We start from the raw sequence: 101,892 nt of genomic DNA, 5'->3' as shown, positions 1-101,892 counted from the left end.
ATACCATTGACCCTTGGCTTCCAAGAGTAAAAGGGTAATTGGCAGGGTGATTGAGTTATTGAGAAATCGCTTATTTCCTGTGACTGGGGAGCGGGGGGGTGGGGAGGGGGGCTTTTCAAACCGACCTCCTAATCTATCCTAGCTTGGTAGAAGTGACCGCACATGAATTTTACATTTTGTGAAAGTGAACTCCACCCGAATGCTGTGGAAATTACGAATATTCTAGCTACAAATCGTGCCGACGGTCACCACATACTTTATCTGGAGCCGTGTTTTTAAGATTGGTGTATTATTTTTACGGTTGTTTCATTCAATTTCAAGTCGTGCTCATTACTGCTTTGTATTACTTTCATTGAATTTATTAAAATAACCCCCCATGTAACGCTCCCTTATCAGTAAATGACCCTCCAGAACCAATCAAGATTCAATTGAAAGTGACCCTTCAGCAAAATGCCCTCCCCCCTCCCCCAAAGGTAATGAACGACCAGCCTCCAGCGGTAAGCGGCAAAGACACAAAAATTAAAAGAAGGGCTCTTTATAGTCTAAGGTTGAGTCGCACCTTTGCTGGCGTATATAGCTAAGTGGTAGTCTGCGTAATGAACGCTGCTTGCGAACCCATCGCAAAAGCTGTAGCTCGCACAAGTACACGGGAACGAATGCTCCGCAGGCTTCTTTCCATTAGAAACCGTTGTAGCGGGCAGACGCTACGGGTAGACGTAGTTCTTGTGAATTTTGTGAACAAGAAACGAAGGAAACAAAAGCTGTTTACGTATAATATATAAGCATAAGGTTTTACCTGCTTTCGCCACAAGTTTTATAGACATGTAATTCAGAATATCACTGTGATTTCGCGAATGTGTTTGTACAAAACATTCAGCTTCGTATCTTGTATGTACTTGAAGAGGTCAAGAAAATGCATTCATAATTTGCGTCAACCTCTTAGGTTCTACTGCTGTGTTGTCTTGCTACCTAGATCAAATCTGTTTGTTGTAACCTTCAAAATCAGCTAGTACTTTAAAATAGCTATAATTGTTTAGGAAGGCGTGCTTAGAACATATTATTGGTTTTCCCAGAAGTTCCTTCCCAAAATGCAACAGCTGTAATAATATTATACATTATGGTGCAAATATTTTTTCAAGAGAACACCTTTAGCTTACTGCTGTGAGATGATCACTTTAAATTATTTTTTCCTTCCCGATTGTCAAACTAAAAAAAAATGAAAGTGTTTTTGTAATAAACGTAGCGACTTCTGATAATAGTCTCTTCGTTTCAGTTTCTTGCAAAGCGGGTTCGTCCAGAGGGTCCCGGGTATTAGCTCGGGGGTCGTTTCGCATAAGACCCGGAAAATTTTTCAGGCCCGAAGGCAGATGTTAAAATAAAAAGCTGTTGAATTGTAACACAGTTCCTAGCCCACAAACCAGTCCATTTTACTTCGTTAACTGATAGATTCATTGTATTATTTTCAAAATTATCAAAACTTTGATCTTGAATGCAAACGCAACAAACACAATCAGCTTTGCGGACCCGAAAAGTTACCGGAACTTTCGAGAAACAGGCTCCTGGGCAAGAAGGGAAGGGAGACTGCAGTGTCCACTGGGCTTGGACAGTTCTTTTAACTTCCTTAACGCTGTACTGGACTACGTTCTTTAATATCCCTACTCATTTCGTGGACCCTGTCTATGCGGCTTGATCTCTGGTCTCATCATTTTATGGTGAACATCCTTGGACAAAACGTATCTTGTAGTACAGGCAAAATATCGATTGGGGTGGTGTGGTGAGAAGGGGAGAGAAGGTGAGGAGTTCTCCCTCTTCCTCCTTCCCCTCCCTCCCTTTCTTCTCTTTCCTTTTTGTTTCCCTGTCCCTTCTTCTTCTGTTTGCGTTTACTTGTCATCTGTTCACCCTATCTTTTACTAGAAACTCTGATTCTAAAGTGAATACCTTATGAACGTCTTGAGTAAAGCCCAGGTCTGTGAATGTCTCCCTCCCCTCCCCTCCCCTCCCTCCACCAGGTTCTCCTGTCGCTGTTGCTCGAACTGAAAGGAGAAACCTCTGACAAAGAGTACGACTCCACTCTGGCGCGCGCTGACAATTGAATGTATTTCTGGACGTTATTTGCTTTTCTCTTGAACAGCGGTCGGTTAAAAATGGCTGTTACTTCATGTATCCCCTTCGTATTAACAGCATTTTTTAAGATTAAGTAATCTCTACACTGTGGTCACATCGCGTTAGCAACCTTTCCTATTTCCTCCTTAATTAAGTGTCAAGAGACGCGGCTGTGAAAGAGGCGTCTCAATGTTTGCCTCATTTGCCACATGTATTATCTTTCACGCGTTCAAGGCACGAATTGACGAGGAAATTGAAAACTTCGACAATAAAAACAAATTCGATAATCACCTTGTGCTCTCACAATAATTATTCTTTTCTCAGTTTAATCAATCCTATTTATGACTCAAGAAAGTCCGTTTGAAGTTCTCCGATCTGTTAAGCCCAATAAAAGCTGTCTTCACCGAAGACCAACCAAAGCCGCCGACAGTTTATTTATTGTTTAATTAAAACACTTGACTTCAAAAAGGTCTTGTTTTTGTGTGACATTAAAAAGAAAAATCGCGTTTATGAAAACAACCCTCTAATTTATCGCACGGAAAGCTGTTCGTTTCCAAAGGAAAGCGGTCGCGATTATGGTTTGTAGAAGTGGAAATTGCTTCAAGCTAGAAGACACTGCATCTCTCATGAACCAAAGATGGGCGCAACTAGAGACATGCTACACGTTTTGCTGTCCGCGTGGGTGATTTTGTTTTGTAATATATATAAATAACTTAAGGCCAGTTCTCACGATGCACGTTTGCCCACATTCTTTGGATCCAGTTGTTCAAACAAACCTGTGTTTGCGTTGACCTTGTTTGAAGACTTTATTTTTCATCACGTGGACAGAGGAAATTTAGGGTGATATGTAAAGGCTTATTAGCTTCACTTCCTACTTATCTGGATCATAATCAAAACCTCAATAGGATCCCAAACTCATACAAACAGCAATATTCTAATCTTATCTTGCATGGTGCTGTGCGCGCGCGGCCCGGTCGAATATTTTCCTTTCCAAGGCACTCCTGTGGCGCCATACGTACAGCGATGCTATCGACCAGATCAGTAGGTTCAAATTGTTGTAATTTAATTGTCGATTTCATTTCCTGGCTTTTCATCTCTGCTGAGAGAACCCAAAAGCTAAGACGTCCACGGCAGGCCAAGAAAAGACTATGGTCCGTGTCTGCGTTATCGAATTGGCACGAAAATGGCCATACATGAGAAACAGATAGTTGTTATAAGAAGATTCACAATAGTTTACATTTTAAGCGGTGCCAATCTAAATAGAGCAAAATGAAACGAGCCTTAAATGCTTACAAATGACTTAAAACAAACTTCCCGTATAAATATTTATCCATCTGTAGGTGCGAGATAGTGGTGCTATGTACATAAAATGGGCTTTCGAGCAGATGGTCGCTTCAAAAGCTATTGTTAGCTTTCTGCTCAACGTTCTAACTTTATCTTTTAATTCTAATTTGGTTAAGTTAAACGTGTTGGTTAAGAATGTAAATCGCTTCGCTATCGTTAACGCGAATATGGGAAGAAACAATAGCAAACTGCCTAATCCGAGCTCTTTGACTGTCTTCCATACATGAAACAATGGTTTTGCTCACTTGAGCTGTTAGCTGTGTGGTCTTCAAAACACTTAAATGTGTATCGTAAACAAACAGCGAGACAGAGGTCTGATCAGTCTGATCAGATCCTTGCGAGATGGGTGGTCTTTAAAAGGGCGTAACCGAGCCTATATCCGCTAAAAGTTTGCTGAAATACCACTCGGGAAGTTTGTCTTCAGGAGAGAGGTGGTGGGACCGAGCGCAGTTTGTGTACTAAGGAAATCAGTCTTCGAGAGGTCAACATGTATAGTACATACACATCATTAAGGTTCAACCCGTATGCTGCTCTCAGTCTGCCAGCGCAGGGATTTCGACAGCAGGCCGCCGATATGCTTTGTTCGTGTTGTTACTACAATCCTGCCAGCCAAGGATGCTGTTATTCACCGGGTTATGGGTCGGCGTTCGGCGCGGTTTATGGCTACCCAGCCGAGATACTTCCCAAACCGCCTTACTCTTATGTAGCGCTGATCTCTATGGCCATCAAGAATTCACCAGAGAAAAAGGTGACATTGAGCGGAATTTACCAGTTTATAATGACGAACTTTCCGTATTACCAGCAGAGCAGAAGAGGATGGCAAAACAGCATCAGGCATAATTTGTCACTGAACAAGTGCTTTGTAAAGGTTCCGCGCGACAAGTCCGATCCCGGAAAGGGATGTTACTGGACTCTTGATTCGTCTTTCGAAGAAATGTTTGAAGAGGGAAGATTTTGGAGGCGAAAACGAAGGCCTAAGAATTCCCAAGTGAGAAACGAAGACAGCGAGATGACCGAAAGTCCGAGCCGAGACAGCGACGAAGTTAACGCAGAGAAAATCGGACAAAAAGCGTCTCATCACGGAAAGTTGAGTTGCGAGAACGAAAACATGAAACAAGGCACTTCCGCCGACAGTGAGTTCTATGGTCATGTTTCCTCGTATTTGTCAAGCGGAGGTGATGATCAAGGACATTGTTTTCCCACGAAACGCAAAGGCCTTCAGTACCCTGAAGAGCGGAACGCGAGTATCGTTACCAAAAGCAATTCTTCAACTTGTAATTTAACATTTAGCATTGAAAGCCTGCTAAAGCGATGACTGTGGAAAACATTTTTGTACAGCCACCAGTAAACTCTCGTGACATGAACAGTGTGAATGGACCTGTCCGCCAACTGTTTAGCAGTCTGAGTTTGAAGTCAGCCGTTCTCGTTTCACACAGAAACGATTCAGCGGAAAGTTTATTCTCAGCTACCTCTGATCAAAGAAATGGCCTTTTATCCTAAACGCCTTTTAGAAAAATGCACTTACAGCGACAGATTATAGGTCATAAAACTTAGCTCCACAAATTGACTTACATTAAGTCGCGGAGTGGGTATTTTGTTCAAGCCCCCTCATAGTTCTTACTACATGGTTGGGTTATTTCTCTTCGGAGAACATTTTATGAGAACATTTAATATTACTTGTACGTAAATTTCGTAATTACTCAGTATATTTTTAAAGCATTTTTTGTTTAATGCTTTGGTTGTGAACACTACTGGCCGAATAACAAAGGAATTGCGGCCAAAAAAGACGATTTGGGGCTTTTGTTCAGGTAGTTTTGCCTGTCGTCGGTACACGAGTGATTTCGAGTGCTTATATTCAATTTGGATCTTGTTTCCTTTCATCATTTCGACAACCCAATCTTAATTCGAGTTTAACAAAATATTTTACACTCAAATGGTTCTCCATAAGTTATCTATAGCGGTGAAGGAGATTGGAAAGTAAACATAATAATAACAAGCTTCAACTTGAAGACGCAAACGAAACACAATAACAAGATAGCGCGACTAAATAATAGCTGAAATACTCACCGCGATTTTAACAACAGACTTGTGATCTTGTGATTTTCACCTGTGCTGATAAACAATAAAATGTGAAAAACAACTTTTCTTGATAACAGTTTGATGACTTTTGTGTGGTGCGTTACTGCGGCACGTATAAATAGTTTTATCAAGAGAAAGGTATCTAACGCTCTCAGCTAAGTTCGAGCATTTCTTGGAATTTTATTTAGATTAAGGGAGCCTTCAGTATACAAATTTATCAGGCAGTCTATACTTTTCCTAGCACTAGTGAACATTATTTTAGGAAATATCACTGGAACTACAAAAATCTGCAAATACTTAATAATCCTGCTATAAAAACAATTCATCGTAAATCTTAGTAAAATACACGCGATTAGTGTAGTCCGTCTTGAGCGAAGCAAATTCTTAGGGAAATACCTATGTGAAAAAATCGAAACTGTGTAGTTCGCGCCTCAGGTCGTGCTAATTTTGACTTTTCAGTTTGGTTTTTCGTGATTTTCCTCGAGCGTAATAAATAGCTGTACCTTGCCCTGGAGAATTATTTCAATGTAGGAAAGAATAAAATCCTTTAACTATTTCAGTAGTCAGCCGGACTAAAGTTCGGAGAGCTTTTACTTTTTGTTATTTTCTTCACATAAATGTTTTGATTCTTTCAAAGACACGAAACACTTAAAAAAAAGATATAGAAGGAATGTTGCACCAGGCGTTGAAATCATATATTGTTTGACAATGTTGCCAGCTTTTGTTGAAGGCAAGGTTTGAAAGAAACTTCCTCTTTTTAATTGCAGACCAAGAATTGAGAATATAGAGTTCGTTTCTTTTGTAAAAGTGTCAAAAATTTTTAATCAATGGTTTCTTTTTAGTCCATTTCCCTTTATGACCGTAAAACCGAAAACAAATTGACCCCTGAAAATCCGTCGACCAGCTGACGAGGTATGACTGTTTATTTCTGTGGGCGACTGAATGCTGAAGTTTTACCATTTAGGTACGAAGGAGTGTTTTTGAATTTGGATTTGATTTCACCCATCTGTGAATCCGTTTTCGACAATTTTTCCGCAAAATGTGTACTTTGCACTCTTGAAAGACTCACAATTCAGTAGATACAATCCTTGTTATCTTGTTTAGACTTCAATTTCCATTAGCGTAAGGAAGCCCGCGACAAATTAAATATCGGTAACCACGATTTGTCAAACCTGTTTACTAATAATTTTATAATTTTCCCGATGACTTTTCATACAACGTTTGAGTTCTAGATGGGGATAATTTACTTTTTAAGGAAAGGTTCCTTCCCAAGTTAACAGTCGTTCTACTTTTAAATCTATCTTTAGGAGCATAGTCGTCTAGAGTTACAGAAAAAACAGTGGTGTCTACACTGAGTTATTTTGGAACATGAAATTGGCTGTTTATGTAGTAAGACGATCACGAAGTTTCGGAAGACTGTAAAAACACTTATCTCTCAGAGATGTGTCACAAAAATTGGGCAATTTCCTTGATTGAACAAGTTATCTCGTCAGATCTGATATCTGAAGCGATTTGGGCCGAAATCAAAACACTAGCTAGCTCTCCCTGCTATCAGCTGGCGAAATAATATGTGTGTTAAATTCCTACCGCTTCTGAGACTTCTTGTCGACAGATTATTGCTGTTTTCGCTCATTATCGGTGAAGTGAATTTTACAACAAATCGATCTTGTTCATGCATTTATTTGTGTTTTCCGCAAGTCAGTCAGAACTATATCGCTGACAATTCGGCATCCAGTGAGGTTCTTATGAACACAGTCCCAATCGAGTTTTGGTAACTCACAGACTACGGTGAAAACTGTTTTTGCAAGTGTTCCATGTCAGAAATTTTTAATTCGTTTTCTTGCTATCAGTAGTTCTCTTTAAGGATGCCGACGTTTCGAGCGGAAAGATCCATAACACTTGTATTTTGAGAGGCTTGTGTCTTCGTTTTGGCTACTTTAGAGATATGAAAGAAGTTTTCGGCCGTGAATGAACTTTAAATAAATATACAGGAACTGAGGAGTTTTTGTTTTGATGGTAGGTTATCAAGAAGGCATCTTGGCTCAACTATTTTTATTTTAGACTGGAAAACAATGTTTCACTGAGGTGATGCGACATTTTGAATATGTTGCAAGTGTTTGAAAAAAAAAATGAGAGTTGAAATATCTCTCATTGACTTTAATTCTTGGTCTCTCTTCTCGGACTCCGGAATTTTTGTATTTCTTAGTTTCTATTTGGTAATTTAATTGCCGATTTAATTTACTTACTCGAGAGGATATATATGTGATGTGTTTATTTTAGGTTATGGTTTTAACCATACAATTGAAAACTGTTTATAAGGGAGTAATTTTCGCGTGCCTTGACGTTATCTCGAGAATCTAAGCTATGTCGCAAAAGCTAATCAGCGATTTGTTATTTAATTTCTTCTTTATAGAGGAATTTTCCTATTCTTTCGTCAACCTTTAGTGAGGCGATCAATTTCGTTTTGCAAAATGCCAAAAAGTCACACAGTACAACCGGAGGAAAGTGCTCGTGGTTCCCCGAGGGATTTCGAGTACATCAGGGCCGTTCGATCCCGTAATCTCTACCGATTTTCCGAGAAATCCCGGTATCTCGATGATAGGCCGTCCGATCCCGTATATTTTGGTCGTATATTTTGCCGTCCGATCCCGTGGTCTCTACCCGAGCAATCCCGCTATCTGGATGATTCATAGACCGTTCGATCCCGTAATCTCTACGTATTTTCCGAGCAATCCCGCTATCTCGATGATTCATACCCGACAAATTCCGGTCTTGAATGTTTTCACTTCCGCATCTCGCTTTCAATATTTGGGGCCCATATACTATTCATTGGGGAGGGACATGTTTTCTCACAATTTTTTTTGGCTTGTGGCTCTTAAGAAGGGGAATATATCTATAGGAGTTATTGACCAAGTGTGAGATCAAGATGAAGACGAATCTTAATGAAAATTTTAATTCTTCAAAAAAGAGCCCTTCGTATGATATATTTTGCTGATAGACGCAATTCCTTTTTTTGTCGATGCGAATATTCTGCCTCTGTCGTTTCTAAATTATGAGTATGTTTCCAACCAAGAGAGGTGTTCCAACCATGTTCCAACTTAATGCATGAACTGATTAATAATAATAACGCTCCTTTAAATCAGGCTTGAAATTATTAAAACCTCCAGCATACAGACATACAACAAGCGATCATACATCTCCGGAAATTTTTACTTACAAAGCACTAGGTTAGAGATACATAAGCGTTCTTTTTCCCGATTTGGCGTAAAACTGTGGAATGAGATACCGTGTAGCTCGCGAAATCTACCCAAGAAGGAATTTAAAAGAGAAATTCGCCGAATTCTCTTAGATATTTTAGGAAAAGAACATGACCATATAGAAACACCCGTCAGCATACAAATAGTTTGACTGGCTAAATAATTAATTAGGTCTTTAAAGTTTCAACTAATTTTTCTTTCAAACTTCTAACGTTATCGTTTCCTTAATTCTATCTTTATGTAATGGTATTTATTTAAAACAGTTAACCCTCGGTTGTTCGTCTGCCTCGCCTAGATTAGCTTTTGCTACCTGTTGGTCAGTGTAATTACTTAAGTTAAATTCTTATGATAAAGTTTTGTTTTTGTTGTTGTTGTTAGATGGTTGGATAATGACCTCTAATATATGGACCGAGACGAAATCGAGAAGAAACGAGGCCAATATCCAGCTCTCTTGACCGAAGAATTTAAAATGACATTAAATGACTATTTCACCACCAACACTGGCAATAAAGATTTTCAAAGAATAGAATAAGTGGCAAAGGGACCTCAAGAAACCTTATAGCGTATCACAAAAAGGCCCGAATGGCCAAGATATAACTTTTCTGTTGCGGGTCCAAAGCGCGGGAAATCCCGATCGGGCAAGATAGGCCTATTTTTGTCCGGGCAGCTGATCGTAACACAGTTTTTGCTTTATATGACCCGCTTGCGGAACAAGCCATGAAATAGATTATTATTCATCCAAAACATTTCGTTGTTTCTTATTGGCTCAAATCCCCCCGGCTAAACCTTCATTACCAGCTAGCGTTGACCAAATTTGGAAGACGATTGCGACATCCAGTAAAATGACGTCAGTAGTACAGGCCATTACCAGAAAAAAGGGACGGCAATGGCGGAGAAGCCCTGGGGACGAGGTTGCTTTAGCTCAGTTGTTTTGGTATCGCCGCATTGTTATCCACCTCGGCCTTCACCCTCGTTGGATAACTTCTTCCTCTATTTGATAATTCTTCACATCTCAGTGGACGATCCAGACCTTCAGATCGGGGGGGGGGGGGGGGGGGGGGGGCTCCAAAAAAATTTCTTTTCGGCCCTTTCATTTGGTCCAAAAGTAAACCCGGGCCCCTCCCCTGGATCCGCCGCTGCATCCTACTTAGCCTCCTTCAATAATTGTTCAATGGTAACCTCTCTTTATATAATAATAAGAAGAGCGCGATAGGTAGCAGCCGCTCAGAGCAGTGCTCGTCATTTCTACGCGACCATCACCATATTTTGTTTTTACCTCATAGTACAGTTTAAGGTTTTTATCTTAAGAGAAAGTTTTACAAACGTCATTTAAGGTAAGTTAAAAAAGGTTTTACAGTCCAGATTGGAATGGAAGACACTTTCCAGCGAAAAGATTAATTTGAACGAAGACTTTGTATAAAGAATGATTTACACACGCCATAGCGCGCGCTGATGACAACTCTCACGTCTTCCTCCTACTATCTGTTATCAAATTCAAAAGACTTTCATGATTATGTTATAAAAAAATGGTAAACGGTTCAGCGTGTAGTATTGAGTTATGGTTGCACTTGGGAGGATTGCTAAGGACTCAAAAATCTAGAGTGGCACGAGGCGATGTGCAACCATAACCCAGTAGAGAACGAGATTTGACTTAAGGCTTTTTTTCGTATTCTCAAAAAATAGACATCGCGGTAGGCTTCATTGTACTTTTTTTTCACCATTCTAAAGTTAGCACTGTTATCATTATTAAAGGAGGTTAAGCCCTCTCCCGAGCGCAAAATGATAAAACCTCTAACATTTAATAACTTGTTCCCGCCGCTACGGCACTCTCGCTAAAACCCGTAGTATAATGGCGACGGCATCACGTTTTCCCGCCAAAATGACGCTGGTTCACGCGTGTGCGCATTACTTAGAACTGAGAAAATCTCGTCCTCGAAGTCGTCCTTGTTTTTGACTGAGTGAGGAGTGTCAACCGGAGGTGAACTTTTTGCGTTCCGTGGCGTACTGTTTTGCCCAACTTTTCGGGCAAATGGTCTCGATAAGAATAAAGACATTCAAAAAAACCAAATATACCCATACGTCAAGATATCTTACGTCAAGATAGATACCCATACGTCAAGATATCGGACACTGAGGGGGCCAGAGATTTGTCCATATTAACAGGGTGTCCGTATTAACCGTGTTGAGTGAGATAAAATCTAAGGACTTTCTTTCCCCAGGGACAAAGCAAACTGTCCGTAATAATGAGGTGTCCGTATTAAGCGGGGTTTGACTGTACTTCCGTTCCCTAGGTTTTAGCGAGGTTCGTTTGTAAGCGGTGCCCTCAGTGGTCACCTTTTCTAGTACCCAAGGTGTCCGCTGACACAAGGTTAAACTGTACACTGACACTGTTATGTTAAAGCTCCAATTATTCACAAGTTTTTGTTGAGTCAAGATGTATTCTTTCTCTTGGCTTAAAACCTCAAAAAGCTTTATCACTCACTTTTCTTTCTTTTTTTTCTTTTTATCAGAGTACGATTAATGTGCACTGTAGTAAAAAATTAAAGATATGAGGACTTGGGGCTCCTTGGTCAGCGAAATCCCGGACCATATATATCATTTCCGAGGGACATCCAAGTGAGAGAAAACCCCATGAATTGTCGTCAACTTTCTGTCTCACAGTCTTGATTTCTGGTTTCAGCCGCTTTAGCAAAACCCAAGAAGTTAAGGGTGATGAAGTGGCGAGAACACTCGCCTTCCACCAGTGCATGTGGCCAGGGTTCAGGTCCCGGAGTGGACGCCTTATGTAGGTTGAGTTTGTTGTTTTCGGGTTCTCTCCCTTGCCCCACTGAGGATTTACTCCGGGCACTCCGGTCTTCCCATAGCTCCCCTTAAAAACAAACATTTCGTAATTCCAATTCGATCTGATACGGGTTTCACTTGTGTTTTGAAGCTACCAGAGGCAGACACAGCGAATGGAAAAATTCTTTCTTTGTTTGCTATATGCCTAGTATAAAGTACCGTGTTTTTTGTGATGATGGGTATTGCATAGCCTGACGCAAAGACAGACGATTTTTTCGCAGGATGGTATTTTTTCTTCCGCGTCAACAGTGTTAGTGTGAACGGTCAAAGTTGTCAGTTGCGCATGCGTCTACCCTATCCGTTATTATAGCGCGAGCAGCGCGAGCAGTGTTCGCTTCGGAAGACAGCATTCAGCTCCAGTAAGCTTTGGATGGTATTTATGTTATTTTTAGCGCCTGCAATACAGAAAAGCAGTAGCTTGGGGCGATTTTTTAATTTTTAATGATTTATCAATTTCCATTACTCCATTTTGTGGAGTTGTTTTCCGATTGTTTTGATTCTAACAGTTCAAGAGCACACTGAAATTTACAATTCTTTTTAGCCGTAGGAATTTAAAATCTTCCGAGAACTACAGTCAGGGTATCAAAGCTCAGCTAAGAAGAAGATTAAAAAGTATTACGTTTGCTGAGGTCTTGTCCAGCTAGACAAGCGATATACAGGCGTAAAAGTGATAAACATCCTTCGGTGATTCAGAGCTTTAGCGGTGTTTGACCATAGAGACTTTTATACTGCCCTGAAAATCTTTAGAATGGAAAGATAAAGTTCAGAGAAAATAGAATTTCTACCCTATTACTCTAACGCAACGATTCTACCTACGCTAACTAGACGTTTAAGAGCCTCGTATTAGACAGTATTACTGGAGCTAAGTTGGGAGCGCACTGGCTTTCTCAGCATAAGCCGCGGAAAGCGGGTAAGCGAGAAACCTGAAATCGCTCAGTTTTATAAACAAGAAAATTAATAACTGACTGTGCTTTTAGTCGATGAAGGCGCTTAAATATTCTGTAGCAAGAAAAAACAGAGATTGATCTGTAACAGGTGGAACTTTGTCATTCCTTCAGTCGAAATCGTGATCGCGTGATAAAAAACAATAATCCTAGACTGTCCTAGAATGTTTAGGTCTGGAACGCCAGTCACCGCGAATTAAAAGAAAGAAAACAAAGTAGGTTTTGACTTTTTACTTGGTGTTATTTATACGGATGATGAGAATTGAAGTTAATCTATATACCAAGTACTATCGTAATTAGTTAAATCAGTTGGGGATTTCCGAGTAGCCAAGGAGAGGGGGCCAAAATTTTGAAGATGTAAAAGTGGACGTTTCAGTTAAGCCCCGTGTTTTCTTTATTTTCTTTGTCAAGTAGATCGAAGTATAACATGTATACCTTGAACCCATTGAAAAATCAGACTATGGGCATTACACCAAGCACTAAAGTGAGTAAAAAGGATGATTACACCCAGATACAAGCTTATTTGGGCATCATAGAGTAAAACAGAGGTTAATATTTTTTTAATATTTCTTCTATCGGTTGTCAACCTGTTGCGGCAGCAAGCTGTACTGCAGAACAGTGCCTTTCTTGGTGCCATGGTTTTCCAATTGTATCCAGAAAAATAAAGTCAATGATTGCGGTCGAAATTTTACATTAAGTAATTTTTTGTCTTAGTGCGTGAAGGCTTGAATGCCGGGTTGTTTTTTGCTTTATTGACAAGCCACTACCTAGCGGATCGTCTGAGAAGGGTTTCCGATCAGACAAGCTCACATTTACGCAACGGATGCGGATGAAGTTTGATGTTTTGCGCGTGTGCCAATTTGTTTAGAAAACTACTTCATTCATGTAGTCCTATTGTCGCATCCCTAAAACGCTTATTTCCGCAATGGTATCGGTAACAAAGACCTCTCAAAAATTCGGAGTTTAGGCTAGCTTTCTAAACATTCACGTTTCTTAACGGAAGACAATTTAATACTGTTATTATTCTCCGTCACATTATTATCACCGGCAATAATATCCGCCCAAGATTACAAAACCTTGTAAGTATAAGTTTTGCGACAGAATGATATAGATAGTCTACATTTTTTGTCACGTTCCATGTAGAATGAAATTTTTGCGAAAATAATTTAGGGGCCCGATGGACAATTCTTTCAGTGCTGCAGAATGATTGCAACTTGTCGTTTTATGTTGTATTTGTTCATACTTTTAGTAATGCTAGTTCGTGCAAGCTAAATAGTGTAGTTATCAAGAATAACTGAGCCATTTTAAGTGGTTAAAAATCAATGTTGCTAGCTTTCGATCGAGTTGGAAGAAAGACTTATGCTTTTGTAATCGTTTCCTAGTGGTAGGGGAGGATGTATTAACAAACTTTAAATGAATTGCACAGAATTGTTTTTCTCCTTATTCAAAGTGTGTACACATTGCTTGCCTATCTGACTGGCTTGTCATACTCAACCAAAATACTGTACGACCTTATAATATAATGAGGCAACTTTGTTGGTCTCGGAGTGCACCGCCTGAGATTGTCGACAAAAAATAGTTTTAACGTTAAACAAATCAGGTTTGAGAAGAATATTTTAAAAAGGCTCTTAAACTTTTAATCAGAGTGGTCGAGCGAAGGCTGGGTCATCACCTTGCATCTTGGGAGAAACCTTCATGTTGGAAAAATGCTTTCAGTTGTCGCACTTTCATGGTATTTTTTCGATCCAAAAAGGTTTTAAAATTCATTTTTGCAACAAATAAAGAAAAAGCACTGCTTCAATGATTCGAAAACATCAAAGATTTTTCTCGTACTGTAGTTAGACGAAAAATAGTTTGAAAGTATGAGGACAGTTCTTTTGAAATGAAAGTAAGTAGATTTGTGATTTGGTTGAATTAATCCAATTAACACTAATTGACTGAATTCATATGTTTGCGTTGAAATTGTTTCTATTCATTTCGTTAACTACCAAATTAAAACAAGTCCAATTTTCATTATCTAGGATACTGAAGACATTTTTAACATACTGAAAAAGGAATACTGTAAATAGTATTAATTAAGTTGCTTTTTTTAATGGTTATCCCTTTGGAAGTCAGTTGTACACTTAAAATTAAAAGGAGTTCCCCTCCCAGTTTAGTTTACGCCTGATAAGACTCTAATGTTTTATTATTAGCTCAAGGAGAGAAGTGTTTATTTTAAAAGCACAAGACGAGCAAAAATATTAAATCCAAAATAGTGTTCATGCGTGCAATCACTAGATGAAAATAGTTTCACAATCAACAGAAAGAACTCTGAGTATCCACAGTCGTTGTCAGGATTAGTTGTCTTCTTTTGTTATAATACGGCGTCCCTCAATTTATATCTTCCATAATGACTAAATGGCTAGTCGCGACTTGTGCTCGTCTAATCCGGCTGCCCTTACGTTTCTGTATTTGTTCAAGGATTTTCGATTCCACGATCACAAACCGTTGCCAACAATAGATTCTCGGGAAAACACTGTTATCATTTCCAGTGGAAAGGTAGTTTCTCTCGTCTTAATTAATTATGACTGTTGTCGTGGATTACGCGCAGACAGGTAGACGCGATAAATGTTTCTTGCTTGAGAGCAAACATTCGTGATAATAGACGAATGCTGGACTGCCTTACTAGCGAGGGGTTAAAGTTTTAACTTGATTTGAAACCATTGTGAGTGAATGGTAAAATAAATTTTCTCCAAGTACGTCGGGTTTTGTCCCCTAACTAAGCAAAATTAATTCGTTTTACTCTGATAAATCAAGTTTTTGTCTTGTTTTCGCCTTAAAACGCCAAGTAAGTGTTTTTCGTTAGTTTTGAGAAACTGAGAGCGGAGGAAACACATTTTTATTGGTCATTTTGGTTACCTCACAAAATATACAAGACGGAATTGCAATGCGTGGTGTATTTGAGTGTTACCACAAATAGATTTCATAGAATTTTAGATGGCCTTTTCCGTGATTTTCATTGTCGACTTTGCAATCACATTAATTGAAATTAATTGCAAGAATAACAGATTAAATACTAAAAATGTGTGTCATTTTACCTATTCTTGACCTTTCTACAGAAAAAAAAATAAGTGACAAATTTTCACCACAGTAAAACTGAAAGTTGTTTCGTTAGTTTAGGCAAAAACGTAGACAGCCGGAGCCCCGGAACCAACCAGAAGGGGTCAGGGAGAGGGAAGCATGAACATGCGACTGGAAAAAGATGACAAAAATAGTTCATTGGCTGTTACGTGTTTAAGTACTCCAGTTAACCCTTTAACTCCATGATTGGTGATTGACAAGTAACTTATCCTAGACTGCGAGCAGTCTCTTTTTTCCTTCAGTGCACGCGCGCGCGTGCGAGCGTCGAACGGCAAAGCGTGGTCATTTGATTGTGTCTTGTAAATTTCGCTCGACGAACTAAGAAAAAAGGGATCAGTATACGTTTCTGGGGAACTGCCCACCTACCCCTCCCCTAAGCCAACACCAACACTTACTTTTCGCTCTTGCTTTTCACTAAGGGCAAAATGCTGATTTAGGGGAGGGGTAGGTGAGTAGTTTACCAGAAATGTGAGAGACTGCTCGTAGTCTAAACTTCTCCCTATACTATCCAATACATAGTCTAACAGAGAGATGATGAGAATAAGCAAATTTATCAGCCAGATGATGCCACATTGATATAACCCTTTTATGACTTCAAGAAAGGAGAATTGCGCATAACCTCATCAGATCTTGGAAGTGGAGGTGCTAAGTTAGAGAGACACAATAAAAGTAATCAGAGCATGTCCGCACGTTATTAGGTCAACTGAAAAAGGATTTCAAGGGATATAAGGGTAACATTTTTGCGGGATGGTATATATCCTGTTTAGTTTATGGTGTAAAATTAAACAAGTTGTAGCAGGAAACGTAGGTTTTCGGTGTAAACACTCAACACGTGCCAGTGAAAAAGAAAGATCCGGATTAATTCTTGCTGTGTTTAAGGAATCAGGAAGCGCGGTTGGAACTGAATGGTTTTGAAATATTGAAAAAGACGTTCATAAGCTTCAGAGCCCGTTGTCGAGCTATTCTAGTCAATAAACTTTGCAGGATACGCAGCAAGTGTTGATTATACAAGTGTCGGGATTAGCCTGCCACGCCTAACAGTGTCCAGAAAGATAGATGACTTCGTCTTCTCACTAATTCTCGATTCTAAGACCTAATGAACAAGGAAAGATTCTTAATCTTTCAATAAGAGATAGTCTTGCACTTTTAATCCTATCATATTCCATGAAGGGTGAATTAAGGGGATTTAGATGTAGTTGCGTTTGTTTAGGTTGCGGTTTCAATCTACGTTGATAGCCATTTAAGACGAATTTATTTTTACACATGAATATGCATTTTTGCGAATCATATTTTTTCTTGGCTTAAATTCAAAACTTTGTTATCTTAATTTTCTATCACATTTTAGTGACTCGCGAATTTCTTTTTATTTTGCTGTTATGTTTTTGTTGTTCTTTATCAGACTTTAATAACCACATCACCCGAGAATCTTGGCAACAAATGCTAACTATTTTTGTTGGCTAGAAATACCATACATGACATTGTCAAACGAGAACGAAATGATAAATTTCTAGGTTTCATTTAGCAACAACTTGGGTTAATAACATCTACGTAATATTCAAAAGGATGTGATCAAAAGGTAAATGTTACAGATTGAACTGGAACGAAATAAGATGAGATTATTGACGTATTTTGTGAGATATCGCGAACATCTATAAGGAAAGGACTTCTGACTTTATAAACATGATTTCTGAAACCTAGTGATCGATAATCAAATGCCAGAAAAGTATAGTTATGTAATATGTTTGTCAGATTGTGAGCTAAACATCCTTCCTCTTAACTTAATCCATTGTGGTTAAATGACAAAAAAAAAAACGTTTAGAAGCATTATTAATTTTACATAGACCCGTTTCACTATGTCGATTTTGCTACCTGCAGCGTGAATACAAAGAATTACCTATATTAAAGTATCGAGCTTTTAGCAAAGAATCGAGCCGAAACGGTGTTATAAAAAACACGCTGTGCTTGACAAAGAAAACGAGGGCCAATAAACAACTGGATTTGTACAAAAGGAGAGAAAGGCATGCGCCATTTTGAGGAAGCCCTGAATGGGAAGCTATTGTTTTCTAAGATCAAAACATTCGCTTTTTTAATTTCTCCAATTTTCTTCGTAACAGTAACCCAGACTGGCAATCGTCCATAATTTTATTACTGAATAGATGTTTCACGCAATGCAAGAATGTCAGGAAGACAAAAGTGGGATAAAACAATTAGTTAAGGGATCGTGTCAAGATCGGGGAAGCATCTCCGCTGCGTGTCCATTTCAAGGTTCGCGACAGAATGGAGCCAAGCAGGAAAGGGTCATTGTAATTTGTAAAAGCTTGGCTGCCTTTGTTTTTGTGATGGCGCAGAAATCGTCGAAAGATATCCCGGCGAATCTATTCCTCTTATTCCAGGAGGAAAATATCGCTTGAGCTGTGCCGTCTTTCCCATAACTGCAGGGCATTAGCTGTTCGTGCCAAAAGGTGCTAATTGTTTCAATTTACTTGTCAGCTTTTAGAACTAAAACTTTTTCTTTTCTTGAAAGAAAGTTTTGATTCACCTCCAGTTTACAGATTCTCTCACGTTCGTCACCTGGCCCGGTGTTACTGTTGGAATACCCACATATTTTTATATTTCTTTTTTATCTAGGGCCTCTAAGGATATCAGTTTTTGTAACTGTAGGAGTTACCCTAGCTAAGTAAAAATATCTTCTTCTTCTTCTTCTTCTTCCTCTTCTTCTTGCAGTGGGAACTCTTACAGATTGTTTCTAGAAAGTAAACGGTTCGATATTTGAAATTTCAAATCGTAAAGGGTTAATTCCTCCTTATAAAGCTTTTGAGAGGTGGCAAAACTGTTCTTAGGTTGTGTTAGCGGGATTTCGTACTAGGGGTCGAGATTCTCCTCAAATCGCAAGATTCCCGATAGCACGCTCGGGCCCAAGAGTAGACAGCTTTAAGACAGCCAAGGTCTTGGGCGTTATTCCTGCAATTTTGAGAAGCGCTAGAAGGCGTGGGTCTTTTAATTTCTCAAGAAAATAATAATTGCGAGACCCAAAAGGTATTCGAAGCTCATGGCTGAAACAGGCGGGTTCGTGATCAGGAGCCCATGCTCCTGGGGCCGACCTAATCCTTGTTGACTGGCTTTTGAAAATGAACTTGTAGTCTTGAGGCATTCGTTTACTGCACTCAATCTCAGCTTCTGATCCAAAATGTCAAATGCTGTCTGATTTTATCTTTCATCTTTAGGGTTTCTTTTACTCTTATATGCAATAAATGACAGGCTCTTACTAAGATGCAGATAATAATCCGACATATTGCGAATTTTTACAACAACTTTGTCTTTCGGTGTTTTATGGAAACTGAGTTGTATGACTGACTGTAAGTGTTGGCCCATCTTGGACCGTCACTGCAAGATCACTCTAGCATAGCTCAACCTGTTGTCTTAGTCTCTGAGCTGTAAACAAATGAAACAAACGTCAATTTGGATGATAATAAAATATTTATGGCAGAATTATTTTTTCAGGTTAGGAAAAACTGAGGACAAAGCCCAGTATTTTTACAACAGTTCTCCCCATCTTCCGTCTTTAAAAGGAAGATGAGGGCAATCAATTCTAATCAGCAAAATCATCGCAAAATTCATGCACTCTCCAGGTTAGAAAAACATGTCACGGAACAAATAATTTACCTTCGTGAATCAGTTGCTAATGTTGTTTTTTTCCTGCGAAGCAATTACCTCAAGGAAAGTGAATAGAAAGAACTGCCTCGCCCTGTTTTGAAAACTATTACGAGAATCGAGTATCGCATCACTAATGTAGGAATGTCACGTCCACCCTTCAGATCCAACTTGGTTCAATCAGTTTTGACAGCGGAAAGTTTACTACTGTGTCAAAAACAGCCTTTTTTATCTGGGGGAACGTCCCGGCTTGCTTCCTGATACACCCAGATGGTTCGGGGTGGCCTAAAAACCTCAAAAACATGAACGAAAACCAAACAGGAAAATGGGTTATCACTGAAGGAACAAGCTGAAAAACATGAAACGCCACCCTGAACGTTCACTAAGGAACGCACAGACTGCCAAAAAATATGAAAGGCCATAGTTAAAAAAAGCTTTAAAAACAGCTCGTATGACATTTTAACTGAATGTTTACAGAAATAACAGTGCTGTATAACCATGATAAAATCACTCATTTATTGAACAAACTTATCGAGTTGCTTTTTGTTTCAACAACCATGGTTTCACTCGAGCCAGTGGTTCAGTATTTGCTACAACACTTCGTAGGTGAGATGAAGTTCCCAAAATATCTTCCTGTGTCAGTATAAATATTCTTAAAGTCTGTACATAGTACATATCTAAAGCTTTTTCTACCTCATCCTTGAACTATGATCAAACCTGAAGATTTTGACGATTTAAGAATATTCATGTCACATCGTCAAGAATTCCGCGAAACACCGATTTAAAATACGTATGGATGGTTTAATTTCATGGCTCAAAAAATATTCATTTTCTTTACTACCTTACTTTTGCTGCGAGACCATTATTTAATTTGTGGCAAGAGGCAGTAAAGCCGTTTTGTAAAGTAAACAACAAAGACCAGGGTTTAATCAAACCCAAGGGTTCGAATGCTTGTGAATATTTTTATTACAGCTTTTCTGCAAAGGCTTGTTAGATAATGTAATTGGTAACGCGTTTTGAAAGGAAGAGTTAGAAAATCTAATCCTTTAATCTTGTTTTTAATTTGTCTGGTTTTTCAGTCATTTACGAAGACATTTTTTAGTTGTAATATTTCGCGTCGATGAGCTTAAAAATTTTATTTAACCACGTTACTATGTGAGCAACATACCCCTATGGACGAGGAATCCAACGTCGAACTCAATCTTCAGTTGTGTTCTGTAGCCGTAACTTGTTTGTTGCTGGTAGTAACTGAACCTCGGTAGAAAGGCATGCAATTTGGAAGTATAAACTGAACAAACTAGGCGTCTATTGATAATACATGTAGTAGCTAATAGAGCAGCGTGCTCAAGTAAGTAGCTGTACTTTGAATCGAATAAAAGATATCAAATAAAATAAATTCCCATTTCCTTGTTTTATCTGATTTCAAGTCTTCTTCATTTAGATTCCGTCACAATTACTGATACGTTAAATTTATCATTCGTGACAATTTTCTCCATATTCAGTCACATAATCTCACTAAACCATTGTGTTTAAACGCCATCTCAGTGAATAATTGTCTTATATCGTTAAGAAGACTGGTACTAAAGGTTTGGTAACTATGCCTGTAACCGTTAGTTCCTTTCCATCAAATATGATAGGGTTTAACCGACATCATAAAAGGAAAGTCGTACAAAATTTCTTTCACTTTGCTTTTGTTTTTCCAACCCCTTTTAAAACTATACTATAAAGCTGTTTGAAATTTTTACCTCACGAGCTCTTTCAGACGAAAAACCATGGAAAATAATTTGTCAAAATAAAATGTGAAAAATGGCGTGGTCTCAAATCACGAGACGACATCTTGCAAGGCTCTAAGCAGCTTACATTGAACAATATACTATGTAAAGAAATAGGAATATATCTGATCTTCAGGTCATGGCGCAGTGAATAAATCACATTTCCATGTTAATCATAACGACAGGAATTACATGGAGAAAAATGGCAGTGAAATAATTTGGCTTTCTAGGAAATTCTCGCTGATTAATTCCTGATTCAAACTGACCCAGTGGCCATGTTTTTACAAACCCCCAGATCATGTCCAACGAGTTTCTTGTTTTCACAGGGACTTTGCTCTAGTAAGCGGATTTCAGTTGGAAATTTAGTTTTTTTCTTCCATTAGCTGTTTAATTGTTTGAGAGAATTATCGAAGTCAAAATGAAATTTTGAGATCTTTAAACGATTTCTGTTGTCTGAAACCAATTCTTGCTCTTGGTTTACACTTGAGCCGCATTCCTCGAAAACAGGTGTCGCTTGTTTGACAAAGGCTCGAAAGTATAAACCGACAATCTAATTTAAACCTTTTCATTCAGGGTTTTAATCCCGCAGAGGCTCTTTTATTAAAACCTCCGCGGCTGGCTATAGACCCAACTGATTTGACAGTGAGCATTTCGAAGGCAGAAAAAGCGCGCGCCCAACAGCTAAAATAATAACATCTAAGCAGTTTAAAAGTGCTAAACCTCTTTGCTAAATGCTGAGTTTTTCGGTCAGGCAATTGTTGAAATAAAATGTTTACGAAACAGTTTGATAGTAGGACACATGGAGAGCAAACGCAGGTTCGAATTTATCAAAGCCGAGAAAAGCTTTTAGTAAAATTACAAGAAATGTGTCCGCACTAGAAAAAAAGCCAGAGAATAACAGTAAAAATTCAATTTTGCTTGTTAATTTAGTTCCTGAAATAACAATTTTGCACCCCGGAAATGGCCAAGGAAATCGCAAGCCACAATTGTATCCAACGGTGATTACATTTCTTTCCATGGGTTTGTCCGTTATTTTTGTAAACCAAACATTTGTTTAATTCATTTTTCTACACTTTTTTGCTTCCTTAAAATAAGATCCCGCGTCACCTCCTTACTTTCCTTCAAAAAAGCAGAGATATTTGTTTATTCGTCTCTCTTATCAATATTTACAGCCCACGCGAAACGGTCACAAATAGCAAAGAAAATGTTTATTTTGTAGCTCTAAATCGCCCTATACAGACATGCACAGCTGATGCGATTGGGGGATATTATCGTGCGAGTAAACCAACAGAGTGACTGACGGCACCCAAGAGGTCAGAAGACCTAGGAGACACACCTCACATACCTTTCAACAAAATAAAAGAAACTTTTCTCCCTGATTTTTTCAATTTTGTGAGCTATAATTTAGTCTATTTTCAAGCTATTTTCCATTTCTTTGAAGAAACGGTTCAGAATTTCTTAGCCAGAACTATACTTTTGTCAGCAGTGAATGAAATAAGTTTCCTCTTGTGCATTTTTGTAAACCAAATTCACTTTCAAGTACTTTTCAAGACCAATTAGTACGAAAGAAAGAAACAGTCAAATCCTTCATTTTTTTAGATCTTATCACTTTATTCTTCTGCTTATAACACTTTGAAGTTATGAGTATTTTATATAATTGATCTTAAATACATGCCAACTCAAGCTCTCGACCTTTCAAGGCTTTTGGAATATTTCCCAATAAACCCAAACTTTCTCCAGCACGATACGCCTAATCTACTCTTTACAAACACATATCGATATCTTTCGTATTTTAAACAGCGGACTTTGCCAATTAGAAATAAAATAACATAATTGTAACAGTTCGTTTAGATGACATTAAAACATTCACCTGGTCTGTAACTAAAGATCTATGATCTAGTTATGTGGTTTTGTTCAGTGGTGAACAACGTACGTAATCTCATTCACTAATTATAAGCTTGCCATGTCCGTTTTGTTTCAAATTTTATGGTTGAAAGCGGGCTGGCAGCTAAAACAGTTACATTGTGAATATAGTCCTCCGTGGTTAGAAGCTGTCCAATACGAACCATAGGTCGTTAGAGCAGAATTAGAACAGTTTTTTCCTGAACAATCTCGGCTGAAAGCCGAACAAGCGTTGCAAAATGCCTGCTTTGGAATGCTAAAAGATTCACTGGACTGAACGCTCAATCTTGTGACAGGACATTGCATTTCGCAAAGACCCGTCATTTTTCCAGCATCTGGCCTCATCTGTGTACTGCCTGCGCTTGCAGTCTGAACTTTTACTAAAGCTCCTTTCTGAACTTTTAAAGATGGCTCATCGATTTGTATCGACAGTCCTTTTCTCCTCTTCTTGTAGCCTAAGATGTTGTCGATACTAAAAGGATGCGACACTGTATCCCAGTTTGCCTCGTGATGCGAGTCACTGTCCATCTCTGCCTTTGTGGTCTTATCTGTCAGTGAATCAAGCTTCTGATTTTTAGTTTCGTTTGCTTCTTTGGCAGGAAAGCCTCCAGTACTGTTTAAATCAGGGGCTTTGTGTTCATCTCCCAGAACAAGTGCTCTTTTAATGTCAGGTTCTTGCGCTTGCTCGCTTAGTATCTTCGACTCTGCACTCATTTCTGTGGTGCCTATAGCGTCGAGTTCATCTTCGTCGTCTTCGTCATCACCCTTTCCACGATTATTTCTTTGTCGTCTTCGCCGTCTTCGAAAGTTCCCTTCCTCGAACATTTCCTCGTAAGATGGGTCAAGACTCCAATAACATCCTTTCCCTGGATCGGAGCGTTCACGAGGTATCTTCACGAAGCACTTATTTAACGACAAGTTATGGCGAATACTGTTTTGCCAGCCGCGTTTGTTCAGGCGGTAGTACGGGAAATTTTCTGTGATAAACTGATAAATCCCGCTCAAGGTAATTTTCCCATTTGGGGCCTGTTTAATGGCCATGGAGATAAGCGCAACGTACGAGTACGGTGGCTTGGGGAGTGGCTCCTGATCGCGGAAGAAGATTCCTGCGCCATGGTAATTTAAAGGGAAGCCATTTCTTCCCCACTGTGGGTAGAATCCTGAAGGGTAACTTGGAAGAGCGGCGTGAAAAGCTGGTTGGCAAAGGTAGGGCGACACGTAGCAGCTACGATGTGGTGGGAACATCTTCCTTTGTGACCGGGACTTGTCCGTGTTTCTGGAGTGACAACAAGTATCTTGCGTGGGAGAAGCAACGTTACCGTGGAACGACTGATCGCACACTGGAAGATAACTCTACGAAGCTTGGGTTTTTATTTATGGACCACCGGCATTGTTTGTTTATAAGCTAAGTACAGCTTTCGTGTCAAGTTATTTATTTACAAACAAACTATAAACCGCGATCAGGCCACACGTATGTGATCACAGCGGAAATGGATTGGCAGAAAGCGAAATCTTTTTTCATACTACCACTATTCACAAACTCACGAGACGAATGTATCGCTTTTATAAATATTTACATAGAAAACAGAGACCAAAGCTTTGATAACACCAGAGATGATTACTTATTTGTTTACTCGACCAGATCTTGTAGACTGAAAAAAATTAAACGCATACGTCTTGAGAGATTGCTTGAGGGGTATTTTATAGTTCACTTCCTTGAAAATTAACCCCAAGCTCAGACTATTTGTATAACCGCAGTTTAGAGAAGCCCATTGGCTTTGTTTTCACTTGGGTATTAAAAAGGAAAATAGTTGACAGCGGATCAGGGAACTGAGTGAAATGCAAACCGTATTGTTATTTCTGCCAGTTTACGAGACATAGAGACGCCAACGTTTTTTTTTTCGTTTATTTTTAATAGCCGTAGAATAAAGTGACATGAAAATACTTTTCGTATTCAACTATGTAGTCTCAAAACAACCTTCCGTTGAAATGTTCAACAGCTCTAAACAAAAGACATTTGCTCGGCTGCAAAATCATGTTGAATATTTCAGAAATTCTAAAAAAAAAATGGGCGCATTTACAAAAATTTCTCGCAACCATCGGCTCAGTAAGAAGATGTTCATTGTGCAGATTCTTTCAATTTTGGAAAGTCTCGTTTGCTCAGGCTTCCTCGTTGCTGGGCAAAAAATATCTTTTAATCGGGGCGATTGTTAATGCACTTCAGTTTTCCATAATGGAACGCATAATTTACATTAAAAGGAGTAAAGAACTTTAAAAAAGTTGCCGTAGGGAATTTCATAACTTGTTGACATGGTATGACTTCCACAAGAGAGATAAGTAATAGATAGGCGATAAGGAAGGACAGAGCTGAGAAGGACCTTGAGATGTTAGACAAACAAATTAACATTCCGCGACGATGTAAAACCCAAAATTCCCCCTAAAGGGTATGCAATGACATCTCCGAAGCCATTTTTCTGGTAAAAATTTTATTTAGTTTGAGCTTGGTTGAAGCAAAAATAAAATCACCGCTTAGTGACAGGGAAAAGTGACCGTCTTAACTATAAGTATAAGGCTGCGACAAATGCCTCTTGACTTTCTCCTCTTTCCGAAAACAAAGAAGTGAACTTGTCCTCTAATGTCATTGTTGAGGTGGCGTACAAATTATCGCTGTCAGACGATGTTTCTTTGTATTTTTGCTCAATTTGGGGCCAGCCAGACAAAGAAATTTTTTACTTGAATACAAGGCTCATCAATATCAGCTGTTTGTTGCAGACGATGAGAGTCTTGAAGAATCAACGAAAACAAATCTATCACGCTCCACGGGTAGTATAGTTCCATTAGGGTAGATTTCGTTGTTCTCAGCCACCCAACTTCGCGTTGAGACATGCTGTGTGAGTTTGCCACTGAAGGTGAAAACACTCACCACTTGAAGAAGAAGAAGAACAAGAATTCAGTCTTTAAAATAAAGCAAGGTAAATCTCAGAATTCTTGCGATAAAAACAGTTTTCAATTAGGAACGTGAACTACCCGCAGATAAAACAGAAATTTGGGGAAGATCCACAACCCTCTCAAAACTTATTGTTTTTAAGCGTATGCGTAGCATTGCTAAAGAGGTCTAAAGAGACATTATCTTGCTAAAAAGGCGGCAAGCATTTTAAAAGGGATGGATGCTATTGGCATCAAAGTTTTCTACCGAAGACTGATTTTTCAACGAAACATTGAGACTATAATTATATGCATTTTGCAAAAAAGAGGACTTTACCAGCATAAAATTCTCGGTTGTTTAGTCATCGGCTTCTTCAGTTTCAACACCGACGAACAAGTACTGGATCATTACCCCCCCTCAGTGAAGCCAAGAATCAAAGTGAATTCCCAATTATCGATCTGTTCCAAATTCCGGTTCTGTTCCGCATTCTAACTCATTGTAAAATGACCTGAGAACCGATTTTGAACAATTGCACCAGGTAAATTCCCCATAGTTTTGACCTGCCTTTTACCAAAGTCGGTGAACTTTTTTTCGAGAAAATATTTTAATCTTGCCTAGAACAAGAGGCTGTGTATTCAAGTTACATAAGTTAACTGACATTTGCCACGAGTAACTTAACGTTTTTTTTAATAACAGTTAAATCCGAATATCTCAGGAGATTAAGTAAAACACATATTCCACTAAATGAAAAGGTAAGCTTGCTATCCACAGCTAAAAACGGAATGTCGGAGACGGGATGTCTAGCCGACAGTTTATGATCGTTAATATTCGAGATTTGACTTGACGTTTTCAAATAGTTTGAATTATAATCATAACTTAAAACGTAAAATATCGCCAAAAATGTGTATAGGACTAAATCCCCCCATTCGGATGTGGTGACATTGAAATGGGCGGCCCTTTAATTCAGCTTAAGAGGAGGGAATGTGGAGAGAAATGCTAGAAAGTGTATGAAGAACTATAAGACTGGTCACTGAAATTTATGTATAATATCATAACTGATTACAACCGCATGATATCATTGATCGAAAACTTGCGCAAAATACAGCAATTTTTTAAAAGTTGTCGATGATTTTACCATAACTTTACTACCAAATCAAATCAGTACTGCTTGCATGGTTTTCAAATTGTCTAATATTTGAATTGGAATGGAAAATAATATTGTAAAGCTTTTATGTTAAGAAGCCAGTTTTACCTAGAAGTAGTATACGACGATTCAAGGATAGTAGAACATAATAATGGCATAATTTATAAAGGTTCTATCTAACCATTCCAACCTGTGACCGGCCTCGAGTTCGAGGTGGAATCACAAGGCATCAACTGTCCGAACTATTTTTCTCGTTAGTGAGCACGCGTATCGACTGTGCACGAGGTAGCGAGATGGGGGACGACTGGGCGAAAAAAAACAACAAACTTTAAAGTTTTTGTCATGGAGTTTTTAGCCTGTAAGCTCCAATGGTACCATGTCGAACCACGATTAAACCGTTCTCTCAGCGCTGCTATTGCAACTGAGTTGTCTTGTATACCGCATATGAGATAGTTAGGGACCTTAAGATCCGAGGATGGCGACGGCAGTGAAAACATCGCTTAAAAAATGAATTCGCGTTCATCCAGTCTTCATCGCGACAGTTCCAATTCAATTACTTTATGAAATGTAGGCGAACTCTCCTGGAGTTGAATTCCTAAAAAACATATCCAAGTTCAGAATGAGAAAGAAAACTTCATAGTAGCTTGTTTACGTCCTCCATAAAACGTGAAATAAGGCATTTTCGCGTCGTAGTCGTGCAGTGACGGCAAAGAAATGTACAAACATGCGTGATGTGCGTGCAAAGTTGTTGTTTTACTAATCTTAAGCTTTTTTGACGTTCCTGTTGCCTTCGCAGTCGTCGGATCTTAAGGTCCCTGGTACCTGGGGGCCGGGGAATTTATTTACTTCAGGGTTCCAAGAGGGGGCATTTAATGAATAAGAGGCGTTCTTTCTCATAACTGCAACAAGCTCAACAAAACTAACGTGCTTTGGGCGAAAATATGTAGAGAGTTAATACAAGCTGAATATGCAGCCATCAATTGATGCGTGGAGGCCAAGATCCACAGTGTCACGGCTCCTTCCAGTCTCCGCCGCCCTGTTAGCTCAGTTGGAAGAGCGCCGGTCTGCTGAGTGGGAGGTCGTGAGTTTAAACCCCGGCCGGACCATCAACCAAGTTCCTTAAAATACTGGTGAGATCATGCTAGCTGTGAAACCCCTTTCTCAGTTCAGATGATCGCGTCATTGGGCGGTGACGTTAAGCCGTTGGCCTTGTCTCCTTCATCCTTGTACTCAGTTGGAAGGAGACGTAAAAGAAACCGTGACATTGTTCGAAAAGAGTATGGGGTAGGCCCCGATGTCATGGTCTATCTGACTTGTGCCGTCATTGGTCTGGTGTGATCAAAACGTGGACTGACTGTCAGCTGCAAAAGTGCGCCTTTACATGCTGACGTCTGATCTCACTTCTCTGGTTTCTCCGCAATTCAGCCATTCAGGGGCTGCAAGTGAGGAAAGTTGGCACCGCATATCTATTCTTCTATCTATTTTTCCTCTTCGATGACAAAATCCACGATCTCTTTCAGGGTCACACTGTGTTGTCATCGTTCGTTTATCATTACTTTGAACTTGACATTGAACAAGATGCAAAGCGCAAACCATTGGTAGTCAAGGAAGAAACTGAATAAATTTAATGGTTTTGCTCCTTTTTTGCTATTTACTAGTATTTTGGAGTAATTTCTTTGTGGGGCGTCTACACAGTTAGACATGGTCGTTTATTAGAGAGAGGCGTCCAACGCAAACTAATGAGATCTTAGAGGGGGCGTTTATCAGACAAGAGGCATTTATTTAAGGGGGGCGTCAATTAGATCATTTACGGTACAGCGATAATTTCATGACTTCGATCTTGATTTAAGATTACAAGTCAAGTTCTAGTTAAGCTACTGATTTTTCTTTTTAGTTTTCTAGGTATCTTTTCATTTTATTCATTATTTCTCTATTGACTTAGGCCAATGGTTAACGGCGTCAGATTGTCAGCCTCTTTAGCGTAAGATTATCATGTTGGGAGTGTTGCCAAAGCTGCTTCGCCGTTATACTGATTTTAAACCCCTCCAACTCAGGATCTACAGTGGTAGCGCACAAAAGTGTTAAAACGAATTCCTGAAAATTTTCCAAACTTGATTTTCCACGGAAGCACGGAAATAGTTCCAAATAGTAGAAAAGAAAGATTTTTTTCGATAAAACAGAGTATTAACTCATTTTGAATCATATGGAAAAGGAACAGACTGCTAAATTTCTTACTGTAACTTTTGCACTGTCATATTTAATCGTAATTGCGTGCAAACAAATTAGGACTTACAGGAAATTTTATAGTTTGATGAATGATGTGGAAAGAGGTTCGAGGCCATGCTTGGTCATGCTCTGATGTCATCTTGACTGTGGCCAACGCAAAAATGCGAAAACAAAGAGATGAATTGAAAGATTGATACTCTGACAGTATCCTGTTGATTAAATGCTTTTTATTAAATAAAGGTAAAAAATGACAATATTACTTAATACTTATTGACTACGACGCAAATTGTGGATGTAGGTGACGTAAACACTGTTGACTTGAAAGTTCTTAGTGTTTGAAAACTAGTAAATGCGGAGACTGGACTTGTCGGCGCCATTTCCGAGTATAAGTAACCTTTTCCGCTGAGTGTAGCGCATTTTTACATGATAAGGGGACGAGTTAACTTGATATAAAAACGGAAGACATTTGGACACTCGCCAACTGTTTAACCTACACTGTTTCAGACATACAGTAATTACTTTAACTTTTGTATTATCCCCAGGAAATGAACTCTGTCCTCTGACCGAATAATGGCTGAAGCCCTTGAGGTACAACTGGGACCGGGAATAACCAAGGGAAATTTAGAGTTAAGATAAACAAACGTTTGACGTTTCTTCTTAAATGTCACTCGAAACTACACACTCCCATAACATGTCTTAAACATTATTTGTGCCCGATATCTCAGTTGAATTATGATCAGGAGCTTTCACTTAGCAGTGTAAAACTCGCCTCATTGGTTTATATTCGTGGTTTTGCTGTTCCGTTTTAACGATAGGCGAAACAGATCTATTTTGACTAATTTGATCTGAGGGCCAGGTTTGGATCGCGTTATGGGCTCCTGGTCTGGAGAATTAGGCGGATCACCCTACCAAACATGTTATCCTATGTTTACTTCATAGTGTACTTTGGTGGATGAAGGGCAGAGCCCGAAAAATCTGTCCTCCGTAACTGACCGTGAAGGCCTGGGGAAGCAATCAAATGTTACATTTCATTTCACATAACACAAAGTAGTAGTTGCCTGTAACAAAATAAAATGGCCGCCCGAAAAGTGTGGAAGATGTTGCCGACAAATTACTTTCTGATAACAACTCTTCGAGCCCCATATTCATCAAGGTGGACGCAGCTAAAAGACACTAAGCTATATCTTCGTGGGTGAGTAAATATTTTGAAGTTGTGATCATTTCGTTGCCAAGACAAGACAATGCTTTATTTGGAGTCTTATACAGTCCTATGTACATCGACTTTATCCAAATAATTTAAAATCATAACACAAATTGCATACTAGTGGAACTATGATCAATGTTAACCTAAAGAGAACTAATGATCTTCTTTTCTCATGGCAGTCGAATGCGTATTTTGCATTTAACTTTTGCACTGGTTGAGGTCTTGTGCCACATTAATTTAATTTTACTGCATGATGTAAACAGCCGTTGTCGTCTCCTGTTATGCAATCATGTTCTGGTTAAGAGACATGGCTTGATACGTTTTAAAGCTATAGTGGTGACGAGTATGAAATTTCTCGAGCCGCAGAATACCCTACTACTTCCAAACTGTATCCTTAAAAGAGGCAGAGACTTTGATACGATTCCGATTAAGCGCTTTTTCTATCGATCTTCATCAAGAAAACAGGCTCTTTATGAGCACCAGCCTGTTCCTTTGTTTAACTCTTCAAGCCCTAATATCAGCATGCCCATTCTCCGCACTGTTCTGTATAAATTTCCTGTGGTACTGATGATAAGAATTTGTTTGACGAGGAAGTCCTTTTTTTCACTTGCTGATCAATTTTCATTTTCCCTGATGATCTCTGTGTTCGATTCAGCAGTGTTGCTGTGAGAAGAATTTAACATTTGGTCACTCTTGGGAATTAAAGGGTTAAGTTTAATTGCATGCTCTATAGTGATACAGACCTATTGATATTAATGTGCCAAACAGAAATAACAACAACAACATTTGTAAACAGTGATGTCTCCTATATATTGCAGACTACAAGCTGCCCAGAGGATGTACAGTAGTTCAAGTAAAGAAAGTACAGCAGAATCTGGTGAAGATCCAAAAAACAAGCCAATACGCTTCTCAACTTCCAGAGCACGTCACATGACTCTTAATCAAACCCTGGGAATTGGACAAATAGAAATTGAGAAGAACCCATCAAAGAAGTCCATCTACATTGGAATGGTCCTTATGGTTATCATGACATATATTATTTTCTTTTTACCTCCAGACCAAGATGAACTTGATCTGCTTGAGTTAGAGATTGAGAAGTATGAGAGGGAACAGGCTAAGAGGCAATGATAACGAGATGTGTTTAAACATTGAACCAAGCAACATTATTGTAATATATTTTGATAAAATCTGAGATGAGAATCTTGTTTGAATTTTGCCATTGCCATTTTCATTTTGTGTTAGCCATATATTTAATCTACAATGAAACCTGTATTGAGCTGACCCAATATCAAGTTGACACTTTGGTGGACACAGATTTTATGAAAGCCCAAACATTTCTTCCCATGGCATATTTTCTATAAAGTGAATTAATAACTGAATACTCCTTTTTAGCTGACACTAACAGAGGTTCTGTGGGGTATAGTAGTTATGTAAAGGACCTGTAGTTGTACATGTATATTGTTAAAATACAGTGTGGTTGACACAAACAGATCATTAGTGATAACACTGCTTATTATTATTATTATTATTATTATTATTATTGTTATTGTTATTGTTTTTATTATTATTATTATTATTATTATTATGTGGTCTTTTATTTATTTAGGTGGATCAATGTGAAATGTAACCAACATCAGCATGAGAATTAACGGCATTGTTCACTTTAGTTTTGCATATTTTGCAGTCCAAAATTCAGCCAATTAGTCTGAATTTTAATCCTCTCCTTGAGAATTTGCAACTCGGAGAGACAGCTAGAATTTAAGCTATCAGTAATTAAATTACCCAATTTAAATTCCAGATTTTTAAAAACCTTTTATCATCTTATGTGTGTTATATTAATTTTGGGCTTTACAAAACTTTAGGCTGATAAAAGTGCAAGGTCTGTTCCCCTGCGAAGGTCACATAATCTCAAATTGGTATGCTGGGTTGGTTGTTCACGGGCAATTCAAAAATGAATTTTTTGCTGAAGAACATGTCCAGTTGAAAAAATATCCTTGGACCGTTATGTACCCTTTATTCAAATATCACCACCAAGGATGAAATGAGGATGTAATAGTTAAAACTTTTCTGATAAGCAATGCTTTGCTTCTAAATGTCGAGTCACAATGGGCCTTTTACTGATGTTACGCAAAGTAAATTTTGTCTGTATTATTGCAATTTTTAATGCTTTTCATTGAAACAAAATACCTTATTTATTTGATTAACCGCCCTGGGCGCTTATTAAATTTTTGGACCTTAAGAGTGGGTGCTTATTCGAGTTGGGCGCTTATTCGAGGCTGGGCGCTTATTAAATTTTCACCATTCTCAGCAAGTGTAGTAGTATATTTTGCAACAAAACAGTAAATGCTAATAACAAAAAGCGAAGATGTAACAAAGCAAGGTTTCTGTACAATACTACCCTGAAGAAAACTCCGTCTTTGGGAGGGTCTCTTATTATATCTTATTGGAGTTTTTGTGGGAGGGAGTGGGGTGGGGTGGGCGCTTATTCGAGGCTGGGCGCTTATTAACTTTTTCTGCCTTTAGGATGGGCGCTTATTCGAGGTGGACGTTAATTCGAGGTTGGGCGCTTATTCGAATAAATACGGTACATATACGTCCTGATAGATCCTTGTATCATACGGAATTTAGTGAAACTGCGAAGTTCATAAACATCCGTTACAAAATCTCATATATTTATATGAGAGCCCTAAAGTTGTCAATATTTATAAATTTGAATTTACATGAGTTTAAGACAGATTTCTACAAAACTTTGCAGGATTTCGTAATTCAGTAGTACTGTGAGGGTCTCATTGGGTTGGTAGCTTTGACGGTTGATGGTTATTTTTTTTCCAATTTTGACGGTTGACGGCTAAATTTTAGAGCTTTTGATGGTTAACGGTTATTTAGTGAAAACTTAGTCCAAAACTGTATGAATTAATATTAACTGTTGTGTTCGAAGGTTGCCTTAGCCTTTTACATATTACAATTTCAAAATACTTTAAGATATAAGAAAGTTGTAAGGTCTTGTAATGTTCAGAGAGATTGTTTTTGCGAACATGGGCCCAGGTTTTTCCAGTTGAGACATTTTTCAGGAGCCAAGAGTCCGTGAAGATCAGCTAAAATAGTGAGATTTGAAATACCTTGAAACGCTTTTGCGGTTAATATTACTCTGCATTTTAGACGTTTGACGGTAAAAAAAGTCCTTTTTTGACGGTTAAATTTTAGGCCGTTTGACGGCTGACGGTTAACCCCATTGTGACCCTCCTGTAATAAATCGATGTGTGAAAATATATTTTTGTTTCACAAAAAAGCGTTAAAAAATTTTATTCTCAGCGACACTAGTTCATTGCTACAGCTATTACCCAGATGAGATTTAGCGCGTTTAGCAGACCGAACAATTCTGAACTCTTCTACGAGGAAAAGAATCAGCATACACCATCAAAATCACTTTATGTCGTGGCGCTCATGCGAAGCAATAGTATCTAGGGCGCTATGGCCGGGCATTACACGAAAATATTCCACTGGTTTGTAATCATAGTTCCAATGAGAGACCAAGCAATACAACACTGATGCTGGAATCAGTGGAGACATGACGTTACAGAATAACGAAACTTTCCGAGAATGGACCAGAAAACTGGAATAATAACCAATCCTTGTTCCTCTTCGTCCCCTGTTTCACATGTTCTTGTTCGCGCAATCGATAGAGCGATTTTCGTATGACCTTGAAAAATGGTTTCGGTAAGTGTTCGTTATTATTCGTTTAATCATAACTATAACAAAATTCTTAAATCTGATTGGCTATCAACTGCCCTGATTTGTACCTTAATAGGACCAGTTACATAGGACAGTACGCGTCATGCCTAAGTAATTGGACAGTCCGCGCCATCACGCGCGCGCTTAAATGTTTTTTTTTTCACTGTTAGCAAAAAAATCTCGGAACTTCTTGCGTTTTGATTAAAAAAAGAGCCTAATAAATCAAAAATTTGTTAAAGTTCTGATTAAATGGTAACAGAACTTCGTGTCGTCCAATTCGGTCTGTAATCATACTCGTGATTAAACAAATCGGGATTTTGTTAATCACTCGTATGATTACAGACCGAATTGGACTCCACTCAGTCCTGTTACCATCACTAATATTTTCGGAAGTTTAATTTTCATAATTCATGTTAGGCTATTTTTCGCGGAAAAAGGAAACCTAAAATTTCCGGAAACCAAAAATTTTCGAAAATTTGATGAGGAGAGGAATAAGAAAAATGCTCATTTTCCTTAAACGTTAAATTGCATCTAAAATTTTCGGGAAAATCATACTGAAGCCCTTGTATTTTCAAAAACGCTTACGTTGCCCTAGGATGACTGAAGAGATAAATATTTTATAGAATGCATGTTTAGAGATCTAAAAGTACTCTACATAGCCTAAAAAGTGCGAGGAAACCGTCATTGGGTGCCCCTGAGTATTAAGTTGGTAGGCAGCAAATTCAACAGGGATAGATCTCTCCACAAGTACCTCATTTTGGTCATTCTGACCATTCCTGAAAGACTGAGTACACGCAAAAAGCCAAGCACTTGGGGAAAAACTGGGTCCCCTGCCAATTTCGCCATTCACCACCTTGTTGCAGATTAAATTTGTCCGAGAGTCTCCAAGAAACTAGTTTGCCAGCCACAATTCCATCATTTCGTACATGCGAAAAAAAGACGAGTAGGTTCCAAAACTTGCCATAAAAAGAAAAGCTAAGGGAAAACAGAGATCGAGAAAGAAAGACTCATTACATCCAGTCCGCTTAGAGTCGCAAATCTCATTTTTAGCCGAAATCAGCATCAGGTTGGTCCATTTAAGTAAGTATTTGACATTTAAACGCAGAATGCTCTAAAGCTTGTGACCGCGGAATCTATATTTCCCAAAACAATTTCCGAAATATTCGGACATATTTCGGAAGGCCACGTCAAAGTTTTCTTCGAGGGAGTCGAGGAGAGTACATGATTGGTTACCGCTGATGACGTCAAAAGTGATCCATCACTCCGCCGCCATTTTGAAAATGGTCTTGTTTTGGTCCCTTGTATCGTAAACTTGTGTTCTTTGAAAGTGTCGACGGAAAATGGAATTAGCCAAGCAGGTATTTGGGAGCAGCGAACGAAAATCAACTGAGGGCTACAGCATGTTCAGCATAAAAGGTAGGTTGCAAATATCCGTGTAGAAACTTAACGGTCATATTATAGACTCTTTCAAATCGCTTTTATCCCGATCATATGGAACGCGGATGAATAAATAATGAGTGAGTTAGGCGAAGTTCATCAGATTTTTTCAGGCGTGTAGTGTAAAATTACCAGAATTATTAGAAAATGAATTTTGCAAGAGTAAAAGTTACATGACTAACTGGCTCTCTGAAAGCTCCGGGGCAGGAGCCTTCATTGATATTGGCAAACAATTTTGTTTGACAGCCAGCAAAAGCGACGTGGTGTCGAAACGAAGCCACATAATCTCTTTGCCGTTCAAAGTATTATTTTTATCTGTGATATAATGTTTTGATTTTGCACGACTTTACAATACTTCTCTTTCCCTAAACAGGGAAGTGCAATGGATATAATTTTCAGATTAATCATTAACTTGTTGTCATTTGATCTTAATTTGTTGAATGTGGCGAATGTTGATTGATGTTGGTAATCTCGTATTGTGGTAGTATATTTTAATTTTTTTTCTAGTCTTCTAGAGCAATATTAATGGAGTAAAATAATTAAATTAACTAGACTATAGAGTAAATTGAAATAAATACATTATGTAATAAAATATTTTAGCTGCTTGTGGCCATAAATTTGGAGAATACGGATGATGTGGTCATGTTCTTCAGCCCTGTGAATGCCATAAAAGAAAATGGCTATTACTTAAAATAAAAATCTTAAACATTTTGACCGGTTAGAAACAAGTGATGACTGAGCTGACACTTGTTTGGCCAGTCAACATGACTGGCCATTCAACAAACTCACCAATTTGCCAGTCAAACCAGAAGTAAGTGAGTACTTCAAAATGGTGGTCTGTGTTATATGGTCTGTCTGGGCTTTGCATCCACAACTCCTTACCCAATGCTGACATATAACTGAAGTGGTAGACTAGACTTGCTTACTGTATTTATTCACATTGTACATAATACCCATATTCCACTTAACACATTTTTTCACACAATTATAAGCCTGCGTGGCAGGTGTTTGACAGAAAAGGGGAAGGAGGTTCATGGCACGTGGGAATTGCAAAAGGCACATAAGGGGGAGGGAAGGAAACGCCTGCAAGGACACTATTATCTTTTTCATTTTTCACATCTACCCGAGAGATGCAAAAATCCTGATTGGTCTGAATTCCAAGCAGGTCAATAAGAGCCTTAAGTAATATGTTATTCCGATTGGTTGAAGTCAACATCATGCTACTTGAGTATTAAACTTGATCAATCTTTCAGTAATCATTGGCTATGGCAAATGAAGTGGGAAGAGATTTCAAGTTTGTTTTACAAAAATTTATCAACTTAGAATAAGAAACTAAAGGCATCAGGTTCAGCTTGAAAGGAGAAAGCAGTTAAACAACTTACCGTATGAAGAAAAAACCTGTCACAGCTGGGTTTTTCCAACTGGTTGTTGGCTTGTTTTACTTGATAGAGGAAAGAAATATCATGCTGTCTCTGTACTAGTCTGTATCTCCTGTTTGACCAGCATTATCAATGAGCAGATTGCCAAAGATAAAGCAATTGTGTCATCCTCAGTGATTGTCCATCAATAAGGACTTCTTCTCGCTGAAAATAAAACTACCGGGAACTTACTTTAATGGCGGCCTTCTTACAGGTCCTTGAAGTTCTGCTCTTTCTTCTGTGCACATAACATGCTCTGCTGGATCCAAGGCGTTCCGATAGAGATCAAAGAGTTTGAAAGTGTTTTAACTTTTCCCAGACAAACATTGCGTGCAAGTTGTGATTCATGGGCATGGTAAATTCTTGATATCAAATCAAGATACATTTCTTAGATGTCCAGCACCAATTCATCAGCAACAGTTTATTATATATACGTTTTTTCTGGGTTTTATATTGCTGCAATTTAAACTTAGTGTTTTAACTTTTCCCAGACAAACATTGCGTGCAAGTTGTGATTCATGGGCATGGTAAATTCTTGATATCAAATCAAGATACATTTCTTAGATGTCCAGCACCAATTCATCAGCAACAGTTTATTATATATGCGTTTTTTCTGGGTTTTATATTGCTGCAATTTAAACTTGTTTCACAAACTTGACATGTGTCATTGCAATTTTCTTCCTTCATTGGATGCCCACATTTTTGCATTCTTGGTCATTTTTGTTTTAGGAAAGCAAAAGAAAAACAGTGTGAGAAATGCAAGTAGAGAATGTGCATTGCTCCCAGACTTATTTGACAGCTAGATTTTCAAGACCCTTTTATCAAAGAAATTGTAGAAATTTGGTCTGACACTTTTTTCGTGAGGAAAATAGTATCAAAAGATCATTTTCTATCTCTACCTCTGTTACAAAATTCATTAATAAGAATAAATAACGCACCAGTTTTCTGCAATAATTGGCTTAACAAGGGTATAACAAAAGTTAAACATCTAATGGACGAGAATTCTCTCAACTTTTTTTTCCCTCGACCATTTTCAGAACAGATATAACATTCGAGTAAAACCCTTAATGTTTTTCGGAATCGTCTCAGCTGTGAAATCTTTACAACGACAAATCGCGAGAACACACCAGCAGTATGAAAGTCCTCTTAACACATTTCTCAAAAGCCAAAAATCATCTAGAGTTGCTTACAAGTAACTAATAGCAAATAAAAGTGAAAAACCCATATCTTGTATAGACAAATGGCATAAAGACATCCACTCTTCAACCGATAAAAATGTTGACTGGAGAAACGTTTTTCAAGCAGCAAACACTTGTACAACGAGCTCAAAACTAATTTATTTTAATTTCAGATTTTTACACAGACGTTTACCAACTAACAGCTATCTGCAAAAAATAGGAGTTAAAGAGGACGGAAAATGTACTTTTTGCCATGACGAGAAAGAGGATTTGACGCATCTATTTTGGAAATGCCAAAAACCAAAAATTTTTGGGATAATTTCTCGATATGGCTTCAGTCGTGCCAGATCCTCCAACCAGGCAGTTACTTAGACATGACTACCGCTTTGGGCCTGATGCCAGACAGCTCTCCCTTTAAGCTCCAGATAAACTTCTGTTGTCTCATAGCTAAGAACTTTATCTGGATCTGCAGATCAAAAGAATGTTTCCCAATTCACAACAATTTCTTGTTTTATGTGAGACATATATACCAATTAGAAAATAAGACACCGTGCAATACAAAAAAAATGGAAACCTTTCTTTTCCTCGCTGGGTCTTGTCTCCTAACTCCAAAAACATAAATTAGTAATAATTATGTGCACCTACCATGAATATTACTTTCACTACAAAGAAAGCAAAAAAAAAAAGAAAAACTTAATTATAGATCATACTAAGTACAGTAATATATGGAATTAGCACTGCTGTAACGTATTTTAATATTTGTAAGTATATTGCCATGTAAGTGTGTAAATTCGCTATTTGTTTTTTTTGTCTTTGTTTTTTGTTTTTTGTTTTCATTACTTTTATTATTCTGTGTAATTTTTTTTCTTTTCTTTGTGTGTTTTACTTGCAATAAAAAAAAAAAATAGATGTTCACAGCTGTGCTATTTTTGCTTACATAATTAGTTGGCAGGATGGTGAAAATGTGAAAACAATGTCGTTCCTCCCTCCTTCCTCCTCCCTTCTTTCTTGTGTGCAGTCTTGCGCTAAACTTACCTTCCCCTTTCCTTGTGAAAAAAAATAGATGTTCACAGCTGTGGGCTACACAATTATTTGATAAATGATTTTTTGCAATGTAGATTATGTTTAGTTCTTAGCTCTATCTGTTAGTAGTGAAAGTTAATCAAGGTAGGGATAGGTGCCACATGAAGTTGATTATTGTATAATATGGTGTACTCTTTAAGTGACAAATGAGTGCAATAAACAATCAGAAATTGAGTGGCATTTTCAGGGTACTTTGTGCAATTAAGTGTTGGATTTTTTAAGGGCTAATTTAACGTAATTTTACCAGGTTTCGAAAAGAAAAAATCTCCTTAATGTTGTTTAGCACACAGATAATTTGAGTGTAATAATAGTAATATGTCATTTATTTTAGAACAAAACAGTTTAACTTTTGTTTATTATCTCAACCAAATTGAAAAGGAAAAGAAAAAAGAAAGGGGACACTTTTTGTATTGTTACATAGCCTATTTTATCACTGAACACATACATTTTAGATTAAAACATTCCTTTATATTACTATTGTTATTATGAGGGTGCAAACAAAGGCATTTTTACAGCATTCCATTCGGGCAAGCTGAAGCTAACATCCACTAGCCTAAACATCATTTCAGCTAGCCCCAAATATGTTTTGATGAGCAGATTCAGGGTTGTTACTAAGATTTCAAGTTGCCAGATAAAATTAATGCAACAAGTAGGCAGGGAATCAAACAGCTAGGAACTTCTTTCGGTTCTACTGTTCTTTTATTTTCCTTTGAAAGTAGCCGGGGAAGACGTTCATCGTAGCCGTGGGAAATCCCCGGCCCCCGCCTCTTAATGACAGCCCTGACGGATTGATTTCAGAGTTCTTCTGTAATTTGAATTCCTCAAAAAACTTCACTTGCCTGATTATAGGGCAAGTTAATTTGTTTTGGAATGGTCTTTTGATAAAATTAATTAAGGAAATTCCTTCTTAAGGTACATGTAGACTTTCTTAATTTACTAATACAGTAAGCAATGGAAACAGGGTTTTCAGAAAGTATACCCTATGGTGGCCTTTTTGAAAATATCACCTATGCTGTTGCTGTTGTTGGTATGGTTTTTGTACAGTTCATTGGGAATGCTTAGTATTCAGTATTGAGTGACAGTCCCCTCATAAGTTTAAGCAGACAAAAATCTTTACTTTGTCTGACAGTACAACTGATTCAATAATTTTATCAGTTGTCAGTGGTTATGCTAGTCATAAAATTCTTTAATAAAAATATAAAATGTCAATTTTATGTATTGAGAATAAGACTTGTATTTAGACTGCCTGTCAATATAAGGGAGACAAATTTGACCATGACATGTTACTGTAGTTATGAAAATGTCAACAGAGAATTTGTCTGTATGAATACCTGATTCAGGGTGAAAAGTTTGTTGTGGCAGTCACAAGACTGTCCACCAGGTTGATTCTCTAATCATTTTTTTTTTTTGCCAAATTTGCTTAAACACTATCACCAGGAATTTTGGGGGGTTACTAATATAGTCTTGAAAAGCTTTCTACATGTATATCTCCTGTCATTAATATGAATTTCTTTTCTTAATTGACATTCCACTTTGATAAGAGCTGATAATTCTTATTATGGTGACAAAAATAGTGATGTGGATACATTTATTTTATGCTACCAATAAATTATTTGTAAAATAAACAAAAACATCTCTTTTACTACAGGTAAGGATATTTTCAAGGAAACGTTCAAGATCAAATTTTTGAACGAGAATGCTGACTTAAGTAAAAATAATATTCATAAATAAGACCAGAGGAATGTGTTTCTTGTTCTTTCTAAACTATTTTTTTGAGAGAAATTTCCTTTTGATCACTGCAGTAACTATGGTTGCAGATGCAAGTTGCATGACTTTCCAGTGATCGTGAGGAATAATTATAAATTATAAAACAATATTTAAATTTTACATTTACCTGTATGTCACCCTTACCATAAGAGGAACATAAACCTATACCTTTTTGGGTACGTGTACAATGTAGATACAAGGAGTGGATTTTACTCTGTCTTCTATCCATAATATTATCGTAAAATGTTGTAACATAGAAGCACTTGAGGTCTTGTTGGCATTTGCAAATGGGTGTGAATGAAATTAAGAAACAAAAGTCTGCATCATCTGGAGGCAAACAGCTACTGAAAAATCTTGTATTTTGTTTACATAAACATCCTGTATCAGGTATGGTATGGTATCACCCTGCAATTTCCCCTTTTTCCCCAAACTTAACAAGTATCACTGTTGAGGTGGTTTGTTTTTATTCTGTATGTTGATCAATGTAGATGTAAGATACATGACTTATTGAGTGAAATTTATTATAATCACTCAGAAGTAATTTATAATTTTTCTAGTTTAAAGGACAAAAAAAGATGTAATCATATCATAAAATGTAGCCTTGAAGAAAAATTATTTGTGTTCTTTGCATTGATCGGATAAACGTACATATATTGCCAGTTGGTGTATGTCCAGTTTTTGTAGTAGTTGGATTGGAATCACAGTTTGGAGTTCTTTTCTCAAATGGAGATTTGTGTGGAGAACTGCAAGGGAGTACATTGTAAAGTCTGCATGAGGAAATTATTCTACATGTATGGTGTCAGGGTGCAAAGAAAATCATTTTTACAGCTTGCCATTTGGGCAAGCTGAAGCTAGCGTTTACTAGCCCAGACGTCATTTCAACTAGCCCCAAAAACTTTTGACTAGGAAAATTGATTTTACAGTTCTTGATGTTATTCGAATCCCTCAAAAGCCGTCACTTGCCCATCAGGCAAGTTAAAAACAGAATTCACTAGCCTGATAGCAAAATCCACTAGGCCCGGGCTATCGTACACTACTTTCTTTGCACGCTGGGTGTGTTCTAATAATAATAATAATAATAATAATAATAATAACAACAATAATAATAATAATAATAATAATAATAATAATAATAATAATAATAATAATAATATGGCTTCTGATATTTCACACAGTCGAGGAGCCGTAAAATTCAGGTAAATCCATGAAATTCTGTGAAATTCACAAAAACATGCAGAATACCGCAAAGTTCACCAGAAATCTTATGTGCAACATATTTGAAATATTTGAAAATCCAGGGAATATGTCCCTGAATATCCCGTGAAATTTGACATTTCTTTCCGTGACCTATCAGAAGCTCTGTAATAATAATAATAATAATAATAATAATAATAATTATTATTATTATTATTATTATTATTATTATTATTATTATTATTATTTGATTCTAATCCTTGGCTGCATGACCTGAAACTTCTTGTACTTGAGCTTTTCCACTTTGTATGCTAGTTCTTTATGGAGAACTGATACCATTGTCATTTCTAAATTAAAAAAGCCCCCCCTCCGTCTAAAATAAGCCCCCTGTTTCTATTAAGCCCCCCCTCAAATGGGCTTGAAAGAGGATTTACGGCACTTCCCTTCCCAAGTTGACCCTAGTGTTTTCATCATTTTGTTTCACTGAATTGAAGTGTATCATTATTTTATGTGCAGCTCCCACCCTGAGTGAAGATGAAGATGAGGATGGTGGCCATGATAACACCTTGGCATGGGATGATTCATCAATACATGTTGCAAGTGGCAGCACTCCAGTTAGTGGATCATTCGTTCCAGCCATTGGAGGTCCTTTTTCAGCCCTCACTCCCAGCATGTGGCCACAGGACATTCTTTCAAGAATTCAACAGGTATAATTTATACAGACAGGGTACATGTAGTTGAGGGTGCAATATTTAACCCTTTTCTTATCTTTTTAATATTTATTATTCATTCAAAATATTTTATCTTTTCTGATTGGCTTCAGTAATTACTGCTGGCTCACTTTAAAAAAGAGGCTTGGGACTGATTCATTAGCCTGAAGACTGTAATCAGGCGAAAATGGGAATTTTAAATATTTTGAATGAACATTGAAAATGACTGTAAAATTAATAAGCTGTGGCCAAACATTCTCTGGGCAATGATTAATTTTTCCTACATGTACATGTATGTGCCACTGTGTTATTATAAGACAGTAGAGACTAATTTTTAGTATCTGCATTAATTATTTTTATTTGTCAGACTGAGGATGCAGGGGATCGTCCAACTGGTCATTATGATGAATTTGGATTCATGGTTGAAGGAGGCAAGTAACATTTAAATCCAAAACTTTTCAAGGGATCTTAATAATGCTGATAAGCTTAAGAACTTACATGTAAGTATGCAACAGGCAAGTAAAGGATTCAAATAAAATTGTGGATATATGTAGTGTCCTCATGGATGATACTGTATGAACTTTTTTAAAAATTTTTTCATAATCAACCTAGTGACACTTAAAATGGTGAAATTTAGTAGCAAGTATTTCACCATCCTTCAACAAAAACCTAAAAAGTAGTACTACACCTGCAAAACTCAAAGTTCTATTAGCTAAAGTTATATACACTGCTGTGTTTTGCTATTAATATCTTCACCTTAGACAATGTACATGTAACTGTTGGTAATATGAGATCCACTGTACTCTGTACATGTAATAGTCCTTTCATTCCTGTGAAACAAAACAAGCATTATTGTAAAGTTCATAATTATAATTGTATACCAAAATGATATATTTGTAGATTCGGAATTTGAACATAAAGACCCTGATCCTGGTAATTTTGTGACCAGTGAGGATGAAGGATTGAGGCTAAAATGGACAGCGTTCTTAGAGTTCACACAGAATCAAGATGTTGGTGATATGACGTGGGACAAGGTAGTACATCAGTGGTGCATATGCAGCACTCTTATACATTTATTTCTTTTGATCTGTTTTCTGTTTACATTTTAAGACAGCAAGCGTCTTTTAACTTTTTTAATCGGTATGTGGTTTTTATCAACAGGTATCCCCTAGCTTTCCTCACTCGGACAAGCTGAGAGAGCTTGTATATCTTGGAATTCCTCACAGTATGAGAGCTCCAGTGAGTACTGACTTGTTGAAACCAATCTTTTTTAAGTTACAAAGGTAGACATTGTATCATGTAGAAGATTTAACTTGGGTAATAACTAGATTTTAGAATAATGTAGGGTATAAGTATTTAAAGTACATATACGATGGTTATGCAAAGTATCAGTGAGTTATTTCCTAACTGTTTGTAATTATCAAACATGTAGATCTGGATGAGAATTTCCGGAGCTTTACAGAAGAAAATAAGCAGTGATTTTACTTACAAGGTAAAATGTAGTTTTTTTGTCATCTGTGAAAGTGTTTTGCCTTCTTAGCAATTTACTATGCATTGATATAATATTAATATTCAATAATATTGATTAATATTATTATTTTTCTTTGATTAGCAAATTGTTAGAGCAAGTGGCGATGAAAATTCTTTGATTGCTAAGCAGATTGAAAAGGTACTTTGTAATATTTAGGCAGAAGAATCAAGTTTATTAGGAGTTCACTGTTTCATTTATTGTTGGTTTGACTGTCCCCTCTCACTTGTTTCCCAAAGGCTTGTTGCATTGGACAGTACTATACATATAGTTTAGACTGCCTATCACGGGCATCCGTTAGAAGACATTCCCTTCACAACTCAATAAATAGTTTAGGCTGCAATATAAGTCTCCCTTATGACCTGTCTGCTTTTTTGTCACCACTTGATCATCTTGCCTTGTTCAATAATATTTAACTATAAAATATTCTTTACTTGTAATAAATTGCACTGTACATGTTTAGGATCTTATGAGAACCATGCCCAACAATGCATGCTTTTCCACGCAAGCAAGCACTGGTTTGCTACGTCTCCGAAGGATCCTTAGATCTCTTGCCTGGCTGTACACTGATATTGGATATTGTCAGGGAATGGGAATGGTAAGTCAAAACAAAGTAAATTGTCTTCTGATTAGAAATAAAGCAGCATTCCGATTACCGCGAAATGCCTGAGTTAGCTCCACGGGTGCTTACACATGTATTTAACTTCCTGGGACAATAAATTCAGTATTAGGAGATCTCAGTCTATAAAAATTATTATTTTTATGGGTGCTGATTATGGCACTCGTATGTTAAATTGTTTCATGTACACATAATTATTATGTATATTATATAAACACGCACTGTGACATAAAATAACAATCATATTATCCAGACAATAGATTGTCACTTTTTTCCTGGATTCCTAAAGCAAGCAAAAAATAATAATGAGAGAGACCAAAGGGGAGACAAGTTCAATCCCTCCACTATCTTGGAAAATTAGTGTAATATGCAGCTTATTCTTTTGTGGGAGAGGTTGGTGTTTATCACAATGTAAAAGGAAGTACTTAAATATATATTTCCTAGATTTTAAGAATTCAATGAGGGGCATGTACTTTAAGCTGGGTGCTTATTCAAGCAGTTTAGGTGATTGTAATATTAGATTTTTTCTCTCAAATATCTAACATTGCATTTCACTTTTAAATTTACTTGTTTTTGTATTAAAAAATGTTGATTGTTTTTTTCACTTGTAATTTAATTTGCAGATTGTAGCCTCTCTGCTTCTGTTTATTGAAGAGGAAGATGCATTTTGGTTGATGTGTACAATTGTGGAAGATCTTGTTCCTACATCATATTATTCCAACACTTTGATTGGTGTACAGGTACTAAAGCAGCTTTAAAAACAAGGCTACCATTAGTAGCTGGCATCTGTGGGGTTCTCTCTAAAGACTGGGGGTGAGGGATTTCCCCCGGCTACTTTCATATAGGAAACAAAAAGAAAACAGAACTTCCTAGCCATTCAATTCACTGTCTATTAACTGCATATACACAGAGGCAGATCCAGGGGAGGGGCCCTGGGGGGGCCTGGCCCCCCTTACTTTGGAGACCACCCCCCCCCCCCCCCCCCCCGCCTGGTCTTGGATGACAATCCTGTAAACATTCCAGCACATTCCATGCATGCTGTTTCGTAACTGACTTGTTACTGATCAATGCAATGCATGGTTACATGTGAGGAAGTTTTGTTTGTGAGTAGTTCTCTAGTATGCATTGAAATTAATTTTGACTGCTATGACTTTATCAAACCATTCACTTTAGGCTGATCAGAGGGTTTTGCGGCAGCTGATTGTCAGCTATCTTCCACCAATGGATGAAAAGTTAAAAGAGCATGATATTGAGCTTTCGCTTATCACACTTCATTGGTTTCTGACAGCATTTGCCAGTGTTGTACACACAAAGGTATAAAGATTGACTGACATGATTAGGGTCTATAATGACTGGGGTCAATAATTGGCCACAGAATAGACAAAATTGGGGTAGGGGCTCTGAGAGGCCAGTGGCACATACCCAGCAAAAATTGACGCAAGTAACCACCACCCTCCCCTCCCCTCCCCAGATACTTGCAACTTTTTATTTCCTGAGAGTGATCAGAGAGCATCTTCTCCTCAACATATGACTACCAAAATAAATTTTTCAGTTAGGTGCACTTGAATATGGAATAACTGATTACCTACGAATGACTGCAACACCTATCATACTGGAAGTTGGACCGGCTAAATAATTAATGAGGTCTTTAAAGTTTCAACTGATTTTTCTTTCAAACCTCTAACGTTATCGTTTCCTTAACTTTGTCTTAATGTAATAATATTTCTTTAAAACAGTTAACCCTCAGTTGTTCGTTTGTCCCACCTAGATTAGCATTTGCTACCTGCGGGTCACTGTATTAATTATTACTTAAGTTAATTCTTACAATGAAGTTTTGTTGTCGTCGTTGTTGTTTTTACTGCCTTGATCTTGATTAAACATCAAACAGTAAAACTGAATTAATACAGTTCTGTAACAAAAAAAAAATGAAAATTTTGAGTGGTGTAAGGGCTGAAGGGTTAAGGATAGTGTAAACAAAGTTCAGTGTTAACTGAGGCAGTAAGACTGGCTTTACTTTCCAATAAATTCCAGTTACTTGGAGAAAGGTGGTTTTTGAAAGAAACTTTTATCTTTTTTTTATGCGCAGATCCTGTTAAGAATATGGGACATATTCTTTTACGAGGGCTCAGTGACGTTGTTCAGGATGACACTTGGAATGCTTAAAATGAAGGTATAATGTAAACTCAGTTTTTTCAGTGCATGTATTAGAGATTATTTGAAGGAAGAAATTAAATTTTATTTTAACCATAAGTTGTAATTTAAGTACAAAATTCAAGGTATACAGAAGACAAGACTATCGGAGAAAGTTGTTATTTTACCATGACTGTGGCTTTTTATTTAAACAACAAGGATATTAATTCTTTTAGATGAAAATATACCGCAGTGGAACCTCGATGTACGAAAGGTCCAAGGGGCTAGCAAAATATGTTTGCTGTAACGTGGTTTCGTTTAGTTTATATCAAAGTCCTTTTCCATAGATTTTACTATTACTGGGTGGGTAAAGAAAATCTTTTGTTTTGTAGAGGGTTGCTATATTGAGGTTCAACTGTACTCCTCATTTTCATTGTTGAATAGCTTCTTTGTGAATTAAATAATTTTAGTCGCAAAGTCAAGGGTCAAGTGGCAAAGAATAGAAAGATAAACAGTGGTAGTAATGCTACAGAAAAAGCTCTCACTATAGTTACACTGACAACACAAAAGTTAACATTTATCTATAATTTCCACCCCGTTTGTGTTAAATTATCGTTTGTTTTCTGGTGTCTCTTCATTAGAAAAAAAAATAGATTCAACAATCTTTGACTTTGACTTCATTTTCATGGTTTCCAGGAAGATATGATCTTAAAGTTGGACAATTCAGCACAGATATTCAATCTGCTATCAGATATACCTGGCGAGATCACGGATGCCGATGAACTACTTGAGGTATATACATGTACATAGCCTAGTCCATAGCCTACGAGCAACAACCCCGGACAAAACTGTTGAGACAATTCCATCTATTTTCTAGCTTTAGCCCCCTACTCCCGTCTCCTCTAAACAGAAAAAAGTAAACCCCCTCCCCACCCCCTATTCAAAGTTGTCTTGGTCTAAAAACCAACGTGTATAATTGCCATGCTATCCTAAACAACTTTGGGTAAGGGGAGGGGGGAAATCGGGCGTTCATTTGACGGAGGTTTCAGTTTTTGCCAGGATGGCAGGAAAAAATAGGCATTTTCGCGATTTGTCTCAACAGGCTTTGTCCGGGGCTGAAGCTCTCCATAGTCGCAGTCGCGTCTCCTTTCGCGTGCTGCTTCTCGCAACTCCCCCAGATGGAGAGTTTGCTGGCAGGCTATTATGTTTTATTAGTTAATAAGTCAATGCCCAGCGTTTCTTGAGACATTTTCCACATTTCGTAGACTGCTTGCAGTCCGCCTTTTCTCTTAGATCCATCGAGTTCTTGCAGTCTGGGCGTGTAGGGACAGAAAGGGACTGGGGCGAGCCTACACCCTCGTCTCTCGCGGCTCGCGACTTATTTGTCTTCCTCCTCGGGCTTACGCCCTCGTTTCTCGTTGTGGATGAAAATTGCGTCACTTGAAGAAAATAAGAAACTGCTTGCAGTCTACACATTTCGTATTTCCAACATCTTAGAAAAAAATACTTGAGAAAATGACGCATTTGAAATATGCTCATTCAAGCTTATTTTTTTCGACGATTTTGCTGAAAATTTATCTTGCCAGTAAACAAGCTCATTCAGTAAACCCTCATGAGCACAATGAATTTGTTTTTTCCCTCAGGCTGCAAGCAAAGCATCTGCTTCACTGACTGATGTAATACTCGAGACACACCGTAAGAAACACATGGCGTTCCTTATGGCTGATCTTGGAGTGCTTGTTGATAAGGAGACTGGAAAGCAAATGCCTAGAGATGTAAGAATGTGCACAACATGTGTTCCTAGCAACAGTCTTGGTTAAAAATGTTCAGAAAAATAGATGTTGCCATATGAATTGAAGTGTCAAGGTAACGTTCTCATATGCTGCCGAGCTACCTGCGACATAGCTGCCAGTGCTGCCTGCGACACCGTCCCGATATGAGAACAGAAGTCGCCGGCAACAGAGGCCATGTCAGTCTTTACCGCCGTCATGTCTGCGAAGTTGACTCGAGTTTAACTTCGCAGGCATAATAGCGCTAAAGACCTGCGATGTTTCTTGCTGCCTGCGGTGTTATGTCCTCATATGTCGGAGTAGTATCGCAGGCAGTACCGGCGGCTATGTCGCAGGTACTTCAGCGGCATATGAGAACGAGGCAAGCAATGGCAACTACAAATCCTTCCCCTTCTCCCTTCACCTCCAAAAAAAACAATGTTGAAGTCCGGTTGGATAATTTTTGACCCTGACTGAACAACATTGACCAGAGTGGGGTGAGGGGAGGGGTCATAGCGGCACCAAATTCGCGGGCTAGGCGTTCTGTGGGTAAGAAACTGCAAAATTCTCAACACGTTTTGTCGAAGATCGTTGACATACTGCCCGTAGGGACATAAAAGTGTAGTATTAAACTGAAGTTCATGCTGTTTTGTTCTCTCTTTACACAGCGGCTTCAGAAAAGGGTCATTGTTGCACCGCCACGAACTTTCTTCAGTTTATTCTTTGGTGTGTAACTTCTATTTCTTGATCGTGATTTTTTTTTTGTTGCCACAGTTTATGTAGACATATAAAGTTGTATAAAATGGTTTCTTGTTATTTTAATGTTTGCTGTGCACACATTTCTTCCTCATATGAAGTTCATCTATGTTAAGACCAGCACCCTGGGTGCAAATGTCACCGTGTGTCTATTATTTACTTTACTTCACATTCTTTTTGGGAGCGACCAGAGGAACCCCCAATCCTAATCTCCCAATCTACGTATGTAGCCATCATTCGTTTGGACCACAACTAAGAATGAATGGAATGCATAGAACGCAATCTGATCTGATGCGCGTTTTGACCTTGGAAAACTCGTAATCTGATCGCACCTTTTACGCAAAACACAGCGTTGGAGCAAGAGCGTTTTGACCTTCGATAGATCTTGCCCTTACTAGGGTGGGATGTGTCAACAAAGTAGTTCTTGCAGTGGTATACATATTCCTGCTCCACAACCGCCATGGCTAAGTTGCTAGGAGCATAAAATCCTTTCCCTCTATCTCTCATCGGACAGTATTGTATGAGGGGACACCATCGGGACTAAGGCACGTGTTCCCTGAATAGAGGTTCGGCTGGAGTTTGTTAATAATTCACAAAAACAAAGAAAATATTTTTTATCATTCTGCCTCGGAATCTGGTTCATTATTTTCAAGCAGCTAGATAATGTATAAGGAAATCATGATTTATATCTATATCTTAGCAATATGTACAAGTGCAGTACGTCAATTTAACAGAGTGAGATAGTTCATAATGTGAAATCTGACATCATTGTGACTAGAGAACACTTAAACTTATCAACCCTTTTTATGGTCAGTCACGTTTTAAGTTCTTAAGTGTCCGCTGAATGGAGGTTAAACCCAGGTTTCGGCACCCAGAAAAAAGTGTTCCTTTCCCCTGAATAGAGGAGTCCCTTCATTAGAGGTAACAGATTCAAAGATTATGAGAACATTTTTCCAAGTTCTGTGTCCCCTGAATGGAGGTGTCCCTTGATTAGAGGTGTGCCAAAGGAGAGGTTCCACTGTACCAATGATTGCCTACGTAGCAAGTGCTTCCGCAACTTTCGCGAAATAACTCGATTGGAAACGCTTGCTACCCAGGCTACAATACCAATACCTGTCCTACTGACATTATATAGTGTATAAATTGCAGTAAGCTTGGATATCAGCATATAGGGTGCCGCTGATTGCCGCTAACAGCTCATTACGAGCTTACTATAATCCACCCAGTCCATATTTGTGAAGTGATGACGGACACCAGAAGAACGAAACTGAGTTCATATACACCCACAGACCAACTACAGTAAACTTTTAGTCTGTTGACATTGTTTAATTTATGGTTATTGGAAAATACTGTGTTTTGGCACAGTTGGTTGTGAAGCAGCCATACGTTTATCTTTCCTTTTTGTTCTTACAGGCAAGGGCGGTATCTCCTTACAAAAGGCGAAAAACATCAGGCAAACAGGTCGGTAATAAGATGTTATGGGGTTCCAGTTAAAAAGAAATAATGAAAATACGTTTTCTTTCTTTCTTTTAATGGTAGTCAGTAATAACCCCACTCATGCACGTGTCACCGGAAGTACAGATATCAAGGACTTATGTATTACTTCCAGTTCACCTAAATATGCAGAAAATATAACTAGACAATTTTTTTTAGTCTTAAGTTATATGTGGTTCTGTGCAAGTTTCATAATGCTCTCCAGAAAATTGGAACGAGTTAACAACATAAATTTACACAGATAGATGATTTATTACTCAATACGCGGGCACGCAAACATAGGGCATTTTTCTGCACACACGCCAAGAATTTGTAATAGTCGCACGGATTTTTGCCAATTTACGTTACTTTATTTCTAAAGAGAACACGAAAATCAAACTTGCAATGTTAAGAGCGAGCCTGTGATGTGTTGGGATCCCTGGACACGTACGCTTCACGTTTTGTGGTGTGGACTGCCTCCTCATCCAATTACACTGGTGACGACCCACTCTCCTGCGTCATACTAAGTCTTGTTTTCTTTCTGGTGTTTGCAGAGCTTGTGGCTGATCTAAGAGAAGCCATCCTTCACATAGCCAAACACTTCGATGCCATTGATCCTAAAAAGGTGACTTAATCTTTTCAGTGTTCGCGTTTAAGAAGATTTGGTTCCCGTAGCCTTCCTGGCTAGCCTCTTAGGGTTGATTTCCACTGTCGCGTAAGTTTTACGTGCGTGCGTGCGTGCGTGCGTGCGTAAAATTTACGTTCGGAAATAAAATAGAGGCCATGTGTGAAAGGTCGCATATAAGCGTAAAAGTAGAACCTCGCTCAACTTCACGTCTAAACTCATCAATTTATATCTTGCCTCAAATTTATTAACGTGATTAGAATTTACGTGTGTTAACGTGCGTAGCCAAAAACGGCATCAGTGGAAGTCAACCTTTAGCATCTCTCAGAACAGACCCTTCCACGTTTTTTTGTTTTCAACTTTTGTTAAAGAGCAGTAAGCGAATATCCATCAACACTACTGGAAAGAGGGCCTAAAATTAAGGTAACTTACCAATTTTAAAGGTGATACATGTACGTCCAAAGAGATCTAAGATATTGCTCCACCAAGTCGCGAAATTCCAACAGGCGTTTGTATTGTGGGGGCACGAACTTGCTCATACAAACGTCTGGAAAATTCCTCTTTTTTTGGTTGCAGAGCTATATCTTCGATAGTTTTCAACAAATCACTTTTAAACTTGGCAGTTAAACTAATTTTAAGACGTTCTTTCGGCCGTGTTGAAAGATTTTCGCTAAATTAGTATCTCACGCAGGTGTTACTTGTATTGCCACGCAACGTAGGAGGTATCAACGGCCTGAATTTGCGCCTTAGAAATTGTGAAAGTCGTCACTTGCTTGTTACAGAGGCGTGTTATTCTTGGCTATGTGTTACTGGACAAATTTTTCCCGGCTAAGAGCCCACAAAAAATAAGAAAAATTTAAACGAAAGTGTTGCCCAAAGGGGAATCATTGAGTAGGTAATAAGACTGGATTTCACCGACAGACTTAAATTAACACAACACTTTTGGTCTTGATCATTGACTGTGCTATTAAGTGTGATAGTTGGAAATTTAAATAGTCGTACGGTTAGATTTTGTTTACAAGGTACTTCAGATCTCTCGAATTGATCGCAATAGACCTTGTCACGGTTTTCGACGCCATCTTGACGAGTAGGCAAACGTGTGAGAAATTACTGTGTTTGTATGAGAATCTAATGTCGAATAATTTCCGTAAAACGGCTGTTCTGAAAAAAATATCAATTGTAAACTAAAGCTGCAAAGCAAAGGATTGTCCTAAAAACATTTGGGGCCATACCTGTGCTTAAATTTCTCCACAGGCTTGCTTTAGATTTTCCATATATTTGTATGTAATTTTCCTGGGACTCTCTTACAGACATGTATAGAAAATTTTAAAAAGTGGTTCTAGGTCTTCTAGTGCATGTAACGCCCTCAAATTTTTTCGGGAGAATCCTTAGGAGTGAAGCTTTACTTTACAGATCATATTTTTTTCAGAACAGCCATTCTACGGAAATTCTTCGACATTAGATTCTCATACAATCACTCTAATTTCTTACGCGTTTGCCTACTCGTCAAGATGGCGTCGAAAACCGTGACAAGGTCTATAGTAAAAGAACAACTGGTATCTACGATTCTCGATTACTCGATTTTTAGCTTACTATAACTTCTTTTTAGGGCCTGGAAGTTGACTATTCAATGGAGAGTCATGCAAAAGACCATGAGAGATTTATCAATGTAGCAAGGTGAGAGCAACGTGTTTGGCAATCTTGTTGGACAGGAATGTCTGCTCCGGTAATGGTGCTCACTTGATATCAGTTCATAATACCCGATAATGATATTAAAAGGATCAAACAATAGGCCGCTGCGAGTTCCAAAAACCCTAACTTCCAAAATGAGGCCAAGTGCAGAACCTTTCTTGTGGAAATGAGTTTTATTTTCACGAAAATAAAAAATCATTTCCATATCAAAGGCTGAGCACTTTACCTCGTTTTGATACGGAGGCCCGGGGGAACTCGGAAATGGCCTATTTGACTCGGTGGGTCATCATCGGCTACAATCCTTGTCAAGTTTTGAAACACTTGTCATGTTACCCTTTCTGCACCATTCCCAAAAAATGCCAGACTCAGGGAAAGGAAAGAAGAAGTGCAGACAAGGAAATAAGAGTTGTAGTAAAAATTCGCTTGTAGGAATCTAGTGGTAGAAGAACCTGCTGGCAGAAATTTGCCTTTTTTTACTACCCAGAACCTTTTTTACCAGACTTAAAAAATGTAGGTTCTTATACGCGGATTTTTACTGTAAAGGAATTGGTTGAGCCGCTTTTGCGTCACGGTGTTTCAACAAAACGTAACAAGTATTGTAGGTTGTAGGTCTCGAACTATCACCTTGCTTACCAGCGATGCCACAGCTAAGATGAAAGGGACAGTTTTGAACAACTTAAATTAAGTTTTGCTCTTCTCTCATCAGGAATCGTCGAAGAAGAGCCAAGGCTTTGTTGGACTTTGAAAGACACGATGACGATGAACTTGGATTTAGGAAAAATGATATTATCACTGTAAGAGATCAACGTGCAATCTACAGCTGATTTTTTACTTACCTTCAGTTACTGCCCTCACTTCTATAAGTTTGAGAAACTAGAGTAGAGAGCTCGGCTTTAGATTCTAAAACGAGAGCGAATACGAGAACGAGATTTTCTCAATATTTGACTGAGTAGTGCGCGCGCGTGAACCAGCGTCATTTTGGCGGAAAAAAGTGATAGCCGGCGTCTCTACAAGTGTTTTTAGCGAGAGTGTCGGTCGTAGTGGCGGAAACGAGTTATGAAATGTTAGAAGTTTTAATCCCCATGCACTCGTCGCTATGTGGCGCTTGCTGGTCATTGAACAGTATAAGCGCACTATTCAAATCTTAGGTTCGTTATTTGTGTTGTAGATAATTTCACAGAAGGACGAACACTGTTGGGTGGGTGAACTTAACGGCTTGAGAGGTGAGCTGAACATTCTAAGGTTTAAAAAGCCGTAATTTGTGCAGGGAAGCGAAATGTTGCTGATATTTGTAGTCAAATGACGTCATCGTGTAATGTGCTTATTCCCCTCTCCAGAAACTTTAAGGGGAATGGGTACAAGCTTTCGCCGCAACGATGTCTGGGATCCTTAGTTATGTTTGGTCAATGGTTGTCTTGAACACCTTTGACTAATCATAACTAACACTTGTCCACTAAACAATCCCAGAAATCACTGCACTCAAAGCTTGTACTTATTCTCCTTAGAGTTTCTGAAGTGGAAAATTTATGAGAACGAACAAAAGCAGTCGAAATTATTTTATTAATTATTAGCAGCTGACAGCACGTAACTGATGAAGAATATTTAAGTCTAGCAGGTATTGGTTTTCAGTACCACTCCGCAGCCTGTAGCCTGTAGCCTTGCCTTTTTCTTGTGTAAAAACTTTCTTTAGTCCCAGTAAATTTGCATATCTGTTGGCCTCGTAAGTAAAAACGATCTTTGTATGTTTGTTAAGTTTGTTCTTTGGTTATGATTTCTCGATTTGAATTTTTAACTGAGTTTGTAATTAATTCCAGGTTGGTTTCCTGCCAAATTTGTCGAGATTTTGGATGAGCGAAGTAAAGAGGTAGTGTGTTTGTTTCGAAAGAAAGTGATTGTTCTGCTTAAGATTGTCCTAATTTACGAGGAACCTCTCATTAGCGGCCAACTACCACTAAGCGTCCACTTGTGGGGACCTCGCCGAGGGCGGCTGCCTGATAGAGGTTCAGCCCTAATGGTGCTTAATTTACCTGTTTTTTTTTCTTTCTTTCTCAGTACTCATCTGCAGGAGACGATTCTGTATCCGAAACTGTGACAGATCTCGTCAGAGGAGGGTGAGCAATGATGCTGATGCTCTTTGATTTTTATCGTTGTTTACCAAAATGAAATTTGGCATAAATTGGAGTAAACTTTAACAAAGCGTCCTTTAGTACGATAATGATAAACATTTGTTTGCCTGTACTAATAATCATGAACAGATCACCATCAAATGTTGCTGCGCATAAATGGAAACGTGCATGTCATTTAAAGTATTAAATGAATACCTAAACTACTGCTTACAAATTTCTACACTCTGCCGCACCAGATCCGCGTTTAAAATTGCATGATTAATGTTTCTGTTGTGTTCGTTTTGTTTGTTTGTTTGTTTGTTTTTTTTTCAAGTCCCACCTGTATCTAAGAGACGCCATCTTGGCCTTTAAATCTATGACAGGTCAGGTACCAAACTACCTCAGTTCAAATTTTATCTCCAGAGGGAAATTTCAGTGGTCAGACGACCAGATCATCTTCCCAGCTTAATATACCGCTTTTTAAAACCAAGTCGGGACAGAGATCTTTTTATTACAGAACTGTAACATTGTGGAAACCCCAAAACCCCATTTTGAATTAAGTGAATCTCTTATCATTTTCAAACGTAAAATGAAAGCCTTCCTTTTAAATCAATTTTTAATGTCATAAATTTATATGTAAATAGTATCTTAATAGTTTATTGATAATCAATTTGTGATGTCATAAATTCTATATGCAAATAGTTTCTTAATAATTGTTTATTGACAATTCTTGAGTATTTATTTATTTATTTATTTTTTTGAATACCTGTACTATTAATATTTGTCTCTGAAAAGCCCCCATTGGGAGTTGACAGTAAAATTTGTATTGTATTGTATTGTACAATATCGAGGGATCCCTGACTGGGGTGGTACTAAAAAACGAGAAACGGGGATTGGGGAACAAACATGGGGAACGGGAGAATGAAAAATGGGAACCAAGCATAGAATGGGAAATGAAGTTACTGATAGGGCGTGGGTTCGAGTTAGGTTTTGTTCCCATTTTTCATTTCCCTGTTCCCCATTTTAGTAACATCTTCCCTGAGACCGGTCGATGCTTTCCAACGTGGGCAAATTTCGACAAAATTCTGTTATGAATTCAAATGACATCTGCACTATGGTAAACCGCAAATGTTGACTGCAAAATTTGCCGAGTTAATATAAATTTCCTAGTGCGGATGGGCCCAAAGACTTAAAGGTACTGCACACTGAACATAACGACGAAATTTGTCCTGCACTTTAATCTAACCACGGCGCTCTTTTAATTCTTACGCTCTATTTTTACCGTTTAGATTGTGTCCAGCCCTTAAGTCAATCTTCTTACACGGAATGAGGAAGCCATCCATCCTTGGTGGCCCTTGTCATCCATGGTTGTTTTTAGAAGAGGTGAGCATATTGTTGACGCGGGAAAGCGGCGACGAAATCCAGAATAATTTATCTGACCAATCAGGGGACACTTAGAGAATCCAGTAAACCAATCAGGATTTAGCCTGTCTACAGACCCACCCCCACCCCCTTGCGCTTGCGGTGAATAAATCCCCCTCAGTTTTCATTTTTATACGCGTACTCGACGGTCTCTAAAGAGAAAATAGAGGGTCTGTGAACAGGCTAACAGGACTTGGAGCGATTGCATGTTGCTGACGTCAAGTGCGGCGAAACACATGATAGGATACACGATCTCAGTTTTTTTTGTCTTGCTTTTTAATGCATGAAAAATAGGGCGAGAGTTTTAATCCAAGAACGCAGGTCAACATTACATTGCAGAACCAAACTTAAAGCGCCGAAATTTGTGAATGTCTGCGACCGTCAACTCTGAACAGCTCTAATCCGTCCCAATGTTAAAACTGTAATCGTAAGTAGACTACTGACATTCAGGATGAAATGACAAACAAACAAAAGTTGTAGAAAAAAGGAGAGCTTGTTTTAGCTTTGGTTACTGATTTCGTATTCCCCTTAGATCTCTGATGACGTATGCTCTAAATTTCGTCATCCTCGTAAATACTCTGTGGGGAGCAACGGTGAGAGTGCGTTGGGTGAGAGCACTCGCCTCCTACAAGTGTGGCGCGGGTTCAAATCGCGGCGTCGACGCCATATTTGGGTTAAGTTTGGTTTTGGTTCTCTCCTTTGCTCCGAGAGGTTTTTCTCCAGGTACTACAGTTTTCCCCTCTCCTTACAAACAAACATTTCCGAATTCCAATTCGACCAGAAATCAGGTAGACGAAGAACCGCTATTAAAGTGGATGTGCTACGTATCAATCGTTATTTATTTAATTATACTCTTTCAGGCCAGTCAACGAGAAGTTGACCGGGATTTCCAGTCAGTATATTCTCGCCTAGTGCTATGCAAGACGTTTAGGTAAGTAAAGGGGAGATGTTCTTGACCATTCAAGAATCGCAACGACAAAAGTTAACTGAAGGGCATTTTGCAAGGCTGCTTTGGGGTCACATTAAACCGCCCATAAACAACCACTATAAGGTTTGCACTGGTCCAGATAGCTACTGGAACGGCGTTCACAATGGCCACTAAAATGTGTCTTTTCCACCTTCTTCGCCATACAGCCATGACAGCCATGTTCTGATAATGAGTTTCGATCGCTAGCGACACACTTGTGAAAAACCACTCGATCACCAACGGCACCGAAGTAGCGACGGCGAATTTCTGTAATAGACTTTTAACAGTATGATTCTTCAAGTAAACGAATTGATACCAACATAAAAATCCGTTCACAGACACTATGGCAGTTGATTCAAACAACATACTCATGATAGCTATATCAGCCGTCAGTCTTTCACGACGAGGAGTACGAAAACTTCCCCAAGGAGCGGATCTTCTTTTCCACAACATATGACAAATGTGATCAATGAAAACCATGGTGCTTCGTTCAATGACTTCTGCCACGCCGTGTATTACTCCTAGTAAAGCGATGGATTGCAAACGATCAAGGTCCAGTTGTAACACCCGACTCATAACCGCTGTCCCCAAATATAAGGGCGCCAATATGACGTAGGAATATCCCGGATGGGTGATTTTCCATAAACGTTGAACACAAATTCTCGAGATTGCTTTGAGAGCGACTCCAAAACAGGGAGTGAAGAGCGCGATTAATATTTTGCCCTCTTTCGTGTGGTGATTATACGCTGGATAAACGTATTTAGTTATGAGAAAGGCGGCCGCGAAAGATACGCATGTTGGAACTGTCACTTTACCAATCAGACTAGCCACCATTTTTCTTGATCGCATGTTGAAGTGTCCCGCTAGCGCGTAAAGCTGTAAAGAGACATTAATGATATAGAAGACATACGTTGGAACCCGATAGTAGACTTTGATGTAGTAAGGCGTCCCTCGCATTTGCAAAGCCACACGATACAGTCCATCCAAGCAGTACACCAAGCTGCATATGGTGAAGAGTTTTTTTTTCACACCTTTCATCTGGTAAGGGCGAAAGAGGAGTAAAAACGTAACAAAAGAAAAAGTATAGTAGATTGCGTTGGCGCACAAATCGGCAAGCGTTCTCACCCACTGTACTCGTATTGGAAATAATCTCATCACGGAAAATCGACATTGTAAGATGGTATTGTAAGATATGTACGAAAATAGCATGTATATGATACCAACAATGGTAGCACTCAACAGCGAGATTGAAGCTCCAGTGGACATTGAGTTCCAGACTGTACGAAGAGCTGATGGTCTCAGTCGCTTCCAAGCCATACCTCTGCAGTCTCTGTCTTGCTGAATCTCCTCTCTTTCTTCGTTATTCTCTGTGGAACAAGCATCACTGACACTTACGTTAACACTCCTAGATGCTAGATAGTCCGAACTTACGGCTTCCCTGACGCTGTATTCTTGGTAAATAAGTTCATCAACAGGATGACGGTACCACTCTCGTCCCGTGCTTTCCAGAGGACTGTAACCAAATGATTCTGCAGCTGTGAATTCAGATTCATCAGTAGTGTATTGAGTTGAAACATCTCGCGTGAAACTGTACAGAATTTGACCAAACAACTCTATCAGTGTACTGTTATCCATCTTATCTCCGGTTTGCGTTGTGAAACATTACGCCCTTTCGTGGATAACTTGCAGCTTTATAGCTGTGACTCCTTTAGATCCTTTTTGTTTTCCTTCTTTCATTTTTATATCATTGTTTCTTCTATTGTTTTTGAGTAGTTTGTCAAAGCTCTCCATTTTTCCTTTGTATCCGCAGCAATTGCTCCTCTTTCAGTTTGGGAAAAATGTCTTATTGAGCTGCCTCGTTTTAAAAAATTAATGTAAAAGAGATTAGAAAAAACGAGTTGTGTTTCTTAAATTTTTATTTATGGTTGTTACTCCTTTAACCGATTTTTTTCGTTTATTCTCTCCGTATCTCTTTTTTAGCGATAAATCTATTTGATTTAGTGACAGTATGTGAAACGTGACGTTTACAAATTTAAGATTCCAACTTGACGATATTTCGTTTTTAAATGTTTCAAATTTAAGTTGGCCGCAAAACCATCTGCTGTTAATCATGCGCTCTGTGCGTGATTAGGTTGTTGTTGTCGTCGTTGATGTTGTTGTTGCGTGTTATACCAAGCCTAGATGTTCCTTAAATCTTAGGTAGAAATTTTTGGAATATTAGAAATGTAATGGTGAATTTTTAGCGTGGCGAATACATGAGAAAGATCTGTTTTCAGTCAGTGACATAGGCGGCGTTGAAGTGATGTGATTTTGTTTTTTGGCAGATTGGACGAAGACGGCAAAGTTCTGTCACCAGAAGAAATTCTATACAGAGTAAGTGAATTAAGATTATTTGGATTGATCTGTTAAGTTGTATTATTCTGAATGTATCGTATACCCACCTTTACAATTCTAAGGGGACACAATTATGTAAATGAAATTACTGTTCTTCACTAGGATGCTTAAAATGTGTGCAAGTCCACACTGAGTGTAGCTCCATTTGTGAACAGTTATGCCCTCCCTACCATGTCTTAAAATAATAAAACCCGCCTGATCGCAGGTTACTGCTACTCGGGACCAGTTTTCTCTCTTTAATACAGTCAAACCTTTGCTACCACCTCTCATGGGCGACCACCAGTCCAAAACACCAAACTTCTCCCAGTCAAATCACTACAGTTGGAACCTCTCTTGTCCTAACCTCTTGAAAGAGATCACGTGATGCAGGGTCTGATCTCTTCGACGTAACGTTCCCTGAATCTTAGACGCTACTCAGAGTATACAGAGAACGTTTAGTTTCAACATAGAAACTGCACATATCGTAATTTACTGTTTCTTATAGTAGATTTGTTCGGACGTCTTCTTGGAAGATACCCTGTGAGCATGGTTCATTCTCTTAAACGACCAGTTCCTGTATTGTGACCTCTAGATGATCGCTTTTAGGGTATTCGCTGCTGACGGGAAATTTTACCGTAAATTAAGGGATTTAAGTTGCAGATAAACTGGGGGATTCAGCCGCTGATGTCAACCTTACGAAATAAGGAAGCTTATTATGTATTTAATTCGTATTTTAGGCGGTTCAGTCAATAAACATGAGTCACGATGCTGCAAATTCACAAATGGATATCAAGGTAAACTCATCACTGATCTGAAAATATAAGAAAAAGAAACAAAATTTCAATTACTGCATCTATCAATCTGCGTTCTCAATTGTGTGACTTACACTGCTTTTTTTTCTTTCAGTTTCGCTCCCTTATATGCTACGGCCTAAAGTAAGTGAACTACTATGTATTTCTTCGGCTGTTTATATAGTTTGCCTTCAATACCTTAGCTTTTAACCGTTCGACCTAAAGTTGTGCCACAAGTGTTTTGAGACAAGGCAAGATGGTTGAATTTCAATTATTATTGTTTCAATCTTTTTAATAGCGAACAATGCCTTCATCTCTGGCTGGAAACGCTATGTGCATGTGAAGATATCGTTGGAAAGTGGTACGTAACATTGATTCCTTCCCTTCTGTAGCTTTGATCATGACTGTTAAATGAGATGGATACTTATCTGTTGTGTGAGCTCGTTTAACCGCGGTTGGGGGGGAAGGGGTTATTGATCCATTGCGCAAGGGGGTGGGAGTCACAATTATAAATTCCTTGAAAAAAGACCTGTGGACAGGCTAAGTGCCGTTGATATTCAGTTTTAAACACCGCTACCCTTTTGTGTCTGTTGCAACACCCTCTTAGTAGTGTTGGCTCATCTTTTGCTATGTTACGTGGCTGGTGGATTACTCGTTACTGATATTCGCTGACCATAATGGCACTAAGAAGTGAAAAAAAATACGAAGTATAAATGACCTTGTCTTGCGCCGCTGTTGCGTGACGAACTTACTTGGATAACCTGACAAAGGGCTATCTTCTTCTCATGAATTCTAGGTACCATCCATGGTCGTTTCTGAGAAGTCCAGGATGGGTACAAATTAAGTGTGAACTCAGGTAAAAACCTTCACTTATAAGTAATGAGTAATAAGTCTTAATGAGTCCCTTGTTAGCTAGAACGCAACCCTAAAACCTCATATGCGTGCATCAGATCAGAAAAAAAAAATCGTTGTCGATCCACATGAATTTATTAGGAGTTGAAGTAATCTGTCTTGCAGTACTTCTGTAATTTGAATTCCCCCGAAACGTTCACGTGCCCGTCGAGCAAGTCAAGGACAGAATTCCCTGCCCCGATTGCAAAATTCAGTAGCCCCAGGCAATCGGACACGATAAGCTGAAAACTCGAGATAGATTTGTTATAAAATGTGAACTGGTTTTCGTCATTGATTTTCAATGACATTTCCTTCGTCCTTCAGAACTCTCGCTTCCTTTGCTTTTAATCTCAACATCGACTGGGAGCTGACTGGGGAACGCAAGACTGTAAGTATCTTAGAATACCCGGGATAAGCGGGGAAAAATTTTCTTGTATAAGGGTAAAGACGAGAAGTGGAAGAGTATTCTGACTGTATACCCTACTGGTCAATAGATGTCCTTCAAACAAGCTCTCAGTGCAAGGGATTTTAAGAGGTGGGAGAAATGAAACATTGTTCTTACTAATACTTTCTCTCGTGACTAGCCAACTCTCACTACCGCGTATCTAGTGAATAACAGTGTCTTTTTAACTGATTTCTTCTAGTCCGCTGATAACTTACACTTCTACAAGGGACCCGATTTGTGTTTTCTGTTCTCTTGCGCTGTGTCTGCATTACACGCCAGTGCTCGCTAGTTTGGTATAACCGTCTGGCCTTACATTCAAGAAACACCTATTAGTTTTCTGAAATGTTTAGAATGCTCACGTTATAAGGGGTTTGTGTGTAATATGAATGGTGTTGGGAACGCAAAAATTTAATTTGTTTTGGTTAAAGACAAGGATTTACAGATGCCCGCTACCTTGTTATAACCGTCTAGCCTTACATTCAAGAAACACATACCAGTTTATATGTTAAAAGTGCTCGTCTTATAAGGGTTTTGTGTTTAATGAGTCTTGGGAAGGAGCAATTAACTTTCTTTTTTGCTAAAGATAAGGGTTTACAGGTGCTTTTATTTATGATAGGGAATTGTTCAGAGTCAGTGTGGATAGGCAGAGCATGCATGATATCTGCGTCATTCCCACGTGATATTGTAAAGATGCATGTTTGCATTGAGATACTGTGCATATCCTATGGCTGTAAGGGTAATTAGGCTTAAATATTAAACTCTGTGTTTCATAGCAGGTTGTAGATGGGTACGTCAGTCAAAAGAAGTTCCAGGTTAGATATTGGTTTTATTGTCTACATTTGGCTTTGTACAGCAGATATTTCACTTACTAGGCACTATAAAGAGGTGTTTTTAAGTGGAAGATGTATAATTGATGTCGGACTTTTGCGACACTTTTCGCGGCTTTTTGCACGTTCGTCCTTGTCATTCAAGTTTCCCCTTGCTAGATTACGGAAAAGACTACGTACGATGATTCGAGTAACACTCTTGAAGTACCCAAGAGTAGTGCTGATCTTTGGAGAACAATGGAGTCCAAAACTGAATTCATCATCAGACCATGACCACTGAATATATTTAGCATGTATAAAGGAGCAGTATCATTCCTTACCCAGAAAAATCCTGGTTAACAGTTAGGAAAAAAACGAACAAAACTAAAAATCAAAGCAACTTAGGAAATGCAAAAAACATTTGCTTATCCTCTAGCACCGCCGCGGCCCTCTCTCGATGCATCCAAGTATTAAGGAGCACTGGTGTATCATACATGCAGATGCTTTCCTCTGTTTTGTTTGGACCAGAATGGGTCCTCCTCGGGTCCACGCCACGTTTTTATCGTGGCCTTTGTAATTCAACCTTTGACGTCGATCCTTCTACTTAACAATCACGTTTTTAAACACAACTTGTTCTCTTCTATTTATTCCTGTAAACACTAACTGGCTGCCAGTAGTTTTCCTACAGCTGCTAAATCATTTGTTGAATATCGCCCTTTGTTGTTTTATTTTTCTTTAATAATCTATCTTTATCAAGAGTTTATTGAATAGTTTGGATTAGAATGTTGTAGAATAGTCCCCGGCTTCCCTCCACCTGTCCCTCTTATATCCTTAAAGAAGATAAGGGACTCCTCTGAGTTTAAGTTTCATTGAAATAATTTAAACTCTTTTTGTTGAATTCAATATACCAACAACACCCCATCCAAGTGGACTTTCTCGCTCAAAATAGAGTGAGAGGAGAAAAACCCTGGCGTGTACTGCCAAGTGATATGCATGAACTGACGATCCTGAAGGCTCTTTCCAGCGGAGGACAAGCGTTTTAGTTCCTCCTTGTTTTCACTCGTTCTCCACCATCAATTCCTAGAGTAGGCATTTCTCTTCTTGCTGCCAGATTGAACATTTACAAGTCCCCGGGAATGAGAATGATTTATTTTTCTTGTATAAGAACTGAATAACTATTGGTCATGGGATTTTTGTGAAGGGTTCTGTTATGAATAAATATTTATTTTCAGTATATTCTAACGTTTTCTCACGATGAAATGTTTTTTCTTTCTCTTTTCCGGTTATTGCTTGCGGGATCTTAAGGAGGTAAGTGGATTCAGTTCATTTTTAATGTTTAATTGTAGAAAGTAAATACCACCGCTTTCGAGGTAACAAATCACTTAGCGGAACGATAACAAGTCTCCGAGTAAATGGTTTCTCTGACACGAAAATCAACAACTTCGGTTAAAAAGCTCCTTAGTCTTGCAAGGGTAAAACAGGCCTGATTAGGCACTGAATCAGGTTTCTAAATCCACATGGATCAGTGACGGTTTGCATCGCAACCTGGCTCAGCGAACGGCGAAACCAGAGTCAGTTTAGAGTCAGTTCGTAAACTCCACGCGCGAAAGCCAACGCAAAACCCAGCACAAAACCGTAAGCCTGCTCACAGGCTACTAACTTTCCGTTGTTTTCACTTTGTCACAGGTTACCCAGCCTATGAAGGATGGCGTGCGAGACATGTTGGTGAAACACCACTTGTTCAGCTGGGATCTCTGATACAAATAATCTATAGATCATTCACCAATGAATAACATATCTCTGCGTTCACACGCTTCGATCCAAGAGAGCGGTTTGGACAAACTAACTGCATGTTTTCACACGGAAGTGTTTTGAAGTGCCAACCTTTTGTGTTGCTTGGCAACACAACAAGGTTTACTTCAAAACGTTTTTTAATTGGAAAGCAGAATCGTTTTGTATCATTGTGGTGTCGTGAATACAAGTAAGGTCGTTAAGTTCCAAAGTCTGTCCTTGGCCCTTGCTTTTTTGTAGTAAGAGGAAATTCAGATGGCGAAACAGACTCTAATTTACACCATCGCGTTCTCTTGGCTGGAAAGTAAATAATTGGAGATAATATTTAAAATAAGAGGTGTAAATGTCACGTTAAGGTGCTCTCGCGCTGGAGTGCAGTACCAACGATGTGCTGAGACTTCCAAGAGTTATATATTAATTTAGTTTTCACCCTTTTACTGGGGTATGACCAGAGACGAGAACGCATGTAAAGAATAAATTAACTTATTAGTTGTAATAATTTAAAACGGAATATTCTGGTGGTCACGATACGTTTTCCCTGCTTCACCTAATAGATTTCATGACTGTTCTTAAGGAAAACGGCAAATCTAGAAATAGGGTATTACTCTAGATAATTTATTTCACAACATGTAAAATGTAATGGGGATTTTGGTTTGGCTTACCTGCAAAAGCAGTAGGGATTATTCATGGGTTTGTACGTTGTCAAAGAACAAATAGTTTACCTTGCAACACTGTCGTATCAACCTGCCATAGTTTTCTCGGCTGTCATTAAGTGACGTTATGTCCTTGTAGGAGCGTTGCGTGACAAACTAAGTAAACTTTTGGTAAACTTTTGTTTACCAAGCTTATTTTAAACTCTGAAAACTGATTATTGATTATTTTAGTTCTAAAATGGGTTAGCCTTTTACATTTAAGTCCCAAGAGCGACTAACAACAATACTTTTCCGAAAAGTAAACATTAGTAGCTAATCAATTGAAAAAGTTTTGAGGGTTAATACAATGTTAGCCATCGGGTAAATACTTTGTTCTTTTATCAGATTCTTTAAAATAATTCTTTAAGGAAATTGGGCTTAAAGGGTTGACTGTGGGGGTACAACAAGTCAGGCTGTCTTATAAACAGCCGCGTTATTGATGTTAAATTCAGAAATATCCATGTTCTCGACAATTCAGTCATAAATCATTCACTTCGCAAGTATTCTTCTTTTTGAATTAATGATAAATGGTTTCATTATGCTTTTGGCAGTGAAATTTTAACTGTTAATCACTCGAAACGCATATTTTTCTTCCTGGATGTCGAGTAATTGAATTTTGAATAGTACCTGAATTTGAATTTCAGTCGGTTCATTTAGGCGGGACTTAATTAAAATGTTAAGTTAATGGTTGTGTATTTGTTTGTTTTTTTTTCCCCGTAAGATAATATGCCTAAACATACTTTTTAAGTGTTGTGTAAATGTAGTGTAAATTTATAGTTCTATTCATCTAAATCGTCCCAGCCTATAAGTGAACTTCAAAGACTGAAGTAAAGCTAATTAGAAGTTTAAAGATCAAGAAAGGGATCTGTAGTTATTACGTTGTTCGAAGTAACAGCTGTTTTTTTAAACAGGGGGCGGTATTGCATGTTGAGTCCCCGTGAGTGACCAACATCAATTTTCTCCAAACAATACCGATACATAACGAAGAAAAAAGGTTGGGAGAATAAAGAAATGATCAGCTACGGGAAAATGCAGATCAGTATCGAGAATTGGTATGTGGGTTTTGGGGCTTAAAAGGTGAAAGATATACGAGAAATGTGACTCAGTAAGACACAACAGATTTCTTACACCCGACAATTAAAATTGTGTGGGTACGATAAAATAAAATGTGTAACTGTCATTACCATGTGCGAAAGTAACTGAGTTTGTTCTTTGACTGGTTTGACTTCCATAACATAATGACTACGTTGTTTTCTTTACTAATATGCCCTGTCATTAACTGTACAATCGGTTAGTCAAAAACAATTCGCTCTTACAGTGATATGGGCGTCCTCATTCCCAAAACCCTAGTGATATGGGCATCCTCTTCTCTTATTACCTAAGCGGTTTGGGTTCGGGTTAGGGTTAGAGGGGATACCCATATGACTGGATCACAATAGGCAAACAATGGGGCAACAATAGGCTCAGTCTCCATTCGCCACTTGAGAAACGAGAAGGAAACTGGACCGAGTTAACTTTAGCTTGCACGCAAGCTCTCCTATTTGCCGCAAGCGAAGCTTCGTCGCTCGATCGCGCGTTCTCGCGAGACTCGTTTCACTCGCCCAAATAGGAGAGCTTGCTCGCAGGCTAAGTTAACTTTCGCAAAGACTTCTGGAACAAATACTGGGGACAAGGGAAAAATTAGCCAATAGCTGATCGACGCACCCTCAGTAACGATCCCAGTAGTCCTTGCGAAAGTTAACTCGTCACTGTTGCTTTCTCATTTCCTAAAGCGGTGAATTGTGGGTTGCACACATTTCAGGTGTTCTACCGATGAGCAGTTACAAATACTCACATTCTTAGCGACAACAATTTGCGTCTGTCCCATTCGAATTTTACCCATCCCAAACTACAAGTTTCAGTTTTTACGATTTTGTTGCTTAGTGGTTCGGTGTAAGATATTAGTTGCCCTAAACTAATATCTTTCCTCCATTGAGTTTTTCAGTTAAGTCCTTTTGAAATGAAGTGAATTAACAAGGCGCCTTTCCTCCCTTCCTCTCTCGCTCCCTCAATAATGGCTGGGTAAAAAAAGCATTTAGTTCCACGGGGGCCTCTAAGTTATTTGTCAAGTGAGGCGAGAGAGGAACCGTGGCTACTAAAGGCTCTTCTCCGCTTCGCACTAAAACAAACATAAATAAATCAACAAGCATATAATGTCTGCCATATAACATCATAGTTCTACTTGCTTGACGTCAGCAGGCGTTCAGCTCGAAACACGTGCATGCGTTTCATCTCGTTTCTGAATATCATCTTGAAACATGCGCACTCGTTTTCCAGTAATTCCATTGCCTGTGTATATGATTTTTGTTTTTAATGTATTAACTTAAAAATCTTAACCATTTAACTGTAAAAAAAGAAAATGAGAAATTTATTCATCATATCTTGAATGGGCTGAATAAGGACACAAGCTAAATTGACCAATTACAGAGCGCTTCTAGTGGCCGGATGTATAATAATTTTTCCCCTCATTTGCTCTTAATTATGACAAAGAGGAGAAGATTGAAAGAAGCTAAAAACATGAAAGAGGAGATTGCTACTAGTATTGGAGTTCAGAAGCCTACGCACTACAGTTAAAGAGGCTAGTAGCATATGACGTGTTTTGTTTTGGTAGCTTTTAGGTGAATAGCAACCGTTCGCTGTTCTCATAACTTTTGAAATTTTTATAAACTGTATCGGACAAGCGTCAAGCTGTGCAGCCAGAATACTGAAAATGCATGCCCGAGAAAAAATGTCAATGTGGCTCAAATTAATATCTCACCCATTACTCTCGAACACTACTAAGGAAAGCATTGTACGGCAGCTTACATCTAGAAAAACAAATTGAAAATTTTGTGTAATAACAGCAGGCTCTTAAACTAATTTTAAAAATCTGTACACTCCAGTATTGGATCCAGTTGCAGTTTTAATCTCGACATGATATTTTCAGAGTTTAAATGGCAGGTTGTTAATTTATTCAGCTAATAAGTTTGGAAATTTGAAAGTTTAGTGCAACATGTTATCCTCGGTTCCTTTGTCACTTTTAACGCGGTTTAACGCGGTTCATAACGTTTAGAGACTCTCTCAAAAGAATCCTCTATGTTTGAGTCTAGACAAGACAAAGAAAAAATAATGATGAATCATTAATATGTATAATCTAGAAAAGGCGGCTCAAAAGCTAACAGGTGAGCAAAATAAACTGACTTTTCAAAACGTGATAATTCACAGAAAAAGCTATGGAATGGAAGTGATACCGTAATTAATAAGACTCTTGACGCATGCAGAATTTTTTTTTCTCTTAAATTTGTTGTCTGTATTTGCATTAAAAGTAAAGGTTTGAATAATTGATCACACCAAACAGAAAACACCATGCAAATACGAATGTTTAGAACCACTGAGAGGAAGAATCCCCGCTCATCCTGTCAGGTTTCTTCAACTACAGTCAGTGTAGTCTGAACCAAGTTCTTCTTCCAGAGTACACGATCTGCATGGGATTCGCTTTAGACAATCTTTGAATTTAAATACGTCATCGCTAAGACAGGAAAGACGTTTCTTCCATGCGTGGTAATTAAAGGTGACCTCCCACTGAGAAAAGTCGTTTATATAACTTCGCTTTTCGTTATTTAGTCGTGAGTATCCTACCTCACGTACTAAACAGCGAACCACTGATAAGATATTATCTTGCAAGAGTCTTGCAGGTTAAATGTTGCTTTAGATTATAAACGGACGTAAGTTATTTAATTTCGTAGTTTCGATTTAAAGATTTTTACATCGATTCTGAATCTAGGTTTTGTAATGGAAATTTCAGTGAATTCTTGCAACATCGCGATTGAATCATCGCTGAACGGTTTGAAGCTTGAGAAGTCGTCCTAAACGGCCTTGGTAAGTACATATCAATTATTACAAAGGTACTATCTAGCCTTAATGTCACAGTATCCATTAAAATAACGGTTAATGTGGGTTATGGCTCCTGCACGCTTCTTATAGGACCAACTGCAAAGAAGCCATTAATAGAATACTGATAAGATTAGTTGAGGTTATATTATTAACCCTGGTGCTCCAAATACGTAAGAAAGGTCTTAATTTCAATTACACTTTGACCAGTTCATCTTTTAGATTGTGTGTTTCTGCACGTGTAACTGACTAGAAAAAGGTTAGACCGGTTTTAAAAAGAGGGCGTTGACGGCGAGTGCTTTTCGCTTTATTTGATATTTGCGCCAAAAGTTCTTAAAAAGTGGCTATCAAATTTGGCTGTTAGCCGGTGTAGATTGGGCTTGAAGAGGTAGCATATAATTGTCACATAAAACTAAAGAACCATTTAGATGTTATTTTAGGGTTTTCTTGTCCGTTTTCTTATGTCCCATATCTAACGGCAAAATGTTTTGAAGATTTACTCTCTCCAGTGTGGTAATGACTTATGCTCAAAGCAGAGCCAAAAATAAATGTTATTTGAAAGCTTTGAAACATTTTTATTTTACACTTTATACATTGCTGTTAGAACTGCATGAGAGCTCATCTTGTTCCTGGTTTATAACTACGTACTTGACCGTGGACGACAGAACATTTTCGAATGAGATTCGTTCCGATTTGCCTTTACAAACTTATCATAATTAATATTAATTTTCACAATGCGCCATGGGCTTGTTCGGTCTTGCACGAAACGACAAAAAAATTTAGAGTTTAAGATTAACCATCAAGCCGGCTTGCGTCGAAATAAACCGTTTGGTAAGGAAAAGTCCGCCGAGTTTTTCAGACATTTGAAAAATGTTCCGAGTAGAAATAATTTCCGGAATGACAAACCGTTATTTAGGCTTTATTACAAATGCCAAACCACAAAAAATTCTAAAGGCAATATAATCACCCTGAAGACCCTGGAGCAACGCTGCTTGTTGTTTCAAGCAATAATGTAATTTAGTACTTAAGTTCTACGGGATATTGAAGGCTTTAAAGTATGGCTCACTTAGAAGTTTACGCAAATTGTGCATTAAAAGTAAAAAAAGCACGGGCATTGCGTACATGTACATATACGGACATACGCCCGTGCGTACACATGAAATCTAGAAAAAAAAATTATTTCCTGAAGGCATTTTACTGAGAACATTGTTAAATTGGGATAATTGATAAATTTTTCGCATTATAGATATATATTGATGGCGTTGTAATAGAGTTTGCTCGTCTGAAGGGCACTAGACGTCTCGCCCTTTGCTTGTAACTTTCCTTAATGGCGTTACTGCGGTTTTACCCGTTTTTTCCGCGGTAACAAACCGGCTAACTTGTCAATAATGCACCTATCAATGTTAAGCCCGAGGGGGGGGGGGGACCCCGGGCATACGTGGGGCATTTGACTTTTCAGAAGATTTTTTGGTCAAAGTCCCCACCGTGGGGCCCCAAAACTGGGTCAAATAAGATCAAATATCCCCACCTTAGGGAAGTAATATCCCTAAAGTTCATAGTAGTTGTTGTGTATATTTTACAAATAATTGATATAAATTGCCAAGCTTTTTTTTTATATTTTAAACTCCTTCGATGCTTTGCGAAAGCGAGACATTATCAAAAATCCACACAATCCCCACAGAGTAAGGTGTTCCATCAATTTATATTGACAACCAGTAGTGAGAAGCAGTGTTTTTGTTTACAGAAACGAGTGCTTACCTCAAAAACAGCCGTGCTTTCCAGCCAGCGCTCCAGTGAATTCCAAGATGGCCGGCACAGACGTGACTAGCTACCAGTCCTCCTCGCAAAAAAAAAGCAAACGTCCCCACCCTGGGGCCCTGATTCTAAGTCAAACTCCCGAGGGTGGGGAAGGCAAAAGAGGTCAAATGCCCCACATATGCCCGGGGTCCCCCCCCTCGGGCTTAACATTGATAGGTGCATAACACTAGAGATGGGTAAAATAAACAACTAACTACTGCATTTTCGTCGTATTTGTTTTCTGAAATGTTCTGCAGAAAACGCAGGAAATGACATTTCCGAGACCCTAAATTAAAAAATTTTCTGGGCGAGCATGAATGACCCCCCCCCCCCCCCCTCTCCTCGAGTTTGGAGCGCCTTCGTTGCTCTGTTTTTACTTCCCGTAAGTACACCTTCAAAATCTCATTTGAAGAGATCAAATGTAGAGTTGCCTTTTTTTTTTAATACATATACCGGCTTCAAATTTCCCCGAAAGCCAAAGCCCCTCAGGGACCTGTGTCTTCAAAACAAAATTTTTTGATCATTATATATTTGTTTATTTTAAAAGTAAAATTGTAATAAAAGGCAACAAATTAAAATTACTATAGAATTGAACAAAATAATACGTTTTCTTAAATACAGTCAGTTTCATCACGTTTTTCCGATTAATTCTTGTTCAGAACGAAGCCTCTAGGGTTATAGTTAGTTCTCCTGTTCGAGATAACAAAACTGAATAGATGCAATGTGGTGAAAAGATATTTTTAAGATGTTTCGATACAGTTTTTCAGAGGCCATACCGATATTTTTCAGTGGCCTTCAAAGTGCTTTTTTCCTTGTCCGATTGTCATAAAATTTTCTCCAGTAATTGGCTACGGATTGAGATCGGTGAAAATGTAGTTTTAAGTAAAATCGATATTACCATGACAACAATAACGAAAACCTTTGAAATTGAAAAAAGCCAAATTTTGTGTGATATAGACCAGCTGCTGTAAATCCAACACAGGAACTTAAAGTTTGGTGTTTAGCAAACAATCTCCGTAAGAAGTAAACAATTCTGTATGTTTGAATTCGACTAAAACGAAAATACATTTCAAACCTTAAATTTTCAATAGCCGTAATAGATTATTTAACAAAAACGTTAAACATATGACTCAAATTATTTTTAAGTAGCGTCAGAATGCTGCTTGATATCGTATTTTGATGCCAGGAAATTTTGGTGTATTTTCGTTCTTGCGATCTTGACAACTAACCCGTTTTCTCACCACCTGTCTAGGTGCGACTTCATTCAAAATTTGGACTTTTTGCCCTTTTTTGCATATCTCTGATAAGACTCCAAAAAAATCTGCGTTACAACGTTCACTGTTTTGACGTTAAGTCAATTTTTCCAAAATAATGCGCACTATACATCCTCCATGACTAGTACTTTTATCTTGAATTTATCATATCTTTTTAATGTAAAACATCGAACATTCTCACACTGAAATGTGCTAGTCCTGCATATATGTATTGTCCACATTAATTTCGAAAAATTAGCCGATAACGTCAAAACCGTGAATGTTGTAGCGCGAATTTTTGACCGGTTCACAGGATAGGTTTGTCTTGAAATTTCAAGGTGTTGCACTGAGTGAATCAATCTTGATGAAAGTTTCAGAGATAATTATATAAAGTATGAAGACTATGTAAATAGTTTTTAAAAAAAATTCGTTCGAGTCGTTTCAGAGATATACAAAAAACTGCGCCAAAAAGTCCAAATTTTGAATGAAGTTGCTCTTAGACTTGGGTAAATAATTGGTGTTTTTAATAACGTTATTTCTAATAACTGATAATTCTTGGCTTGTGAGAGTGTAACGATGTTTTGATGGTTTTCATATTCCTACTGCGAAAGGCAGAAATATTCCCCTGATGTCATAAAAAAAGACAAATTGCCTGAAACGCAAGCAAAGCCTTTCAAATTTAATCCCTTTGCCAGTGAAAATTAATAAATATTGCATACACATGTATTACGCCCAGGAGCATTTTGTTGCTTCACAACCTTCAGCCCTGCCTCTGTGTAACACCCCTTACAGCTGCCGTTAAGTGACCATTCAGTCAAATGTCTTTCAGGCAAAAATATCTCGGTGATCTGTTTTCCCTCTCAAAAGTAACGTTTCAGCTCCTTTGCGTGCGGGACTCGGCCAAAAATTTTAATGGTATTTGTAACAAATTGGCCAAGAGTTTTAACTCTTTTAAGTCTTTAAGGCTCATAGTCTAAGCAATCCAAGAGATTTATACAAAAAAAGTCCCGCTTCATCCTGTGTTAAATTATATACTCATGGCAGACAGCGCAGACAGATGAAGAAGGTACATAGCGTAAGTAACGGTGTCTAAGAGCCTTTCTACTGACACTAAGCAGCAGTTGTTATTGGTAAAAAGATGATTTTGCAATGCAAATTACTTTCTTCGCTTTCAAAACTGGAATCTGAATCTAAAGCTCACCAAAATTTGACAGACGGTCTCGAAGGTCCCAAATTTGATGATTTAAGTTTCAGGGTTTTGTCAAACCCGATCGATATAACTTTGTTTGAAGATCAAAACTTAATGACCATTGAGAGAAGCAAGGGTGAAATCTTCGAGTAATCATATCGGTACTTTCAAGTAAGTATTTCAAGTAATCAGTACTTTTATGCCGACTAAGAAAAAACACACAATTATGAAAACTAAATGATTCAGAGGGTCCTTATTGTTGTTAATTTTTATAACTCTTTCTTAGAGTTAAGTAGGTGGGATTCCTTTCTGTCCGGAATTTTGAAAACACAACTTTTTGGTTACCGTTCTCCGATACTTTTATGTCAGTACTGATTATATTCAGTGTATGTTACATTTCCACTGTTTTGCTCCATAAAGTTAACCTGGTATTCATCTTTGTAGGAATGCAAGCAAAAAAGTGGAAAATAGTAAGCGAAATCAAGTGAATCAATGGGAAAATCAAATAACAAACCAATGAGCAGGAGCTGGATGGCGCGTTGTTTAATTGCCTCCTCTCTCCTGCTTCCTCTAAATATGGCTGTTTGGTGAGTATTTCACCGCTGTCATTTCAGCGTTTTTTATATAAACGATTGTTAAAAGAGTATTTTTAGCAGCAGCCTTACATCGACGACAAAAACTCAATTTCCATATATAAACAGTTTCACTTTATAATGGCAGCGATGAACATGAACAATTTACGTCAGTTTCATGAATCATAAGTAGGTATCCTAGACCCCTTTCACTCGGTTGAAATATCATAAGAGGTAATAACAATAAAATTATTAACAAATATTTTTATATTATATATGATAATATATGATAATAGACCACGTACCAGGCGGTTTTTTCGGGCGCGCAAACAAGCTGAGCTGAGAAGCGGCAAAAGAGCTCACGAAGCGCGCTCGAACACCCAAATCTCTTCGGGTGTCATGCAGTAAAATGTGGGATCGTTGACACTAACCCTTATCCCGGGCCAAGCCCCGACCCCGACCCCACGTTTTACTGACGCCCAATCTCCTCGCAGCGTCACCGCTTTCGCCTGCCGCTCACTTAGCTGGTTTGCGTGCCCGAATAAAACCGTCAGCTAAGTAGGCTATTAAATGATAACGATTTATTATGCTCGACATTTAGTACCGGGAATCAGCCGAGGAACTGGATAGCAAACACCTCAATGTCTTTGGTGGAATATTTGAACGCGACTAAATACGACAAGACTGTCAGGCCGAACTTCGGATCAGGTGAGAAACGTCGTAGGTTGACAGGCTACCATATGCATTAATTACACCTGAAAAAAATTCAGGGAAACTAATAAAATGAAGATGACAAGAAGAAGTAGGAGAAGGTACAAAAAATACAGTAGTTTTCAATTGATATCCTTGCATAGCCAATCATTGGGGCTGGGGGGGGAGAGGGGTGGAGAGGGGACGGATTTAGGACTCGGCCAGTCCAACCCTTTTTCTGTGAAATTTTGTATCCTTTTTAAAGAATTCTAACAAAAATAAATTGATACAAGAAGTATTTTATATAGCTGGCAAGTGTCGCGGCTCCCCCTTTCTGAATTTTTCTGTGGATCCGCCCCTGTAGGCAGTCGCGTATGCTATAAACAGGCATGCTATGGTAAGCCGTAAGAAAATCACGGTTATGTAATTCTCTTTTGGCTCTACCACAAGAGTATCGCCGTTGCTTTCTTTACGTTTTTATCATTATGTTTTGTCAATGATAGGAAAACCCACGGAGGTTTTTCTCCACCTGTACGTGGAGACATTTGGAAATATCAAAGAAGTAAATATGGTAAGACCAGCCAGGAGCAAATAGCTAAAATATTAATGTTTTTTTGCCAGTTCTGCGTCGATTTGCGGAGAGATTGATAGAGATTTTTCGTCATTTTAATGATAAATTTTGCTGAGCTAAACAAAGAGCTGGAAAAAAAGGAATATATAGAAATTGCCGGACACAGATGACTTAAAAAAAAGAACAAAAACCATGAAACAATACCAAACAGATTTTACCCTGAATAGAAAACAAAGAGGTCTTTTGTTTTAGTCATCTGTGTCCGGTACACGATGTAAAGGTAAAGTTTTTGTTATCCAATTTTAATTAATGGGTTCTGTCACGGAATTTTACTTGGCGTAACGTAATTATGAGAAGTACCATAGGACAGGTAGACTGAAAATGAAGCAGCGCTTTGAAAAGAATCAATTCAGTAATCTGAAAAAGAATATCATAGCCAGGGGCGTAGCCAGTCATTTTTTTCCTTTGTATGCCCGAGCTGAGCTTTAGAAGCCCTGCAAGTGCGAGAAACCAAGAAAACCGTAAATAGATTAGTGTATCCTTCAAATAATTCGTTAAAGGACTAAATTTTTTAGTTTCAACAGGAAATGCTTGTCGTTTTCTCGTTTTTTAGGAATTCCCTGTTTTTATGTATTTTCGTCAAATGTGGTATGATGAACGTCTCTCTGAATATGTGAACTCAAGTGTCAGCCTTCAGCGCGATGAAATCAAGTCTCTATGGTTGCCAGACACCTTCTGTTATAACGCGAAGAAATCTGACCTTATGCTCCCAGGTACGGAGGTCCATAGCGTGATTAGGATTGATCCAGATGGCCTTGTGTTTTACAGCAGGAGGTTAGTTCTGCCCTACCAAACCTTTCTAGTGATTTTTCAAAAGGGCGTTAAGGTAACCTCGTTCCCAAGATTCTCTGCTATCTGTCGGGTAGGAGAGAACCCAGTATATATAATGTATAGAAAAGTTGAGATGAATTCTGGGCTAATTATAATTATTTGTCTAGAATTTAAAATGCACGTCCTGAGGTATTGCTTTGCTTATAAAAATGGCGTGCACACAAAATTTAATACCGAAGAGCAGTTGTGCGTCCACGTGACTCGACCTGAATCTTATGACTTCCCATCATCAGTTCATTCAGTTTCTAACCAGTGAGCCGATGAAACCATTGACGTTAGGGCCAAGTCCATTGTGAAGTTATATGTTCGCATGAATTCACCACTTAAGATACGAGAAAAAGACTGGGCCAAGTTAGCTCTCGCAAAGGCCTCTGGGACTGTTAACAACAACAGGGAAAAAAGAACTAGCCAATAGCTGATCAGCGCGTCCTCAGCAACCATCCCAGAAACAATTGCGGGACGCATTTCGACTCCAGTTCCCCTCTCTTTTCTTAAGTGGCGAATTGTAGCAGCCAGGATACTTAAGAGAAAAAACCGCTTTATACAATCGGGTTGATTCTTTGAAAGTCTAAAAAAGAAACACTTACAGTTACCCATCGACATTTTTCGCCTTGTTAGTTCGCAGATTGTTGCGTCGTGCGAAATGGACCTACTTGACTTTCCTATGGACACACAGCTTTGCAAACTAACGTTCGGAAGTTGTAAGTTTATGTTTCCTCATTCTTTCCTCGAACATGGTATGCGCTGCGTGCCTGGCTATTAAATAAAAGGTTATTTTGTGAAGTACAAGCTATATTGACTGAATAGCTAATTGAAACGCGAAGAAGGATGTTCAGTAAGGTATTCAAACACAAAGGTGTACAGGCACCCCTAACGTTAAGTATGGTTTTCCTTGATGAATGCCGCGTCAGAGAGGAAATTAAAGTTACCGAAAACTTGGATACTGACCATGTGTTTGGTCAAAAAAGAAGATTGAAGAAGAATCTGGCCGATAGTGGTGAAAAAAAAAAGATTGATCCATCTTGTCTTGAGCATAGGTACTGAACAGGGTTCTGGATTTGCTTCATCTTAAATGAACGCGGCTTCCTTATGGGTCTTCATTTTCCAGCTTCATCATTCTTCACGGGGGCAAAGGATACATATTCTTTCCATTTTGCCTTTCTGTCCTGTCATAGCCCATAGTTAGCACCGACTTAAAACATGGTCAAAGCGGAAGGATAGTGTACCATCATAAGAACCGATCGACGTTTCCAAGAACATCTCCACAGAGACAGGAGCGTGCCATTTAACTGTTCTTGCGACTTAAATCTTCAGAAAATTTTGGCGAAATGGAAAGTACCCAGCTTAACAATTACGAACCAGAGTTAAATTCTTGAAACAGAGTATTAAGTAATACAAGTCATAAAGAAACCTGATAAAACAGGAAGAAGGAAATAAGGCTTTTTTAAATATCTGAATACTTTGCATTAGCATCACAGCTCTTGTCCCATTTAATGCCGAGTTTTTTGTATCTTCAGATGGTCACACAGACAGCGATCTTCTTATTATTCGGAGAAATTCCACGGTTAAAATCGGCAACAAAGAAATGGCCCAGTTTTCCGTCGGAGATGCTAGCTTGTCGACGAAAACTAACCAATTTGTCAGCGGTGAGAGAACGTATATATTAATACTTTACTGGCCTGGGAGCAAACTTTATATGCAGTATCTGCTGAATAAGTTCCTTTGCAAAGTAAAATTCATTATTTTTTTACGCGATTCATATTATCATTAAACCGTAAATCCTCCATTAAACCCGGGGGGCTTATTTATTTTGAAAACGTTTTGTTGGAGGGTGGGGAGGGGGTTGATAAGGACGGGGGACTTAACGGGGACTTTTTTGAGACGGGGCTTATCCAATTTAGCGAAGATGGTAGTATCAGTTTTCCATAAAGAACTAGAATACAAAGTGAAAACATCGAGTACGAGAAGTTGGAGGTCATGCAGCCGAGGATCAAATACATATCCGAACTTGCCAACACGTGAGTCAACTATCCCGGATCATCTAAATGAAGTTTTACAATGGTGTTTTATTAATAGACTCTATCATTTATTAGGGAAAAATATATAATAAGGGGGAAGAGAGGTGGGCTTAAAAAAGAGGGAGGGCTTTTTGAGTTTTCCCCCTGAAAAGGGGAGGCTTTTTAGGGAGGAGAACTTATTTGAGAGGATGGGGTTTGATAGAGGATTCACGTTATTCACAAACACACTATTACCTTTCTCATCTAGGGAACTACACATCGCTTACAGTCACCTTTCCTTTCAAGCGCCGCATGGGGTATTACATCATCCAGGTGTATATACCATGCGTATTTTTGGTCATGCTCAGTTGGATCGTGTTCTGGATGAGACCAGATGACAGCGCTAGTCGTTTAACAGTCGGAATCACAACTATTCTCACCATCGTATTCTTACTCGGCTACACAAATGGAATGCTTCCCAAGGTATTTTAGCTATAAGCTCTCCTTTATGTAGGCTTTTCCTAGGCACTACCCAGAGAAAATAATCAGTGAAGAGAAGTCAACTCATGCCTATTTATTTTTAAGATTCTATTTTTAGAATCGGTAATGATGTTTTCCCAATCATGCATCTTTGTGTTAAAATTACTTTTAATTATTAAAATTAAGATAGTCCTGGCAATGCTTCTAGACTCCCTCTTGACGAGCATATGCGTTTGTGTAGTGAAATGGTTTAAAAAGAAAACAACAAAATATCTCGCACCAGTGTATAAAGGTAGCCTTCTGACCTCTTCGGATATGATTGTGTCCTACTTAAAAATCCTGGCGCTCTCATAAAACTTACTCCTTCGACTCAAAAAAAGGTTAGCAGACAAATGTTTAACGAATGGTAAAACAAATGCTGAAGCTCGTTTTAAGGGGCCGCTTAGACGCTAACACCAATATCTGTTAATATGCTCAGTTTACCCTAGTTTAATTTTCGTGTGTACGGGCTTCTTGTGCTCTTGTGCAAATAGCATATTTAGAATCACTCCGTCTTCCGATGTACGTGAATCCAAGCAGTCTTGGATTCTGGATTCTACGCTGTGGGTTTTGAATTACTGCATTTGATAGAGGGATAGACTAGATTTCGGATTCCTTGTCAGTAGATCTTGGATTCTGTATTCCAATCGTAAGCGGGATTCTGGATTTCTTGAGTTGTATTCCGGATTCCAAAGCTCAGGATTCCTGATTTTACAAGCTAAAATTTTCCGGGTTCCGGTTCCGGAATACTGATTGCCTTACATGGAGTGATCTCTGGACTGACTGTGTGTATGTCTTAGGTGAGTTACGTCAAAGGAATGGATTGGTACCTTATGGTTTGTTTTACGATCATTTTCCTGAGTCTATTGGAGTGCATTGTGGTGGATAGACTGTGGAGAGCTAGTAGTGAGAAAACATCCAGCGAAAAAGAGTCTGCAAAAAAGAAACGGGTGACGAGGGCAGAAAAGGTACGATAAATAAAATAACCTTAGAACTGATATAAATCAATAAGTCAGGATTATAGACAAATGGGCTACAATTTTTCGTGGTTTATAGAAAGCATGTCAAAATGTTTAAATCTCAAGTGGAAAGTCGACTGCAAAACCTTCTACACTCTCTCTTAACGGACACCCCGCCAATACTTGGGCTGACAAGGGCCTGTTTATATGATGTGAGACAGCCCCGTCAGACGGACTGGTCCACCTTACTGCAAGTAATGCCTCTTCCTGTTTAGCAATACATGTATCTCGTTTCGTTTGTATGAAAAGGCGCGAGTCAGCTGGATTGTCGGGATCTCGGCAAGCGGGGTTGAAGATATATCATATACATGTGTATGCTCTAGCCTTCACTTTGCCAACCTAAAAGACTGTCGCATGTGCAAGAAAATTCAAGTCGAAATTATCCCGAGAAGCTGCTAAGGTACAAGACAGTGGCAGAAATGTGCAAAATAATTTTCATTCAGTGCCAAAATGGTCACATGACCACTGATTTTTAGTGCTGTTGCGGGCTGATCAGACCACCAACCCAGGGCTGGCTGCTCACCTCCAAATCAATAACAGGCCCCGAGACGAAGTGTCCGACGGCGGTGCCAACGGTGTCCCCGTCTTGGAGAGAGAGAAAGAGTGTACAAATTTGTTTGCAGAAGAAATATATTTACGTAATGAATATGCTCTGGTCTTAAGTTTGAGATAGTACCGACTTTGGCACAGCTCATCATCATTTTCTTGACTTTCAACATGATGGGTTTAAAAAACGCGAATTATTAGTATGATTCACTTTTTCCTTTATTTTTGTGATGCTATTTTCACCCTAGGGCTCGACGAAGAACAGACATGGGCTAAACTTTCGCTACGTGTCCGGCGTTCAGATCTTACGATCGAAAAAAACAGATACAGCCACTCAGACGACGAACAGTGGAGACTTTTTGGACGTGGACGATCACGAACAGGCGTGCGACATAACACAAGAAAAGTATAAGCACTTGAGTCTCGATCAGATGCAGCGGCCTCTACCAATGGAGACCTGGAGGGAAAGTGACAAAGAAAGCATGCATTATGACACAGTTGTTCGCTGTTTTGTGAAGCGAAACTCTTGTCCCATGGAACCGTCAGCCAAAGTTGACAAAGCCAGTCGTGTACTTTTCCCTTTGACGTTTTTGGTGTACAATATCGCGTATTGGTTGACCTACTACTACGAAATTAGAATTTTGTCTAAAAGAATTTGAATTTAAAGATTTGGTAAAATCCAGTCATGCATTCGGTGTAAAGAAATAACTAGAAGCAGATGAAAATTGGGACCTCGTAGTTGAGCGCACTACTCTGTGAGAACAGGGGTCTTTTTTGCATGAGCATGCGCGACCGCTGACTTGTCAAAGAGCACGCGACCAGTGACAGTGACCGTGCTGCATAGTCATAGGAACTAAATTGTTCACTTTGAAAGCTTGCTTGAGATTGAAATGGTAGCAGGAACTTAGGAAAGACCTTCGTTGTACAAAATAAGTAAAGATCTGTTGATTTAAAGTGGAGACTGATGCGCTGAACGAGGTGAAAGAGCAAGTTTCTAAAGGATGTCTGACACGAACATGGCTGCTTATTGTTGTTTGGCGCTCGACTAGTGTCTTGATTCCCCTTTAAGAACCGCAAAGTTTGGCATAGAATGCATTGCTGATGCGTAGCTATTGAGCAAAATGTTCTTTATTTAGTGTTTGTCTATAAATCGGATGTAAATCGGTTTCTCGATGCCGTAGAGCATTTCTGGCAATAATTTGTTAATAGCTGATTTAGCCATATTTCGGGAGTGGATTAATAACGATCAGCGGGCGACTACCACGCCGTTTTCAGTTGGAATAGAGAGTTTTTGCCTTAAGTATTTTAGCGATACAAAGTTTGTTTATAGGAAAATTGTAGAACTTCATGTTTTTGCGTGGACTAACATTGTAACGCATCTTTTACAGGAATTTGCTTTTGGCCAGAACTTAAATGTTCTAATGATTTTTAACTTTTGGTCGGCATCATATGTTTACTGTACTTCTTGGGAAACCTAACCGTTTGTTTCATCAAAATCGGTCACAAGATTGGACTTGAATTTCGGTCCTATTGAATGCAGTTTTGACTGTGTCTCATTGATATTCATTTTTTTATTGTTCGGAGACATACAGAGTGACTACCACCAACATCTCACCAGGTGACTAATCTACGTCTCGTTTGCTCTTAATTTTGTAGCTTTAAAGTGCTTGGAAAATTGTAGAACATATATTAATTCACTGCTGAACTGAACATCGGCTTTCCCGCACTTCGAACCCGTTGAAATTTGCTGTTTTTTAATATTTATCTTCCTTTCCCATTTCAAAACAAAGAAAATTGAAAGTGTTTACTTGCATCAACAAACGTTTCTGCACTTTGTCTAGACTTTGATGAGGTCAGCGAAATCCTCCAGGCACTACATATACGCGCGCTGTTGTCCAGGTCAAGTGGGGAGATGAAATTTGATAGTAGCTCGTGTATGTTAAAGCCGGTCTACTTCGCTTTTTTTTAGACCATGTTAGAGTTTTTTTTTTTGCAAACTACACATTTTGTTACATCACGAGTACATTCGCCAAGACCAACGAGCAAAATAATCGCTATGATAGCTTTGAGACGCGCCATTTTGATGAAGGCAAACCCTGTGGTGAGCCTCCATGCACATCGCTTGTTCAGCGGTCGCGCATGCTCATGCAAAAAAGACCCCTGTTCTCTGTGAGTGCTCCAGGTCTTTTGACAAAGCTTGTAAATAACGCCGAATCCAGTGACCCTATGGCCCTCAACATTTCGTACGTGGCAAGCCGGCGTGTAGATCTTTTACCGATGTAACATAATTGCAATTTTCACGTGTAGTGCCTTGCAAAACGTAAAAATTTTGTTCAATCTCACGGGAACGTAGTGTTCAAAATTGTATTCCAGTACTAATTTTAAAGGATGGCAATTGCCTTTGACTTAGTACGTAAATTTTTTATACTCGCTATAGTTCTGGGCCCTCATACTTCTTGGATTTTAAGGCCGATTTTAATTCAAGTTTGCATGTGTAATAAATTCACAATAATAAATCAATATGTCAAGTTCTATTTTAATTTGTAAAAAAATTAAAAAATTGCAATATTGTGTGTCATCGGAAAAAGGCTTTATTATGTTATGTTGAGAGGCCAGGTAATGTTTTTTGTTCATCTTTGTTGTATCTGAACTAGAAAAAATATTTTACGATTAATGGTGCACTCTCAAGGGAGGATGAATCAAGGGAACACTTCATCCTCATAAAAATAACGTCAAAATGTCCAAAACTCAAGTGGAAGTCCACTGCAAAACTCACCCGGCAGTCTCCTTAACGGACACCCCGCCAATACTTGGGCTGACAAAGGCCTGTTTATATGAGGTGATATATACAGCCCGGTTAGACAGGCTGGCCCGGCCACCTTACCGCGAGCTTAGGATTCAGGCCTTCATATCAGATTGTGGGCGCTTATCTTAGGAAATAACAAATAGAATAATAGGCCATAGTAGGATCAGAGCACATAGGGAATCTCATTCTTCAGTTTTCGAAAGAATAAAATAAGACTTAACTCTCATATTTGAGTGTAAGCGCTTTATTTGAGCAGAAAAATCCTTTCCTCTATAAAACGGAATTCTTTGCAATGTTGTCAGTAAACTGTCTGACCATCAAAGCCAACTGATTTGCACGCAGCCTTTACATGTGGTAGTATCGAGTGTGCCTCCAATATAATTATTCCTTGCAGTTGAATATAGTGGAACTGTTAACACTGTCAACTTCGCTGCCAATAGTAAAAAAAGTGGATTTGAGGTTAGCCTGTTCTTGGCTTCCTTACCGCAGCAGGAACGGCGCAAAGTAAAGCTAGAAGGAAAAAACGGCGTGGGAGGTCAAGAGCTCCTCCTTCCTTCTTTTCTTCTTTCACTGACCGTATTTTGCGACGTTCTCCACTACCTGCTGAACACCTGGAACTGGCTAAGTAGTGGTCGAGCTTAAAGGTTGTTAACAACTCAAGTTAACTGTATTTACATAACATTTAGTCAAATTTAAGAAGTTAGAGTCAAGGTATATAAGAAAATGTGAATGAGATATTACCTTTTTCCCAAATGATTTCTTTTTTTACTTTGGGTTCAGCTAGGTAAAGGTGGCACTCAATCTCGTAGAGTTTTATGGATGGGTGGAATTATTCTACAGACTCTTCCTCTTTCGTCAACAAATTTGTCTCGTCAAACAGTCTTATGTCAAAAAAAAAAAAACTTCAATTATGCCACAAGTCTTCACGACCAAAAAAGGGAGGGTGGAAGTAAATTAAAAATGTTCTTATTCCGCGCGAGATAACATTAACATACATCGCTTTTGAAAATTTCCGCTTTCATCTGTCCTCACAACTATACAGGAACTTAGACTGCAAAACAGTCGTTTTTTTCTCATAATCGTTTTAGCGTAACAGGCGTTATTTTTTCGCTTTTTTCAGGCTGAGCGAAAGCAACCGCGAGGCGAGCGAAGAAAGCGCCAGACACGGGTGGCGAGGCAAGGCGCTGGCTATAGCGTGGAGTCAGAGTTTTACTTGAATACCCAAAAAATGGACTGTTTTGTAGTCTAATTAGAACTTCAACTGAGTTTGTTAAAAAATTTCCCCCCTTTAAAGGTAGTGTTTTCTGTCGGTGAAGCACAAGCGATCCCTGTCCGGGCGTAAAATGATGGTAGACAATAGGGCGCTTTCCATTCCGACTAAACGTCCGGTTTGAATTTTTGGCAACTTCCAGTAGCGAATGGAACTGTTACAGCATTTTCCAGAATTTCCAAAAAGAAGCCAACCTTGCGAGGTATACCCAAATTTTTGGAAACTTTTTCCCTTAATTTTTTTCCTTCCATTCATGTTTGCTCCCGGAATTTCAAGAAATTTCGGTCGAATGGTTCGCATTTTGGATATTCAACAGATTTACTTAGGAATCTTTTCCGGGAAATTTCTGCACCATTTTCCTCTGTTTCCAAATTTTAGAAAGTTTTAGTTCAATGGAAAGCGCCCAATCTTTTCATTATTTCTCGCGTCGTTTGCACGTGCATCTTAGCAGCCAATCAGGAAACACATTGCTAATTATCAACAGTTTACTTGGCAGCGCCAGGTTTAAATTTACAATTCTCTGACAATTATTTAGTTGGCCAAGGAATACGGGAAGGTATTCTAGGCTGCGACCAGTTTTGTCTTTTCTGGAGGACTGAATGCTGCTCTTCCGCAGCTTACGGTTGCAAAGAGGTTTTTTAACGCCGTCTGTTCTACAAAAGTTAAATGGAAAGAGGTTTTACAACGTTCTGTGTTTACTCGACGTGAAAACAAAGTAAAAGGTAGGCGTTATCTCCATTGAATTTTTATGTTGGTTCAGTTAGTTGCAATTCGTATTCCGACAAAACAGTAATAATTCTCAAATTGTCAATGTTGATAATCATGCTTTCTGCGATAACCTGGACATAATTAAAACCGAAATTTGCCAATCCAATAAACATGGTCGTGATAAAATGTCCACAAGCGAAAGTCAACACGTTGTCAGTATATTAAAAACCTTTTTTTGTTTTCTTCAGAAAAACAATAGAATCCTGCGATAGGGAGTTGCTGTATTATAGAAAATTTTGTAACACTTCTAACTGAATGAGGGAACGTCAAATAGTACTTAATTTGTAAAGATATTTCGTGGTTAGCTTCAATATTTCTTGGTTATTTTATTGGTAACATTTTCGAATAACCTCGTACATTTATTATCAATGCAACGAAACATGTCAGAGTCATTTGCATAATAAATGTTTGAAGTTGTACAGAAATCTTGCCCTGCAGAGTTACATTGGCCGAATTTATACTAGAGACGAGTTATCAGTCTAGACGCATTATCCGTCAGACGGATAATTCGTCTAAGCATAAAACGAGGACGAAGTTTGCTCCATAATTCGTCTAGATATTTTACGTGGGTTACACGACGGGTGTTTTGGTGAGTTGAGGAGCCGAGTTGCGAAAATATAGAAACCAGTCCCTCTCATGTGGAAACTTCGTCAAAAAACCGTCTAAGTTCCGTGTAGATATAAATTAAGAGACGGATAATCCGTCTAAGACGAATTGTCCGTCTGTTAGCACGTCTTGAAGACGTGCTAACAGACGAGTCAGCCTCAGACGAATTTTGCTGCATAAAAAAAAGCCATCGAGCGTAGTGTGAATTGAACATAGCCCAAGGCTCCAACTGCGGCATCCAAGGGGAATAAGGTATGGTCTACTGACCAGTTTGTTTTTAGAACGATTTTGGGCGAATTTAGATTAACATATAAGTCCCACGAACCAGTCAGTAAAATTTGCAGACCTAAAAGTGAGTATTTCTGAACTTTTAAAGGCGTTTAGTTTTCCTTTTTGATATCTTATACTTCGGATGCGCTCACAGACGGTGCGGAAATTCCATTTTCGCGGGAAAGGTACTCTGAAATGTGTCTAAAAATAAACCAGTCCGTGAAAACACCTTGTCATAGGCCCAGTTTAGGAGTTATTTGCCCCTGGTTATGGTCTCCTGGTATGGTGGATCTTCCAGGCCTGCATCTATTTCAGTTCTTATTTATCACGGCATGCACGTTCGATAAAGACGAAATTCGACGATTATAAATTGAGAAAAGGATAGCCTGACAGGACCTCTAAAACTGCACATTTATTAACAGTAAAACCTTGTTTATGTTATTTTTTTTAGGGAAGAAGAGCAGCAGAGTAGGCAATGTGCTTTGCCGATACATATGGCTTCGGACTTATTCATCACTCAAAAAAAAAAAAAAGACCATGCCGGGCCGTAGTGTTAGCTTCAATTCAGGTTGGTACCTGCTCGCACAGTACCTGCAGACATATCTTTAGTTTGATTTATGTTACTACGGGCTATGTATATCACGTTATTTTTTTAAAAAACTAAAACTTGCATTCCCATCAACTAAATTTCCAAAAAAAATGGCCCAGTTTTGTTATTTAAGATTTGATTTAGGCCTTGAATTTGTTTCCTTTTCGTCTATTACAACGAATAGCAACGATAGACATGGTTTGAAAAGGTACCGAGCCCGACTGAATGCAACTTTTTCATGTTTTAATGCCGAGTATGTCTGCAAAAATCATCAACAAATTATTATGGTAATAGTATGGTAAACAGTTAGGTAATAGTAATAGTCTTTATTTCACTGATAAAGTACATGGATTATACATAATAATTAACTAAGAATGCGCTGAGAAACATATTCGTGTGCTGTTACTAATAGCTAAATTGTAATTAAAACTAAGTCAGTGTTAATGAAAATTTTTTTTAAAGCGCTCAGTATCACGACAAGTCGAAGTAGGCTTACATTGTGTCTAAGCTTAAAAGTAGCCGGATTAATCATAGGAAGGGAGTGGTATAAAGGATGACATTCCCTCTCGCCTAATTTCTTGAAAATACATCTATCGAACTTTTCTAACCAATTAAAAATGGAAACAGCACAGGACGTGTACCTACGTTTATGACGTTACGATCCAGAAAACATTGTACGGTGGTAAGTTCTGGTGGAAATCGTCCATGTGCAGATACTCCTTACATAAGCTTAGCAAAACTAGGGCGCTGAATAATTTATCTAACTCCGCCTGGCTATACCCTTTCTTCCTGAGAGTTCTTAAAATCATCAGTATAAACATTTATTAGCTGCGATCAGCTTATTCTTAACGGAACAAAGAAGTTAGTGCTCTCTGCTGAAATTTGTTTTATATCTTCTTTATATCTGTAATGGACAATTTTTTTAATAGGTAAAAGCACTAACAAATGACTTCAGCACAGAATTGACCTAAAACAACAATGTCCTCGTGACATAACCTCTTCAAGGTCATTATTGTACCACTCTTAGAAATGGCTGATATTTCCTGGAGAAATGCTTGCTATCACGTTCAATTCATGCACGGGGGACTCATGTCAACAGGTCAAATTGAACCATGCATAACCGGCAGATATCTTGTAGCTTTTTGTCGTGTTACCAGTTTATTACGTAACATACACAAACTGGAACACATTAGTAGAAAAATTGAGTAAGAATTGAATTGGACACTTAGCGTTGGTAACAACTTGGTAACAACCCATTAAGAATTGATGTCTTGATTCATCAGAGCAGAATCGGTAAAAACTTATCAACACAAACCCGATGTGTAACAACCCATTAAGAATTGATGTCTTGATTCATCAGAGCAGAATTGGTAAGACATTATCAACAGAAAACCGATGTGAGGTAACCTAAATAGCTGAAGCGTCCATGTTTTTTATTCACCACAGCACCATAATATCAATATTACATATTTTTCAGTCGAGGTCTCCGCAATACGTAATTGCTGTCAAATTTTGATGATTTTTTATATAAATCTCTTTGCTTCTTTAATTTGCTAGAAGGTCAGTGATTAGAAGGATAACGTTGGGATTAAACTAATAACCAAAAAAAAAAGAAAAAAAGATCAAAATAAGTTAAACTGATTGTTTTCAGGCTGAATCGTTAAATTTTTTTTCTGCGGGTGCAATTAGTTTATTTTCCTTTAAGACCACAGGCTATTTAAAAATGATTGTAATACACGCACGTTTACGAAAATTTGAAGCATGAGCAAAGTAAGGCAATGGTAGGCTTTTCAAACTTATACATTTTAAATATTATAAAAAACATATCCTCAGCGAATCATGGACCAGTCCTACGCTTTAAACAAGCCACTCGACTGATAAGACGTTCGTGAATTATGCCTAAGCGACATAAAGAGGGTCACTTTTCTCTTGATTGCTCGTTTCAATAAACCAGCCTCTTGGCATCATTGGTTTGATTTAGACGGAGAGAAGTATACTGATATGAAATTTAACACTAAAGAGGACTGTCATGTAAATAAACAATTTAATTGGTTGACCGACCCCATATTGTGTCTAGAAAATAGTACTTGTTGTTACATTCTATGCCTTGTATGGCACCTGCAAAATTAAACTTTAATGCCACACGGATTAACGCAACAGCAAATGTTTTATATTCGAGTTGTCACCTAAACCGCAACTCCAATCGTTCATGAAACCATTTGCCATCTTTAGGCTACACCGTTATAGAGAGAAAAATTACCGGATTCTCGGGTCTGGTCTTGAAACATTCTCAAAGCACAAGGTGAGCGTATCTTAGCTTTTTAGATTACAAAAGGTTCTAATCCACCATAAGCTACCAATTCTTTGACGTTTTAAAAATGTTTTTTTATCAAGTCAGCTTTTATCATCAAAGTCATCGAAAATGAGTTCGGGGTGATAGTCATGTTTGACATGAAAGTTGGTATCATTCATTTTCTGCTAAGTTTTTTTTTAGAGAAAACGTTTTATAGAACGACGAAGGTAATATTCTTTTCATCTCAATTACTTTTTATGGAATAGTTTAAACAGAGAAAGGCCTAACAGTAAGTGAAACATCCCTCCGCTAATAAAGTCATCACGTACGGTTCTCGTGGTGGCTTGTGTATTTATATTACTCATGCTGCTCCAATCTTAAAAACCACTCTGGAGACGTAGCCTGCATGTCAGACGCACTACTGAGCAGCGAAGCTTGTTAGCGCGCCCGCGACCAAAGCCCGCCATGCTACGCAGGCTACTCTAGACGCTTCAACTCCACTAGAGTTGCCCCAAAGAAACAAATCATTTAATTCTTAATCGTTTTCAATTAACAGCGTACTCTTCCTGTGACTTCTACAATGTAGGGAAACTCATTACATTTTGCAAATGCAGCAATGTAATTAAATAAACCCCAAGAACTTGTTAACAGAAATCGACAATTCAACCTTCAGCAACATTCAGATAACACAGCTTCTCTCTGAGTTCAATGGAATACCACTTGAAAGTTTCAAGTTGGAAAAGGTGAATTCGTGTTGATACTTTGTTCCCATGGTTACACCCATGAAATTTGCACTTTTCAAAAGCAACAATTTCCATATCACAAGTCAAACAGGACCAGCGTACATAGAAAACGATATCTAACTTCATCAGTGCCCGCTTTCAATAATTTGGCTATTCCATCAGGTCGGAGAAGGTACTTTTAAAGCCCTGTTCTGAGATGCGGTTCTCGAGACAGTATTGAGACTGTTTCTCAACTTATTAATAATTCACCAAGACGAAAAAAGGAGAGATTGTTTGAAATTTAATGTTTATCACCTTAAATCACCTTATACATTTCTAAAAACTTTTAAAAACCTTTAATTGAATTTCTTCGAACGTCGTGGTCTATTTGAGAGGCTTAGTGCTATAACAAACGCTCGACATAATTTTTTATCTGTGCAAAAGAGAAGTAATCCTCTTATGATTTCCGACAGTTCATATTTGCCCAGAGCCGATAATCAAACATTTTTATGGACTGAGAAATCCCCATGAAAGCGATCTCTAAGCCTCTGGAGTGACCAACATAAATGTTCTCCTAATAACACCAATATACAATTAAAAGGAACGGTTATGGGATTGACGAATAAAATGATCATGAAATGGAAATGCTATGTTCGTTTATCAAATTTCCCAACTAATTCTGTAAGGAAACAGTGTATCGAAGTTATTCGAGAGAATTTGTGAATGTGGATTTTAGGGCTTATATGGGTTAAACTACATCTTTTATACTACTACAGGAGAAATTTCTGCAATTTGATTGGCTTAGAGCAGTGGTATTTCAGCTTAATTTGAAATACCTACATGTGAAAATTACAAACCTTTTGCGGGTAGTAGTATAAACAAATAACAGCACGATTTGTACGTGATATTGGGCATAAATACCACTCGTGATATTTCAAAATTGTCTCAAATTTCACTCGCCTAATGGCTCGTGAAATTACGGATAACAATTTTGAAATATCACTCGTGGTATTTATGCCAAATATCACTACAAATCATGCTATTACCTATACGAATCGAACAGTCCCTGACATTGCCTTTTCGCACCTAGAATGGGTATAAAAGCCGTCTATTTATTGGATTTTTTCACTGATCGACATCACTTGCATTCATTGCTGACCGCAGGTTTAATCTGAAGGTGATGGTGCGAGTGCTACTGACTGTTAAGTACGGTAAAATCGGCGACAAAAACGAACATCTTCATTTTGACAACATTGCTGGAATACGAGTAGAAAAGTGAAGCCTGTGCGTTTAACGTCTAACGAATCAAGCCTGTCTTGCAACAAATTAGGTTATTGCAAGTTCCGAAAAGTTGCTGCAGAAACTAGATGGTAGTTCTTTTTGCAACAACTTTTTGTAACCTGATTTGTGGCTGGTACGTTACACGCGTAAAGTTCGCTTTTAAACTCGTTTGCTGTAGCAGCAGTTGTGCCTTAGTCTTAAGGTTCGTGTTGCAGGACCTCTTAGCTAAACTTGTCAATGATGTGCCGGTGCCTCGACTCTCGATTTAAAAGACGAAATATTGATTATCAGCCGACAAGCTGCAAAAGAAAAATGTAAAGGCTTATCCAAGATCTTGATACTTGAAGAGTGACGCCTGAAGGCCAAACGTCGAACGCCGATCCAATATAAGAGAGTTATGATCATGATAACTTCGTCGTTTGGCTCAGTTGAAGGGGGCTTTCTGGTTGTTTGTTTTTAAGGGGAATGAGGTTGATTTGAGAAGGAAAGAAACCGGTGTCTGCTTATGAGCTCTAGTGGTTGACTATCTGGCATTTTTTTCCTAACTACTCCCCTCATATTTTAATTTTCAGCAATCCCCAAATCCAATATTTTCCATTGCATGCATTTTAAAGACAGCTGCCCCGACCCATTTTCTTTTTCATTTAAAACATTCGAGAAATAATCAAAAGTTTTCACACATTTATTAAACCAGTGACTACTATACGACCTTATGATGGAGCTATTCGATGACAAAAATAAACGAAAAACAAATCTTTTGACCAGAACCCCCCTGGACTAAAGTGTTGCGGTTTATTCAATAGAAATATTTTGATCTGTTCGTCGCGACAACGAAAACTGTCCGTTATAATCTGGTTTCCATCGTCCAGCAGTTGAACTTAATTAATCCAAAGGTCGAACAAAATGGCACTGTGGGTTCGTCTTTTGAAAAGTTTGACGTTTGGCCTTGGCCTGAGTCCCTTAATTATATAATAAGTGTTTTTAATCAGTACCTTTACCAAAAGAAAGAAGTATTACTTAAATGATAAGATCTCAATAGGGAGCAAAACCCACGTATGGGGCGTCATACTAACACAGGTAGGAACTGCAGCTACACCTTTTTCATTATCAGGGAAAAAACTTTCATTAACGTAAAAAGTATTAATCAACACAACTAATGTATAAACAGTTTAACTAAAGAAGCAATTACTTCAGTTTGTGGCAAATTCATTAAGGATTTTTGCATTCATTACTGATCAAATTCCTATTAATAGCGTTTTATTCGAAAAAAAAAAAACTCCCTCACAATCTTTGACCGCTTGGGTTAATTTTCATTTGGGCGAATATACTTTCAGTAGAAATTAAAATTTTATGGGCAATTTTTCTTTTGCATTTGAAATACCTATTAATTCGGAAACAAAGTTTTACATTCCGGGGAATTCGCTTTGCAAATCTTGCGCACAGAATACTTAGTGCGATCGAACTAGTTCAGCTTGTATGGATTATCAGTGCAAACTGAACAGACTTGCTGAACGTTCTGCGATCTACAGTCACTTGACTTGGAGTAAAGAAAAAAATAAACTTAATGAACAAACACCAGGCAGCGATCAGAAATTTATTGGCATTATTGAACGCTCGTCTCCATGAAAAAAGACTTTAAATTGCTCATCAATGATGGGCAATCATGATTACATTATTTATTTCATCGACCGAATTTTTGACGTTTTAATCAAGAAAGTTTTTTCTTTTCGGACGTCAATGAAAATCATTACTGGTAATGAATAAGAGAGAAAAAGGCGTATACTAGGCGGCTCACTTGTTAAACTGTTTTGTCTGACGAAGTGCGCCATGGCAAAATGGTGGACTATGGCTTGAGGTTAGTAACAGGTTACGTCTTGACTAGAAAAAACTGTCACATGAACATAAACTTTTATCTTTTTTATTGTTCCGGCTACCTTTGACTTCACGCGGTCGTACAGATCAGCACATTACTGATTTAGAAACCAAGTGCTATAGATGATGAAACGGTAAAGAATAGAAAACTGATTGATTAATGGTAACCAAGAGAGGATATCCTCTCTTGTGGTAACTCACTCTCACAATTAGTATTTATTTTCAAGGTCCTGCAAGACCCTGTGGAGACTCGCTTCGGAAATGGCCTGTTTAGCTGTCGTTTTATTCTCCTACGTATACTCAACCTTGGTTACTGCAGAGGCAAGGTATTAAACTTAAGCTAACTTAAAATGCATATGCACTCTGACCATGCAGTATCCAGTTAATATGGCTGTGTCCATGCCACGACAACAAAGCTTAATGGTGACAGTTCCAATTCTAACAGGATTATCCGACGACCTTTTTCTGTACATTGCCTAGAAATTTGTAAAGCGCGAGAAAGGCTAAAAGTTTAGTGGATAAAATATTCGGAGTTTTCCTACTATCTTACTTGCACGGTTTCCGGATGTTGTGTTTTCCCAATCTTCTTACAAAGCTATTGCTATCATTGTTTTAAAACAAGTCTACCGTGAAAAATCGGCATAAAGACAAAACGTCTCCTAGAATTTTCTTATGAAAGAACCGCTACTTCACGTCCTCGAACTTTCGACCGAACCTATAAGGTAAGCTAAGAGTTTCGGATGAGATGAAATGGCCATCTAAAATTTTCAGACGATCAAAATTTCCCCTAAGACATCCGAACAAATAAATTATTTTTTAGGGCAGCTGCAAATTAACCAAAGAATATAGAAAGCAATTTGAGACACGTTTGATAACAGTTTGGAGACTTCGGTTGTTGGGTGCGCCTGACACCCTGATTCAAGTGAATGGCAAATATAAATACAAGTATGCGTTGGAAACGAAGGAAACCAAGGCTTTTTGAGGATACTCCCTCTTCTTCAGTGGCTTAATCAGACTGCAATGTTGCAGGGTTGCTTTTAAGCCACTGAAGAAGGGGGAGCACCCTTGAAACGTCTGGTTTTCCTTTTTTTTTAACGCATATTTTTATCAATTTTGCCACTCACTCGATGGTTTGTATTGCGATGTTTGTTCAAAATTTTTTGCCCCCTGATTCAAATAGCCAACCAGCGGTAATAAATCCATCACGAGCGTCATATTTTTGTTGCAGCGGAAACCTTTCCCTACTTCAGGTCCTCAAGAAGCACTTGATTGACAGCAACTATGACAAGGGAACACCACCTTACTTTAAAGGTTTGAGCCCATTGGCAGTTTGAGTACTTTAAATCGCGTTACACTAGGACGTCACACGGGTTGGCCTTAGTAGAGGGAGAGAATTTGCGCATGGCAAGAAAAGTACTTTAAAGCTTACTCGAGCTGTTTAAAGTTTGGCTAATTCGACCACGGAGCAGCAAAATGCGAAGGGGAATACTCACTTTCCGAACACAAACGTTAAGGGAGGAGTATAATGGAAACTGGAAGCTACCCAATAATTAGTAAGCTCAAGAAAAGTTCGAGTCACTGGTACACATTTTAAAGAAAGAACATCCCATGTCTTAAAAATTGAAAACGCGAATTATAGTTTATCGCGCTATTTGACTGACGCCATATGAAAAGAACGCAAAACAAAAAGGAGATCTAGAAGTGCCTTAGTTTGTTAATATATCGACAATTAATTTCCTTTCAGTGAATTCCACGTTAATCGATCTTGACGTCTATATTGACACATTTGGTAAAGTGGAAGAAGTAAATATGGTAGGTTATTTAATTATTTTATTGTTCAGAGGGACTCAGTGTGAGCCTTTAAAATTTCAGCGCACTTTTACTGAATGGAAAGGTCTGCCTGAGAAGCCTCTCCTGCATGTATCACCCTCCAGGGGTTTCTTCTTTTCTATAAGTTATATTTGCATGTGCGCCACCAAACGGTACGCTTTTTCTACCCAACTATTTTGATGTGAACTGAATAACGTTTCGTGCTTCCTGAAGCCAGAGTTTGGAATAAGGTGTTTATTTTGTATCCTTGGTCTGTCGAGAACAGCAGATTAAAGAGACGTCTGGCTGAAGCAGTTATACCGTTAGAGATCCGGCAACAACGAACCATTGAGTTATATTTATGCGTTGTATGGACCTCTGTATTCAAAGGTTTAGGGATCGAAAAGTCTCATATTTTTCTCTGAAATTGGATGGGGTGGGGGGAGGGCAGGAAGACTGTCTCAACCCCACCTGTAACGAATTTTCCAGGAGTAACCCCTAGGTACTGCTCTTTTATAAGTAAATTTATTTCAAACTGCTGTAATACTACGTACAGTAAAAATGATATTTCAATACCTGATTCAAAACTGAAATAAGAACACAAGCAGCCATGACAAAAATGGTAATCCAACGCATTTTTTTGAAAAATTGGAATAGAAATGCAATGAACTACGAGCAAAAGTCACGAGGGCTCTCGCGTCTTCATGACGTGTCTCTAGCTTATGAATACTCACGCAGTACTTCTCCAAATAGGCTACTCTTAGGTTAGTTTATATACAGCTATTTCGAGAAAGGTTGTCGCAAAAAAATGTGCACGCGACAATCCCGAAAGGTAATATGGGATACTTGATCAATACAAGTGACTTTGTAGCTTGGCACTCGCAAACATGTCCATGGCCTCTCCTTCCATTCTATCAACTTTCTTTGAAGAACAGTGAACTCAAAACCACCCACAATAACTTTCTGGATTGTCGCGTGCACTTTTTCCGACAGCCTTTCTCGAAATAGCTGTATATAAATACCTTAACCCTCTATCAAGTCCACCCTCTCAAATAGCCTCCCTCCCTATAAGCCTCCTTTTCCGTGGAGAAAGTTATCAACCCCCCTTTTAAAGTCCCTCTCCTCCCCTTTTATTCTTTAATGATAGACTGTATTTATCAATCATGACTGTAGAAGACTTCACGTCCTGTGCACAGACGCCCCCGCTCCTCAGAAAAAATTAAGGAGAGAGACGTCTGTGAATGGCCGTCGTTAACTCAAAATTCACGCTAACTCGAACTAAATTTCCTTTCACCTGGTCAAATTTCTACAAAATTTACCCCCATAACTCGAATTCTTGTTCTTATGACTCCCCTCGGACGCCATTTAAGGCATTAGCTCGCGGTTGTGTAATCAGTAAAAACACTAATGTAACACGACTGCGCGTTTTATCGTAATAAATCACGTAATCATGTCACCGTTTTATCGATGAAATAAGTAATTTTGCACTCAATAGTGTACACCCAGTGAAGTTCTAAAAAATCACATAGCAAATTGAAGATTCAATGGACCCCGATAACTCGAATCCCCACTAACTCGAACTGTTTCCCTTCAGGGTGCGAGTTACCGGGGCTCTACAGTGTAAATTCAACGCCAACTTTTTCTCCAACAGGAAATAGGAGCATACGTATACTTTCGTCAACAATGGACGGATCCCCGCATCGCAAACGTCATTAATTCGACAGTTTGGATGAAGGGAGAAGATATTATGATGCTGTGGAAACCTGATACTGCATGTTATAATTCCCGCGGTGAAACGAATCTGGACAAAGAGGACAAACACATACATTCCGTTATGAAGTTGTTCCCAAATGGCACTGTATACTACTCAAGAAAGTAAGCTTCTTCTTACGTTCGTGATTACAGCCAGGCGCGGATCCACCCCAGTGTCCACCGTTTTACGGAAATCGGTCGAGTCATAATAAACATATTCTTAAATAGAACTTTCCAAGTTGAAATCTGGAAAATGGGGTGGACAAATGTTTTCTTTTTACCAATTTCCGTGCATTAGATGCTCCCTCAATAAATCAGAATCCCGGGAAAGGGAACTTTAGGGAGTTAAAATCCAAAAAAAAAAAAAAAAAACCAGGGGGATGCATGCCCCCCGGGCTTCCCATGAAACTTGTTCCGTCGGCCCCTTGTTTAGGAAATTGGTCACCATTTATCCGAGATCCGCGCCTGACAGCAGAACCAGGCAGTAGAACCGGTTAATTTTGTTCAAAAGTGAAAAAATATCAGTTTTCAATGTGTGTGTGTGTGTGTGTGTGTGTGTGTGTGTGTGTGTGTGGGGGTACTCTAGGGAAGTTTAGGTAGGGGTGTGTCGCGTGTCGCGCGGGAGGCCTTCAAACTGTTACACTGTTTAAGACAAAAATTACTCATTTTACTTCAGCGAAACCCCATTAATACGGACACTGAGGGGGCCATAGAAATTGTCGGTATTAACAGGGTACATTTTTCAGTCTTTAAGTATATGAATGGATGGGGATTTCACTAGTTAAAGTATAAACAAAAGGGTGGGGAAGAGAAATGTTTCATCATTTGGTCTGTAAAACTCCCAAAAGGCCTGACAGATGCATTTTATGGCTGTGAGAAAGTCGAGAAAGCGTGTGATTTATTGAGATGTTGTTGACAGTGCATCTACAGCAGTTTAAACGGATGCAAATTTCTAAACCCTGTAAACCGCGGCTACGTATATGAAAGGGATACCGTTCAGATTTTAACCCTGACTTAGGAAATTTCCTTAATTCTCCTTCTACAGCACTCACTTGGTGGCCGCCTGTGACATGAACCTGCGTAACTTTCCAATCGATACTCAAAATTGCACCTTTACTTTTGGAAGCTGTAAGTATGCTTCATTTTGTTCAATAAATTAAAATTCTCCTTAATTAATGGGCCCTTTGCTGAGTACGGTCACATGGCACAAAAAGAAAAAACCACCTTGCTGGATGGAAAACGGCGCAGTGGATCCTTGAAAAGAAAGGCAGTTAACTTTTTGAATGATGTAATGTCTTTGCTTTTCTTGCCCTTCTGCGCCATTTTGGTGTTTTTTTTATCATGTGACCGTATTCTGAAAAAGTGGTATAAGGCACGGACCATTTAATTTCAGTTGACGAGGGGGGTCAGAGATTTTGGGCAATTTCTCTTCTGATTTTCCATCGGCTGTTTTCGCGCCACAACCGGTGAACTTCTGCCTGTTCTTATCGAGTACTTGTTTGCAAGGAAGCTCTTGGTTTCTTTTGTTTACTAATATTCTTATCAATTTATTATCAGACGGTTTTCCGAACAACGCCGTAGACTACCGATGGCATAGAAACGGTGTTTTCATAGCCCGCCATACAATGGCCCAGTTCACGGTCATCTCTTCTCAAGTATCCAGCAGAGTTCTAAAGTTTGATGTTGGTACGTTTTTAATGTTTAATTTTCATTGTCACCCTTCATTCAATAGGCTCGTTTTGGCCTCGTTACTTTCTGTTTCGGAATTACGCACGAGGTGCGTCTAAACGGCAAAACAATTCCAGTTCCAAAATTCTTTAGGTTCGAATAAAACCATCGGAAAAATATCTGCTAGTATATTTTAAAAAAACTTAGGATCGTTCTCTCTTGGGATCGTCTGATGTTTCGTTCTCTAGTGTTCACTCAAAACTGTGGAGAACAAGATGCGGCCCATCCCGGTATCAAGCTTACTCATGATAGATGAAACTCTCTTTCAATGTTGCCATGGCTGTTTTTCCTAATTCGCCTTTATAGGGTTTACTTTTATGGAAATAGAAACAATAAGTTCATGAAAATGGCCAACGGTACCAGCTAACGGCGTGTTGAGAGACCAGAGATATTCATTTCAATGAATCAAAATGTAAACATTCCGTGAGCTCCGCTGAAAAATCTGCTCAATTATTGCAATATTTTTATATGCTTTGTAAGTCAGTCATGCACTTTTTAATCTTTGCCTCAGGTCTCTTTACCTTGTTGGATATGTCATTTCTCTTGCAAAGGAGCTTGGGATACTACCTGATTCAACTGTATCTTCCGTGTATTTTCCTGGTCATGCTCAGTTGGCTCGTTTTTTGGATGAGTCCTGAGAGCGGAGGGGACAGACTCACCGTTGGCATCACCTGTATTCTTACAATCGTCTTTCTGCTGGGCTACGTTAACGGCATGCTGCCTAAGGTTTTGACTTCTTTTTTTGACTGTTTTCAGTTTCTTTTATCCTCATTTGCTTGCGAGCAAGCTCTCCATTTGATATGGCGAGCAACGCGAGTCCTGGGAACACTGCCTCGCACGCGCGTCTCCTTTCGCGTGCTACTCTCGCGTGACTTCTCGCGACTCCCACAGATAGAGAGCTTGCTCACAGGCTATATCCTCTTTGACGGTGATTTCGTCGCCATGTGATTAAAAGTGCACATTTCGAGAAACCACTTCTTTTCCGCGTCAGAAGCGCGCGCTCATTTTTCGCCACCTCCAACCAAGTGGGTTTTTTCCAGTAATTCTTTCGTGGAGAGTAAGGCGCAGCTAAAAGGGATAAAAAGATTCCGATTGAGATTTTGTCAGGCAAAGTTTAAACAAATAACTGTAGATGCTTCTGATCTTTCTGCTTCCGGTTAGTAGGAAGGTATTTTTATGGCGAGTCCTTCCGCGATGTTTGAGCTGTTTTGAAAAGAGTGAGCAAAGGGCTTTTTCTCTCTCTAGGAGGGAGAGGCCTTTAGTTTCTCTCTTGTTTTTCCTTGAAATTAGGTATTTGCATCAATTTAATTATTACACCGATGATAATGCGACCCGATCACCCGCCCCTGGGCTGCTTCAAGAGTGAATGTAATTTAATCATAGCGCCAAATAACCGATTATTCGTATACTAAGTCGATGCAGTCTGCACCCACCCTGAGAAGTAGATGTACTAACACTAGTAAAGAAAATGACAACCATCAGTTCTAACCCGCTTAATTTTTAGGTGAGCTATGTTAAAGGAGTTGACTGGTATCTCATAACGTCATTTCTGTTCATTTTCCTCTCGTTGGTTGAGTGTGTTGTGGTAGAGAAGCTGGAATCTTCAGCCAGTAAAGAAAGAGCATCCAAGGAAAGCGGTCAGGAAAACGAAGACCTGGTAATAAAAGTCTTTTGTGGCACACTGGTTAAATTTCGCCAAAAAAGCACTTTGATGCTTTTAACTTAAGAAACATGAGAGCTAACCTTTGAGCTGGTTGGGGAGCGAGAGACGAATGAGCAGTAAAGCAGAACTTCTAAATGTAAATGTAACGAGAAACCCTAGACTTTGAAAAAAGTCCTTCTTCGGATTTCATATGGACCTCTCGCAACTTCGTCGCTCGTGGTCGGCCGCTTCGCGGCCAAACGAGGCTCGCTCCGCTCGCCAAGAGGTCGACTTGTAGCAAGTCTACGAGAAACCCCAGCAAGCGAGGAAGATTGAGGAAGTCTATTCCTCACGGCCGGGCAAACAGAAAGAGACAATTCCCCACCCTCGAGCTCCTAATCAACCTCATATACGTTTTTTTGCCGGTACATCTTTTTGAACTGTACAAACGCAAAACGAGACGTTTTCACAACTTTTATAAACGTTTTTCAGAGTTTATTGAAAGAAGGATAATGGCTGTCATAATGCAGTAAAATAATGAAAACGAAAACGGAGATGAAAAACTCTTTAAAAAGCGCCTCCTTGATAGAACACTTCATAAGAACACTGGACCCAATCTCTGTTTATCTATATATATCAAAACCCTTGTATACATTTTCATATAAGTTTTCTTATCATTAAAGCTAGGCTGAAAAAATATTTCTGTCCTTCTTTTCCAGAAATATAATCCATTCGAGTACGCATCATACGCTCATTCGTTTCCTATTTTAAAACAAACCTTTAGATACAGACTTTAATTTTGATAAGTTATTCCTCTCCAACTACTCTCCGACAAATTCCTGCGTTTTCCTTGAAAATACGTAGTCTTGAGGTCCGCGGCCATCGTGTAAACCGCGCGAAAAATATAACGTACTACGCAAAATCAAAGAGACGATTTTTTTATTTGCCCCACCGCCCTACCCTTTGGACAGGACCGCTTCAAACAATTCCCAACCCCCGGGCTCGAAGGCTGGACTTGTCCCGGGGGTTGCCCGGGGGGGGGGTATGGTAACGGGTCAAATTGAACCATGCATAACGAACCGAGTGAAGGTAAAGGAATGGTGGTTAACGAGAGGTGGTCCTATACGTCGTAGGTTCAACTTTAGGCCATGCAGTATTGCATTCGGTATTATCTTCTCATAGAGAAAAACTTGTGTATATTTGTCCCCAGAGTGCTTCCCAGCAGCCGTCCAAAGAGAAGAAAGAGCAGCCTACTCTTCACGGAAATGTTCCTGAAATCTTTTGCAGGTAAGGCACCTTTTTTTTTTGTATCGACATAACATAGACATTTGTAGTGAGAAAAGGGAAACAACAGGTTACCGTGCGCGACTGTCGGGGCTTTATCTGGCGGCTCACTAACCCGCTGCGTGATCAACGATTCTTTTTTTTCGAATTGTGTATGTTATATGTAATTTAATTATTTTTCCTTCATTTATATGTAAAAACGGCAAAAAAATAAAAAGAATCAACAAACAATAAACGATAACTGAAGATAATTTATACAACAGGATAAATTATAGTTAATGTGATAACCATAAACCCGCCCTTACCAGTAATGGAACCAGCTCACTTCCGGCATGCGACC

At 38.6% G+C, this 101,892-nt stretch overlaps 6 protein-coding genes across 6 annotated transcripts in view; 4 read left to right on the top strand and 2 right to left on the bottom strand.

Moving 5' to 3' along the window:
- The first annotated feature begins 3,556 nt into the window (after positions 1-3,556).
- Positions 3,557-5,587, top strand: LOC140941491 (forkhead box protein C1-A-like). Its single transcript, XM_073390491.1, has one exon. It carries the CDS (start codon positions 3,935-3,937, stop codon positions 4,760-4,762), a length of 828 nt encoding a protein of 275 aa, XP_073246592.1. The 5' UTR covers positions 3,557-3,934; the 3' UTR covers positions 4,763-5,587.
- A 17,110-nt stretch (positions 5,588-22,697) lies between these two features.
- LOC140941597 (uncharacterized) lies at positions 22,698-24,500 on the bottom strand. The gene has a single exon (XM_073390616.1). The coding sequence runs from the start codon at positions 24,256-24,258 to the stop codon at positions 23,089-23,091; it is 1,170 nt and encodes a 389-aa protein (XP_073246717.1). The 5' UTR covers positions 24,259-24,500; the 3' UTR covers positions 22,698-23,088.
- Positions 24,501-35,505: 11,005 nt separating this feature from the next.
- On the top strand, positions 35,506-67,102 carry LOC140940091 (small G protein signaling modulator 3-like). The gene is made up of 31 exons (XM_073388979.1): positions 35,506-35,661; positions 42,839-43,029; positions 43,400-43,463; positions 43,933-44,066; positions 44,194-44,271; positions 44,465-44,524; positions 44,645-44,701; positions 45,024-45,158; positions 45,803-45,919; positions 46,353-46,493; positions 47,266-47,349; positions 48,006-48,101; positions 48,953-49,084; positions 49,747-49,804; positions 51,248-51,295; positions 51,862-51,932; positions 53,542-53,609; positions 54,331-54,418; positions 54,793-54,847; positions 55,439-55,488; positions 55,677-55,735; positions 57,019-57,112; positions 58,012-58,082; positions 60,443-60,491; positions 61,229-61,285; positions 61,398-61,426; positions 61,581-61,643; positions 62,079-62,138; positions 62,498-62,561; positions 63,395-63,430; positions 65,111-67,102. The coding sequence occupies exons 1-31, from the start codon at positions 35,586-35,588 to the stop codon at positions 65,180-65,182; spliced, it is 2,457 nt and encodes an 818-aa protein (XP_073245080.1). The 5' UTR covers positions 35,506-35,585; the 3' UTR covers positions 65,183-67,102.
- On the bottom strand, positions 57,991-59,753 carry LOC140940092 (uncharacterized). The gene has a single exon (XM_073388980.1). It carries the CDS (start codon positions 59,751-59,753, stop codon positions 58,134-58,136), a length of 1,620 nt encoding a protein of 539 aa, XP_073245081.1. The 3' UTR covers positions 57,991-58,133.
- Positions 67,103-74,499: 7,397 nt separating the features above from the next.
- LOC140940336 (glycine receptor subunit alpha-2-like) lies at positions 74,500-81,569 on the top strand. Its single transcript, XM_073389279.1, has 9 exons — positions 74,500-74,642; positions 75,229-75,335; positions 75,821-75,888; positions 76,502-76,722; positions 77,398-77,480; positions 78,297-78,425; positions 79,045-79,259; positions 80,096-80,263; positions 81,109-81,569. Exons 1-9 carry the CDS (start codon positions 74,548-74,550, stop codon positions 81,517-81,519), a joined length of 1,497 nt encoding a protein of 498 aa, XP_073245380.1. The 5' UTR covers positions 74,500-74,547; the 3' UTR covers positions 81,520-81,569.
- Positions 81,570-93,300: 11,731 nt separating this feature from the next.
- LOC140941876 (gamma-aminobutyric acid receptor subunit alpha-6-like) overlaps positions 93,301-101,892 on the top strand; it is a 9,926-nt gene continuing 1,334 nt past the window's right edge. The window contains exons 1-9 of the mRNA XM_073390881.1: positions 93,301-93,320; positions 94,566-94,648; positions 95,082-95,149; positions 96,798-97,021; positions 97,944-98,026; positions 98,456-98,584; positions 99,138-99,352; positions 100,131-100,283; positions 101,479-101,555. Of these exons, the coding sequence (XP_073246982.1) occupies positions 93,301-93,320; positions 94,566-94,648; positions 95,082-95,149; positions 96,798-97,021; positions 97,944-98,026; positions 98,456-98,584; positions 99,138-99,352; positions 100,131-100,283; positions 101,479-101,555 (1,052 nt within the window). The remainder of the gene's footprint in view (positions 93,321-94,565; positions 94,649-95,081; positions 95,150-96,797; positions 97,022-97,943; positions 98,027-98,455; positions 98,585-99,137; positions 99,353-100,130; positions 100,284-101,478; positions 101,556-101,892) is intronic.

This window comes from Porites lutea, chromosome 6, assembly GCF_958299795.1.
Source record: "Porites lutea chromosome 6, jaPorLute2.1, whole genome shotgun sequence".
NCBI lineage: Eukaryota > Metazoa > Cnidaria > Anthozoa > Scleractinia > Poritidae > Porites > Porites lutea.
This window is presented reverse-complemented; position numbering and strand designations above follow the sequence as displayed.

Bases quoted from the DNA above. Each gene is read 5' to 3' on its own strand.
- LOC140941491 (XM_073390491.1), top strand. From the start codon at position 3,935: ATGTATAGTACATACACATCATTAAGGTTCAACCCGTATGCTGCTCTC.
- LOC140941597 (XM_073390616.1), bottom strand. From the start codon at position 24,258: ATGTTCCCACCACATCGTAGCTGCTACGTGTCGCCCTACCTTTGCCAA.
- LOC140940091 (XM_073388979.1), top strand. From the start codon at position 35,586: ATGGAATTAGCCAAGCAGGTATTTGGGAGCAGCGAACGAAAATCAACT. The intron at 48,102-48,952 runs GTATATACATGT...TTTTTCCCTCAG, and splicing joins ATGCCGATGAACTACTTGAG to GCTGCAAGCAAAGCATCTGC. The intron at 62,139-62,497 runs GTAAAAACCTTC...TTCGTCCTTCAG, and splicing joins CAAATTAAGTGTGAACTCAG to AACTCTCGCTTCCTTTGCTT.
- LOC140940092 (XM_073388980.1), bottom strand. From the start codon at position 59,753: ATGGATAACAGTACACTGATAGAGTTGTTTGGTCAAATTCTGTACAGT.
- LOC140940336 (XM_073389279.1), top strand. From the start codon at position 74,548: ATGGGAAAATCAAATAACAAACCAATGAGCAGGAGCTGGATGGCGCGT. The intron at 74,643-75,228 runs GTGAGTATTTCA...CTCGACATTTAG, and splicing joins CCTCTAAATATGGCTGTTTG to TACCGGGAATCAGCCGAGGA. The intron at 75,336-75,820 runs GTGAGAAACGTC...TGTCAATGATAG, and splicing joins CAGGCCGAACTTCGGATCAG to GAAAACCCACGGAGGTTTTT.